General features: G+C 30.9%; 6 protein-coding genes across 10 annotated transcripts; 3 read left to right on the forward strand and 3 right to left on the reverse strand.

Annotated features, from left to right (window-relative positions):
* Positions 1 to 401: 401 nt before the first annotated feature.
* On the reverse strand, positions 402 to 5,325 carry LOC130820860 (transcription factor bHLH25-like). The gene is made up of 4 exons (XM_057686399.1): positions 5,248 to 5,325; positions 3,396 to 3,813; positions 1,655 to 2,101; positions 402 to 819 (listed from the first exon to the last, which is right to left on the reverse strand). Exons 2-4 carry the CDS (start codon positions 3,540 to 3,542, stop codon positions 754 to 756), a joined length of 660 nt encoding a protein of 219 aa, XP_057542382.1. The 5' UTR covers positions 3,543 to 3,813; positions 5,248 to 5,325; the 3' UTR covers positions 402 to 753.
* Positions 5,326 to 30,863: 25,538 nt separating this feature from the next.
* LOC130821284 (peroxidase 50) lies at positions 30,864 to 36,053 on the reverse strand. Its single transcript, XM_057686977.1, has 4 exons — positions 35,748 to 36,053; positions 34,266 to 34,466; positions 33,921 to 34,086; positions 30,864 to 31,558 (listed from the first exon to the last, which is right to left on the reverse strand). The coding sequence occupies exons 1-4, from the start codon at positions 35,967 to 35,969 to the stop codon at positions 31,152 to 31,154; spliced, it is 996 nt and encodes a 331-aa protein (XP_057542960.1). The 5' UTR covers positions 35,970 to 36,053; the 3' UTR covers positions 30,864 to 31,151.
* Positions 36,054 to 47,139: 11,086 nt separating this feature from the next.
* On the forward strand, positions 47,140 to 51,435 carry LOC130821341 (uncharacterized). 2 transcript variants are annotated; one of them, XR_009045335.1, is made up of 3 exons: positions 47,140 to 47,680; positions 47,773 to 49,078; positions 50,493 to 51,435. XR_009045335.1 is itself a non-coding variant. In XM_057687048.1 (2 exons), exons 1-2 carry the CDS (start codon positions 47,201 to 47,203, stop codon positions 47,926 to 47,928), a joined length of 636 nt encoding a protein of 211 aa, XP_057543031.1. In that variant the 5' UTR covers positions 47,140 to 47,200; the 3' UTR covers positions 47,929 to 51,435. The 2 variants fall into 2 exon arrangements, 1 of the variants encoding a protein (XP_057543031.1); XM_057687048.1 differs by having other exon boundaries at positions 47,773 to 51,435.
* A 16,420-nt stretch (positions 51,436 to 67,855) lies between these two features.
* LOC130820998 (uncharacterized) lies at positions 67,856 to 72,896 on the forward strand. 3 transcript variants are annotated; one of them, XM_057686588.1, is made up of 4 exons: positions 67,856 to 68,570; positions 71,389 to 71,550; positions 71,737 to 71,926; positions 72,378 to 72,896. In XM_057686588.1, the coding sequence occupies exons 2-4, from the start codon at positions 71,467 to 71,469 to the stop codon at positions 72,695 to 72,697; spliced, it is 594 nt and encodes a 197-aa protein (XP_057542571.1). In that variant the 5' UTR covers positions 67,856 to 68,570; positions 71,389 to 71,466; the 3' UTR covers positions 72,698 to 72,896. The 3 variants fall into 3 exon arrangements, with proteins under 3 accessions (XP_057542571.1, XP_057542573.1, XP_057542572.1); XM_057686590.1 differs by having other exon boundaries at positions 67,895 to 68,570; positions 72,399 to 72,896; XM_057686589.1 differs by lacking the exon at positions 67,856 to 68,570 and having other exon boundaries at positions 70,665 to 71,550.
* Positions 72,897 to 78,143: 5,247 nt separating this feature from the next.
* Positions 78,144 to 82,896, reverse strand: LOC130820814 (BTB/POZ domain-containing protein SR1IP1). 2 transcript variants are annotated; one of them, XM_057686333.1, is made up of 5 exons: positions 81,812 to 82,896; positions 81,577 to 81,646; positions 80,481 to 81,098; positions 79,136 to 79,675; positions 78,144 to 78,989 (listed from the first exon to the last, which is right to left on the reverse strand). In XM_057686333.1, exons 1-5 carry the CDS (start codon positions 81,916 to 81,918, stop codon positions 78,366 to 78,368), a joined length of 1,959 nt encoding a protein of 652 aa, XP_057542316.1. In that variant the 5' UTR covers positions 81,919 to 82,896; the 3' UTR covers positions 78,144 to 78,365. The 2 variants fall into 2 exon arrangements, with proteins under 2 accessions (XP_057542316.1, XP_057542317.1); XM_057686334.1 differs by having other exon boundaries at positions 82,022 to 82,291.
* Positions 82,897 to 100,401: 17,505 nt separating this feature from the next.
* LOC130820967 (ribonuclease III domain-containing protein RNC1, chloroplastic) lies at positions 100,402 to 106,505 on the forward strand. Its single transcript, XM_057686543.1, has 5 exons — positions 100,402 to 101,422; positions 103,613 to 103,817; positions 104,473 to 104,673; positions 105,506 to 105,592; positions 105,965 to 106,505. Exons 1-5 carry the CDS (start codon positions 100,632 to 100,634, stop codon positions 106,280 to 106,282), a joined length of 1,602 nt encoding a protein of 533 aa, XP_057542526.1. The 5' UTR covers positions 100,402 to 100,631; the 3' UTR covers positions 106,283 to 106,505.
* The last annotated feature ends 1,234 nt before the right edge of the window (positions 106,506 to 107,739 follow it).

Consider the following 107,739-nt stretch of genomic DNA (forward strand, 5'->3'; position numbering starts at 1 on the left):
AATACACTTTGTGAAATCGACTCATCCAAGGTCTTGTAGGGAAGCTGAATCTTTTGGAAAAGTACCATCTACAAACCCCATTTTATTTTTAACACTAAGCGCTAAATTCATGGACCTCTTCCAACTTTCACAATTTGTTCCATTAAAGGTAGTGGGTACAAGTTTATTATTGGCTTGATCGGAGAGGTGAAGATAATAGCTGCTAGCGGGATTTTGAGTAGCAGTTGTGTATGTGCTTCCATTAGTTTTATCCGTCATATTTTTTTTTTGAGAGTTCAAGAATTAAAGAAATGAGAAAAGAAAGGTGAAGAAGAAAAAAAGGAAAAAGAAAATAGATGAAATCACACAATTGACACAAAGAAAGGAAAAAGATGAAAAAACTGTTTTAGGCGTGCTTTAGATTGAAAGAGAAAAGAAGGATTAATCCTTGCTCTGATACCATGAAATATTTCCCAAAATAGGGATGAAAGTACAATGTACAGAAAGAAAAGAGATGGAACAACAACTACTATTTTGTTATTCCTTGAATTAATGAAATTAGTTTCTCAGCTAAGCAAAGAAAACAAAAGGAATAAGACAAACTAAGAATACACAACTAATGAACTAAAAACATAAACATACTGACTACTCTTAACAAAACCAATGTGGGCACAAGACTCGATTTTGAATAGACCCCAAATACCTAATTTAAAATCGACCCGATAACACAAATAAACAGATTTAGCTCCACCCATGTCATTTGCGATGATTTCCCTACTGAAGGGCTGAGCGAAGAGTCCTCATAAATTGTTTCAATTTCTTATTAAAGTCTCCTTCTATCTGCATTAATCAAAGTATTTATTCATATGAATGTTAAAATCAACTATATTAAATAATTAATTGATGATTAAAATTTTGATGATGATTTTTAAACGCGATTACACAATGATAGTAAGTGTTGTTTACATTTTTCATGTATGAATTTTTTCCCAACAAAAGTAATAAAGTGGTAAACAATAATATTTTATTATCTCCATAGTATTAAGTGGCTTCTAACTAAGATGTATTTGTAGGGTCAGATGTGCGAAATTTTACCCGTTGTTAGTGATAAATGTATAGGTAGTATTTGATTGATGGTTAATAGCAAACATTATGTGCTACTTGTTAAAATATATAACATATTATGGATTCTCAATCATCAACTTAAGTTTTTGCATGAGTTGATTCTTTGACATAGAAACATATACTCTTATATTGCTAGTGTCAAAAGCTAATATAAGCTTTTGGTTGAGTTAGTTTCTTGACATGGTATCAAAAACCACAATGATAAGTGGCCAAAGGTTCCAATCTCAACCACCCCTCATTTAAAGTGGAACAATCAGCATAGGGTATGAAAATGACATGTGCAGCATCCATACTTCTAACCTAAAGGCTCTCGCGTGAATGGTGTCTTAAAGCATATAATATATCTTAGAGCTTCAACCATCAACTTAGGCTTTTAATTATATTAATTAGTTAACACAGCTTCACATAAATAAAAAGTTCAAATAACTTAAAAGATTAAATAAATGTGAAAATAAATAAATAAATAAATAAATATATATATATATATATATATATATATATATATATATATATATATATATATATATATATATATATATATATGTATTACCTGCGCAACAACGGTAACATCTAGTGCCAAGGTTTCAAATTTCATAGCACTAAAATTCGTGACGGTACAATTATAGTTGTCCAACTCAGCAAATAACATGTTCATAATTCCCTTTTTATTTTTGCATTTAAGTCTTAAGAGAAGTGTGTTTCCTAAGATCTTAACTTCAATTTCAGGAAGTGAACCATTAATAAGATTGTCTACGTCGTGACCACCACCATCACCACCGTTGTTCCCACTACCACTGGTGCCACTCGCACAATTGTCATCAATTGTCGACGAAGAATCGTTATCGACACCACAATTGTCGATAATTAATTGAGATTTATTCATTACCACCATTGATTGTACCGTCCTCTTTGCAACAACTTCTTCTAGTGTTTTAACATTTTCTTTAAGTTGTTTCATGTACTTCACTGCCTCTCCTAAGATTGATGTTTTGTCCATCTGATACGTGAGACATCAAACTAAAGTTAGACACTTTTTTTATGTCTAGTTTTAATAATGTTGCAAACATATCGTACAAGTTAAAAATTGACACATATAGTGTATAAGTACAAAGTAATTATGTCATATGATTAATATAACACAAATTTTTAAATGAGACGGTTTATGTTGATCGAGACCATTTTTATTGGGTCGACCTATGTATACTTCATGTGTTAAAAAAAATAATAACTTAAAATTTTTAAAGTGATCAATTAGAAAAATATACTAATTGAGCTTGTTTTTTCATGGTGAGACAATCTCATATAACACGAGAATATAAAAAACATTTAAATCAATTTGCATTGTCTTCAACACCTAGTTAATTCGTTGTACAATTAATCATATTTTATTTTTTATAAATGATTGACAAATTGTAATTAAATAGAAAATATTGGTCAAAGATTACCTTTGATACATCAAAGCTTTAAAAATTGCAATGCTCAGCATGCCATGTACTTAAAAAAGGAATATTTATCAGATTTTGTTTAAAAAATAGCTTTGTTATTCAATAAATTGATTTTAAAATGCATAAATATACTTTAGTCAATCAAGATCTGTAACTACGAGCGAGCCACCAATCAAAATGACTATCTCACAGACATAAACAAAACATACATCGACATGAACCAACTATTTTACAACTTACAACAATAACAATTAATTTTAAGAAAAATAATTGTATAATATTGAAACGAATTTAGATAGTATGCTTGTTTGAAATTAACTTGATTAAGTAAAATTAAATATAACTTAATTCCACACAAAATAACTCATATGTAAAATTAAAAATTAAAAATTAAATTGTGAAGATATTTAGTTTTAACACTAACCAAATCCAACCTACTTCAGCACTCAGGATATGTTATATACTCTAACAACTTATACTCTGATTACTCTCCATTTATATTAACCACTTATTTATATTCTCTACTTGTGTTTTGTCATCTGATCATTCTTCATTTTATTTTTTCTTTCCGCAAAAGTTCACTCATTGTGAAATTTGTGCAAAATAAAAGCGACAGAGACTAATAAAATATTTTTATTAATGCTAAACCCAACTTACATTAAATTTATATTAAATCAAATAGTTTTTACTGTTTATTTAGTACATGATAGGACGTGCGAAAGAGAGGGTTAGAAGACGGAAACGACAAGAATCAAACCCAACCTCTTACTTGAAGAGTACAATAATTAATAAAGCAAAAAAAAAAAAAAAAAAAAATTTAGAGAATAGAAAAGAAATGAGTAATACCTTCTTAAGACCAGGAACAAGGGCAGAAAGAGAAATGAATAACTGACTAAGCAATTCTCGGCGCTTCCTTTCAGCTAAGATATGATCATGAACTTGATCTGGCTGTCTTTTCCTCTTTGCACCACTACTCACTCCTTGCTTCCTCATTTTATCGTTATTTTTATTTTTATTTTTATCCTTATCTTTATCTTTATCTTTATTTTTATGCCAGATATCATAATTTCCCGATATTAAGGGGTGGTGTTGTAACTTGTTCCACTAAAATGGTATCAATATCCCACACAGACAAATCAGGAGAGTGCTTATTAGTGTCACTCTCAGCTGAGTAAAGGTAAGAAATATCCACGCCCATGGTTGCACCAGGCATTTGATTGTAAGGATCGTTCATTAAACAGCTCACTGAACTTAGATCCTTTTCCTATATTATGCAGTAATTAATAAGTTAGTCAACGCATAAAAATATACTCCCTCCTATTTATCCTAGGTGTGTCATTTTCTTATTGGGTCAAGTCACCCTAAATGTCTCATTTTTATCTTAAGTATGTTAACTTTACCGATTTATACCTACTAAACTTAACCCTTTTACACCTAAATGTCTCATTTTTATTTTAGATATGTTAACTTTACCGAATTATCCCTACTAAACTTAACCTTTTTACACCTTTACATTAACCAACCTCACTTTTACCCTACAAATTTTTTAAAACTCTACACTTTTCTTACACTTGTGGTCCTACTTAACTACCTAAAAAATGGTAAAAAGTCAAATGACACACTTAGGAAGAATTGGAGGGAGTATGATTAAAATAGTTAAATAATAAAAAAAGTGTGCCCTTCCTTCTCTAATGTTCTTCCCATTTGGAATATTTCATCTTAAGGAGAGAGAAATTTAATTAATATTTTTGACACATATTTAAGAGATAAAATATATCTATGTGAGATCTCATTTAATTAGTTTTAATATATACTTTTTTATTATGTATTTTTTATAATTTTTTATTATATATATTTAGAGATAAAGGTTTAAATTTTACATTGAAAAATGTGTAAAAAATAAATTTAAAAAAAAGGAAATGGATGGAATATATTTGAGAGTTGATAAAGTGGGAAAATAATGTGTCAAAAAGTATGTAAAAACAATTAATTATGAGAAAAACAACAAAAGAAGTGACGTAGAATAAAATCCAATTAATTTGAAATAAAAGGTTTGATAGGAGTATAAAATAAATCGCTCGTCTTGCATGAGACTGTCTCATCATGAGATAAGTTTAATTGGCTTTTTTTCTAATTAATTATATTAAAATTACATACTTGTTGCATTTTACTTTTTACGCAATTTAATGTGTTATTTTGATCATATTTATATTGAACTATGTACATGTAAAAATTATAAAAAGTTAGTATTATAAAAATATAAGATTAGACGATTCAAACAAGATCTCACTTGCCTATATTTTTTTACACATTAACCACAATTAATAATATAGACTTGAACAATGAATAGTATCAATAGCATAGACATAAACGATGAAAAGTGTCAATAAGATGAAAAGTGTCAATAAGCGAAGTAAGCGAAATAATTAATAAGTGCTTATTGAAAACATAAATTAAATAATTTTTTTAAAATGACAAAGATTAATGATTATCATATATATATATTATATATATATATATATATATATATATATATATATATATATATATATATATATATATATATTAAATTGAAGGAATTGAATAATAGGGAATAAATTATTATTATTATAATTATTATTATAATTATTATAATACTACTAATAATAATAATAGAGAAAAATTATAATGGAGTAAGAGAAAAAATATAGGAGCATACCAATTCAGCTAGCCAAGCTTCCATATTAAGTATATAAGAGAGCTAAAACAAAAATGAAGAAAGGATAATAAGGTTAAGTAGATATTGCGAATTGAAGAATAAGCTTATTTCTTGTGTCTTTAGATCCCCCATTTATATAGGGACATTCCAGCCTTGTTCTTCTCACCTATTCTGGGAAATTGTTTGTGCTATTATTTACCAATAAAAACACATTTTTTTTAAATTGTAAATATTGTACGGAGGGGCGGCATCAAATGGCTCCTTTTTTGCATATGATTTGTCGGCAACTTTTCACCATTAAAATAATCTATACTGTTATAAAAAATTTGTTATATTTTTCATTTTAATTCGTTTAAATAAAATTATCTCATTTTTAATTTTTAATGAAACATTATTATTTTTATTTTTTATATTCTTTTTTTTATTTTTAAATAACTTACTATTTTAACTCATTATAAATAACTTTTTAATTTTTTGTGTCATTTTACAATAAAAATGATAAAGGGGACGAAACAATTATTCTATATTTATGTCTAAACCCTATACGGCCTAAACCCTATACTCTGAATCCTATGCCACAACAAAATTATTCTCTGCTATTCCTAATGAACTTTTGATTATATATATAATTATGATTAATAGCTAGTCTCTCTTTTTAGCCTACAAATTTCCATTTTTTAAACAATTCATCGATCATAAACTATGTTTGATTTATCTCAAAGTAAAATTTATTATTATCAGTTTTTATAATTTATAATATATAACATCGCGCTTAATATCTACTTATTTGGGCCAAAACTCTATTATATTTAAATAACATATTCAAATAATTGAACACTAAACATTACTAAAAATGCTTAATGAATATAAACTTTAAGAGTCAATACAATGAATTAAGTTTCATAATAAATTGATATATAAATTCATTTATGTCATGTTTGGGAACCATGATTTCATTTATAAATTTGGAATTGACTCAAATTTATTGTTTGGCAAATTAAAAATTTTAAAATTTGAATTTGGATCAAATTCCACCATTGTTTTTAAAGTAGTTAAAGTGTAATATTGAGAAAATCAAGATCACAAAAGCTCAATATGTATTGCAACTTAAATTAAAGGTCAAACCCAAAATACAAGGCCAATACCGACCTATTGATCGAGTCAACAACTAAACGTTGTTATTGTAAATAACTAATCCCTTCGTTTCCATATGTTAATTTCAAATAAAATTTATGAATTTTTTCAAACTTTGATTATTATATCTCATCAATCTATAAGAAAAAAACATATTCATGTGGGATCTTGGATCTTGATAAATTAGTCTTAATATATCAATTTTTTAGAATTTATAAAAACAAATAAATTAAAGTTATTTGACTTTTAAGTTTACATTGGGATCTGCGTGAAAAGTAAATAGGAAGAACATATGACAACAAGTGAATAATAAATTATAAATTGTATTTATAATTAATGAGCTTTGATTAAGATGGTGGTTCTTTGTAGTGTATATTTAAATACTTTACTATATTTAATTTTTTAATTACCATATGACTAACTAATTGGAACGGAAGACTATTTATTAGCAGCTAACGAGAGTACACAAAAACCTAGTTCTTTACAATACATGTGCAAAAGGCCCTAATAATTAAACAATGAAGCGTGGGAGATGGGACGAAAATGATGTTCTCTGTCTTACTATTTTTGAAGGGTGATGTTATTTTTCGCTACCCCTTTTCATTTTATCGCCACCCCCTGTAAAATTACATTTTTGTCCCTGTATTTAAAAAAATTACAAAATTGCCACTATACTTAAAAATTAATTAATAAATGTAAATCACGCTTAATAACACTAATAAGAATTTAATGCGTAAGATTTGTCTATATATATGGAATTCTGAAATGCGTATGAAGTACGAATTCAAACACGGTACTATCTCTCTAAAAACTGGTATTATCTCTCTAAAAAGTGTTAAAGAAGTGGTAACCCGTAATTGGTTAAATATGGCTAACGAAAGCGACTATGAGTTGGATGCGGTACGTAAAGTTGTCGTTGGAAAATTAAAAAAAAAAAAAAAGGCGCACAAATCTGGGCGGCTGAACCATGGTTCAGGCGCACAGAACTGTGCGCCTGTGAATTTTTTTTTTTTCCGTATTAATTTTTTTTAAATTATTATTATTATTATTGTTAGTACTATTTTTTATTTTCCGTATTAATTTTTTTTATTTTCCGTATAAATTTTTATTGTTGATAAATTTAAATTTTTAAGATTTTTTTATTTACGTAATGTTTTTAATTTGTTGTTGTTGTTGTCATTATTATTATTATTATTATTGTAGTCATTAATGTATTTAATTTATATTATTTATATTTCAAATTTGCAAGAGTTTGAAAACTTTGGAGACAACGTAGACTACTCCGGTAGCTTTGTTACGGATAGGGAATTTATCTCCTTAGATGAGTTACATAGTTGGGCCGATGCGATAGCAATAACAATCGGTTTTCAATTTACACGTGCTTCTTATAAAAAGAAAGAAGGACGTTCTAGAGTTAGTGTCTATTTAAGATGTCACCGCTATGGTAATATTAGGGGTGATGTACATAATCTAGATAATATTGCCCGACCTGGTTCTAAAAGTAGAAGTTGCGGGTGTAAATTTATGATTGTAGGAAGTAGTCGTAAACCACCAGAAAGACCTTGGACGGTAAGGGTGTGTCCTGGTGAAAAGGAAAAACATAACCACCCGTTCTTGGTGTACAGAGATGGTCATGTAAGGGCAAATAGGATTAATGTAGACATTCGGGAGCACATACGACAGCTTAGTGCAACCGGAATGCAACCGGCCTTTATTATGAATTCTATTAGAGATAATTTTCCTGGTTTTTATGCTAGTATGAATCAGATATATAATATTAGACAATCAATAAGGAGAGAAGAGATGGAGGGTAGGACTCCCCTTCAACACTGTCTTCATATGGCCACAGAACTTAATTATGTGGTCTGGACAGACTTGGATAACGAAGGGCAATTGAGCAGACTATTAATTGCAAATCCTACCTCTATCCAAATGATACGTACGTGGCCGTATGTTGTGCTGATAGATACAACGTACAAAACGAACAAACAAAAGTGGCCACTATGTGAAGTGATCGGAATGACGCCAACCAATCACAATTTCTTGGTTGCGTTTTGTTTGATGCGAGATGAGGCGGCTGTGTCGTATTCGTGGGTGCTGCAGGGATTGAGAGATATTTTCGGCAGTGCTCAGACTCCTAGCGTCATTGTAACCGATCGTGACGAAGGTTTATCTGCAGCTATTCGTGACGTCTTCGCAGGTAAAAACGCTTTGTGAGTTCATTATTGTGGTTATATCTATTGATAATGTCTTAATTACGTTCAATGTTTTGTTTAATGTAGATGTGCGGCATTTGTTATGCATCTGGCATATTGGCAACGACGTTGAGAACATGGTGGACAAGTTGTGTGGCGGCAAGAAAAATCAACAAGGGCAGGTATTCAGGAAAAGTAAATGGAACCCCTTGGTTGAAAGTTCTACGATCGAGGAATATGAAGATAAATGGCAAGTGATCGTCAGTACGTGGTCGCTTAGGAACAAAAAGGTCGTTCGGTATTTGACTGGAACATGGATTCCACTGAGAGAGAAATTTGTCCGTGCGTGGACGAATGATTGTTTACACTTGGGTAACCGGACTACCAGCAGAGTTGAAAGCCAACACTCGTCTTTTAAGTATTACCTTGGTAGCGGTAATAGCTCATTCGATACCCTTTTCAAAAGGGCGCACGCACAGATTACAAATCAGCAAGCTACAATCCGACAAGCGCTACAGGATTCCATGTCTTCTGTACAAAGATCGATGCGACAGCATTACTTTAGACCTCTATATCGCCACGTATCTCTCTATGCCTTGGAGCAGCTCCAGCTTGAGTATAACCGCATGTTAGAACTCGGTGATTTTGTGTTTAACAAATGTGGTTGTGTACTTCAACAAACCCATGGATTGCCGTGTGCATGTTATTTACATATGTCCATCGGATCACATGGTGCTTTGTATTTGGATGACATTCATGAATTCTGGAGTACTTTGAGGTACACCGAGGTAGGAGACGAAACCGATGAAGGAGTACGATACCCGAACGCCAATGACAAAGAGTACTTTCAATCTCTGGTCGATGAAGTCCTCAAATCTGATCCCGCTGTTGTTCGCCGAATGTCTCAGTTACTTGAATATGAACTGCACCCAGATGGCGCGGAAATACCTGAGCCTTACGCTAGTCCACCGAGAAAGAGAAGACCAAGCACAAGTAAAAACATGAGAAGGAGAAAAAGTTCATTTGAATATAGCAGATCATCTTCTCGCGGTCGAGGGTCTACATCTTCTTCCCGCGGGAGATCTAGTGGCAGATCTAGTGGTCGAGAGACGCAATCCTCAGTAGGAATTAAGTTCAGTTTCAACTTATCCGGTACTTGACTATATTTTTCGTTTTTTGCATTAATTCGTCTCAGTTTACGCATATTAACTTTATTTACATTTATTGTAGATGATCCTGGAGGTCGAGATTTTTCACACTTTCCATGGCCTAATAACATCCCATTTATCCTTCCTCCTTACTTGTTCGACTGGATTGATGTGTTAGGTGATGGTAACTGTGTATTTAGAGCAATTGCCGTCACAGAGCTGGGAGGCGAGGAAGCATGGCCTCTTTTAAGGCGTGCTATGAGTATGGAAATGCAAATGAATAGAGCGCAATACCTAACTTTGTATCTATCCCAGGAGTCACTAGACGATTCTATATTCAGAATAGGTTCACATGCAAACGGACCTGCTCCTTTCATGCACTGGATGGATGCACCGATGGCTTTGTACTCTGCAGCAACATTTCTAAACATTGCCATTGCTTATTATGGTTCTGCTGACTGTAATCCGCAATACAACTGTTTGATTCTCCCGTTAAGGAAAGCATCGGGCGTGAATAGTGTAAATAAAGTAATACATATATGTTGGGTTAATAGAAATCATTTTGTTCAACTTTTAATGAACGACGATTCGTCCCCTCTACCGTCGATCCATCCAAGTTGGAAACAAGCAGCTGACAATTTCACCAAACATCTTGACACACATTTCAGTACGAGGATTATGCTCTGGAATAATCTACGCGGGCCACGTTCACAACCAACTAATACCACCGCTGACGATGCTGTAAATTTAGATACTCCATAGAATTTATACACGACATTCATTATAAATTGTATATAATCCATAATTATACTATTGTGTATACGAATGACATTCATTGACGAAAAGAAATGCAATAATTAATGTAAAATAGTTTCAGTACAGACTATGCAGGGTCATGCCCTTTAAAAATTTGCCATTCTTCAAATAAATCTCTACAATCATTAAGGTATATTTCTAACGCATGTCGTTGACGGGGGTTCAAATCCGCAACCTTAGTAGGGTAGTCTTGCAAGTGGACCGAATCGACTGGGCCATTCATTCAGGAACTGAAAACACAAAAGGATAATGTCCGTTATTAATTCATTAAAAAAAAATCTGAAAAAAAAATGATAATAAAACTCACGTATTCAGATCTGCTCTGAGAAGGACCAGGACCGGAAGTAGGCCCTTCGTCCGGGGCTATGTACGGGTGTGAGCACACTTTGAACCAATCAACGTAATTAGGTTCAGCCTCAAAAGGAACAGAAGCCCGACGAAGTCCCTGCTCAACAAGGCGGGCACTATAGGGGAACCTACTCCATGCCTCCAAATATACAGCAGAAGAAGGAAAGGTCACGTAGTAGGTACCGTGTGCCGGTCGCACAGCCTTGGCTGGTCTAATAGGAGCGGGAGGAATAGCCTGCACGAACCCAATCTGTCGCAATGTCCGCTCCGGCAAATACACCTCCACAACATCAAAGCACGTGATACCCCCGATTACGGTGGTGCGTGGGTGATCATTCAGCAACGCACCAGCAGCAGAATTGTAGGGAGTCCATTCAACCTGCATACAAGCGAAGTTCACAAAAAAATACTATAAATTCAAAACAACATGCATGACAAAATGTAATGTACAGTACCTGAGTCTCCGTCATTGAATCAAGAACCTTGCGGCAGTCCCTCAACCTGTCCAGCTCACAACATGGTTTTTTCGGTGTCCACATCTCCGCCCTAGTCATGTTTGGCACATCTTCTCGGCGAGCATGAGGGCGGAAAGCGGGAAAGTACTCATAGATCCATGTCTGGAGCAATGTGAGGCATCCAGCAATGGTCTTGCAACCAGCCCTAGATGCCATTCCGAGCTGCCTGTACAAGAACGCCAAGGTCACCGCACCCCAGGCCACGTCCTGCTGATCGTCGTTCACGGCAAGTATCGGGTGAGGTCGCATGCCAATTCTGGACTTATCCGCCAACAAGGTAGAGCCGATGACAGCCATGTAGTACGCTGTCTTCTGGGTATCCATGGCCTGCGACCTATGACACAGCCGCATCAATTCAGCAACGGTTATGCATCCGCCGGTGAATGAACCTTTACGCCGAAGCTCAGACAGAGGCTCCCCGAACAGATTGGTGATACCAACCTCCCACTCCGCCTCCGAAGGCTCAGCCGGCAGAGAACCTTCAATAGAAATACCCAATATGCGTTGCACGTCGTGCAACATAATCGTCATCTCTCCCCAGGGCATGTGGAAGGTGTTCGTATCCGGCTGCCACCTCTCGACGAACGCAGATATCAAAGCACAATCGATGTGCTGGTGCATAATGACCGGTAGTCGGCCGAGGGAAGTGGCAGGTAGAACATAGTTTAGCGCATCGGACATATCCTTCAGTCCGATGATGGACTCCACCGGTCTCTTCCTAATACGACATTCTAGAATCGGAGGCGTACGCTCGGAGCCGTCATAAATAAGTTTAGCTATGTGCCCGCCATAGCTAGGGATCAGTCGCGTATCTGTCGGCCCACCGGGCTGGGGTGATGTCACTAACCAGTCCGTGTTAGTGGACTGTGAGGGCTGATTATCGACAAAACTACGTCCTGCGCGCTCAGATGCGGCAGAAGAACTCGGGCCGCCCCGCGCAAATCTGCCGTCGGGGCCGCGAACAACAGCCCAGTCCACTTGGCGACACTCAGTACCTTGGAACTGAACATCATCAGCATCATTATCATCATCACTATAAACCCCCCAACTACTCTGGAGGCTGTCAGCCTGGTCATCAATAGGAGTACGCACTTGGTTCAGCGTACTCGACCTTTTGGCCTCACTGTGTCTGACAGCCTCTTTATGCCTAGCCCTCCTAGCAGAACCCGTCACCCCCCTCTCATGCGGGTCCTCTCTAAGTAAAGTAGGCCTTGAATTATTACCTCTCAACAATTGCCTAAAAAAACCTTTTCCTTTTCCTTGATTACCAGCCATTTTCTACAATTTTTACAGTTTTATTCAAAGATAAATAATAATTTAACAACAAAAAAATTAACATATAAATTTACACTAATAATTTATAAAACAACACATGAACATATTTATAATAATAAAAAAAATAACAATCACATTAATAATAACATAATTAATTATAATAACATTAACATATATTTAATAAAAAAAAATACAATCACAATAATAATAAAAATAAAATTAATAATAATAACATTAACAACAATAATAACATACTTCAAAATTTAAATTAATTATTCCTAAATATAACGAAAAAAAAAATTAAAAGGGAGGCGCCCAGATCTGGGCGCCTCCCTTTCAATTTTTTTTTTCTTTTGCATTCAAAACAATATATAAAATTTACTAAAAAATATAAAAATTACACATTACAACATACAAATTTACAATAATAATTCAAAATTTATATTAATTAATCCTAAATATACGAAAAAAAAAAAATTCAAAACGAGGCGCCCAAATCTGAGCGGCTGAACCCCGGTTCAGGCGCCTAATTTTGGGCGCCTGAACCGGGGTCCAGCCGCCCAGATCTGTGCGCCTCCTTTTCATTTTTTTTTTCTTTTGCATTCAAAACAATATATAAAATTTACTAAAAAATATAAAAATTACACATTACAACATACAAATTTACAATAATAATTCAAAATTTATATTAATTAATCCTAAATACACGAAAAAAAAAAAATTCAAAACGAGGCGCCCAGATCTGGGTGGCTCTACCCCGGTTCAGGCGCCTGATTTTGGGCGCCTGAACCGGGGTCCAGCCGCCCAGATCTGGGCGCCTCGTTTTGAAATTTTTTTTTTCTTTTGCAACTAATTAAATTAAAAATAACTTACCTCGATTAATAATTTGGGGATTGTACTTAATTTTTGCTCCGAGATTTAGCTTTAGTGAGTTGTATTTAGTTGTAGTGAGAATAATTTTAGGTGGAGTGTGGTATATATAGGAATTTCACCCTTAATGGCAATGTTGTTAATTTTTTATAAAGTAAGGGTAAAATGGTAATTTACTCAGAGGGTGGCGATAAAATAAAAAGGGTGGCGGAATATAAGGATTGGGTTTTTGAATCCCATATAACAAGATTCCTCAATATTCGATTACTAAATTCAATTATTATGAAATATATTATGTGGGTTTAAATGATAAAGTACTTGGAATAGTTTGAAACAGTTGAAAAACATTAATAAATACATATTTCCCCCATTTTGAGAAGATCACGATCCGTTTACAGAACAAAAGAGGATTTTAAAATTTTCAAGCATTAATTTGAGAATTTATTTAAATTCACTCTTCCGATAAACTAATTCAATTAAATGTTTCATAATGCACTTAATATACTCTATTATTAATTTCTCAACAGGACGTGTGCAAGACCGTCTTTTTGTGAGATTACTCATGCAAGAGTAGTTTAATCGGCTTAATTTTGAATTTTACAATGTATGATCACGATCAATTTAAGATCATAATATATGTCTTTAAAAAGTTATAACTAATTGTCCATAATTTATTGCTTGAAGGTCATTATTGACTACTTTAAAATTATAATTAATCCTTTTAATGTTATAATGAACTCGTTTAAGATTATAGGTTATAATTGATCACTATGCGTATTATGACTTATAATTTTAGCACTATAAGCTTTAATTGGTTACTTTAAGGTTGAAATTGATCATTTTAAAATTTATTTGTTATAAAGTTAAAGTTGTCTGCTCTACTTTTGTAATTTTGATCACTTTATATATAACCGATCACTTTAGGGTTTGAATTAATCACTTTAAGAACAAAATTGATAATTTTAAAAACGTCTTTGTTGATCAATTTAAGGTTATATACTTTAAGTTGAAACCAAAGCTTATGATTAAAATTGATCACTTTTAAGTCAAAACTAAAATTTATTATTTTTTTATTTTATAAGTTTGGGCCAACCATTTAGTACCGTCTCATAATAAGGCTGCCATTTACAAGTTCTTTACGCTAAAATTGTCATTGCATCACAAGTTCTGATAATGATTAATAACTTTCATATTTCACTCAAACTAAGGAAAAGATGAGAAAAGAACTTGTAAAATTTTGCCATATTAATTTTTCAAAAGATTAATTTGATAATTAAATTTCTTCAAGATCTCGATATTATTAACTACAATTTTTTTTATCTAAGTAAACATGAACAGAAAATTGTTACTCATCCCATTTTTTCATTATTCTTCTCTGCTTCATGTGATCAATTATTGTCGGTAATTGCTATCTAAAAACATTTAATTTTTGAAAGATTTAAGTGTAGGGAATATTATCACTATTATAACTGATAGTAATAATAATGATGGGACAGTAATGGTTTAGAAACTACTCCCTTACTGACTTGGCAATAAAATTTTCAATTTGATGCAGAATACCAAGACATCTGTCCTCCTTGATTACTTGACAATCTCTTATTAACTCTCTTCACTCGGATTTTATATTCAAATACAATAATCAATGGCTTAGATCTAGAAAAAAATATATCGCAACTGTTGTGCGACATTGTGTTACATGATACCAACTCGTATAATTAATTAATTAATTTTACTAATTGATCACTTTAAGAATGTAAGTAATTATTTAAGATTAATATAATCGCATAGAACGTGATCACTTTAAAACTATAAATATATAGAGGCATTCTAAAACATCCCGAATTATCCGATTCGGAATATTCATCAGCATCTTGTAATATAATATTGGAAAAATCAGATATTTAGGTGATTCGATTTTTCAATTTTTTAATATTATGAGTATTTTTTATTTTTGAAATACATATAATTTTTTTATTAAAATTTTTTATTTGAATTTACTAATATGTACAACTATCATCTATAACTAAGTTACATAACTAATTTATGGTTAATTAATTTAGACTTTAAAAATCCAACCATATTCCCAAAATGATTTGTTTTTAAAGTTTAATAAATGAGCTTGATTAAAGAATGATTGCAAAGTGAGCTTAAATGTTTATGTAATGGCCCGGATAAAGTCAACCAGGAAAATCTACATAAAGTCATAGTTCTCCAAGTGACATCCGAACCATTAAAGAAAGTTTAAACACAAAAGTCCAAGGATTCGTTCCACCCTAAACGGGTTTCGTTCTTATGGTAGAGACTACGGTAATCAAACTAAGGCTACGGATAAATAAAAGAAAGTCTAAAATGAAATCCTCATACAGCTCGAGAACCCCCTTGAGCCTCTAAAAAAATAAGCATAATATCCTTCGAAAACATAACTAAAGTTTTGAACTTTCAAAACCTAATAAGATAATTGCGCAAGGTCTCAAATGTTAAGGTAGAACCTCACTCCTGATGTCCCAGCCTGCAAGTAATCTGCTAATTGTCAAAGACAACATCATCGCAGGTTTTCAAAACACAATACATGTCAAAGGCAAATATCCAATATGCATAACAAACACACAATAATTTACATCACAATCCACCTAGCATACAAAGGCTCTAATATAATTTATCATTTCCTGTTTTATCCATTGTGTACCATAACTGATCTCCAATTCACCAATCTCTTGCTCTAATAATAAGTTTGGTAGGATACACAAGGGAGAGTTAATCCCAAGGCAACTATCGACCAAGATGTTGCCCGATATCTTAATGGGTCGCCAAGGTTAAGAGTATGCATACCCCCCATGGTGGACCTTATTAGTATCCCACCGATGGGGACCAAATTACCCTATTGGGTACTTATTTCCAATGCTTCTTATTAAGTATTATTTTTATAACTCTATTGGAAATCTGAAACCAATTTCTCCTTAAAAAGAGTTTCCATTACTATTAATTAATTATTCGGGGTTCTAAGTCCTTATGTGAATTTATCTCTTAGTAACGAACATGATCTAACACCATAAATCACATAAAGGTGATATCCACAAAGTAACATGCATAATCAACCTCAGCGTGTACGTACCTTTCCAGATAAGCACACAAACACGACCTTGTAAATCAGAAAAACACTTTAATGATCCCTCACGAATTGAGGTCCTAACAACAAACCACACCCAAAGGCATTAGAGTGTATTCCAAATCAATATCCAAGTGCTTCTACACTCAACCACTTAGTTTCCATTTAAATATCTACATACTAACAGAAATAGACATTTAATTAATCAATTATTCCAAAAGCGGACAGCAGCAAAACCGATCAGTTTCGGCAGTTTTTGATGTGCAAATCGAAAAACCGACTTCATCATTGCGTCCGGAAGGTACCAATTACCTTGGGTACCAAATTTCATGATTTGTAAAGGTCGTTCACTATAAAAAATCATTTTAAACGTCTATGCGATTTTTAATTCTACCGAACACCAAAACGTCCCTAAATTCACACAACTAACTCACGGAACCACGACACCCGAACCGAGACAGAATATTTTGTCCAGAATCGAATTTTTATAAAATCTACTATTTTATCTTGTATTTATTCAAATTATTTTCCATTTAACGAAAAATTGTTACGACGCAAAATCTCAAGACTTTAACTTCAATTTATCAAATAAAACAAATACTTACAAGATTTAAAATAACATCTTAATAATACCAAAATTTTTATCTAATTATACTCATCCAATTATCCCAGTTTCCAAACTCTAGATCTAATTTTCTTATATTAATTATTTTTATATATATAAGAATAAGAATATCTATATGTATATATATTTTTTTAGAAGTATCCTTTATTTTTTTATTTTTTTTTCTTTTTTTTTAACCACATATAAATAATTCCACAAATCTTAAAGATAACAATATATTCATTGTGTTTATATTTGTATACATTTTTTTTAAATTAAGAATAACACATAAGAAATCAAAATTTCAACATTAACTTCTAGATCTACATGTCCATATATATATATATATATATATATATATATATATATATATATATATATATATATATATATATATATATATATATATATATATATATATATATATATATATATATATATATATATATATGTATATATATTTATATATATATATTTGATTTTGTTTTGTTACTATATATACAAAAAAGATACTATGTTATAAAGTAAAAACATTCTAAAAATTTTATGTCGTAGTTACTTTTCTGTGTAATATAGTTACTTCTACATTATGTGTTTTTTGCTCAATCGTTACCATAGATTTTTTTATTTTACTAAAATCAAGGGTGTAGAGTCCTTCTTAGCCTTTTTATTTTCAATACTCTTCTCATTGGATCTCTCCTCTATATACAAACGGGAGTGAATAGTGAAACTTTTTAGAATATTCTTAATGTTATGCTACTAAAAAGTTTTAGTATACAATAATTTTTTGAACTAAATCTAAAAATATACGTTATTTAATTTAATGAATATTCAATTGATGATCAAAATTTTCATTCGTAACTTATAACAGTCCTTAGTGTTAAATACATATACTGTATACATGTTCAAACATATATAGTTCTAAGACAAATGCAGATATTCATATAAAATAAGCGTGTAGGAGTAAATCTGAAATTTGAGCATTTTTATAAAACTTTTTCGACACATGTTTTTTTAAAACAATTTCTTGGTTTTTAAATAATTACGAAGTACTATATTTAACAATATTTTATACTCCCTCCTATTCATATCTATTTTTCCATTTAGCTTTTGCATTTTATCTAATGCACTAGTTCAATCCTAAAGATATCTAATTGTACATAATTAAAAAATTATAAAAATGTGATATTAATAAAATTTACATTGAGACGAATTAAAAAAAATTTCACTTGACTATATTTTAACTTCTAGATTAAAAATAAAATACTAATTAAGAAAGATCGATAAATAGTGTCAAATAACTAAATGGATAAAATTTCACTTTGAATATGGCGTGATTGAGATTTGAGTATGTGACCTCTTTGTTACACTGGTTTCTAATTAATACCATGCTAAAGAACTAATTTAATTAAAAACTTAAGTTGATTGACTTGTGGCCTTAGAATATGTTTTATACTCTTAAAAAATAAGTAAAGTTTGCTTGATTTGGGTACTTTATTCTAGTATGTGTGGGTTTGGCAAGTGATTGTAAGTTTGAGTTATTCGTTGATTTGATTAGCTAAAAGTATTGACTGATAAGTAATTTAATTGTTTAAGTTAATTGATATAAAGATATTTTATAAAAATTATCTCTTAAAAATTCTTAAAGAAAAAGTAGAATAAAAATTAAAAATAAAAAATGAATGAAAAAGTTGTGAAAAGTAGCTTTTGGTTTTTGATTAAAAGTCATCTATACGTGGAATTTATTTTGTTGTTTGAGTTTTGGCCATCAGAAAGCAAAAAGCTAACAGTTAGAAATCAACCTAGCTATAATAGTACTTCAATAGTTATTAAACTAATCATAAGATCGTTTTTCTCTAAAAAGATAAGATTATTCATAATTAATTAAAAGTTTAGATTATTATAGAAAAATCAGTAAAAAATTAAATCTAATAGTTTAAAGTGTAGTTCTCAAAAACAAACCTCAAAAATTGAAGTAAAGAGACAATAATTAATCATGAGTCGCTATATTTCAGGGTCGCCGGGTACGACCTAGGTCACCAAGTACCATAAACTTCTACTACATTTAATTTCTTAATCTTCGTGAAATAACAAAGACATAAAGATACTTTTTCCGTTCAAAATACTTGCATTAAATATTTTTTTGCGCAATCTAAAGCGTTTGTCGGATCGTTTATATCTAGAGTTATACATAACTAAAAATTATAAAAATTTAATATTATAAAAATATGTGACGAAATGAATCAAATAAGATCCCACATAACTTTGAATTTTTCTCATCTAATAGGCGAAATATATTAATCACTACAGAATGAACTAGTAGTGCAAAAGTTGGTTTGATTGAAATGGAAAATATATTCAATTATAGGCTTCTAGAATCTAAGCTAACAACTACTCTAGGAAAATGCTAAAAGCTATTAGTAGGTTATAGCCAATAGGGTTGTCAAAGATTTAACTTTTCTCTAAAATAAAGCATCATAATACTAAGATATGAATTCCAAATACCTCTTAAAATTATAATTTGATGAGAAAGTATTACTAAATAACGATTATTTGTGAGGTAAACAAAGCATCCTTACGTGGTAAGATTTGACAAATTGAGAGTTTTGTTGTTTTGATTTATTTTTTAGTTTTTTTTTATTATTATTACTTTTTTTGTCTTTTTGTGGTGATTTATAAATCACGGTGATTAATTAGGAATTTTTATTATAATGTAGATGTCTATGTAGCCAGTAGGGGATGCACTATTTACTTAAAAAACATAATTAATAAAACACATTAATATATATTATTAGCACGTATGGATTTGGGATCAGTTAATGATGGCAACTGACTACATGTATATAATTATATACCATAAGATATTAATATATGTTTTAGTTAAATTAGTAGATGTATTCTCATTAACTTCAATTCAAACCTTATTAACCGCATTCTTTTAAAATATTTTCACATCATATAATTTTGTCGTATTTCCACCCTATTATCAGCATTTTAAAATAAATAATGCAAATCTACCCGGTAGCTTTTGTTTTAATGGGAGCCATGTCAAACTCATGTGAGGTAATCATGTATGGAAATCTTCATTAAGAAAGCCATAAAATTTAAATTTCAAAAATTCTCAAATGATTATAGAACTAATGTATCATATAACTTACTACGTGTGCAAATGCAGTGACAAACAAGTAAATTATCCCTCCTATTCATTTAAAATATCCCATTTGAAATTTTGCACCCTTTATTAAATAATTAGAATATTATATATTTATTTTAACGGATATTTTATGATATATCATTGAGTTTCTTCGAAATTCACCATATACCATACAAAATGTTTTAATTCACCATATACCATTTATGTTTCGTCCGTTAGCACAGAATATCATTAATGACAACTGCCGTTAGTGTGCCGTTTGTGGTAAATTATTAATTCACCATATACCATTAATTTTTTTTTGAGTTAAATACCATTTTAAAAAAAAATATAGCCGTTGGAATTGTGATAAAAAAAAGAAGTGTCATACAAACTTAGTAGTTAACATTTTGTTCAAAAACAACTTGACACTAAACACTGCTCACCAAAAAAATACCAATATAAACATTGTTTCTTATCAGTTTCTTAACAGCAATATCATGCAATTGTATGACAAATTTCAGTGCCTTTTCTTCTCCACACGCCTTCAAAACACTACATATAGTATGTTCATTCAGAAAATATCTATTGACTAGCATTCGTGATAGCAGTGACAACGCTTTCTCACTGTAACCCTGTTGCGAGCAAGAAGTGATCATCATAGTCCAAGCAACTATATCCCGCTTGTTTATCCTATCAAAGATTCGTAAAACACTTTGAAATTCACCAAATTGTGCTTGAAATACAAGATACCACTTTCTACAATCAAATTGCTCCATCTACCTTTGATAATACAAGCATGAACTTGCTTGACTAGCTCATAATTCAGCCTCTTCCCACACAAAATCAACACACACACACATACATCGTCCCATTTGCTTCAATATCCGACTCCATAAACTCTTAAAAATCCCAATTTCAAATACCCATTTTGTATTGTAGTCCAAAAGGCAACACTTCGTTCAAAGATTTCAACGAACACCTTACGGGTTTCATCTAACTTCCCAAATCTCAAATACCTATTAATGAAATTATTATCTACAAACACATATACTTTCATTTTACTCTTTAAAATGAAATCATGTACCACCTTAATTTCTTTCAATTTAGAACGTGATTGAAGGCAAGAAAATCAACCAAAATGGATCACGTTCAACCCCATCACAGACTTGTGTTCTGAAAATTCAACAACTGGGTTATCAGCTATCGTCAGATTTGACGCAAAAAAAAAATAATGGTATATTGGTGAATTAATAATGCAACACCCCGTTAAATTATCAATAAAAAAAATAATAAATAAAAATGCTAAGTGAAGGGTTAGCCGGTTAGTATGGGTCATTGTGAAGAAGTTGTAACCTCCTCCTAATTGCAAGATTAATGATCATTAACCAAGGTAATTAAGCATTTTATTTACTCCTTGATTTGAATTAGTATTGAAGCTTGCCTAAGTTTAAGTACTATCAAAAAAAAAATTTCAGAAAAATAATTCTCAAAAATTCCTTGAGAGTTTTGGCCAAAAAGAACAAAAACAAAGAAAAAGTGAGAAAAAAATTTTGGATGGGTTTTGGGTGATCAATTGCTCTAATTCAATCCTTAATCCTTATAATCGTAAGTTCTTGATTCATTATTCTTTTGCAAAATTTTAATTTGTTAAAAGAGTTTTGTTCATAGCATTATTTTATTTATTTTTTTTTATGATTCATAATTCTTTAGCAAAATTCAATTTGTTTGAAGAATTATTACTTTTTTTTATACCTTCTATTAGTATAATATTTATGAATTCATAATCCTTTAACAAAATTTCAATTTGTTGAAAGGAATTATGTTTTGTTTTATTTTTATATAGTTTTCATGAATTTATAATTCTTTAACAAAATTCAATTTGTTGGAAGGATTGTGTTCATACGTTTAGTTGATGAGGTTTTTATGAAATAACAATCCTTTAACAAAATCTCAATTTGTTAAAGAATATTGTATGTACATCTATTTATTTATTTACTTATTTTTTAAGTCATCATAACTTATGATTCTTTAGCAAAATTTCAATTAGCTAGAATAATCATGTTTAAGAATTTAAATTTCATACATAGAAAAAGAAAGTAAGTTGATGGTGGTTGTGAACATTCTAATTTAATGATTATTTATGTTTGATTCATGATGTGGTATGAGGATGAACTTTTATGATGTGCTTATTTTGTTCTATGAATTTGTTGTAGATATGGTTGATTTTATTTTTGTGAAAAAAAAAAATTGAATTGTAAAAGGAGGTTAAAGAGATTAAATTATTTAAATTAAATGAATTTAAAAATTAAAAAAAATATATATATAATAAAAAAAAATTCTGGACAGAAACATTATTTCTGTCTCGGTAGGCGCACCTCAGTCTTTGGGGTTTGAGTGAGTTTGTTTATCGTTTCGTTTACCGATTTCATTAAAAGTCGTTTAAACGCTAAAATTAATTAAAAATAGTAAATGGGCGTTAAAAATTATGAAATTTGGTACCCAACGTAATAGATGCCTTCCAGACGCAATGGTGAAGTCAGATTTTCTGTGTGATATTTCAAAACTGTCCAAAAAGGGCAAAAAAGTTACTGGTTGCATTTTAGAATTAAGAAGTTATTGGGATTATTATTTATTCATTTAAAATTATGAAGTTTAGTAATGCTTTGATAGTATAAAATCAAATGAATGTGTAAACACGTTCTGATGCGTGCTTTTTGTGTGTGTATCTGTGTTTAGGACCTCAGTTCATTAGAGGTTGACATCTCGTTTGTGAAAGTGCCTTAATTTGATTTACCGTGCTATCAAGGTACACACTTTGACCATACTTTTGTAATTGGTTATGTGAAGTAGTGTTGTGTTCATTATGTAATGTGATGTTGTTTACCGCTTAAGGCTTAGACACCAAAAATAATTTGAAAGGAGTTTTAAATTGAAAATTTGAGGATGGTTGTGTTAGTTACTCGCACGGGGTTAAAATATTGGAATGGAATTATTATTGTTATCATTCCCATGACAGTTTTGGATCATTACGGTCACCATAGGGGTATGCATACTTTACCTTTGACAACCCGAATAGGACGGGCAACATCTTAGGTTGGAGGTTGCCTTTGGATTCGCCAAAGTTTGGTATTACTCTGGCGACCGGAACTGGACGGGCAACGACATGAGTTGGGAATTAGAAAGTCAAATATGACATTTTATCTATTAGAGCATTTACATGCTAGGATAAACTCATTGCTTGTATGTAACATGTATAATGCATGATATGAAGTTTCTGACGTGTATTGGTTTATATTCTTTGGAACTTGCTATGATGTTGTCATTTAACAACTAGTAGATTAAATTGCAGGTTGGGTTGTTGTTTAAGGACCCAAATGTTATAACCTGTACATGAGTTGACTATCGCACTTAAGTTTATACTATTTGATCATCTGAACTTTACTATTCATTTTAGCTAGTACGTTTATTTCGGACTTTACTTGGTTTTTTTTTTATGAGGCCAATGGGCTCTCAAGTTGCAAACTTCGACTTCCGCTGATTTACTATTTCCGTTTCTTTTGATTACTTATTTCTTTATCACTACAACGCCATCGATCTTGAAAATAGTTTAACTTAAATGTCCAACGTGTAACCCAGAATTCATATTTTCATATGAATATCCGGTTCACTTTAGCTCGGACTATTACAGATAATTTACCACAAATGGCACACTAACGGTAGTTGTCATTAATGGTATTCTTTGCTAACGGATGAAAACTCAATAGTATATGATGAATTAAAATATTTTGTGTGGTATATGGTGAATTTCGAAGAAAGCAGTGGTATATCATGAAATATCCGTTGTTTTAATGTAAATTTTATTAATCATTTATAATTAATTAGAGATATTTAAAATTAAATTAGTATATATTGACAAGGTTAAATGAATTCAAGGGAGTAACAAATAAAAAAGATTGAATGGTCTAAGTAACAATTATGAGAGACCAATTTGGACAATAAGTCTCAAAATGTATATGCGTGATGGGCGAAAAATTGAAAATGATTAATTTTTTGTTTAAAAATTTTCAAAAATAAGCTTTGAGAAGTATTAATTTTCAAAATAAGCGTTTTTGTGTTTGAACCTAAGGTTAAGGTTTGTTGGATGTAACTAACAATGAACAAGAAATTTTTTTACTTTATTCGTTGTTATTAACAACAAAACAAAAAAAAAAGATAATGTCATAACGTATAAAAGGGCCGAAAAATTGTTGGAAAAAGATTAAAAAAAGTAAGTATAGCAGAATGATAAATGTAAAACTTGAAACTACTACATTTACAAATCAGAAAAATAGTCTATATATAGTCTTACAAAGTCATAAAATAACTACCTTTAAAAAAACTAACTCTAGATAATGGGTCAACATGATATCACTAACTCCCATATATCTAGCAACTAACATAACGGGTCAATATGAATTATGATCCTACTAACTCCTATTTTTCTAATAACTTACTAAAATAATTAACTCATAAATAATAACTATTTTAATTTTGAATTAAATTTCAACACTTCCCCTTAGTTCAAAATTTTCTTCTACATTTTCATGGAGCATCTATCTTCATGATTTGTGCACTTCTCTTAATACCACGACACAGTTGTCGTAACCATCAATTATTGATGAGCATCTCATTATCCTTATTATTATGTTATAAACATTATCACCAACTATAGATTCTTTAGAATATTTTGGTGCACATTTTCACCCAAATTTCTAGAACAAAATTTTTTTTATGACCACTTGTGCCATTGTTTCTTTCTCATAATCTTTTTTTTCCTCTTTTTGCTGCACATCTCATCAACCGTTACCTTTAATGATGCACTTCTCACCAACTTTACCCTTTTTATGTCACTGCCTATTTATAGAAAACTTCAATCTCTCTTTCCCTTTTTATTTTAATCTCACAACCCAAATCATATTAGCTCTGATACCACTATATTGGAAAAAAATTAAAAAAAGTAAGTATGGTAGAGTGCTAAACGTAAAACTTAAAACTACTACTTTTATTAATCAGAAAAATAGTCTATTTACAGGCTTACAAAGTCATAAAATAAAAAACTATATTAATTAAAAAAATTATCTCTAGATAATGGGTCATTATGATCCCACTAATCCTATATTTCTAGCATATAATTTAATGAGTCAACATGATCCTACTAACTCTCATATTTCTAATAACTTACTAAAATAATTAACTCTTAAATAATAAGTATTTTAATTTTGAATCAATTCTCAACAAAATTCAACACATGTTAGCACGCTGTTGAAAACAACGAACAATTTGTAATATATTTTTGTCATTTCTTACGTTATGACATTATCTTCCTTTTATTCGTTGTTAGTAATAGTGAACAAACCCTGACTTTACATTCGGATACGAAAACACTTATTTTGTGAATTACAATTATTCAAGACTTATTTTTTAAAGAAAATGTTTATATTATTCTTTTTCCGTGATGACCATAAAAGACCACTTTGGGCTAATGACCCCCAAAGTGTTCACTATTCACGTCAAGACTATAAAAGCAGCGTACTTCCTCCATTCTGAAATACTCGCTACATAATTATTATTGACACCATTTATCGTTAAAGCTTATTATTTATATTGTGCTTGTTATGAATGGTGTGACTTGAGTGCAAAATTGACGTGTGCATTCATGTGTGACTGTTGGAATGGAATCCCATGAGTGTGTTAATGTGCGTGTATTAAGTTGAGTCTTGATGATTGTGATTTATGATGGTGATTAAAAGTATGGATTAATGAGGTAATGAAGTGTGAGTTATTCATGGGAGTTATGGGACTTAATAAAGAAGTGCAAAGGTTTAATTCAAGATGCTCTACCATGCAAGTCGAGTAATACTGTTAGAAGCTCTCTAAAGTGCCGCTCGACCATTTATTTATAGTTTTAATGTACTTAATGTTAGCTTAGTGTGATCTCTCCTATAAATAGCGAGCTCTCATTCACATATAAAAACATATCAAACACAACCACTAAGCCAAACACATAGCCTTTTGTTTTATCTGTTACACAATTGTAATACTTCATTTGTAAGAGTATTTTATGCTCCATTGATATATTATAAACAGAAACTACACACGACGGAGGACATAGCCATTTTTGGGTGAACCTCCTTAAATCTTTGTGTCTCTTTGAAAGTTTACATTATCAAACGTTGTTTTATTCTTTGTTGTTTGCATCGTTCATCTAAGTTCTTAGCATCGTATCGATCTTGGCAAATTACTTCACGGCTAATGTGTAAGAAAAAATATAGTTAAGTAGGATCTTGTTTGAATCGCATAATCGCATATTTTTATAATATTAACTTTTTATAATTTTTATATGTGTATAATTCAATGTCTTAATGATCAAAATAACATAGTGGATTACGTAAAAAAATTAAATGTAGCATATATATATATATATATATATATATATATATATATATATATATATATATATATATATATATATATATATTTTGAAACGAAGGAAGTATATTTGTCCGTTGCTGCCTGCTGGTTTGTCACTATTTGGTCTTGACGACCAATTTATTTTTTGCTAGAATGTCATCGCAAATTGCTGACAAAAATATTGTCACTAATTGGCGCAATCACAAAATTTTGTTGTAGCAAATCAGCTAATGACTAATCATGTGAGCTTTAGGTTCGATTATTTTCAGCCGAGTCAATTCGTGTATGGTTATTTTCAGATTTGGTCGAACTCAAGTCGATTTGAATGCATAAATGATTTTTCTAAAATTATTTTGTTAATAACTTTTTTGCAAAAATATGTTTATAAATTTTTTTATTGTTTCAAAAAAGTATTTTAATGAAAAAAAGACTAATATGGTTATTTTCAAATTGGGTTGAATTCATGAATCATGTATGATCTAATAATCCTATTCAAAATGATGGATTCAAAACACAAATTTACGATATTACTAATCGATCCAATAAATTTGATCCCAAGCATAACTGATTTTTCTTATGCTGTATTGCTCACTAACTCTCTTCATATGTACTCATAAATGGTTGAAAACATTCCATAATTACAAATAAAATATTAAAGTTCTTTATTGATATAAATTTTAAATTGATTATAAAATTTTTTCCTATTCATAGGGTATAAGAATTTATCACAATTTCAAATGTTTAAAATGAACAATTATGAATAAGGACGGATGATTTTACCATATTAAAGTTTTTGTAGGTTGTACCTGCATCCTAGATCTTTTTTTTTGGATTGTTTGGCAAACGACTAATAGCTGATTATAATGGCTGATTTGACCAGCTGATTTGATTAACTAATTTAACCAATTGATTTTGAACCCGCTCTATGAGCAGCTTGTTCAAAAACAGTTTATTCATAATAATAAGCTATTTCAACTAACTAATTTACCATACATTAGCATTGGTTGGTTTGACCACCAAATCCATTGTATCAAAATAAATTAAAATTGTCAATAAACCATTTTTTCAAACACCCCCTTTAGTTACCTATTCGATTCTTTCTTAGTGGTTCATCTCAATCAAAATCTCAATCAAAATCTCAATCCAAATAACCTTGTTCATTTGTATACTCCACATTGATGGGCCTTTCCTTTTGTTGAAAACATTTGGATGGAATATATTTTGTACCCCTTTTAAGTGTTCCCAAAAGAGTCATCCATTTCGGGTGGCTTAGGCCCTTGACCCATTGGGGATGCGTATAACAAAAAAAAAAATAACAAATAAAATTTCAATTTGACATTAAGGGGGCATTTGGTTCGCACAAGGGAATCGCAATGGAATGAGGAAAGGAAATGAAGGAGAAAGGAATGGATTCCCCTAATTTAGCCTAGTCGTTTGGTTCAAGTTAAGGAATCAAAGTTTGAGTTTTTAAATTCTTTTATATTTTTTCCAAAAATAAGTAGTTGTTATATGATAAACTTGAAAAACTTATTTTTTAAAAAAACATAACTCTAAATAATAACAACGTAGCTCGATTAATTACATATAATCACTTGTTTGTAGCTCGATTAAGTTGAAATATTCTTCGGCAGTTTGAGGTTGTCGGGGGCCATTATTCCATTCTCTAAGATGATAAAGATGCCCTTTATAGGGTGCAAGAAATCCTTCTCCATTCGTATATCCTCCATCACATAGATAATAACAACCTTGACAAATTAAAAAAAAATATTACTCTCTTACTAAGTTAATCTCAAATAAAATCTATTACGTCAATCAAATTACCTTTTGGAACTTTTAACCCATTAGGCCTAGAAATAGCATTTCGAAGAATCCGACCATCGTGTGCCGACCCCTCCCAACCAGGTAAGACATATATAAATTCCATCTCGGGTGAACATACTCCTAATACATTCATAGCAAGGGTACCTTTTCTAGTCCGATATTTGGATCGATCATCACAAGGAACATTCACTAGAATCATTGTACCATCAAGGGCACCTAATGAGTTCTACAAAACAAACAATATCACTTTAAATTATGTAATAGTCTCTCTATTTTATCTCAAATTAAAGTGTTGGTTTTTATTTACCTTGAAATATTTCCATCTTTCATCGTTGCAATCCTCTTGTATTGGTGTTGGTTTCTTAAGAAGAATAGCATGTAACTTTAAGATTGCTAACAAACAAGCATGAAATTGTCTACTAATAGTTTCACCACTTCTATAAAAATGTGCACCCATCATTCTATTTTTCTTATGGTGAGCTAATGTGTATAAGAAACCCGCAACCATCTCTTCCAAACATGTGTTTCTTGTTTCATTTAATCCACCAATATCTCTAACCATCTCTAAAAGTACACCAAATGTGTACCGATTTATACGAAGATAGTTCATACACAAAGTGTCACTTTCTCTAATCATTCTATTCAAGTTGTGCAATCTCATTTTTCTCCTAGTTTTTTTATCAAGCTTAAGATAATGGGAATCGTATATAGTTTTTCTCATCGAGTACAACATCAAATGTAGCAACACAACACAATTAATCATAGTAATTATGAACCGAATACAGTCTCAATTTCTCTTCCTTTTCAAAGAAGTACCAATGCTAGCCATTTTCTGTAGAAATGAACATCAATAAGAACATCAAAGAAGTACCAAGTAGCTTGTTTCCATGTATTCTTGAAAACCAAACAAACAGCATACAAAAAAACCCAAATTCAAAAACAAACAGCATACATTATCACAACAACAAATCCAAAAGATGAAAACCAAATCCAAAGCAAATCCAAAAACCCAGATTTCAAAACTTTGGTTCAAAAATGCTACTTTCTGATATTCTTTTCACGCGTACAACCCAACATTAAATCCCAAGAACACGAATCTGATTCAATAGATAATCAACTAGATTGAACAGAAATTGAACAGAGATTGAACAGAAATTCAAAATCAAAAAATGGCGGTAAAACAGAGAATCAACAAGAACACGAATCTGATTTTCAATCCATCACAATACAAGCAGAAATTAGGAAAAGGAGTGAAGAGAAAGGAGATTCAAATCAGCAAGTAACTTACATTTGACAATGGCGGCAGCAAAATCGAGAGTGAGAAAAATGGCGCAGCTGCAGAAGGAAGGACGCGCGAGGAAGAGATGAGAACTTGAGGGTGATGAACGAGGCGCGAGGAATGGAAGGAGATGACAACGATGGCGGCAGTATGCTAGTAGGGTTTGGAGAGGAGAGGTTGCTGAATGAGGGAGGAAATGGAATGGCAAAGTGACGGGGGAGGTGGGGAATGAGGTTTACCTCATTTGGGTAAACCTAAAACTTAAATGGGGGAAAGTAAATCATTGAAAATGGAAACCAAAAAACATCAAAAGGAATGGGGTATTTCCATTCCCTTTCCCTTTCCTTAAGACCCCCAACCAAACGCCCCCTAAATGTATTAATTCTGACATTGAAATCATCAATTTAAAATTAAAATAAATTTTAAATAGATCAATTAAAATAAGAAATTTCAATTTTGACCTAAAAGTGTTTAATTTTGACACTAAAGTGATTAATTTCTATTTACAAATTTATAAAGTGAACAGGATCAATTATTTTAACGTCTCCAATTTCAACGTTAAAGTAATTAATTCAGACTTTAAAATAATCAATTATATATAAAGTGATCAGTTAAATGATCAGTTATTACTCTAAAAGAAATCAATAAAAAATATAATTTAATATAGTGATATTAAAGTGATCAATTATATATAAAGTGGTTAATTAAATGATCAGTTATAACTTAGAATTCAAATTTAAACTTAAGGGTATTAATTATGACCTTAAATTCACCAATTACTAATTTTGTATTGAAAAAAACTATAATTAAACCTAATAGTCTATTGATCTCAATATAAGATAGTCGCTCTCCAAATCTTCTGTCCAATCATACAAGAATATATAGGTATTTGTCCTCTAACGAGATTAACAACTTATTTAATAGAATACATTTGAATCAACCATTTTATTTATAAGGTATTTTAAACATACAAAAAGAAAAACAATCATACATATAAACTACTTTTACTTAGTACCTCATCATCCAAATCAACATTTAAATACATCAACACCACCTTAATATTCAAAAACTAGGAAAAAATGTCTACAATAAGACTCTAATATTCTTCTTTCTCTTAAGTTTGCTACTAAAAGAAATATATTATGAGAAAAAATATTATTTTCAATACTAAACTCAAAGAATAGCTTACTAAAAAAGTACAATGTTCTTAGTTAAAGACATCACATTGAACTCGAACATTTCCATTTTTAACATTTTTAACTCCAATTCGACCCAACCTGATCATAGAATTTGCGAAAGCCTGTTTAAAATTTAGAGAACTTTGGGCCCAATTTGTAACAAGTCCTCTAGTTCGTTGGTCAGAATAAAGAACTTGATCGGAAGTGAAAAGACCCTTTCCACTAATCAAGTTTTTGTAGTAAACATTGTCAAACATCCTTGGTGATACTGGATCCATATTTACAGCAATTCGGGGATCCACATTCTTTGGGCACATACCCTGCAGTTGGGTGGCATATTGTGCATTTAGGGTCGGGTCAATTGGATTCTTTGGTGTGAACCCGTATATCCTGTTTGAGAATTTGCTGCAGTGTGAGAATCCCACGGTGTGGGCCCCTGCACATTGGTCACACAATTGTTAGTCGCAGAAATTGAACTTCTAAATATTGAAGAATATATACTTTTAGCCCTTCAACAATAATATGATCAGATCTCACGGTTAGATCATTTTAATTGGTCTGTTTTATAGCATGACAATTTTATAGAAGAAGAGCAGTAATATTATTTGTAATACCAATTTAATATAAGAAAAAATACCCATAACATATATATTCGAATACAATAATCAAGCCACTAAACCGTCATTCCTACTTTGTGAAGTGTAATACACATTTTTTCTTATAAATTTATATTGTGAGAGTTTGTCATTTTCTTCACCATCCTACTGCTTGGGATTATTGTAATACTCATAATTAATATAAGAAATAATTACAAAAAACTATCTAATATATACAATATTTTGCAAAAAAACTAATTATTTAATTTTTTTTTAAATAACTTTATATGACCTAAACATATACCAAACACCATCACTTGACTTAAAATATTTATTGATTGTTAAGTAGAGGTTTAAATTATTTTACATATATTATGTGTATACTTTCTAATTGTACTTGTCTTAAATTTTAATTAATTTATAAATTTCTGAATGATCTATTTGGTGTTGGTACATTATTTTTCTACCTCATGTTATGTAGAAGAAAACAAGAGAAGGATAAGGAATTCATAACACGGGTGTTTTAACATTTACTGTCGGTGCTAATTATAAGTCCAAATTACGCAGCTGACAAAGGCTATAACTAATTCAAGACAGTCCAAATAGTTGGGCCATCCCAATCCAGCCAATCAAGTAACGCATCTAATCATACACACCTTTTTCTAAAGTAAACCAATAAAACAAAACTTAAAACAAACATTGAAAACTCAAAAAAACGTCTTAAATATCTCATTTAATACATATTATGAAAATATATATTTTATATTTAAGACTATTTTAGTATCACAATTCTTATCAAGAGACGGTCTTTTATAAGAGTAGTCTAACTTAAAATTTTTTTTATTAAGTTAAAGGAAATAAGATAGTTAGGTGAGATTCGATCTCAGGACGTTGCTCTAGAAAAGGCAATGTCTGCGGACATAATCTTAAAACATTGTTGTGAAGAATATTAATTTATTAATTTAAGCCAACAATTAATTTATTAATTTTTACTTATAAGTAAAGAAATCAATGAACTCTAATTTCATTAAAACAACAAAATCAAATTTTGGTTAATGCAAAATATTTGATGGGATGTAGTTAGTAGCTACAAAATATCAATGCTATTATTTAAATGTTTTATGTAGTCAAGCATTTTACATGTGCTTCAAATAAATTCCTAATATCATGAAAATTGTACTCAAAATATGTTATTGTGAATTACAAAAAATGCTTGTGAAAGACGATTTTTCAAAATAATTATTTCTAATTGGGAGGATTCATTAAAAAGACAGTCTCTTAAAAACTAGCTATGTGAATTATGATCTATCATGAAGCTCATAAATTATTAGCATAATGATAGCCTAGGCAGCAAGTTGATTGTAACATCTTATCTGTCTAATTACTAATTGGCTACATTTTGTACTCTTAATTATTGTAAGACCACTCCTAATGGTGGAGAAATTTTATATAAGTGGAAACTTTTTTGTGAGTTTTTTATCCCAATAATGAGTAAAGGTAAAAAAAATTACAAATGTTTCTAAAAAAAAATCTCAATGAGAAGAAAATTTCCACAATCCAAAATTAATAGAAGCTTGACACTTGTCCTAATAACATTTTTTATTTTTGTAAATAGGTTTTTTTATTTATACATTTATCAAAAATATATACAAATATCTCAATGGTCATAAAAATTTATGTTTTATAATTAGACACTCATTTTGCTATATTTTAACATACTTAAAAAATTATTTTTTTTTAAATTCTATATAAATTAGTGTTTAGGAAGTGGTGAGAAAATGTTTTTGTTTTCTCATTGATGAGATAATTTTTTTATGATAAAAATTTACACACAAAAATATGATGTGGATGAGAAAAAAAGTGTTGAAAGAGATTAGTGAAGAAATTTTTTTCCCTCACTATTGAGTGTGCTGTAATAAAAGAGTAATTTTATACATTTGTCCTTGATTCTCCTTCCTCTAATTGAATCATCTATTCGCATACTTTCATAATAATTAATTTTTATAAATTTTAGCTATACATAATTCAATCATCAACCTAATGTCCCGCTTGAAAATAAGGTTTGAATGAGAAAAAGTGACGAACAATTTATATCCGTACTCTCTTCGAAGATTCAAATGAAGCAAACATAACATAGGGGATAAAGTATATATCAAAGAGCAAACATAATAACTACTTCTATATTTATAATAGGTATATTACCTGAGAGAGCAACCATCTCATTTTGGGTGAGGCCATTGGAAGCAAATAAAGAGTTAAGCCGATTTAAATCATCAGTTGGTTGCGGCAATCTTCCATTCACACTGGACGCAGTTGATACTAATCCATCAAACCTTCCCAACTCTACTTTCCAAAATGGTCCGCCAGCCTACATTCATATACATACATATGTTTCACAGATTAGTTTTTTATATTGAAAAGGATTTGGGTGTTCAACTTATTACTTGACTTACTGTCAACTTCTTACAAAATTTTTTTCTATAAACGGTTTTATAAAATAATACTATAATAATAATATTAATAATAATAATAACAATAATAACCAACCAAATTTACAACATCACGGGCAGCAAGAGCAAGAATATCAGCACAAGAAACGTTATTTGTACATCCAGGCACTGCATCTACAGCAGCTTTTGCCTTAATCACTGTATCAAACCCATCTCCCGCTAGTGAAAGATTGTCAGGATGGTCTTTTTCAGCCTTGTTAGTACCTCTTGATTGAATCATAATCGAGGCATCACAACCCTGTTTAATAAACACGTAGTACATATAATTCAAATCATGTTAGAGTATACTTTGAGAACTTAACATTAGCATATATTAAGCTTTTGTTTAAGTTGGTTCTTTAACATGGTATTAGAAAAAACTTGACATGAAGTTCTGGGTTCGAATCTCAATCATTCCTCATTTAAAAAGTAAAATATTCAACGTCAGATATTAGAATGACCTATGTTGCATCCACACTTATAGTCTAAATGACTATTGTGTGAGGGGGCGTGTTAAAGTATAATATATACTGAGGCCTTAATCAGTAATGCTATCTTTGGAAAGATTATTTCATTTTAAAATCTAGAATTAGTTTAAACTTAGCGTTTAATACATCAAAAATTCAAATTAAAAATTGAACTTGTTGAGATTTATGGTGATTTAAGTGCACCAATTGACTGTGCATTCATGTGTGAACCCATGGGATGGAATCCTAATGAGTAAGTTCATAGGTGTTTTAAGTGTGTAATTTAATGTGTGTTGAATATGATGGAATAATTCTTGAAGTAATGAAGAGATTAATGTGTTTGATTTAAACATGGGAGTTATGAATTTTAATGAACTATGCTGGGTCGAGAAAAACTGTCAGAATGCCCATTGAAGGTCGCTCAACCAGACTGCTCGACCGAGCGAGCCTCTACTCTGGTCGAGCGGATCTTCTGACTCTCCTAGGATGCAGTTGTTTTGACTCTTCAAGTGTTTGGGGCTGTTTTATTATCATTTATTTATAGCTTTAATGTATTAAATGTCGCTTAGTGTGATCTCTCCTATAAATAGGGAGTTCATTTATTCATCCAAACACATCAAATACAAACCCCTAAGCCTAAACACATAGTCTTTGCATTCTCTTACATCTTTTGTTATACTTCATTGTAAGAGTTGTAGTTATCAATTGTGATAATATAAGCAAGTAACTACACACCACAGAGGACGTAGCCATCATTGGACGAGCCTCCTTAAATCTTTGTGTTTTTTTTTGCATTGTTTTATTTCCTTTAAACATTGTCATAGTTATTGAAATTATATCAGTTCATCAAAGTTACTTCGTGCCTTTCGATCTTGACATTAGAGCTTAAATTTCAAACTTAGACTCTAATCAAGCAATTATTTCAGAACTAATTCCACCATTATTTTAAAAGCAAGTAAAATTAAAAATTTAAGAATGATTCTCAAGTATTATCATTGAAATTAGCATGAATATCATGTACTTTCTGAAAAGAATAAAAAAATAAAAAAAGAAAATTAATAACCAAAGCTTACATTGACAAAGCAATCATGAAAAAAGAGACGGAGAGTAGCAGGAATGGTAACAAAAGTTTGCTGGATTTTCTTCTGCACAGCTTGTCTAACTATTTTTTCAACGTTAGGACATGTTTTAGCGTAGTAATTTGTGCTGAGTGCAGTTGCAGTGTAAGGCGTCCATAAGGTGACGCTTAATAATAGCGCCAAAAATACTACTACATTGTAAAATTGACGACGCATTTTCCTGGGCGTTTTTAGACTATTTTGTGGGGTTTTTGGAGTGTGATGCGATTTTATCAGTGGCCTAGAGTATATGAGATGGATTTATAGTCTAGTTTATATTACTATTCAATTATGATGGCTCGCTTTGTCATGTAATAATGAAATTTTGCACAAAGATTTAAAAATTATTGAAACTTTATAAATTGTATAAATGATATTTAAAAAAGAGTGAAATGTGTGGATTAGAAAAAAAAAATTACTCTTTTTGTTTTTTTTATGTTCTTCTCGTTTGAAATTTTCCACCTTAAGCAGAGAGAAATTTGATTAATGTTTTTAAGACATAATTAAAAGATAAAATATATCTATATGAGATTTTGTTATATATATTCGTTTTAATGTATACTTTTTTTATTATGTATATTATATAATATTTTATTATGTGTATTTAGAGATATTGAGACTCAAAATTTGTTTTAAAAACTGTACAAAAAGTTAACGAGAAGAATAAAAAAGAACAGAAGGAGTAGACTTTAGAATAAAAGAAATGACAGCAAAATAAAAAAAAATGAACTAAAAAAAAGTGTGGCAATCTCTTAGAAGAAAGGGATCGTATAAGCTAGGTTTGGTGGGCATCTCTGCCAGTTAGATTAGAATCTTAAAGCAAACTTTACTTTCTGGGGCATGTTATTGGAATTATGAGGGTTTTAAAATATGACGAGGAGAAGACGCCGACCTTGGATTTATTCATGCATGTTTGATGACTATTATTTGTTTTAAACCTCGACGAAGTTAAAAAATAAAAATAGTTTTGAAAATATATAAAATAAAAATATAAATAAAAGATTTAAATTTCTAAAACCATGTAATACTACTATCGAAAGATTTGTAGATGCAAAACTAAAAATAAAAAAAGTTTATTTTGCTTATATGATTAGAAATTGATAATTAATAAGTCGTTTAGAATCATCTGAATAAGAGTCGGTTTAGTTGTTGGCATGATATGTGGTGAGACTGTAATGAAAAGTTAATTTTATTTTTTATGAAAGTCATTTGAAAATTTTAGTGGTTATGTATATTCTAGTTTAATCATCTATTTAATTTTCTTCACAAAATGTATTTAATTTTATCGCATGGTATTAAGTGGTAATGAAAATTTTATGAACATAAAAAATTTTAATTTTATGATCAAATTCATCACTATGTAAATAACATAATACGTTTCATATAAAATTAAACTTTAATTATTTACATTATCATCATTTAATATTAACAACCAAATAAATTATAATTTGAGTTTGATTTTATTTAGTTGAAGAATCGATGGTCACATTCACATACAAGTCCATCAAGAAAAGAGATAAGAATTGATATAAAGGAGAGGGAATGAGGGATGATGCTCTTTACTTCCATTATAAATTTATAAAAATAGGTATTATTATTATTATTATTATTATTATTATTATTATTCTGCTTAACGTACACAAGATTTTGTCCTCTGACAAAGATCCTTTACCTAATACATGTTACCCTGTTTTTATTTTTATGATATTGCGTTACTTAGTAGTTAGTACTGATATAGTGATGTTAGGTACTCTCTCCATCCTATTAAATTTGCAGTATTTTTTATTTTAGTTTGTCCAATTTAATTTGTATTATTTTTATTTTTGGGTGATGACTCACCATTTTCTTTTAAACCCATCCATACATTTTAACTCTCTTCTAATTTCATCCACACAAAACATCCTCTATTTTCATTTATTACAACATTCTAAAAACTATCCTCTTTCTCTTTGATGTAAATCAAAGAGAATAGAGACAGTAATCTTTATGAAGGGGCTCTCACTTCCAACGACTAGGTATAAGAGGTTGAATGTATGAAATTTTAATCTTTACTCTACTGTTTTTTCTGAATTGCGTCAAAGATGAAATGGGTAATGTTAAGAAAATGGTAATAAATAAAGACAAAATAATTTGTATACGTAAAATTAAAAGAGACTTAAAATTATTGGATGAGATTAAAAGAAAATGGTGGGCCATTTTTCAAAGGGAGAAGGAAGTGCCATCGGGGAAAAGAATAGGGTGCAACTAAAGTCACCCATACCGGCGATTCTGTATAAGTTCTAATTTCTTTAAATTTATGTGTGTGTGTATATATATATATATATATATATATATATATATATATATATATATATATATATATATATATATATATGTATATATATATGTACATATATATGTACATATATATATATATATATATATATATATATATATATATATATATATATATATATATATATATATATATATATATATATATATATATATATATATATATATACATACATATATATATATATATATATATATATATATGTATATAAATGTATATATATTTATATGTATATATATGTATATATATATATATTTATATGTATATATGTATATATATTTATATGTATATATATGTATATATATTTATATGTATATATATGTATATATATTTATATGTATATATATGTATATATATGTATATATATATATATGTATATATATATATATATATATATATATATATATATATATATATATATATATATATATATATATATATATATATATATATATGTATATATATATATATGTATATATATATATATATATATATATATATATATATATATATGTATATATATATATATATATATATTGTACAAATGTTGCGGGCTACCTGATGCCCGCAGCAAATAAGTGCTTATTTAACGGAAAGAAAAAAAATTATTATTTGTTACGGGCTTCCTAAAATCGGAGCAAATAGTCATTTTTTTTTTCGTTTAATAAGCACTTATTTGCTGCGGGCTTCTTAATACCGCAGCAAATAATGCTTATTTGCTGCGTTTTTTAAGAAGCCTGCAGCAAATAGTCAGTTCAAAAAATATAAAAAACGCGTTTTGACGTTGAGTTGCTTAAAACCCAAAAATAACTTTCTTCAAAAACCCACGACGACGACTGTCTTCTTCTTCAAGCTCTTCAATTTTAGAAAATTTCTTGAAAACCACGAAAAATCTCTTCAAGTTCTTCAAGTTTTTCAAATCATACGACTCTACTGTGTTTTCTCTTCATTTCGTTCATCAGCTTCCAAACCCCACGACTTTGTTTAAGTTCTTCAAGTTCCTGTGTTGTTGAAATTTGTTGCTTCAATGACCACCCATTGCACGAATTTTCTTCTCCATCTTTGTTTAAGTTCTTCAACCCACCGTTGTTGCTTTTCCTTCAAAAGCCACGAAATTAGGGCTAGTCGTGTTCTTTTTCAAGTCATTGTGTTTTAATAAGGATTTAGTCTTTTTTATATACTAATTTTGATTTTATTTTTCATTGAAGGTTACATAATCTTATTGTAGAAACAAAATTATCATATCTTATTACCCAGGTATGTATTTTACATTTGAATGTGAATAATTTACTTATGTATGTACTTGAATATTTGAATGTGAATAATCTTAATTAATTAGGATTTTTAGGGTAGATTGAATGTGAATAATTTACTTATGTATATATGTAGTTGTACATTTGAATGTGAATAATTACTTATGTATGAGGTATCAAACTATCAATGGTTCAATGGGTAGTTGTTCTTGTAAACGACATCATGTAAGATTATAATCATGTAATTTAATTATCAATCTTTATTTGGTGATGATAATTTTTGCTGGTATTAAACCTGCTTTGCTTTATTATCTGTGTGAAGTAGAAATTTGGAAGTAGGATAGTGGCTTTTGCTTATCGAAAATCGACTAAGAAACTGAAAAGATTTAAAGAACCTCAGAATGAAATGAGATTTATATACATTACTTATAAAATACAAGAAGATATTTTTTAGCTAATGAATAATTCTTTTAGCTTCAATCAGGTGCAAAAGGTTTGTTGTTTGTGTGTCATTATTTTTATGTTTATAAAGATTTAAGATTGAACGCGATGTTTGTGAATGATCAAGTTCCTTGGTGATTGATTGTTGATAAGGTATTATTCATTTTCTATTTTTAGGATTAAGTTGGTATTCTAATGTACTTCTAGGATGTTAATAAATTATGTTTTTGGATGAGTTTAATGCTTATTTGTGTTTCGTTGGATTTGCAGATTGATTGTTTGCAATGTCGATGTTTATTCGAAGGACAAAAATTCTCAACTCGAATCCACTATTCACTTTCCCAAGCTGCTTTCTATATGAAACATGTAGGACTGAATCTCAAAAACCGAGAGCTTTTGATGTGTGACACTCTTTTTGGAGTCAAGTATTCATTATTTTTATGACTAGAGTAAGTTTAAAAGTAATTGTGTCAAATTTAAAAGCACCTTTTGAATTTGTATATGTACATGTTATTGTATTATATATACGATCGAGAGTTTACAAAGAGATTATTGGTGATTATTGGTGTTAATTGGTGATTATCATTGGATTAATCATTGTTTATTACATTGTACATTATTAGATTATTTAATACTATTAAACGAAAAAAGCAAAAAAAAAGGCTATTATTTGCTGCGGGCTTCTTAAAAACCGCAGCAAATAGTCATACACTATTTGCTACAGTTTTTTAAGAAGACCGCAGCAAATAGCCCTTTTTTTGCTGCGGTTTTAAACCGCAGCATTTATAATAGGCTATTTGCTGCTATCACTATTGCTGCGAGCCAAAACCGCAGCATATTATGGCCAAAAAACCGCAGCAAATAAGGTTTTTTCCACTAGTGTATACAATTGGGATTATAATGATTTACATTTTTCTTTGATATTATTGTCAAATTATAGTAGTTGGATTTATAATTTTATAAAATTTGTATTATATCGAAAAATTATTAGAAATGTATAACCAATGTAGTTGGATGTATAACCCCAAATATATGTTGTTTTAACACCAAATATATTATGGTATAACCTCAAATATATGTTTTTATGACACAAAATAATATTATGTTATTACCCGAAATATATGTTGTTATAACCCCAAAAATATTATGTTATAACCCAAAATAGATTATGTTATAACCAAAATATATTTGTTATTACCCCAAATGTATGTTATTTTACACCAAATACATGTTGTTATAACCTCAAATATATGTTGTTATAACCCCAAATATATTATGTTATAACCCTAAATATATTATGTTATTACACAATGTGATACTCTCGATTACATCAACTTATGTCAAATGTTCACAGTTAATATACCAATTATATTTGGTTATATCCCCAAATATATGAATTTATAACCACAATTGCTTTTATTACCCTTCTCAAAAAATTAGCCATTGTTGTCTTCTTCAACATCATTGTTTTCCACCATTGATGAAGCTTAATTTTGTTTTGAAAAAAAAAATCAAAAGAACCATAGTTGTCTTCTTCAACATAACTATTTTCCACCATTGATGAAACTTAATTTAAAAAAAAGAACCACAATCGAATTCAAGCATTAAATCTTCCATTGTTAGACAATCTTCAAGTTGTAGAAAGAGGGTATAGTTGAAAGTTGAAGAAGGGAGATGAAAATCTGATATCTTCATAATAAAGGTTTTATTTTGCTTGGAAAGAAGCAATTAATCATTAGACTTTTTATATTCACAAAAAAACTGCACGCGCGTGAATGGAATCAAGAGATAGCATTATTTTTCTGTAAAAGCTATTAACTAAATATGGAATATGGGTTGGGCTCTTGAGAGCCGTCTTTACAAAAGATGGTCTCTCAAGAGAGGACCTGTAATACCATCTATTGATTAACCATGAATAATCTCAACTTTAGAGGGTATTATCTTAGAATAAATCCAATGACTTGTTATAACAAATTTTATTTTTTTAAAAGAACATAAATTAAAATAAAATGAAAAATGTAAAAAAAAAACTTAAAAAATTTATGATTTTTGTAAGTATTCTGATTTTTTATGTGAATTATCAAAATTTTTCTCTAATTTTACATTAATTTGCAATTTACTTTTTTGGTGAATTACCTACTATAATGGGTCATTAGGATACCCAAGCTTACTCTAGGCAAACACCGCATAAAGTTGAGATTTATCGTTAATCAATAGGTGGGATTATTGCATGAAAATCATGAAAAAGTTTGATCATTCTAGGTAATTTTTCCTTAAATATATATTGGCATTAATTTTATGGTTCGTTTGATTATTGGCATTAAATGGTGATAATGTAAATGATTTATAATATAATAAATTATATGAAATGTTTATCACTCCATAGTGACGAAACTTTAATCATAAAAGAAATGTGTTCATAATTTTCCATCGCCATTTAATATCAATTCTTCATATAGCAACACAATGGAATGGATTTTGTAAATAAAATGAGATGATTGTTAGACTTATCAAGAGTGTATAGGCTCAGTTTACAAAATAGGTAATTTTGTTGAAATTTATAATATTCTCTAAAATTAGAAACCGTAATAATTTTTAGACAATATATCAATCCGATTTCAACTAATTGCAAACCAATAATTCAAACAAAACAAAAATGAATTATTATAATTAACGTATAAAAATTAGAAATAATTTACCTTTAAGGCTTTGAGAAACTTCTTGAGTAATAATCCAACTTTGGTTTAGAGATCAATACTCCAATTTTAATTTTAGAGGAATTCTTTGAGCAATAAGAAATGGAGTAAAAAGAAATGGAGTATTAATTAAAGGTAATTTTGTTTGAGTTTCTAAAAAAAAAAAAAGAAATATGAATAGTTATAATTTTAATTTGGGTAATGTAACAGAGGCGGGATTGGGTATGAGACAATAATAATAATGTTGCCTATACTGCTATACAGTAGGCTACACTAGGCCAGCCATCAATTGCATTGCATATTTAAGTATTTTAAAAAAATGAAAGTTGCTATATAGGGTTTCAATCCCCTACACGGCTACACCTAAGGTTTCAAGGTAGACAAACTAACCAGTAAAGCACACCAATTTCCTTGTTAGATATTAGACTTTTTTATACATATATTATAAATTACTAAGGAGGGCCGAATTAAAATTACAAAGGAACATACTTTAAAGTCGAGGGCCGGGCCATCGCTGCCCTCCTAGCTTCGCCCCTGTATATGCATGAAGATTGATTTGTTAGACTTACAATACAAATAAATAAATAAATAAATAAATAAAGATATTAGTAAACAAATACCAAAGTATAGCATACTTTTGGGCTTTGGCATATTTATTTGAGAACAAAGAGAACACTTTATGGTAAAATTATTGCACACCTCTTTGCTAGGAAGATCAATTATATTCCAGGTTTCATAATTCAGTCCCCTGGAAGTTTCCTTTTTTGCTCTTAAGAAGTCAACTTTTAATTGTGTCTTTTTTATATTGTAACAACTAACAAGCAAAAAATACTTCCTCGAATCTGAAATATTCATACTTGATTATGATATATTGTATAAAAAAATATCATAATTAATAACAAGTATAATAGAACGGTAGAAATATAAGATAAAACAAAAGAAATAGACAAAAAACAAAAGAAAAACAAACAAATAGACAAGAAAAGGACCATCATGCTCTGGTACACTAAAATTGACTTGTAAAACAAAAGATTTTAAGGGGTTTGAAATAGATCGACGATTTGATATTTATTAAATCTTGTAATAGAATCTGATTTTAAACTAACCTCAAAAACAGATTTAAAATTATATAAAACCAATATAAGATATAAGATTCTTTTTAAATTCGACACGAAATAATTAATCCGAAATTAACCTGATAAGTGGAATAAACATAGATTAGTAGTTGGTTGAAAAGTCTTACTACTTCTATATGATTAGATGCAAGGACAATTATCCTTCTTTAAAGCTGGCTACCTAACAACTACTAATGCTGCAAAAACAGTTAAATAGGCACTTATTCTTTCCTTCCAAGGAAGAAACCATGTAAAAGGTCACCTTTAAAATACAAGTAGTTATAGATGTCTTACATAATTTGAATTACAACATTGTTCGAGTAATTATTGGTTATTGATTTGAATGCGGTATTTATATTGAGTTATTAATAAAAAAATATTTCTTTTTTTTTTTTATTAAATCTTAATTAGTTATCCACAAATCCAATGGAATAACAAAAGCTAATCTCAAATATAATTTGAAAATGTTGTCCTAAATAATCTCATCGTATTATTTATCTGCTGTGAATTTCTACTATTGGTTATTAATAAATAATTCAATCTTTGTATATTTTTTGCTTAGAGCACTCCATTCGATGTTTTAACTGATTTTTATAGATGCCTACTAGCCGTTACATTCACTTTTCTTCCTCCTTATGCTTCTTTATTGATTTACTTATATTCCTCTTTGATGGTACATATATACAGTAGCCGGTTAAAATATGACAAGAGGTGCTGTCAGTAAAAAATATACAAAGATATGAATTCTAAAATATAATCAATAATTAGGATTTTTCATAACAAATAGACAATTGATGGAATTATTTAGGAAATTTTTTCCTTGTAATTTTCCCTTAGTTTTGGATTGATTTATGCTTTCTTCATTTTATTTACTACACTAGCTTATGTTACAGTATATAACATATCATTAGGGTCTTAATCATTAGCATAAGTTTTTGGTTGAGTTGGTTTTTTGATATTGTATTAGAAGGCAGTGTGACAAGAGGTCACGAGTTTGAATCTCAACCATCTATAATTAAAAGTGGAATGTTTAGCGTTAGGTATGAGGAAAGTTTGTGATGCATTCACACTTTTAGCCCAAAGAACTCTCATATGAGGGAGCGTGTTAGAGTACATAACATATCATAAGGGACCTTAACCATCAATTTAAACTTTTAGTTAAATTGATTGCTTGACAACTTAAATAGAAAGTTCATAGCTTAAAATGAAGTATTACAAATTGAAAACAAAAAAGAAATGACCTATGAAATTTTACATAAACAATAAGCATAGCCCATACTAAGATATATTTTTCTATATCTCTCTAAATTTATATCACTTTTCATTTTAGTCTATTTTACTAATTTTATCCACTTTTTTTTAGCAATTTTCACTCTTCTTTTTTCAAACTTATCCGGATATGCTTTATCATCTTGTTATTTTATATCTCATTTTTCAATATAATTTTGCTTTTTATTAATTTTCACCAAAAAAAAAATAATAGGGGTAAATTAAGAGGGATGTAGAGAGTAATGAGTACACTAGTGCTCTAATGTTAAAGTTAAAACCACCATCTTATATGGAAAAATTTGTAAAATCCGCATTGAAATAGACCGGCATGCATGAAATAGTTCATCAAAGTATGGTTCATCAAAGTGTGGATGGCCGGTTGTTGCATGCCTTCTTCATATCCATACTCATTATCTATCTATCATTCATGACGAGTAAAATTTTTATATTTACACCTACTTATTTGGACAGTGAGTATGCATTCAAAGTTTCAAAACCCGTGTTGTATTTGCTTCACATGCACTTCAAGTCCACTTATATACTTGATAAATACTACAACTTAAATTGTAAATCTAATTTTATTAAACCATAAAATAAAATAAAATAAATATCTTTAAATTTTTGTCAATTTTTTTAATAAAAATATATAAAACTGATATAAATTACTTTGTAAATATAGGGTGTGTGACTGACTATGGGGCGAGGGCGGATGGATATGTAGCTGGGTAGGTAGGACTCTTCATACCCATACCAATCCACTAACTACCAAAATCATATTCATACCGCCCTAATTAGGGTGGATGCGATGCAAAATCCATAAAATTTTACTTGCATCTCTAATCGTGCAATTAGTACATGCTTTATAATTTATTTTAGAAAAAATTGCGTCGGACTTGAGCACTTTGAATGTAAAAAAATTTTCCTCACTGATCTCTTTTAAACTTTTTCTCTTTCATATTAGCTTTTTTTTTATGTGGAAACTTATGTTATTTAACTTATCTCACTCGTGGGGAAAAAGTTTCATCACTACTTTTTCTCCTACCTTCCATTTAAAATATTGTTAAAATATTAAAATGAAGATGAAAAAGATTAATTAAGTTTAAAATTTGTTGTATAAATAATCTATTTATTTCTGTTTTATGTACCCAATTTTCATTTTAGACAATTGTATTTGTTATTCTTCTAAAGAATTTTTATATGCACATTTTCCATAAAATTTATTTTAACAATTTTTAATGTTGGTGGTCTCCATACTTTTTCAACAAACTTATTTTAATATATTTTTTAATGTTTGTAGTCTTTATATTATTTTCACTAACTTTATTTTACAGAATTATATTCTTTTAATGCTCATGGTCTTACCTATTTTCCATATATTTTATACTCTCCAAGTCACTACTAATGTCTCATTTGCTTTATGCATTCTATCTAATGTACTTATTCAATCTTTAATATCTATAATTGTGCATAATTAAAAATTATGGAAATATGATATGAATAAACCTTACATTGAGACGAACCAAACAAGGTCTCATTTGACTATGTTTTAACTTATGGATTAATAATAAAATACAAATTAAAAGTAAGAAATAAATAGTATCCAAAAAGCAAATGAAACATTACTAGTGAATTGGAGGGAGTATATTTTAATAAAATAATATCCACATCAATTGGAAGATTCAATTTTTTAAAATTTTAACGAATATTTCTTATTAAACCATTAAATAAAAATGAAGAGAGTAATATATTTAATATGAAATTTGTACTTCCTTCGTTTTAAATTACTTGCTCAATTGCAACATAATGCACTATTCATTCATCATTCTTAATTTGTGATTATTTTTTAATTTATAAGTTAAAACATAGTCAAGTGAAATCTTATTTAATTCGTCTTAATACAAAGATATTAAATACTGAATTAATATATTAGAATGCATCAAAAGTTAAGTAGTGCAAGTATTTTGGAACGGAGGTAGTAATTTCTCTGTTCCATTATACTTGTTACATTTGACTTTTACGCAATTCAATATGTATTTTTGATCATTTATTTATTGAACGATGCATATCTAAAAATTATAAAAACTTAATATTATGAAAGTATGCAATTAGACGATATAAACAAGATCTCACTTGGGTATATTTTTTCTTAAACATTAGCCGCAATATATAAAATAAACTTGAATTATAAATAGTGTCAAAACTATTATGCAGCAAGTATTTCGGGACGGAGGAAGTATGAAAGAAGCAATTTTTGTCAACAAGTGTAGTGCAACAATTTGTATGAAAGAAGCAATCAAACATGGCTGAAACCTCTCCAAGAATAACTCTCCTCTATCTTCTCTATCTCGTAGTGTTAAGCCCACCATACCCCACCGAAGCCTTCGTATCCTACACCCAAATCACTACAATCTTGTCCCTTTCGCACTCCCTCTTCACTCGCGTAGCCAACCTTCGCGCTTCTCGAGGCGATTTCCATGGAGCTCGCCGTGCTCAACTCATCGCCGATAAGCTTGAGCATGTTTCGGGCCTCAGATTTTGGTCTAATGTTTGGTCTATGGGTTGGGACTACCTCAAGAACTACGCTTGGCGTGATACGATGTCGTTCCAAGACGCTTTAGGGTTCGCATCCAACATCCACGAGTTACTGAGTTCACTCACTCAGTTTGGTCATTTAAGGTCCGATTCCGAACGGGCAGCTTGGATTGCTCGGAATTATAGTAACTTTTTCCGGATTTCCAAGTCTATCTTCTCTCGATTATCCTCAGTTTTTAGCAAATCGGTCAGATTATTGTTTATTTTTTTCAAATTATTTACTTTTTTATAAATATATAAATACTTTGTTAAATGTGAAATTTGGAATTTGATATGCAGGGGCCTTTGAAAGAACTGGTGGAGACATTGCAAAAGGAAATGGAAGGTGAATTCTTGAAAGATTGTCTACAAGTGGGTGCTGGCGATTTGATGGGTTTGGTTCAAATTTTGAAAGATTTAGCTTCTCAATATACCGATGGTCATCAAGAACTTTGAATTTTAAATTTATTTATACTTGCAAGTTTTGGGGGTTTAGTTAAAAATGGGAAATTGGTTGCATGTTAGAAGGGATTTTGCCATTTTGGTAATCTGTGCTAAGCAAATTTTTTGGGAAAATTATAGTCGGTAGTAAATTGCGGGAATTATAATGTAAATTTATATAATGTAAATTTAGTAGCATAATTTTTTAAAATTTTTATGGCCATGCTACTAAATTCATTCTAATGCATGTATTAGCTGCTAATGGAAAATTATGGAAAAAATAACTATTATGAGTTTATTAGCTTAGAAATGACATGGTACTAGAGAAAATATAGCAACATTTAGTACCTAACATTTAAACAGACTGTTAGTGCAATTAGAAATGTATTGTCCCAATCTCAATTGGAGAAATGAAATGCTAGTATAACTCTATTAGTAGATTAGTTTGTGTGCAATTAGAAATGTATGAAATTTTTGAGCTTTCTTTGCAACTGCTACTCTACATCGCTTGATAAACTCACATCTCTTCATAATGTTCTGTGATATACTTCAGTCTACATTTTGACAATGTTATGGAAATCCCTTGACTTGATTGCATGAAGTTTGAAAGTAGTTAAGCTTTGAGAGATTCAATTTCATGTCTATGGTGAAATTATAAATAGTGATTAGGTGATATACTATATAACATATTACTAGCTTTTTGACCGTAAACTAAAGCTTTTGGTTGAGTTGGTTATTCAATGGTTATAGAAGCTAAAGTGACGAAAGGTCACATGTTCAAATCTCATCCATATTTCATTATTTCAAGTGAAATATTTAGTGTTATGTATGAGGAGGGTATGTGTTGCATCTTCACTTCTAGCACATATGCTATGCTCTATCATAAGGATGGTGTAATTCAGAAGATTGAGTGAGAAACTATATAGGACACCAACTTTGTGATGAAGAATCTGAACTAAACCACCGGGAAAAAGAAATGATAGGACTCTTGTCTTGCATATGAAAATATGAAACTTGACTATTATCCGAAGATATTTGATCCAAAAATGCTTCTACAGGAGAAAATCTGTAAAGTGGACGATAGATGTGGCGATTCACATTGGACACTTTATAATGTCAGATGTGGAATTCTGTGGTTTTTCGAGTTCAAGCTAGCGGGAGCCAGGTAATTGCTAGTAAGAGTTAATATTCTTTAATTTTTGTCGCTTAAAAATGATCGAGGATATAGAAATGTCTGTGTGCTGTGGGTTTGATTCAACAAATATGCATATACTACCCCCGTTTTAAAGCATCGGCCTTGTAATTGCTGGTAATTTATTGATGATCGGATAACATCTCAAGAGAAGTAATTTAGTGGATTTTGAGTTATGACAAATAACGTATGCCATGTAAGTTTATCAATATAGCCTAAAATTGTACGAGGAAGTATAAACTATTAGATTATGTGGAAGCGACTGAATTTATTCAATCATGATAATTTGGTGAATGATACCTATTCAATCATGAAAATTTGGTGAATTATGATGAATGAAGTTTGCCATGTAAATTTATCAATATAGCCTAAAACATGTATGAAGTTTATCAATACTAACATCTCTTTGAGTTATCCTCTTTGATTACTTTTTGTGAGATTTTTTTAGTTGAATGAGTTAAATTTAAAGGGACGGAGGGAGTGCAGCTTATAACATATATGAGGAAGTATAAGTATTGTTAGGTTATGTGGAAATGACTAATGTTTTCAATCATATCGGTTTACAAGAGGTTCTATTTTGAGCTTCTTTTTGCAAGTCTAACTATATAAAATAATACAGCTCATATAGGGAGAAGGTTCATAATTCATGTTGTTTGCCGATGATATCATATTAAGGGTCAAAACTAAGATAAGGCCAATGCAAAGCTATAAATATGGAAGGATATCGCACCTTGTATGACCTAGGTGCATGATACACATTTTTTTAAAGTACAGGTTAGACCGCAGGATTTAGAGGGACAAGAATAAATTCAAAACCTTATTTGGAGAAAGCGATACATGCTTCAATTGAGACAAAACTTATTCTCAGTGCAAGATTCGCATTAGTTAAGGAATGATGGTCTTTTTTGTTTACTAGAGAAGCCCATTCAAAAGAGGTTGGATGGATATGAGTTATGACAATGAGGTTGGAGTCTTGGCCGTGTACAATTATCTGTCAATTTTGATATTTTGATTTTTAACTTTTAACTAGTGTTCGTTTAGATTAGCATTTCAGATCTGATTTTAGGAAAGAACATAGGTAAAATAAATTCTGAACTTAATTTTTCGCTCACAGATTCTGAATCACAGCTACATACGAAGATATTTTGGTGCTTTACATGAGTCTTGACTATGGTGTACTCGCATTTCTCATATCATAATCGTATACTCCTTTGTCCCATTCTTTCAGCATCATTTTTAGTTTTGGACAATGATTCATTATTTTTTTAATCTCATTTATATATTTTAAGTCTTTTTTACTTTCATCACATATAGAGATGCTTATATACAACTGTAACCATATATAGCTCATGATTGTGGAATTTGAGTGTTGAGCTGCACTTTGTAGGTTGCTCTAAATGAATTCTTTGTAAAGGAAACAAAAAATGGCTAGCTGACCACATATAGATATAGCTCTGAGTCATGATCAACAAGGGTTGTTCCTGTTACAAAATTGGGTAACAGGTCAGTAAGGTAACACTTTTTTCTTCCACAAATTCTTGTGAGAGACGGTCTCTTTGAGAGACCAGAAAGAGACCATCTCTAATTAGGTTGGCCCAAAAAAAGGAAAATATAGAGTAAGTTTCTCAGTGGACATTAAGAGTATTGTATGTAGATATTTAGAATAAAGTAAGTACTTAAGTACTTACTCGGTGGACATTAAGTATATTGTAAGTAGGCGGTAAAGATATTGTAAGTGGGCACTAAGGATATGGTAAGTAGGCTAGTAGGCTAAGTTTTCGGCATGCATTAAGAATATTATAAATAGGCATTTTAAGTATTTTTTTGGTGAGCATTAAGTATATTGTGAGTAGACATTAAGATAATGTAAGTTAGGCATTAAGAATAAGTAAGTGGACATCAAGATTTAATGGGTTGGGCCTGAGAGATGTCTCTCAAAGAGACGGTCTCTCTGGAGACCGGCTGTTATTCTTCATTGTTTCCTAATGCTACTCAACTAACTGTTACAAGGGCTGTTCATATCGATATGGAAGGCGAGGGAGAGCTCGAAACTAGCGGGTAAGAGGTTGGGGGTGGGAGATGTTGACTTCTGGGGTGGGCTGTTGCTGGAAAAAAGGAGGTGGGGGTAGGTTTGGCATTGGGTTCAGCCTTGTATATGCTATAGCATGCATTACATCAATACGGCCTGAACTCGAAACAAAACCTGATGGTGTTGCTTGGCCTTGTATATACCATGCATTACATTAATAAATTTAGATGTTGAGATTCTAGATTTGCTTATTGAGATAATCAAAGATAGAATTTAGTATAGATTTTTAGTCTTAGGAGAAGTCAGGTTGAACATAAAGAAAAAAAGAATGTATTTCTTAACATCTAATACAAATAATATAAATTATCAAGAATGTATTTCTTACTTCATAATTGATCAAATGAACAACTTATGCTCTTAGTGTTTTTTCATTTGATGTATACTTATATGTGTTAGTTTTACTGTGTTAGTTTCTAGTAAAACGCTATTATTATCTAAAATAATTAAATATATTTTATTTTCAATAATTTGTTCAATTTATATTTAGTATTACACTTAATTAAAGGACATCCAATTCCTTCAATCTCTCACTAGTGGTAGTACACGTGTATAAAAGTAAACCATAAATTGTGTAAGTCACTTAATTACACATAATGAAAAAAAACATTCAATTCCTTCAATATGTCATCCATATTTAAGTTAAAATTTATTTCTTGAAATGTGAGCTTGAACCGTGGAAACAAATGATTAACACTTTTATAAATTTGAATACAATCATACTTTTTCAGTTTTTACTTTTCAAGAAGTCAAAGACATCAATCCTTATAGATAACCAAAACTAACGCTTAACTTTTAGCAATCTCAAGTATTTTTTTATTGCCAATATTTTTTTTTTGCCACATTTTACAACGCGACGATTGAGAATGTCAAAAGCACACTAATCACTAAATGAGAATAGTTTCATAAGCATCTCAAAGAATCTTTAAAATATAACAATGAAAATCTTAAACCATCTTGAAGAACATTAGAAAGCTTTGCTTAATGTAACACTATTACTTGTACATGTAAGTCCATGAAATTACGCTATTAGTCAACTTACAAACTACTCTATTAATAAAGTATTTATGGCCGACGTAATAATTTGGACTAGCGACAAATTGAATTTGAATAACTGTGTCGAATTGATTTAGCACACGTGCAGAGATGAATATGCAACACCACTATTTAGAATTCACCCCATGACTACACTAATAGTGAGCTAAGGTGGATTCAACCAGAAAGCGTATGCCTTATCTTTTAAATATTGCAAAATGATGTTTTGAGAATTTAAATTTATTGTTGCCTTAATAATATGTAGTTTTGGGCATATTCAATATGTTCTAATGGTGAGAATTCGATTTTGTTTAAGTTTGAGAGTAAATACTACTTTTTAGTTAATATTTTGGGTTCAATTTTCACTCGCCCCTTTCCATTAGCGTACTTTCTGATTTTTTTTTTCAATGACACAAAACTCTTATTTAGAGGCTTACAAATTTTGATTGTCCTTATTTTTGCTTTTGTATAATTCACTAATTTTAAGGCCAAAAATTAAATCATCATCACATTATTGTTACCGGTTTTCATACTTATTACAATTTACCATTACAATGCAAAGCCGGTTTTGGTAAGCCATAGTGAGAGCTGATGGTGCCCACTGCCCCCAACGTAAAAGCTTTGTTTGTTTTTAAAAGTATTTTACTTTGTTCTTGCTATCGATCTAAAGCCCTAATCACTTGGGTAGTGTTTTTTTTTTTTGAACTTAATCACCGGGGTTGTTTAGCATGAAGGATTCCGACTTAGGTATAGTAAAAAAAAACACGGCTTAGGTATAATAAAAAAGACACGTGAATTATAATTTAAATTTGCGCCAAAAACTAAATTGATTACAAATTTATGACCAAAAGCGGGATTAGGATTAGTTGGTCTATGATCATTTTGCTACCAGCAATATGTTGGTCGCAAATTGTCGCCAATCTGGACCAAAAAGTCTAAACTCAAGTTGCCGGATTTTGACTTTTGGTTCGTGAGGGAAGATTGATTTCAACAAACATTCCGACTAGATTGTGACCAAAACGTTGTACGCAAATTCGCCACCATCATGTTGATCACAAATTAGTAGTAGCTTGTGACCATTTCTGACTAAATTTCTGGCTGCAGATTGCAACCTAAATGTGTTTAATATTATTTTGCAACCACTTCATCTATAGAGTCACATATTAGTAGCGGTTGCCATATAGCAACAAATCCACAACCAGAGCGCTAGTCGCAGCAACCAATTTTTTTGTAGTGGTAGGTAAAACGCATAAGTGTACTTAATCACTGATAACCTTATTAAGAACCAAGTCTCATAGATACTATTCATTTTTTATCTTTAAAGGGAAAAATGTTCCTAATTTTAAAGTACAAGATAGACCAAGAGAAGATGGGGGCTAAGAAAGGGCAAGACATGACCTTACTTCGTAAATGCGGTGGTATATGATTCAGTTGAGACATGACCCGATTTTAAAGTAAAAAAATTTTAATTTAGTCATATTTTAACCGTAAATCCTGCCTAATCTCTAATACAAAGCATTATTTCACCTTTTAATGTTTGCACAATTTTTGGTATTGATAGTTGCTTATTTAATTGTGCCACTTTTTTAACACTCGATAGAATTTCCTTCATAGCATTAGAATTTCAATGACAAAAATAAAATTTAATTTGTGCCAAAACAATTAGAAGTATAAACATAGGTGCATCATTATTTTGTAAGTTAATTATCAAACTTAGCCCTTTGGCCTTTGATAATCATTAGTTTAAGCATGCCGACTCATTTATTCATTTGAAATTTGATGATCCTTTCCTCCAAGATTTAGATAATTTCTATACTTTTTCCTAGATTTGGCACATAATTTCTATCTTTATTTAGCCAATAGTGAAAAGCAAAAGCATAATTTTTAGAAAGTTAATTAAAGGTGTAATTCAGATGACAAAGCATGCACCCTTATCATTATAGTATCAAACAACTTAATTTATATTACGTTCGTATCATAATACTCTCACCATGTCAACACAAGTATTAAGAAAATGATTGACTGATAGCAAAATACTATTATTGTCCTTAAATCTTGATAAAAGTATAAGAGTAAATGAGATATAGAGTAAGAATGAAGTAGAGGTAAATAAAATAAAATATATATAATAATGTAGAAAGTATAGTGAAACATATAAAAACAAATATAGCAAATGTTATGGCACAGATGTGTCATACTCCCTACCATTCATAGAGAATGGGACATTTGGATTTTGCACCAAAACTAAGGAGGGGCGGGGGATCACTTAAAAGTGAGTGGAAAACTCTCTTTTTCCATAAAGGGCATTGATATTTATGTGTTATTGTATTGTTGTAATAAAGGTAAAAGGATAAAAAAAATGACAAAAATAGAAATGAGACATTTTCAGTGAATTGGTCCAATTAGAAAATGTCCCATTCTCTATGAATAGGAGGGAGTATATATTATATGGTTTCTAGAGCTTGAGATAGCTTGAGAAGACCACAAGCTTCTATCAATACTCTAATATGCTTCCTATATATGAAACATAGCATTTAGAGAACATCTACAAGTCTATTTACCTTTTTATTTAGATTCATTTGGTCTTACGCGATAAACAAATTCTAATTACTCATTTACCACAGTGAACTCAAGTGAGTGAATTAGGTACCTTGTGATTTTTACTAACTTGATTATCGGAGGTAATCCTTAGAGAAGACCCTCAGAGCCAACTGTCGCTTTCTAATTATGTGGTCATTTAAAAGTGGTTTTAACGAGAGAAAAGCAAGATAACAAAGACAAACCCCAACAACCATCATATCTAACCTCTTCCTCAAGCCCTAGTATAAACTAAGCTTTGTGCTAACTTAATGGTATCCGATCCTTAACAAAAACAAATTTTCGCTAAGAGTAAGGCATTTTCCCTAAGACATTTTCTCTTTGAAAATTTACACAAAAATGACTAACAACAAAAATTTTCTAGAGCTCAGAACTAGAAGGATAAACGTTTCGCTCAACATTATCCCCAAAACCAAGAAGGGTAGCCAAACAAAGCAAGCAAACCCTTGATGACAAAAACTTTAGCCACACCCAACATCGAGTTGACCTTTGTTTAAGATCAAGTTGATTTTGGACATGTGTTTAAGATCTGTTTAAAATCGGATCTTGCTCCATGTCATTTTTTACATAATCGTAAATTCATTGTAAATTGTCGAAACTATTTTAAACACATCAAGATAAAAGGTAGTTTCTAAATCTCATGCACAGTGCCCTCACAATTTGGGGTCCAAAACATAAAGCCTTGTAGTTGTAGGAGATCACTTAAACTCCTTAGCAGTACAGCTTAAGTTGACCTGACTTGGTCTTCGTTGCTGAGGAATTGACCAATGTCATTTCCGCTTGAGAAGGTACATCTCCATCTAGAAGCGCATAAGAATTAGGAAGCAAGAAGACTCTAACCATCCCCTTTTATTCCTATGAGACGGAAGAGGAAACTTCTAGATGGATGGAAGAATTTATGTTTAGTAGCATTTGTGTCCTCTCTAGACTCTGATTGTAGCTTTTTATGAGCGAAATACATTGAGTAAGATGATGATAATGGGTTAATGGAGCATTGCCCTAATACACCCTAGAGTTCTTGATATAGGCCAATACTTAAAAGTACGAGTCAAATGAATTATATGCTCAAATGAGAAAATGAGAAAAATATTTCTCATTAAGTTATTGCCGTGTTGAGTTGCACCATCATGCCATAACAAAGTAACATCGTACCATGCCATCTTACATGACTATTATCATGAAAAATAAAATGATAAAAAAAACTTTATAATATTCAATTACATAATTAAATAAATAATATGTAATTATACAAATATATTACATAGTTTTGGGTACATGTATAGAGTCAGATCTTATAGAGTGTATAAATATTAATTTTATATTAATTTTACTTTAATTTTTAAATTCATTGTCCTGATCAAATTTTTAGAAAAATACAAACTAAATAAAGTCTCAAATTTATTGAGTATTTATACCACCCATGTAATTTGATAGTAATTTACAAATATTAAATATTTATTTTCAATATATCATAATTTGTGACGTAGTGTGCATCTAATCACCTTCGATAGTCCAACCAATAATATTATATATTTACAGCTGCAGACTTGTTATATAGCGTGGTTCTTCCTACACAAGCAAATATTTTACTCATTCCACCAAAGGAATGTGCTTCAAATATTCATTTCCCAATATATATAGTTAAAATAACAAGGTGAAATGAAGTGTCCCTCTCGCCTAGCCTATAGGTTTCGTTACCCAAATAAAATTCTCAGTAAAATTATTATAATTTTAAAAAGTGTACGTTGTTTAGATCAAAGATTCCTTTATCCTCCATAATTATTATATCTAGGTCTAAATTAATCAAGAAATAATCTATAAAAGAAAATAAAAAATAAATATATAACACGATAAATAGCAAATAAAGCATGATAAGACAATTATATAACAATCATGAAGGCACAAACAATTATCAATATATAATTATCGATGTCTACTACATGAAATTGGCATATCCAACAAGTTTTATCCCTAGCCGTCAGATCTTCAGAGAGGTGTAACTTGCTTATAACATTTTCAATTTGTTCCTTCCATATCTTCCTAGGACTACTATGACTTCTCTTTCATCAAACGTGATTTTTTTTCTACTCTTTCCAGAGTCACATTGATAACTCTTCCTTTGTACTTGCTTAAATTATCTCAATCTACTTTCATAGAAGTATATCGTTTACATAGATATATACATCCAATATATAATATATCTCTCAAAATTAAATTTGGTTTCCAACTTTATCAAAACCTTTATATATAGTTTAAGTTATTATCATTAATTAATAGTTGTGACAGTTTTGAGAAGAATAACAAGATCATATCATTATCGTTAACATTTTCATAAAGTTTAATTAATTATTTCATGTATAGTATCAATGTGCCCGTGATCATGACAGCAGGAAAAAAAAAGTAATATTCAAAAGTATAATTATTTAATTACTAATCAAGGTCTTAAGTACTCTTTCATCTTGAAGGAAGGTCAGGATCAGAAGAGAATAATTATATGTGTTCATGACGCATCCCATGCGTTAATTAGAATAATATTTAAGGGCTCTTAATTGAACTCCTGATCCAATGAACCTGTTGGGTATTTGTTTTTAGCATATGAAACAAATGAAGCTGCAAGTTGAGCTGGCAAGTTAGCCCGAAAGGAAACACCCTAATAAATAATAACAATAATTAAGACATAATATATGATCACATACTCTAATATATATACTTCCTCCGACCTGAAATACTTGCTCATCAAATATAATGGTACTTTGAAGCTTATATTATATATTATAGTTAATGTGTAAGAAAACTATAGTTAAGTTAGATCCTATTTAAATCATCTAATAACATATTTTTATAACATCAAATTTGTATGATTTTTAGTTAAGCGTAGTTTAAGATATAAATTCTGAAGATTGCGCATTTGATGATTGCTTAAAAAGTGAAATGTAACAAGTATATAGTTGGAGATATTTTGCAAACAGTTGATAGTTGATTAAATTAACTGATTTAAGTAGCTGATCATTTTTTTAATTCATAAAAATACTAGTATATGTTAGACTACTTAGATATAACCAAACCTATATATAGGAATCTAAAAGTGAAAAATCTAAAAAAAAAAAAGAATCTTGAAGTGAAATGGATGAGCATTAGTTGAATATTTGTAAACTTTTCAAATCTTCTAATTTTAAAGGGAATTGATGTCATATGTTTTTGATATATTTTATGTCAATTGAATCAATTAAAAAAAAATTATTATTATTTATATAATTTTTCATATATTTTTCATTGAAATTTTTAAAAATACATGTTTAAATTTCTACAAAACCCAACAAATATTCAAATTAAAATTGTTATTGATACACGGTTTTGTTGAAAAAACTTTTAATTGATAAAACTTGCCGTAGAATAAGAAATGGTAAATAAAATACGAATATTTGTAATCAAAATTTGAAGTTGGTATGCTCCAATGGCGTATCTTCACGGGGGCAAGAAGAGGCCCGATCCCCTGCCCTCCCTCCCCCCCCCCCAAACAAAAAAAAAAAAAAAAAAAAAAAAAAAAAAAAAAAAGTAATTTATAAAATCAGAATAGCTTCAGTTATTTTTATTTTTTTAAAATAATAACTTTAGCCCTCTGTAATTTACACCTTGTAATTCGATTAATGTACTCAAGTATATCTTTATGATATTATTTAATTTTACCGAATCAACAAATTGAATAGGATAATAATATGAGGAATATCTCAAATAAATTAATGGAGAGAACATCAATCAACAATCATATTCATGAACATTTCAAGTAATGTGATTTGCTTGAGAATATGCATTATATTGTACATAAAGTTGCTATCTAGTTGGACTGGATTCGCAATACAAATTTATTTTATATTTTATTAAAGATTAGCTTATCATTTCTTCTAACTTCAGACGTTTCGCTTTCTCTAAGGTCTTGTTTAATGGATTATACTTTTAAAGGGAACTTTCTCACAATGTTCTAATAATGTGGGAATTTATATATTTGTTTATATTCCTTTTATTCTTTCTTTTTGTCCTTTAAAGATCAAAGAATCTACATTATTTATTGCAATGCTTTAAGTAGCGAAAAATATAATCCAAATTAAATACTTCAATTTATATATTCTTGTCATATTATATTTTATTTTATTATTAATTATTATTTGATTTTTATTATACTACTAATATTTATATATGTATTCATGTTATATAAACTTTAATGTATTTCAAGTGTACCCCTAAAGCTAAACAACAAGTTTTATACCAACGATCATTACACTAGCGTCATTATATATATGCATCAAAATGTTAGGCATTTAGAAAAGCTCATTGTAAATTAAAGATGGTAGTATTAGAAATGCAATTGTTACGATGGATGAGTGGACATATCTTAAGAAAAAAATTTGAAGCAAATATTGTTAAATTAGGCTGGACTTATTGTGAATGCCAGCATATTAACGGGGGACACAAGTGCACACACTTCATAAGCCAAGGAGATATATACCATCCCAAAACCATATGGCAATGGGAAGAAGGTCTCTAATAGCTTATAAAGCGTGCACACCATTTTCAATTTATCGATGTGGGATAACTCATCCCAATACCCCCCTCACATGCGAACCCCCGTCAAGTTCGCATGTGGATGATATAAAAAGGTTTAAAAGTTGCAAATATTGAGGAAAAGATGTGAAAAATAATCATTTAAGACTGTTTGAGCATGTTCAAAAACAAGGTATCAACAAACCGATAAGGATGATAAAAGTTAAAATTAGGAGAGGACTTAAAAAAAGACAAGAAAGACCAAAGAAATGATAATTGAAACTTATTGATTGAGATGACGTATAGAAAATTGAAATGAATGAAGGAATTGAATTGATATGGATGACCATTATTGATATACTAGGTATTTACATGTGCTATGTACGGTATTCAAAAGATTTTTTATAACAAATTTATAATATATTTTTAACCAATCTTGCTATATTAAAAAAAGGGGTTTAAGTTATGAAAGAGATTAAATAATAACGACACATGTATGTATATTAATATATAAGTAACAATACATATTCAAATTTAAAATGTTATTTTGTAAAATTTTATTATTCCACAAAAATCATATATTTATCATTTAATTATTATACTAATAATTTTACAAAGATTATAAAAGTAAATAAACACAATGGTTGTACATGTATATGAACTTAATGTAAAAATGATAACAAAATGCACCTGTGCGAAAGATACAAAAATGATTTGTCTTATTTGATTTTTTGAAATTATTTACTAATCACTTTTAATTTATATTCTATTCTTTATTTAGATGTCAAAATATATTTAAGTAAGATTTTATTTGATTTGTCTCAATGTAAAATTTATTAATATTGATTTTTATAATTTTTAATTATGTGTAATTAGAAATATTTAGGATTGAATCATATTAGTATATTGAATAGAGTATAATAATTTAATATTAATTATTTTTGCTTGAATGAAGCAAACAGATCCAACCTTACTATGTTTTAATTTATAAATTAAAAACTAATTATAATTAAGGATGATAAATAAATAGTGCAATATTTCTAATGTTATACATAATTTAGAACTAAGATGTTTAGTGTTTTCTTGGTTGCTAACTATTTCTATCGGACAACATCCTTGCCCAGACAAACAAAGATTTTGATATTTTGATATTTATTCTCTTCATTACTAATTTACTATTACTGTTACGATTTGGTTTATGATCAATTGATGGTAATTAATTAAACCCTTTCATATTCAGTTATACACCCAAAAAGAGAAGTACTCTTTGCATAGAAATATATATTTTATTAGGTTGGAATATGAATGAAGTAATATATGATTACAGTAAAATTGTGTTTAAAAATGGCCTTGATATAATTATACGTGACATAAAAGTTTCTCGATTATAATATGTATATGATTAATTCAATTAGCAAAATCCAATCTTTAGGGATATTATTGATATTGTATATAAACTTCTACTGAATAGAATTTTATAATAACTTTAAAGCGAAAAGAGCATAACGACGTTAATCAAATTGGTCGGCAAAATATTTTTCTAATCTACCGAATTAACAATATTTTCTGAATATCGTAAGTGGTTGAAAGATACCTTATATATAGGGGTCCTTTATTAAAAGATTGAAATACGGTATAATTAATCAATAAAAAACTATACACAATGCTATAAATAAAAATTCCTTATAACACTGAGCTATAATTGTCATAAAAAGGTGCTTATTTAAGGAGTATATTTTGAAAGAGTTTCATAGAACTAATATTGCAAATACTAATATAGTAATATAGTATTCGTAAAGAAAAACTTTATCTATATTTATGAAAAAATATCATATGACTGAAAAAGATCTCATATGTTTATATTCTATGAAAAAGTGTTTTCTCGTAAGGAAAAACATATGTAATATAACAAGGGTTACTAATATCAAATTGTAACACTAATTTTGGTACAATATTTAATGTGACAAAAGAAGGAATCATAATATAACAAAATTAGAATAACGTCATATGTTTTGGAATATATATATAAATATGCAAAAAATATGAAGTATATTATTTGGTAAAAGGTGTAAAAACTCATTAGCTATTTTAGCTTAAACTTACGGGAAAAAATTTAATCTTTAACATCCAATCTTATTGAATAGAATTGGTAGCTCAAAACCTATCTATTTATTTATGTTAGCGCAAGTGCCAAAATTCTTAATAATATAAACTTTAAGCATATAGTCGAACATGCTTTGTCTTGCACATTGAAAAAAGATGGTGAGGATGTCCCGAATTGCGTTGATTTAAGGTATAGAACGATCGATGAGGTGCTTGACATGGGGCATTTGAGACTTCACTAAGAGTGAGGAACAATACCTCGAAGGAGTCAAGACATGGCTTGAAGTGTTGCTCGAACAAAGCAACAACGAAGAAAAAAAAACAATAGCATGCAGCAGGCAGTTGCTCGTTCGAGCAAATGAATGGCTCGTTGTTGCAGCTGAGACAGAGAGCAACAGAAGGCACCAGGAGCTGCTGCTCGAAAGAGGAAGTGAAAATGGTGCCCTTGGCAATGACTCTTACAAGTTTAATGCCTATATGCTGTCCTACTTTATCATGCTGGTCAACAACTTTGGATAAGTATTATTCCTTCCATGCCAATATCAACTTCTCATTAGTTTTGCACACACTACAAAAAAAAAAAAGGAAATGACAACAGTTGGTTTTTGTCATCACTCTTATCGCCAAATCTGCTTAGCGATAAAAATAACAACAAAAAACTCTATTGCAACTATTTTTGTCGCGTAAATGTACTTTTGTCGCCTTTTTATCGTCAAGTTGGCGACAAAACACCTTTTTGTCATCATTCTAATTGCAAAATAAAATTTCTTACAATAAAAAATTAAACTTTTGTTATTATTATTTAACAAAAGTTACCGAACAATTAACAAACACACCTATATAAATTAACGAATATAAGTTCAGCGGTTAATAGAGGGTATTAATTAATGAATACACGTAAATTCAATTAAATTTGGTAATGTAGTTGGTCATTTGGCACACTACTTATCTCTTAGATGGTTTTGATTTTTTTTTTTTCAAAATGTCGATACCCAAATTACTTGCGAGCAAAGGAATCAATTGGATCTTCCCATATACCTTCAACCAAGTGCTAAAGTCCTTGTTAGCAACATCAACAGGACAAATGTGTATACTTGTGCATAGTTGTGTTTTTTTTTTTTTTTTTTTTTTTAAAGTTTGTGCATAGTAGTATAGATATTTGCCTTTTGCATATAGTGATATTGTGAATGATTCAAACATAGTGACACAATTCTATAACATGTAGATTCTAATAAATTAAATAAAGAGAAAAATAAAAATTTACTTTCCCTAACCTTTTTAAGTAGGGTGGGGGATAGTCATGACTCATAAGTTATAAATATGTCTGCTTCTTCCTTTACTAATATTCCTGAATCACTTAAAACAACTTTGTTAGTCATGAGTCATGGCCCATGAGAGTTGAAAATATAGGGACCAGAAAGCAAAGCAAAGCAAAGGTGGCTGACTCTCAGGCTTTTAAGAGCACACTCAAGTCTATTTTCTAACTCTGGCCCACAAAATACAAATAGTGGTGGGACCCACTCCCACAAATATGAGTTTCCCTGCGCCTCCGTCCACCGGCAAAGCGTGCATTCTTCTTCATGTCGTTTTATCTCGATAGCCGCTATATCTGCACTAACTTAGCCCTACATGCATGTGAACATCCCTTTTACTATTATTTTTCACAATTTCATTTCTCTCCTTTTTTCTTAATAAAATTTTTAAATAAGGTAATACTAGTATATATGAATAATTGTGATAAGCAAATATTTTGAGTCCTTACACTGTCACATACTTCCTCCGTTCTCATACTATTGCTACATTTGCATGGGTACGAGAATTAAGAAAAATAATTGACCTACACTGTATCTGATTGTTTACTTTATAGAGTATAGTATTTTATTATTATTAATTTAAAAAGAAAAAGGAAAAATAGGTTGTTAGGTTACTTTATAGAGTATAGTATAGTATTTTATTATAGAGTATAGAGTATAGAGTATAGAGTATAGAGTATAGAGTATAGAGTAGGATAAAAATAGGGGTAGGTAGAACTTTAAATGATTGTTTTATTACTAAAAACAGAAATGTAGCAAGTAATATGAAATTGCCAAAAATATAAAATGTAGCGGGTATCATGGAACGGAGGAAGTATTTAATTTCGATTTGTTAAAAATGACAAAAAATAACCTAAAATCGACCATAATTTGCTTTTTAGAAATTTTTCGAGGAAATTAGTGAATTATGTGACACTGGATCAGTTTAAATTAAGTCTTGTATATACATTGATTTTTACATAATTTTTAAATTTATTTTCACTTCAAAAAAGGTTTAATAGTGAAGCAATATTTTTAACACTTTATTAAAATGTGACCATTCTTAAAGTATTATCTTAATATTTCAGTCTTAATTTATGACACTTTTAACAAATGTCACCAGATATTTTAGTGACATTCGATAAATGACTTAATATTGATACCTTAAATATTATAATTGACACTATTATTTATAGTATTTAAAATCGGATTAAAATTGAATTCAATAAAAAATCTTGCAAATGTCAAGTCAATTTTAAACGTTGTATGATACGTTAGTTTGGAATTGGACCACTTAAGGAACAAGTTAAAGGTCTGATCAGTTCCAATGTTTTTATCCTGCGAATCAAGTGCGCTGTATTTTTCTGTCGTCACTAGATTTAGTAATCTACAATTGTTTTTTTGAAATTGCTCCCAGGATAAGCTCAAGTTGTACGGCATCCTCCTTATTACTATACAGAATATTATCATCTATTAATGTTCTATGTGTGTTTTTATTCTAAAATATAATATCCAATTTTACTCCTAGTAATTAACATACATACGTTTTGACTGAATATCACTACACATAAAAAGTATGTACTTTTAAAAAAATTTCTGATTGAATAAATTATATAAGAGTTTTGAAAATAATTCACAACAATAAAATTAATTTTTACAGGTTTATATTCAATTATATTGAAAAAAGGTCATTAATTTATATTTTTAGAGTAATAACTGTTAGTTTTTATTTTGAATTCAACTATAAAATGATTTTGTAATATTTTATTTGGCCTTTAGTGACATATGTAATTGTCACTATAGTATATAGTAACATTTATGAGAAATGTCATTAGATTCAATGTCGCGATAAACTTTAGTATGATTTTTTTATTATGTTGTTAAAGAATCTAATAAATGTCACTAAATAATTTATATATACAATTATAAATTTAAAGTAATGACATTTAAATTAAAAGATAGATAAAATATACTCCCTCCATTTCTTTTCAAATATCTCATATGCTTTTTGGGTTACTATTCATCAATCACTCTTAATTTTTATTTTTTTCTTAATCAATGCATTAAAACATAGTCAAATGAGATGTTGTTTGATTCGCGTCAACATAAGGTTTATTAATATTTAGTTTTTATAATTTTAGTTATACATAATTATCGCTATTAAGTAATAAATTTGTACATTGACATTCATATAAAAAGTAAATGGGACATTTGAAATGAAACAGATGAAGTATATCTGATCTTACAAAATTAATTAAATGTGTAAAGATTAATATTCAGTGATTTAATTCCTAATCACCTTAACTTTGATTATGAACATGGATGATTATTGAAATTGGTATAATAAAAACTTAATTAATTAGGTATTTCTAAAAGAAAGTGATTTGAATACATGAATGCATTTGGAGACATACATGTCCCCCTTTTTCCATAAATATGTAAAATCTAAGTGACATGAAAATATAGCCCATAATCTAATAATGTATAAATATTCTTATTGCATAATCTAATTAATAAAACCTAAAGTATTCCATAATATAAGCTGGATGCCAGTTAGAAAGTACATGGACTTAAGATTGATTTTCTTAGTAATCTATCCCACATGCTACAATTAAACATCCACAATCATTATGCCTGGATATATTTGATTAAAATCCAACCAACCAAGACCCACCTCTTACATCATACTATTAGTTAGTTCATTACCTCCCATCATGCTTAAGTATAACCCCTCCATTATTTATGCACTCACCCTTTTAAATAACTAAATTAACCTTATTAATTAATTAATTAATTGATTAATTGATTAATATAGATTTGCTCCTTTAAGGATGACAAGCCAATTTCAATTGATCCAACCATAAAAATTCGTTTATATTCTAATTATTTTAATTTGAGTATACAAAGAATCATGGATTAGTTAGTCTAGTCGTAATGCAATTACAGAATTAATTTATTCTCTCTTTTTGTTTGTAGGAATTTTGTAGCTTTAACTTCAAATCAAAAAAACTTATTAGAGTATCCAATTTGACAACTCTATTATTAATCAAACTATATTATTTATGCATTAACCCTTTTAAATAACAAAAGAACCTTATTAATTAGAGATATCAAATTAGTTAATATAGAACTAGTCCTTAAGGATGACAAGCCGATTTGAATTCATCTAATGATACGATACTTTAAAGTGACACAATTTGAAATACGTATATATTCTAATATAAGTATACGAAAAATCATTGGCTATTAGCCTACTCATAACCTTATCTGTAGGGATTATGTAACCTAATCCTCGAATTATCATCATCTTTATCATTATTAACATTAACTTACCCAGTGTATTCCGCTCATATAAATTATGATAGGGGTCTAGGGAGGAAAAAAAGACGGCAACCCATCCTATAAGGAGATGCTGCCAAAGAGTAATTTAACTTGAGAAAGATCATCAGAAAAATCCTCAAATAAAAAAAATTTAATTGTAAGAGTGTCCGATTTGGCAAGTCTATTATTAATCAAAATTCAAACTATATTATGATGCAATTAATTAATTTAATGAATATATTAATATGTGAGGAATCAAAAGCTAATGCTGGATTACATCTAAAGATCCTGTGGCCAGAGTTATAACTTTTGGACAATTCGAAGAGGTAATCTTAATATGATCGTACGGTGAGGATGTATGTGTCGGCGGGCCCGTCGGCTGATGCCACTAACTTGGTCTTCATCCACTACCCTTAACTTTGTTTCTCTGTATTGCTATGATTATTATCATAAATAATATCCTTTTTATTCATCTAACGCGTCTCATTTGACTTTTTATAATTTTTTAGATGGTCAAATAAGATCATATGTAAAAAAAAATATAGTGTTTTTAAATTTTAAAAGGAGTGAAGTAGGGTTAATAGATATAAAGGTGTAAAAAGATTAAGTTTAGTTTGAGTAAATTGATAAAGTGAACATACCGAAAATAGAAATAATTCAGGGTAATTTGACTAAATAAGAAAATAAGACACTTAAGATGAATAAGAGAAAGTATATTAATTGTACTTATAATCTACCAATTATTTATGTATGTATTCATCAGCCAACTGTATCAGATTACATACAATATACAAAAATACTTGCCTCCATGTGATTCTCCAATTGGCCGTCTTGCTAATTAAGCTGGATTCTATTATTTTTCCATAATTATTGCCTTAAAAATTCCCTTAATCAACTTCCTTTTCTTTGTTGACTAATTGTATTAAAGTTAGTAATCCTATTTAATTATGCGTATATCTTTAATTTAAAGGTTCAAGAAAATTAAATGGACTTTTTCATACATGTATTTAATTATTAATATAAATTAAAAATATTTAATTTTCTTTTACATAAATAGAGAAATTAAATCCAGTAAAATACATATAAAAGAAACTAAAATGTAAAAATAGTAAAACATACACTATTTTTCATTTTCGTATGTCTCACGAATTTGTTATATACACACATTCATTTTTTAATTTCCATTTACACGTTTAACATATCTTTATATCTCATGTATATATTTATTTTATTTTTTGAAAATGTGTATACTTTAAGTTCTTACCTCTTTTTATTCATCTTATTCCTAGGTTGGCACAATAAAATTTAACAGTTAAAAAATCAATTTATTCAAAAGACAGACTTTTCTTCATTCTATCTCTTATTACCAAATGTCTAATTTTTTCATAAAAAATATTACATTTTTTACTGCAACTATCCTAGATAGAGGTGTTCAAAACAGGTCCGACGATCTGATATTCACCCGATCTTGTAATCGAATTCGATTTGACTCAACTTAAAAATGAATTTACAATTATATAAAAATTAATATGGACACAAAACTCAATTTAACCAATCCAAAAAACATGATTCAAAATCAATTCAATAACCGGATCAATGACACCTCTAATCTTGGAGGGACAAATGAGTAATAATTAGCTTTGTAATGAATAGCACCGCCCTAGAAAGAAAAAATAAAAATAATATCCCACGATTAAAAAATGTAAAGGGTAGGGACTAAGAAGGAGCGTAGTCCTATATGGTATAGTATAGATAATGTGATCCAAGTCCTAAAATATGTGTATATCTAGGAAAGTAAGTACTAGTATTAAACTAATAAAGGGAGTTTTGGAGGGTATAATAAGGCCTGCAAGCTGCAGCATTTGCTGGTACTGTCAACCCCATCTCTATCTCTATCTCTTTCTCTTTCTCTTTCTCTCTCTATCTCTTCCTCTTAAATCTAAACTTAGATTGGTTTAAAGGAAACTACTTGTAGGATTTGTTTGGCATGCTTCTAAAACCCAAAAGTTGAAACACCAAAACTACCAAACTCAACAACAATAACAAACTATATTATGCTACTCCCTTAGCTTATTGGTTTCTGTGCTAGATACTCCATTCATTTTGGATTCCCAATTTTACCCAAAAAAAAAAAAAAAAAAAAAAAACACCCAAACACATTCTATCCTTTACATCATAAAAATATTTTATCTTAAAAAAAATTAAATTTTTTTTTTACTTTCCTATATTTCCTACCACTACTATATAATCCTTCAAGATTTTGCTTCCAGATCAGGTGATCTAATCCTTTCACTATCAAGTAAAGGGTGCAAAAAGGAATAATTTCTTTGTTTACTTTCTTCTTTCAACTCACTCAGTTAACTCAGTCATCCACCATAATTATCATCTTATAAACTCTGAGTTAACTCAGTCTGATCTTCATCATCACAATCTACCTAGCTTGCTCTCTGATCAGGTCTCCTCATCAACTACATCCAAGACATTTTCAAAGGTTAGAAAATTATTATGTACTTATTCTATTTAGGGTATATGCTTTATTACTAAAATAATACTCCTATTAAATATATAAATATATTTGTATATATTTATCTTGACTAAGTTAAATATATTTGTTGTCTTTTCATATGATTCTTCGCTTTTTTAGTTTATACCCTTATGATCAAGATTAATCATATTGATTGTGAAAGTGTTAAGATGGAGAGAATAAGTTTATCAATAAGATTAAAAGAGGATATAAAACCATAAATTAAAAAAAAGCGCAAAAATAAACAATTTTAACCTTACAATAATTAGATATTTGCACTATAATTTGAAGTAAACGAAAGTAATTGATCAAGACAATAAATTTTATTATTTTTTTTTATTTATTTCGTCTTTTTGAAATTACTATTGATAATAATAATAACATATTATGAGTAATTATTAGCAACCTCAAAGTTATAGAGTTGTACTACCTTATACAATTAGATTATTAGGGGGTTTAGAAGACAAGCATCGATAAGATCCACAATTGATAAATAAGTACTATTGATGAAAAGCATGCAAAATTAAAGATACAAAAATTTGAAAGTGAAATAAGGATAGACAGAATCAAAAGGAGATACTCTATGAGTGTGTATGTTTAAAACTTGTGAAAGTGATATGTTACGTACCTGAAAAATATCTAAACTAGCTAGCTTATATAATTGGCTACCAAGCTCCATATAACCTAAGGTATATTTTCATTTGGAAATGTATATGGCCCCTACAATTATTTGGGTGGAAGATATTATTTGAGTTTGGTCTACACACAAACAAAGTAGGTACACTGATTGAATATTCCGATTAAAATTTTAAGAGTTAAAAATTTTTAATTGAATTTCCAACTACTTTGTATTTGTCGGAAATTTTTAAGGAAACATAGGTGGAAATTTTATCAAAAAAATTGTCATTTTGGGATAAAATTTAGAAAAAAGACTTTCCGACTATTTTTCAACTAATAAATAGTCGAAAAATGGTCAGAAACTCAGAATTTTGTCATTTTGAGGTAAAATTAGAAAAAGACTTTCTTACTGACTTCTGACTAAAATTCCCACTAATTTTCTGATTGTTAGATGTTGTCTGAAAATTCAACTGATTTCCGACTTGAATAATATATCGATTAATTTTCGTCTATTTTGAGTAGTCGGTAGAAGGATTTTCTTGGTAGTGACTAGAAAATACATATTCTTTCGGTAATCCTAACATATTATGACACATTGAAAATTCCTTTTTTCTACTTCTTTATCTTTATATTGATAAACATATTTAAATAATTTGATTGATCAACTACCAAGTAATATACTATTTCTTTAATTTTAGTGTGCATTTGATTCTGTATCATCCTTTTAATTAAATGCTAGCTATACAAACAATTTTATCCGCAAATTCATTATCCCTTTATATCAAGAAAAGAAGTTCGTTTAGAAGAGATCCTTATTCTATTGAATTCTTCCAATTACTTTTCTCAGTGATTAATCAGCCTTCATTTCAATAAAGAAAAAAAGTTGATTTATACATTACAAGTGATATGATAACATGAAATTATTAAGGATCTACCCCATCCAAGGTTGTTAAAATCGCAATCCGGATCGTAAAATCGTACGATTTTACGATTTCAATTGCACCAATCGAGTTGAATCGGGGTTAAAATCGGTCCAAGGTAAAATCGCTGGCAAAATTGTTAGAATTGGTTAAAATCGGTAAAATGGGCATTTTAAGCGACAATTCTTAAATATTATAGATCATGTGACAATTCTTGACCTATTTGATACTTTTAAATTAGAAAAAACATCTTTTCACATCTTCTTTTCACCTTTATTTGTCATTTTCTGCAATTATTCTCATCATTTTTCTCCTTTTCATATTTACTCAAGCTTTTAAGTCATTCTTCCCCAACCCTACATGTAGTGATTTTTGTAATGCACTTAAATCTAAAAGTTTCTTAGTGGTGAAAATTAATCTCTGCACTCTATTTGTCTAGGTTTGTGTAGACTAACTACACTCTAAGTTAATTTGTCTGTTTTTTGTTAAATGATATAGAATTACAACTAAGAATTAGATATTTTATGAATTATATTGAAAAAATAATAGATAAAAATGAATCTAATTGTATTTTACATTGAAAATATCTCAACAATAAATACAAACAACAATTACGTCTTAAACTTGCAAAATTTGTAGAATCAGACGATGTTACGATTCGATTTTACGATCCGATTGTGAAAGCTGCTTTCGATTTAAAGTAAAATTTCAATTTTAACAACCTTGACGCCATCCGTCTCACTTCATTTGTATTTATTTTTTTATTTTGAGTTATCTCAATTATTTTACATTATTTTTTATTTGAAAACAAACTAACTAACTTATTTTAATCTCATTCATATATTTATACACATCCACACATATTAATTTTCGATCTCCTTATAATTATTTTCTTCAAAATATCTTTTTTTTTATTCTAATTCAAAGTGAATGAATAATAATATAAATCCAAAACTAGACAAGATAAGGTACACCAAATCTCTTGCGTAAGAGGTCCAAAATAGAGTCCTACTATTTACTATGTTTCCTTGTAAATTGTCATGTTGTTCGCACTTGAACCAACCAATTATGTATTATATATATATTCTCTCGGTTCTTAAAAATTTGGTCCATTTAATAAAAAAAAATCTCAGATAAATAAAATTAAAATGAAGAAACTTAAAAGAATCTTATAGCATGTTATACTATAATCTAAATTTTTTCTTTATGTCAATTCCTACCTAAAACTTCCTCTCTCTATAATTCAGGAACAACAAGATTTCCTTTCAAGTCTTAGCTTACAATCATATTTATTTGGAAGAGACTTGCTGATCTTTTCAAACCAAATGGAGAAGACTCTAAAGTCCAATAATGAGAAAGAGCTTATGCGAATGGCAATGTTAAAGCATGAGGAAACATTCAGAGAACAGGTAAATTAAACAATTTTTTAGCTCACAATAAACTTGTTAGCTTCCTCTAATTTTTTATTATATTGTTAAAATGTTTATTCAATAAAATTTTACTATTTAAATATAGCAAGTATTAAAAATCAAAAAATTATGTATTTTTTAACTATTGTTTATAATATTTTTAATTATGGTAAATTGAAAATACAGGTGAATGAACTACATCGTCTGTATAGAATTCAGAAGATGCTTATGGAAAGTGTTGGAGTAAACAAACAACAACAACAGGAGAAGCAAAATCTTGAACGTTATAATTTATTAGAGAGCAGCAAAAACCCCTCAACAATTGATCATTATCGGCAACAATTAGTACTACAACAACAACCAAAACCACAAAGAGGTATAATTATCAATGTTAAATCAAACATTAATGGAAATATTAACATGGGATGTTAGGATAGTTTAATTTATCCCATATTCATGATTTAAAGATGGTGTACACACTTTATAAGTTATTGGTGTCAAGTAACTAACTCAACTAAAAGCTTAAACTAATGGCTGAGACCCATAATATATTATATACTCTAATACACCCCCTCACACGAGAGTTTCTTTGGACTAAGTGTGGATTCAGCACAATACCTCTTTATACCTAGCGCTAAATATATATTTCATTATAAATAAAGGGTTGTTGAAATGCAAATTCGTGATCTCTTATACTAAGGCATTCCACCCATTGTCATATTGTTGTAGATGGTATCTCCTAACTTATAAAGTGTGTGCACATTGTATTTCACAATTATTTACTCTCATTGGATTAAAATTTTACATTCAATTTCTATTATCATCAGATGCTCAAGAACATATTGCAGAATCAAATGGTAAAATCAGGATGTTAGAAGAGGGTGATATCGAGTTAACTTTAAGCTTAGGACCATCATCTTGTAACCCTAGAAGACGAAAAATGGGCAAATCCGAGTCGGGTCAAAGCATATCATCTTCTTCAACCGGGTCAAGTCAAACCCGGAAAACAAGTCCAAAGGAGAACAATACAATTACGTGGGCTGGTTTTCCTCATCAAGGGTCGGGTATGGAACCCGGTTTCTCAAATGGGCAACAAAATAGTAATCCGCCATGGTTATACCAAGCTTTGAGCTTGAAACTGACTTGACTGAGTTTATTGATCATTAGGATAATATTTTAGTTTGTGTGGAGCCTTTTTTTTTTTTTTTTTTTTTTTAACTGTTAGTTTATTTGGACTAATGGAGATTTGACAGATCAGGCACCCATAGAGGCCTTTGTAAAAAGTTTTTAAATGTTGATGAAATGAGCAGCTTATTAATCTTACTACTATATGGATTAGTAATTCACATGTTTTTTAGTGTGGGGACACAAATTTTAGTTTTTGATTTTAAAAATATATGAAAATTAACTAAATTTCAATTTTATTTTTATCGTTAATATTTTAAATTCAAGCTCATTGATAAGATTTCATTTGAATTTAATCCAAAATAAGTAAATTTGAATTGAGATTTTTAACTCAATTAATTAATAAGTCTACGCAACCTAATTATTAAATAAGTTTGATTAAGTTTAAATTTTAAATAAGAAACCAACGTATATAACTTATTTTATTAAACAAAATCAACTTATAGTATGATAATCAATACTTCCTCAATATTTTTTACTTACTTCATGTCAAATTTGCACTATACCAACTTTCAATTTTCAACGTAATTAATGTATTTATTTATCTATGGTTAAAAATTATATAAAGTTATATTATAAATAATATTATCAATTTTTTTCATAATTTTTTCCTTAATAATGTTAAAATATATAACATATCCTGTGAACTTAACCAAAAGCTTAAGCTGATGGTCCTCTCACACAAGAACCTTTTGGGATAGAACTGTGGATGCAGTACATGTCCTTTTCATACGTACTTGGTACAAAATATTTCACTTACATTTGAGGGGTACATGATTGAGATTTGAACTCGTGACCTTATCACGCAGGCTTTTGCTATTATGTCAAGGAACTAATTCAACTAAAAGGTTAATTTCATAGTTGATGTTCCAGAATATCTTATACTAGTATACTCTAACAAACACTATGGTTCAATGGACTGCTTTCTTATACAACTGGTCGGAGGTTCAAATCTCCCTAACAACACTTTTTGGTGAGTTTAACCCTAATTAATTGGAATTAATATTGTATTATTGTTATTTTTATGATAAAGATTGATTTCTTTTAAAATTAAATTTTAATGATGAGTGGAAAAATTATTAACTATACGAGATATACGGCTAAACCAATAGCATGAACCAACGTGACCCTGTGTCACATGGTATCGATTCACAACTCAAGTCACGTTATTCAGTTATTTATTATCTACTCATTAATTTAACATTATATATGCATTCATATATTGACCATGCCGTTTTTATCCGATAAAATTCATAATTGAATTGTATTTATTTTTTATTTACTCAGTCTATTTTATTATTCAAATAAAAGATACTATGGAGCATTTTAAAATTATGGCAATATTATTGTTATTTACTTATTCTAATCCACAAAATCAAAGAGGACCATATATATATTAGAAAATATAATTTTCAAGGGTGCATGAGAAGAAATAGTAAATTGATAGAATGGTAATTTGTGTGATTTATTGATATTGTAAGAGTTACAAGGTGTATCACAATGACTAATATTCTTAGTAGTATAAATAAAATACGATGCAAGATGTTTAATTTTATTAGACGGATGTCCTAATTTATAATGCCAAGACGGCAACATGAGAGTAAGGCGATGCATTCATATATTTCACCACTAGGAAGGCCTCGAAGTAAAGTTTTGTTAGGTGGATACGTCCCTATTAAGAAAATAAGAAGAGAAAAATTGATTAGAATATTGTTATTAAGTCATAAATTTGAGAGAGATAAAATGTTTAGGGATAAGGGAAGAGAAGTATCATCACCAATAATATGTTCTTCATTTCCATCATAAGGAGCATGAAAAGAGAGGGCGTGGAGGTCGTTGGTCACATAATGAGAAGCACCACTTTCTAAGAGACAATATGTTTCGCCTTGTGGATTGAAAGAGGATCGGGTGTGAATTGTCGGAGAGGGTTAGGGTTGGAGCGAGGCCAAGTGCGCTGAAAAGACTTGTGTTGGTCTGTGGGGCCAGTCAACAGCCTCTATGGATAGTCATCAGTTATTTGATAGCCTGAGGTGTTACAATTTTACAATGACATTCCGACATTTCTTGGGCAAATGGGCAGCCCGCGTGACAACCTAACCCGCTTCCATCTTTATAAGTAGACCTACTAATTTTTTATTCAACTCGAATTTAATAAAAATCGATGGGTTATAATCCGACTCGAAAAATACAAAATATAAAATCAAATTCCATTATAATCTAAATTCGATCGTTTCTTACTTTCAATTTCACGTTATCATTTTAGATCAAAACCTACTATATTAAAAGTAATACTTAATTTTAGCATAAAGTTAATTCGATTGATAAATAATCCTACAAAAAATAATCCATTATAAACATCCAATCAACCATATGGTTTTGAATTTTCTAATGAGTCAATCATACAGTACAGTAGAAATGAAGGAGCCTGATACAGTTCATTTCAATTCTTTGTCTGTCTGCCATTAGTCGGAACAGAAGATTCCCTGTCCTCCTATAATTATTTGTCGTACTCCATCGATTGGGGGACCTCAACTCCTCCAGCATGTACTCTAATTTTTGTGCTCATAAATATTTTTTTATACTTCCTCCGTTTCATAATACTCGCTATATTTTTTATTTTTTGTAATTTTATATTACTTGCTATATTTTCTTTATTAGTAATAAAACAATCATTTAAAGTTCTACCTACCCCTATTTTTATCCTACTCTATACTCTATACACTATAATAAAATACTATACTATACTCTATAAAGTAACCTAACAACCTATTTTTCCTTTTTCTTTTTCAATAATAATAATAAAATACTATACTCTATAAAGTAAACAATCAGCTACAGTGTAGGTCAATCACTTTTCTTAATACCCGTGCCCATACAAATGTAGCGACTAAAACAGAACGGAAGAAGTATATATAAATAAGAAAACATTATTTGGAAGGAGAAATTTTTGTATGGATTTGATTCACACTATTATAGTATAAATTAATTTAAGAGGTATTTTTAAGTCATAATCATAGGCATAGTCAACAATCTAGTATGTCGAACAAGTTAGGATTTTGGTGAGGAGGATAGCAGACATATTATACCCGTGCCCCCACAAAGAAGAGGGCACGAAGAAATGCACGCACAAAATTTATCCTCCAAAAGGATGGGTTCTTGCGGGAGAAATAGAAATTATTTTTACTTGACAAGTAAAATCATTAAATTATATTTGCTATTATTAAATTACTACATATTAAAATAGTGTATATCAAATCTATAAAATACTTTTATATTTGGAAGTATTATTAAAAAAAAAAAAAGGAAAAACACTTGTAGCATCTAAATACATTGTACTTGTATGAGCCCACAATCAATGTTTGATAACATGTCATTTGATTAAGTGTGCCTTTACTCAAAAGTCCCTTTAGCAATTTTGATTCCAAGAGATCACTTTCTAATGTGTTTTGGGTCACAAACATCATAAAATTGGGCAAAAAGCTTTCAAAAAACACATGTTTTGGGCCTCAAACATAATAATAAAGTGTATTTATAATTTATTTGAGGATTAATTAGTTAGTTAAACGGTCTTAGTGAGTGTATCTTTGTTTTTGTACAGATATATGTCAATATGTTGGCCTTACGTCGATAAATGTGGATCACGATTCAAGAGTATGAAAGTGTTTTGGTAAATGACTTTTCAATCAGATGAGAATGAAAAACTTTTTAATTTGACTTTTTCATTTACTTTTTCTTTAATAAATAAAGCAATAATATTTACCAAATATCTACCAAAACAGTTAGTTATTTAGTTAACTTGAAGCAAACAAAAACGTTTGATACTTTTAATTAATCAAACAAGCAACTAAAAAATCAACAACCAACAGTCAATACCCAACAACTATTTGTTAAACATTCTTTGATCTCTACTCTTTATATGGCAAATTACTACCAACTATGTTAGATCCCTACTATATAAAATATCCAAATGCATAATTTTTACATCTTAAACATGAATGTATTGGGCTCAACTTGTTGATTGACCCTAAACATCTTCTTCCTATCGTAGAAAATAATAATTATTTTTAGTTTTTTACTAATTTCTAGTTTCATCTTATTAAAAAAAAAATTGTTAGGTTATTTTTAGAAAAGTGTTAGTTTTTTATTTCTGTTAGTTTTTCTATAAATAGGACTTGTTATTTATTTTTCTTTAATAATGAGAATATAATTCAAAATCAGAAATTTAAACTATTTAATAGTTTTATACCATAAAATTTCAGTTAACCCTTTGGCAATACCCTTGAATTATGATAGACTCAATTATTTTATAGTAGAAAACGTCAATCACCTAATATGATAACTACTAAATAATCTTTCTCATCTCATTTAAACTACAACAAATCTTGTAACGCCTAATACCATAATTACTAACTAATTCTTTCATCTTACCGTGAAATTTGTCCATACAAAAGCTAAAAAACAGGTTTTAAAATTAAAAGTGTCAATTTTAACATCCAATATAATATATTAAACATTAAATAATTAAAAGTATTTAGTAAGAGTTTGTGTTTAAATTAGTGTTTGAATGAGACCATCTTAAACCAGAATTTGTGTTTGAATTAGTACTCTTTATTCAATGGAAAATTTGTAAATAATACTTTCAACTATTGGTCATTTACTCAAAATATCCCAAACTATTATTTAACCATGCATACCCTCAAGTATTGGAATACTTAACCTTATATATTCCCAACTACTGGTCATTGACTAAAATTACCCCAAAAACAATTTGTTGAAAATAATGTGCATAGTGTTTAAGGTTAAGTTTCTAATACTTGAAGGTATACAAAGTTTAGTTATAGTTGAGCGTATTTTGAGTCAATTAGCAATAATACTTGAGAGTATTATTTACAAAATTTTCAGATTTTCAATTTAGATTTGTTGTATTTGTGATTTTATGCTTTTAGGATTTTTAATTGTGTTTAAAATAAATAGGATGTAAAATTAATTATGAGGATGGAATGAAGAGGAGGACTAATTATGTGGATGAAAATACATTTAGAGTGCGGGCTCCATGTGAAAATTTGAGCGCATGCGAAATATGTAATGGGTTAATGGCCTCAAATTGTAACACATATTACAAATCACCAACGATCAAGAGCTACTCTTGTATCGTCTTTCGATTAGAAGACCTCAAACAAGAAATCTATATTCTCGTATCATGTATGAGATGGGTTATTTAACCCATGTAAGAGGCGCGTGTCTCAGTAAGACCATCTCATATAACAGTTTGTGACCGATCACTTATATCCTTCTGACAACCGTCAGTGGTGGTCCTGGTGGAGGAAGACAATAATACTCATTTTCACAAAAGTCGATTCGGACACTTGGAAGTGTACCCGAGTCGAATGCAAGTACTCTACTCCAAGTAACATACAATATATTGTGAGGTTTTCTCAAGCAAAGTACTCAATTATATTGTGTCTTTCCACAAAAATAATATAACAGAACATATATAACAAAATTCAGCAATTAAAAGTATAACAAAAGAAAAGGCAGTTTTCTGAATCTTCATCATAAAAATATACAGTAGCTAAATAAGCATATACTGTACATTACTCAAAAAAAGAGTCTCAAACCATAGAAGAGCTCTATGAGACAGAATGACGACGACTTTTACTAACCTTAGCACGGCAAGGAGGTCCAAGTACTCCTTCAGCAGGAATAATACTAGCCTTAGCACGGCAAGCAGGTCCAAGTACTCCTTCAGCAGGAATAAGAAGCCGCCCCAATTTCTTAACGGAATTCATAAACGACTTCCTAAGCAAATGCAGCTTCTGATCAGTATTCGTAGCAGTAGAAGTAACACTTTTTGCAGGACTGCTAGTAACTGATTCAAATGTACCATTATTGATCATTTTCACAGGTTTCTCAATTTCTTTCAATTTTACTTTTAGTTTAAGAAGCTCGAGTTTGAGGCCCTCGTTCTCTCTTTTCAGATTCGCGAATTCATCAAAAGGAATAGTATTGGTTGGGTAGAAGTTGAGAGGTTTTGTAGGGATAATGGTGCCTGCAGAGGAGTTCAAATCAACCCCTGAATTTTCGTTCATATTCTCACGTAGGCGTTGCTGCTCGTAGTAGAGGACTTGAACGACTGTTTGGACTGGTAAACGATCATTTTGAGCTGCATGAGCGCATGCCTGCCGGGATAGCTTTTGGCAATCCATTAAGCTGCACACTTTCTTCCTCTCCAGATCGGTCAGAGTCGGATGAGCCTGCCCCAAAATAGTATGCATCATTAAAGACCATTTGTTTCATCGAGATTATATTGCTACAATACTAATCAGATTTACAGCGATTTAATCAAATACAAAGAAAAACTCTTTGATCAACGAAAAAAGAATCAAGGAATACTATATACCTTGAGGAAAATGTCAATAGCTCTATACATCCCATCTTCAATGACTCGAGCTCGTTCAGGAATAAGCTCAGCTAGACCAGTAAACTTGTAAACGGTCAAGTTTCGATCAGAGGCTATCTCAGTAAGGTAATTCTCCATCAATTTTTCGACTCTTTCCAAGTCATTTGATTGAGGAGCAACATTATTTTCCCCTGCACCATAACCCAGATAGTTACCCTCCACCTCACTCTCAAGGTAGTTAGACATGATCCTTAGCACTGAATCCACATCAAACAAGGTGTCCCCATTGAAACAATATGAAGGTATCAAAAGGTCATCTACGGCTGCCTGACCAAGTTGTAAAGCCATCCTCTTCTCCAAATCAAGGCGGCATGCAATAGTTGTCTCAAGCCATATAGAAGAACGAAGCAACATGGCCAGGAAACTTACTGATAATACATTTCTTTCCCTTGGAAGAAGGCTCACTATGGTCTCTAAGATAACCCTTTTTTCATGTTCTTGCTTTGGATCCAGTTTCTTCCTCCCCTTACCAATCACCTCCTGCTCACAAGATCATAGTCATAGTGTGAACTTATGCGAGAAAAAACAGAAATTAAGATAAATAATGCCTAGAACATGTACACTTATAGGACCTTCTCCTAGAATTAGTAATAAAGTGAGATAGGTATCTCTATCTAAACTTATGTTCCCATTATTACAATTTAATATTTGAATTTATAATTCATATTTTGACTTATATGTATTTTAGATAAAAGTAACAAATCCTCAGCTTTGCTAGCTAAAAGGACCTAAAAGCTCTCATCTACTTCATTTGGTTGTATGAAAACTGTTTTTTAAAATTGGAATTCTAGTTGTTCTTAAGATTTATAGTGGCTTAAGCTAAGATATAGCAAGAGTTTTTGTTAGAATATATAGCATATTATAGGGCCTCAACCATCAGTTTAAACTTCTGGCTGCTTGCTCCTTGATATGGTATCAGAGCCAGCGTGACAAAACGTCACGGGTTCAAATCTCAACCGCCCCTCAAATTCAGGTGGAATATTTCGCACCAAATACGAGGATGGTTTGTACTGCATCCACACTTCTAGCCCGATGGACTCTCGTGTGAGGGGGCATGTTAGAGCATAAATCATTATTATGGTGCCTAAACCATCAGTTAAAACTTTTGGTAGAGTTGGTTCTTTAACAGTTTTCTTACAATAATTTAAGGGTACAAAACGCTTTTCTGACTTAAAGCAGACAAGTGCAGCTCACATTCGAATTAAGCATTAAGAGATGGACAATCATAATTAACAGCTAGGAAGAAAAAAAAAAGGGAATCAAGAACTTGGGAAAGTAATCTCACCAAACCTCTAAGAGACTTTTGAGCATAAAGCATAAGTAGTGGACCAAGGGCATATTGCTTGAATCCTCTAGCTTTCATAGCTATTAGGATCCTTTGAAACATATCAATTCTAAGCACAGTTAAATCTTCTGCCCACCAATACTCCACAATGGGTCTTTGTAGAGGAACTAATGAAGAAGAGTTCCCACCTTCCAACCCACTAGTCCCCGAGAATTGGCTGTCCTTGCAGGCTAGAAATGCTATTACATCAACACAACGGCTCACCAACTTTACTTGTTCTGCCATAGGAAGCAAATTTTCTGATGCAAGCAGAATCGAAACACAGGAAGAAAGACTCTTTAATGCTACTTCATTTATGTATGCCTCGGTCCTTCCTACGAGGTTTCCTACTGCATGATCCTCTGTCATCTCAAGAAACTCGGCCACACATCGGAGCATAGCAATGTTCTCTGTACTTATCTCAAAGTTAATCCCATAGCAGAACTTCGTTGCAAGGTCAAACGCTTCTGTTCCTCCTGGAATGTCGCGAATTTCTATATTGCAAACTTCAGAATCCTTGGTATCTTTGGATTCTGATATCAATTTCTTTATATATCCACTTTTTGACACTAATGGGAACTGCACTTGACATAAAACCAATATACACTTCAGTTGAACTCAAATTTTTGTTTATGCAAATCACAAAACCTTTCCATTATCCCCAATAAATCGAATCCTGAACACTGATGGCAGAGATTGAAGCCCAACCAGAAGTACTAAATCCCATTCCCAGATTAGTACTTCAGTTCAATTTTTTAAAATAATATCACTTTAATTTATTTCACAAATTTTTAAATAAGACGGTCTTATGGTGAGACCATCTTTGTTGGGCTAGCTCATGTATAATTAGTGTGTTAAAGTAATTACCTAAAATTTTAGGGTGATCAATTAGAGAAATGCGCTAATTATATGGGTTTGTCTCATGGTGAGCCGGTCTCACACAAGGCGAGCTAAATTTATAAATGATTGAAGTATGTATGCATGTTATTTTACAACTCTTTCCCTTCACAAGCAAAAAAGCAGTTGGTTAAGAAAGTAGACGGTTCTAGTAAATAACCTTGTGCAAGGAAAAGGAGGAATCACCAATATGAATAGTGACATCACTAGAAATTTCCAGAGAAATAATCCTGCAATTGACAATCAAATCAGTAATCTCATGTAGGTTTACAATAAGCATTCTTAAGCTAAAATTTCATAAGAAAAGTATTTCATAATAAAAAATAAAATTTTATACAAATATAGAGCATCACTATATATATATATATATATATATATAAGAGAAGAGGCAAAACCATTCACTAGTTCTCTTCATGACAGAAGAGAGCAAGTCTTTTTTCTTAGATGATTGGAGTATGTCAGAAGTGTTAAGTGAAGCTTCTTTTAGATCAATTCCCATCATGAAAATGATCAGAAACCACCCTTTATCATCATAATTCCATCAAAACATAAGACCATAAAAAGTAGCACTAAAGAAGACAAAAGTTGAACCAACTTCACCCTACTTGAAACTTTGTAGTGAAAAGAGTCCCCTCAACTATTTCGGGTCTTCTCTCATGCATGTACGAGAAACCTAGGTTTGAGTCTCGCTAGCCCCTTCCCTTCCCTCAGCCTAACCCGTAACCAAAAGCATATCAATGTTTTCTACCCTTTTGTTTAAATATACACCATGAAAATGCTGCAGACAGTTCAGTTCATTGCAGGCAGGATCAGCTTAAGTTTAAGAGAAGAAATCTGTAAGGAAAGAAATAATTTTGGTAATGCAAAGTCATCAACCCTATGAAATTATAAATTTAGGTCTCTAGCATGACATGGTCACATGAGAATGAAAGCCACTATAAAAAGTGTCCCATCTTGGTGGGGAACCTTGATAATGAAAAGGCACAAATATGGCAAATGAAGGATTTCCTTTAAAATTCTTCCATTAAATGTGTGGTGGTGAGATAAGGAAGATAACAAAAAAGGATCAGATGGAGAATTTGGCTTGTCTAATAGTAATTAACCATGTCCTCCTGTCTTGATCATCAGTTTAAAATAAAGAAAGTACATGTATCATTTTACATTTACAAGTGGAGAAAAGACAATTCCATTAGTTAGTTGGTAAATTTTGGATAATAAGGCGTAAGCTGATAGTTTGATCATAATCGAATTTTTATCAAAAATCTGAATTTTCCAATCTGAATTGAAGCCACAGCTTGATAGTTTGTAATCCGAAAAATAACCAACAGAGTTTCCAACTGAAATGATATTCGACCAAGCTAAATTGCAACCGAGCCAAACCAACTTTAACCAGAATTGATTCCAAGTTAGGTCCAAAGTTTCACCAATTTGAACATAAATCAAACTAAATTTGCAACCAATCTACATCCCAAAAAAGAAATGAATAACTTCCCAAAAAAAAGAAATGAATAACTTCAGGGTTATTTAAGGATGTTGGTCGTTGACTTGTTTAGTTTCCTTATATGATTAGCCGGAAAGAGTTGGAAATTATTGGCTTTTGAACTAGTGTTTATAAATATTTTCGGCATAGTTAAGTATTTGTTTTTACATCTTACTAAAGATAAAAGGTCAACAAACCAAAAATCAAGTATTTGTTACAATTTCTTTTTATGAAAATGTCCTCATCACTTTCTTTAATTCTCATCCACACATTTTAACTCTTTTTTAATATCATCTAAACAATTTAAATGATCCCACTATTTCTTAACTTGTCCAATATATAATTATGGTAATTTCTTAGAGATGAGGGAGTAATCCTAAAGGTTAAAAAATGTCTCAATCAGCATTAATGGCTTCTTCACAGTCCGCACCCCATAAACTGAAAATGGTCATAAAAATGCAGTTTTACTTGTCACCCTGAGTTTAAGACGAGTAGGACTGTACAAGTACAAGATTGTCTCTTAGGCTCCAGGGCAGATATGCAAGTGACAATTAGCGATAGATGCAGCTTTAAAGTATCAGCCTATCAGGTTCACATTGATTTTGAAGCACCAGACAACTACTGTTCTTTTCAAACAATTCAAGCTATCAACTTAAGTATGGCTATGAATTAGCCGAAACTCATCCAGCAAAAATTGACTGCCACGGCCAACCACAATTGACCCGACTTTTTTACCCAGCTTTCTTCCAGGTAATCAATGAACTGATCCTAGCCCGTCTTGTGAATCAAACCATTGTTCTTACATGACCATTCACATTTTACTGTTTGCCATCCACTTAATCTTTTCAGAACAAATGATAATATTTTCCATTTAATCTTCATCTCTGAATTCAATGATACACTACTAAGTGACCCAGTTCAAATTATTGCCCCACAAAGAATCCAGCGTCAGATGAGCCAACCTATATATTGCCAGATAAAAAGCAAAGTCCTCTCCCCCATCACGACAGCATGACAGCACACATTCTACACGGGATCCTCCATAAGAAAAGTGGGGTCAATGATTTATTCCAATCTGTATTACAACAGCCAAACTCGTCATTTTCAAGCATAAAACAAAAAACCAGCAGCTCCATCATGCTACCCCCCACCACCCAACAAAAGCAAATGAGTAATTACTGGTTAATCTACAGGCAGTAACCTCCCACAATTAGAAGTAAAAGGAAAAATAACCATATTGATTTGTAGAAATAATACCAATCAACTAGAGTCAAATGTGAAGGATTTGCAGTCTATCTTGGTGAAGATGTAGATAATATTTGTTATTAAGGATCACTTAAAATCAACCTCTGTGTTATTACCCCCACCTAGGCGGGAGCCAATTTATAGCATTGTGCATAATGAAATATTTTTGTAAAGAAATTTTCCAAGTTACAAATACAAAAGAAAAGGCGCTACATAGAGGCCATGGGAGTTAAAATAAATAGAGGTAATGATGATATAGAAACTCAAAACAATTGCTACTAAATCAAATTAAACAGATAACTGGGATCCTTCAAAGCCAATATTGCATCATACATAATTAAATTCGTGCAGGGACTAGTATGTTTTTTACACAAAAATTTTTGATTCTTCACACCAAGAAAAAAATTGGTAAAACCACGCATGTTAGCTAAACCAGCTAGCACAGAGCTTGTGGCTGCTCTTTCAGAATTGAGAATCACTTTTACATTTAATCGGTCAACAGCTCCAATATAGTGGCCACTAGGCCGCTAATGCCTTCTATTATTTAACAAATAAAGGATAATAAAGGGATGATAGATCAGGAAAGAAAGGGGCTGAGTTCTTATTTCCAACCATTATCATCAGTAAGCACTAAGCAGCATAAAGGAGGTAAGAAACAACCTAAAGGACAGAAGTATACATCCAAGTTCTTGGGACAAACAAGCAGGGCGACATTACATGAAGATTAGAGTTTATCACATTCCATAAAATCTATAAAATTGAAGGCGCAACCACAGCGTTCAGAGATATGTATTTTCCTTTTTCTTCAGTCTAATTTGATAATCATCCAAGACAGAAAGCATAGAGATGACAGAAGACAGCTAAAGATGACAAAAAGAGATGTTGGATCAAGAACATATCGTATCATACAATCTAATAAAAAAACAAGGCGTTCTCATAATGATTTCCCATATGTAATAATTCTTACCAAAGTTAACATCAACTTATTCCTTAATATATGAGTAGACAACTAGATATGTTATTTGATTTTTTCTTGAAATATTATATTTTTGAATTTAAAAGCCACATAAGATTTCCAATTAAAGTTTCTTATAATATATATTTGTTCTTTTATGTTGAAATATTTGCTAATTAATAAAGTTTCTTCATTAAAATTTTAATTTCTAAAATATTTGATCAAGAAAAAAAAGATACATGATAATAAAAAATTATTTTGAGAATTACAATGAATCATTATGATAACATTGTTGAAACATTACCCAGATTTGCCTTAAAAAATATGAGAACTTTATTAATACTTATATCAACAACCAGATTTTTTCATTAAAAGCACTTAAATTCTCTATCTATTTTATAAGAAATATTATAATTTCATTTCTATTTAAAATTTCTATTTATATACACATTAATATTAACAACTTTGCGCATTGCACGAGTTTCTATACTAGTTTAGGATAAATAAACAGAGTAGGTTGCTAATGACTTAGTATTTAGAAAATGATAAAGTTAAAAGAGCAATTCAGCTGAAAAAGGAATAGAGAAAGATTTCAAAACATAAGTGGCAGGAGTACAAGACGCTTATGACATGAGTTGAACAGTATTAACGTGATAAGTAATATGCACCAAAAATCAACGTTAAGAAAGCACATTAAGATTCTAAGTATCACAACGCAAAGTTCAAAGTAAAGGAAGCAACTTTTATACCATGAAAATATTATATTATGAAAGAAATATTTTTCGTGAATTTTTCTTTGTATTCCATTCAAATATATAGGAAGTGTACAATAATTTTAGGAAACTAGATATTGCACAATAATAAATATTGCTAGAAGAAAATATTTACAATATATGCAAGAATAAAAAACTATCCTTGAGATATTATATTCTTATACTCTTATGCACAATCACAATTGTGATCAGTATTTAGTATTTATAGAACTTTACATCATTGCACATTAATTTTAAGACCTTTTGGATTCAGATATCTAACTTCGAGTACCTTACAACTGTGGCATCTCCCCAAAGTAGGTCTTGTATGAACTTAGTCCACACAAAAATAGTGTACCAAGTTCAATATAAGGAGTATGAGTTAGGAAGTGCGACTAAGTAGGGTAGAGAGTGGGGGTATGAGCTAGTGAATGGAAGATTAAGGAACGGTATGTAATGAAAATAGTATGGACCACGTCCATATTAGACTTTTACGGTTTTACCTCCCCCATACAATGAAAACACACCTCCCATGACTAGCTTGCTTGAACCGTATTGTACAAGAAGATAGCTTGCAACATTTTGAACATTGACAAAGAGTAGCTTTCCAACAGCCAAATTTACCAAATTTTGTTAGAGAACTTATGATTGAAACGCTTTCAAGTTTAGAAGTAGCTTATGAACAAGAATCAGCGATGTGGTACATCACCTAACTTGTGATATAAGAACTGAATGATTTCTTTTCAATTATATGTTATGCATGAAAATAAGCTAAATATTCAATGTAGCAAGGGAAAAGGACACCATAGTCCAAGAAATGAAATAAGCTTCTAGAAGAGTATATTTCTTGATTTTTGGTTTAACAACAAGTTTCTTTGTTGTTTCTGATTATTTCTGTGTATTTCATTCAATAATGATGATGATAATATACACAAGAACTTTAAGTAACTGCTTCTAATGAAGAATAATCGTCCTAACTGTCCTATTAACTGCTACATTAATAAAATAACTGTCCTATACTAAATAACTGTAATACATGTAACTGCTATACACAATCTAACACTCCCCCTCAAGTTGGGTCGTAGGGTCACCGACACCCAACTTGCATAGAACCTCTTCAAAGAACTGAGTTCCAACTGCCTTTGTAAGAATGTCTGATAGCTGATCCTTGGACTTAACATGCGGAAGCTTGATTACTTGGGCTTCTAATTTCTCCTTTATGAAATGCCTGTCGACTTCTACATGTTTGGTGCGATCATGTTGAACTGGATTTTCTGAAATGTTGATAGCCGCTTGATTATCACAGTATAGCTCGCAACTCCTTTTAGGAGGGAATCCCAGTTCAGTTAGTTTCTTTCTCAGCCACAGGACTTATGTGATTCCCTTTGCTACACCCCTGAACTCAGCTTCTGCACTAGACATGGCCACCACCTTTTGTTTCTTGCTCCTCCAGGTGACTAGATTACCTCCCACCAGAGTAAAGTAGCCTGAAGTTGACTTTCTATCATCTCTATCACCTACCCAGTCTCCATCTGTATATGCCACAAGATTAAGATGACCATTCTTCTGATATAAAATTCCCTTTCCAGGGCATCCTTTGAGGTACCTGAGAATTCGATGAACTGCGTCCATATGCTGAACCTGTGGTCTGTGCATGAATCGGCTGACTACTCCTACTGCATATGCAATATCAGGCCTTGTGTGAGCTAAGTAGATTAGTTTCCCCACCATGCGTTGATACTGCATCCGATCAGCTAATTTCCCTCCTTCAATCATCTGTAGTCCATGGTTCATCATTATTGGTGTCTCGATGGACTTGCAGTCCAACATCCCTGTTTCAGTTAACAGGTCTAAAAAACACTTCCTTTGGGATATGAAAATTCCTTTGTTTGATCTAAGAACTTCAATCCCTAGAAAGTACTTCAGCCTACCCAGGTCTTTCATCTCAAATTCTTGAAATAGTTTTCCCTTCAGATTTGCAATTTCGTCTCTATCATCCCCGGTAATGATCATGTCATCAACATAAATTATCAGGCATGTTGTTCTGCCTCCTCTTCGTTTAAGAAACAAGGTGTGATCTGAATTGCTTTGCCTGTAGCCAAATTTCTTCATTGCAAAGGTAAATCTTCCAAACCACGCTCTAGGGGATTGTTTCAACCCATACAAAGCCTTCCTCAATCTGCACCCCTCATTCTCTGAGAATCCTGATGTAAACCCTGGTGGGGCTTCCATGTACACTTTCTCCTGTAGCTCTCCATACAGAAATGCATTTTTCACATCAAATTGATGAAGGGGCCAGTCTAAGTTTGCTGCAATGCTGAACAGAACTCGAATTGTATCAAGCTTAGCAATTGGAGAGAAGGTTTCTGAGTAATCAACTCCATACGTCTGAGTGTACCCTTTCGCCACCAGTCGAGCTTTGTACCTTTCAATCGTGCCATCTGACTTGTACTTGATCGTAAATACCCATCTACATCCGACGACTTTCTTTTTATTCGGTAAGATGCATTTTTCCCATGTGCCATTCTTATTAAGAGCGTTAATCTCTTCCTCCATCGCGTTTCTCCAATGTGCAGACATTAGGGCTTCTTCGACTGTGGTTGGGCTCTTGGTTGTATCTAAAGTTACCTTAAATGTTAAGGCACTTTGTGACAAATTTCCTGATCCAGACGACTTCTCAATAGGATATCTCGAACGTTGTGCTTCATACTCAGGATCATATCTTCTTGGAGGAACCCCTCAGGTGGAGCGAGGAGGTAACATATATGATGCATCATGACCCCTTGTTTCAACTGTATCTGTGGCAACTTCCTCAGTCAGAGTATCAACAAGCACATTATCACTGTTAGTGTTGCCTGTGTCAATTTCCTCGGTCAAAGTATCAATTATCACATTATCACTGTTAGTGCTTGCTGAAACAACGTTATCAAGAGCTGTATGACTTACCTGATGGTCAGACAGGATTGGTAGTGGTAGAGGAGTGGACAGAACATCTTGGTGAGGTGACTCTGTAGCATTGTCAACTTGATCTTTTGGGTCAAGGTTAAGCAACCACGGACTAACTAGCCAACTGAGATCGTCGTCGTCATGATACTTCTCCCCCTGACGGCGAAGATGGGGATAGTAGTACTCATTCTCGATGAACTCGCAATCCATCGTGGTATAGACTTTTTTAGTCGAGGGATCATAGCACCGATAACCCTTTTGATTGCGACCATATCCAATAAGAACACATTTCACTGCTCTTGGTTCAAATTTGTTTCGTACCCTTGCTGGACACTGAACGAAAACCATGCACCCAAATATACGAGGAGGTTGAATATGCGTAGAGGGTATAAGGAAATGGGTTTGGAGGGTGGCTAGGGGTGTGTGGTATTGGAGACTCTTTGTGGGAAGTCTATTGGTAAGGTAATTGGCAGTAGCGACGGCTATCGGCCAAAGATGAGTGGGAACACGAGAGTCAAGAATAATAGCACGGGTCATCTCAAGCAGTGTGCGATTTTTCCGTTCTGCCACTCTGATTTGTTGGGGTGTGTTAGGACAAGATGTTTGATGTATGAGGCCTTTTTGTTTAAAGAATAGGTCCATGTTAGAATTGATATATTCTCTACCATTGTCAGTTCGGAGCATGCGGGGTTGGGTTTGAAATTGGGTACAAATCATATTATAGAACTCAACAAACACGTGAAAGACTTCAGATTTCTGTCTAAGGAAATAAATCCAACTCATGCGGGTACAATCATCAATAAATGTAATAAAGTACGAAAAACCATGTAGTCCTACAACTGGAGCAGGGCCCCACACATCAGAATGAACAAGCATAAAGGGCACATCAACTTTATTCAAGCTATTAGAATACAAGCGTTTGTGACTCTTTGCAAGAATACATGTTTCACACTTAAACTCAGGTTTTAACCCTACAAAATTAGGAAAAAGTTTTTCTAGATACCCTACAGAAGGATGTCCCAGACGTCGATGCCATAGTTGTCTTTCCTCTGGCCCGCGAACAAGTGCCTCTTTGCCTTTTTGAGTCTCCTCGTCCAAGTAATACAATCCATCTCTCTCAATACCACGCCCAATAATTTTTCCTGTCTGAGCATCCTGCACAAATACAACAACCGGGTTTCATGAGGACTACACAATCAAGATCTCTCGTAAATTGACTCAGTGACAATAATTTATGTGACAGGTCAAATCAAATAAACAATTTTTTAAAGTGAGGTTTTTTGTGAAAGAAATAGTTCCGGCTCCGCTCACTTTAATCCCTTCCCCATTTGCGGTTTTAATGATGTCTTTCCTAGGTTTGTCATGAGTCAAAAAATCATTCGGGTCAAATGACATTGTATCTGTGGCCCACAATAAAAAATCCAATTTCCTTCAAGATAAGACAAAGTATTAAAAAAAGATGAAAATTGATTTGAGGGGATGGCATCACGTGAGGCACGTGACCCTCCTCCCTTTATAAGGGATTGAGGCCACTGATTCACTTGCCCCACTCCCCTCAACCCTACACCTTGTGCGCCGTTTCCTTCATCTTCTTCTTTGCTTGTGCTGGTTCTGTTTCCTTCTCTGATACTCGTGACTTGCATGTGCTTCCTCCACTGTTGGGAGTGGATCTAACAGTAAGAGGTCTCGCCTATCTTTATCAAATGTTTGATGAATTCCTGCTAAAAACTGGTGCAATCGATTTTTTTGAAATTAGTTGATTATAAACGATGATATCGCCTGGATCTTTCATTGGGTTTGGTTGCCTCCTGTCGATTTCTTTCCATATCATGAGTAACTTGCTGTAATATGTCTCAATTGTGTCTGTTCCTTGCTGAATTTTGTTGGCTTTGACTGTTGAATCGAATATTTGCAGGCCGTCTCTCCCACTACTGTAAAGTGTCTCAATCCCTTGCCACAATGCTTTGGCTGTTGGAAAATCAAGATACTGATTCACTAGATCAGAATCTATATTCACCAAAATCCATGAGATAACAATCGAATCACGTCTGGTCCATTGGTTGTACGCTGGGTCGTTTGTGGATGGTGGGTCGTCGATGATGTGACTGAGACGATCTCGTCCACTTATAGCTAAGTGCATCAGTCTGGACCATTTTGTGTAGTTTTGGTTTGTTAATTTCTCTGATATTGTGAGAGTGTGGGTGCTAGACGTGTTTTCTGTAGGCAGTGTGTTGGTGTTTAACTGTTTGAACAGTTGCAAGAACTGCCCCATTGTGACTAGTTGGTCTGGTGCATCGGTAGTCCTTGATCCATCCGCCATTTCTGGGTTATTTTTGTGTTAAAGGTAGGTTAATCGGTTTGTGATGAAGCTACAAAAACGACTTAGAATCGTTGCTGCTCTGATACTATGATTTCTGGTTTAACAACAAGTTTCTTTGTTGTTTCTGATTATTTTTGTGTATTTCATTCAATAATGATGATGATAACATATACAAGAACTTTAAGTAACTGCTTCTAATGAAGAATAACCGTCCTAATTGTCCTATTAACTGCTACATTAATAAAATAACTGTCCTATACTAAATAACTGTAATACATGTAACTGCTATACACAATCTAACATTTCTATTAGGGCATGCTTGTTTTTAGGGTAAATATTTAAGAGGAAATGAAAAGTCAAATTGTGAAAATTAAAATAAGTAGAGGTAGATTTAAAAGAGGTGATGACGGAAAGAGAATACAATGGTATGATGAGGATGAAAGAAAGAGGAAGTTATCATCCTTATTTAAGGAAGAAGGAAAATATTTTTCCTTTATAGCACTAGAGTAAATATTGACCACCCAAAGCGAGGGCACTAGTTCCTCTATGACACCTTTTCCATCACTTTACAACAATTTTTTTACCCCTTGATAACAATTATATTCCCTTGATTTAATACTCTAATAAATTTGTTTTCTTAGTTTGACTTTTAATTATCGCATAAACTTACTCTCAATTCAAGCATGATTTTATTTGTAATTAGTGCTTAAAGTTTGATGTTAGTAGTAGTTTGTTAGAAAGGAATCTTTTGGGTTATAGTTAGAAGTACATAGCAGTGATTGGGAGAAAGGAAAGCCATGATAAGTTTTGTAATGAGATAATTCTCTTTGGGAGCTTTGAGTATGCTTCAAATACTCTCCTAGCTTTCATGTAATACACTAAAACTAAATTTGTATTTCCACGACTTTTTTCTTCTATTAATGCTCACTATTACACATCTTACAATTTTGTGCAATGTTGTCATGTTGACGTCCAAAACCCACCCCCAACCCATTTCACACACAGCCAAATAACCACCACAGAAAATACTAGTTCATTACTTTATACACTACCTAAAATATCCGAATAGAATTGGTGTAAGCCAATTTTAATATCGCTTACAAGATTTCTTCTATATTGATCTAACAAGCATGAAAAAACTCACCAAAAAAAGGTAGAATAAATAACTAAATGGAGCTATAGAACACTCAAGTTAGAAATCGTAGCTTAATTTAGGGCTAATGAAATAAGCCAAGTTACACAATGTGTTACTTGAACTCTTCATTTCAACTCTGGTACAAGAAGTGACACCCGACCAAGGTTGGACACTTTGATCATTCATTCTGAGCCAAAAATACAGAAATTTTTTGTAAATCAGCCAAGTCTTAAATCCAAATTTGGTAATCACTAGATCTCTAAAATGTTAACAAGGAGATCTGTTCCTCTAAAAACAAAATGACGTAAAGTTGACGCCCTGCCTGAATCCTAATCATATCTATTAATCAAGAGCATAATTAGAAAAGGTGGGTTTATCACTTACAATGAAACATCTCCCACAGCGAGATAGCTAAATCAAACTCCTAACCACCAAAATAAACCAGTTGTTGACATTAGCTTTTTCATCGTTGTTCATGTGGAGACACAATCGGACAAACTAATATCAGTTATCGACAAAGAAATTCCTAAGTAGCCTAGGTTAGGGTTTCCCCAATAATTCAACTGCGCGATTCAAATTCAATCTCTCCTTCTATATGCAACTAAAACCATGCATCATAATATATCAGCAACAAGAATCATCTCATTTCCATTCTATCAAAACCCAAATCAATACAAAATGCAAATTCACACAAACAATGGAATACGAAGCCTGTAAATAGAAGGAAATTGAGCTTAATTCATGAGAAAATCAAAATAGAGAGGAATCCGCTAGTTTTGTACCAGTTAAAAGCACAGCAGAGAAAAGCTCGCACCTCGCAGTCACGCAGGATTCGTTGGTAGTAGTGGACCTCTTCTTCCCACAATCTCTTCGTTTATCGTCTTCTTGCATGGTGAATTGTGTTATGAACGTTGAATTCCTGTAATCATTAATGACACAGTTTATTGGGATCGTCTTATGTCCATCGTACATGACGGGTGATGAAGGGACTAAAAACTTAAAAGTGGTCAATGGTTAAAAACATATAGAAATTATTTGACACGGTTACAAATTTTTTTTGTTCGTCTCAATGCAAATACTATTAATATTAAATTTTTATAATTTTTAGTCATGCATAATTAAAGATATTAAATGTTAAAATGTTGTCTCGACACGTGTGAAAACGGCAAATAGAAAAAGTAGGCTGAATAGAAGAAAGTATATTATTAAATTTAAATTATTTTTAATTATATGTAATTAAAAATTATATTTTTTGAAGTATTTATTTTTGTTAACTATTTAATATATTTTAAAATTTAAATTATTTTTAATTATACAGTATTAAAAATTATAAGAAGTTGATATTAAAAAATTTTAACTATGTTTTAACTTACACATTAAGAATAAAATGCACGTTAAGACTGAACGACGAATAGAGTCCAAATAGCAAATAGGACACAGATATATACATATATGGTGTGTATAAAGGGATTAAGAGAGTATAATACTCATTTTGTTTTATATTGTTGATATTTTAGTTAATTTAAAAAAACACTAATAATTCATATTAATTAGTAAAATAATGTAAATTATAACTAAATTTAATCAAGTTTGGATCAAGCTTGAACATGAGAATAATTTTTTTTCACCCTAAAAATTTAGGACCCTAGACGATAATCTGCTTTGTCCTTGCTATAGGTGTCTTGGATGGAATGAAATGAAGAGAAAGAAAAGGGTAGAGATTTTGATGGATGAAGAATTTATTATTTGGATAACAAATGAAATGGAAGGATTACAAAGGCATTAAATAAATAATTTTTTTAAGGTCTCAATCTTATCTTTCCAAAATTATAAATATTTAGAGGAAATATTCTAATCATCCGTCTGTAGTTCCTTTCACTCCCCCTATCATATAAACAAACTAGATTATTTTCCTTATATTTCTCTTCCCATCCCCCTTTTCCTTCCTTTTCATTATTTTATCTCTAAAATCATTATCCAAACATAGTGTACAGGTCAAAATAGTCTAATAATGATTTTTAGTTCCGATTATTTTTGATTGATTTTGGATTCGATAATTTTTTTAATTGTGTTGTGTTAAGTTCAGGTTGGGGTCATGAGGGTTTTTTTTTATAAGATCTCATCATTAAAAGTTTCCCAAATACAACACATCTATAATTTGTGGATTAATGTATATATTTTAAGGTTTTAATAGAAAATATTGATTTAAAATTATTTCCTGTCAAAAATTAGGAGTCCCTAATTCTATACCGAATGCTGGTACTGCTTCGAATTTCTATCTAGTCCATGCCTTCAGAGTCCCCGTAAAGCTCTCCAAAATAGACCGAAGAGGGGTCTCCGGTGGGTCTACTGGTAGGTTGGTGGTCTCCGAGATCCTGCAAAGAACACTGTCACCCCAGGGGTGGTCCCCAGGGGGAGTGCTTCCAACGCCCTAGTTAGTACAAAAGTATAGCATAAAAGTGTTTAGTTTAGGGAGGGAAGGCATGTCTTTAATTTTGGCCAATATGGTCAAAAATCACTTACTCACAATTTACAAATGACCCCAAGGAGTGTATATATAGAGAACGTGTGAGAGGCATCCCCTAACCCTAATGGCCTAATATATTTGGGCTTGGGCCTTAATAATAAAATATATAAAATAGAAGGCCTATTTTATATACCAAAAAAAATATAAAAAACTTGACTACAAATGTTATGGGTTCCAACTAAAAAACAATCATACGTGACTGAAAATAATGGTAGAATTGGAAAGCAATTTTGGTTGGGTTGGAGTTGAGGTCGTATTTGACCTAATTTTTGGTATTTTGGGTGGGTAGTTTTCGAGTTAAGGTTAAAATTTTCACGTATATTAATTCTTGATTGAATTTCGAATCGATTTTGGGTCCATGTCTCAATTAGTGGGCCTTATTATAAAGTCAAAGAAAGTACCCTTGTTCAAACTCAAATTAAAAATAGTCTATGAGATAGTCGAGCTCAGTTTCCGATATGATATCAGTATGCTTCATTATTTGCCAAGTCGTATTATAGATATGTTCACTTTTATTCTCAATATAAATTAGCTACAATAAATACCTTCTAATATCCAAATGAGGTAAGTTTTATAGGTCATAAAAAGTCATTACAATTCTCTATAAACAATTATGATTTCATACTCTTATTCAAACTCCATGTGATTTAAGCATTGAAAAGGCTTTTACGATATGATACAAGTAGTGTATCATCCTAATTCCTCACCCTAATCGGGAAGGAACAAATAAGCCACTGTAGGACACTAAAATACTCCATTTGTTTCTAAATGTATGTCCATAATCATATTGCACTTTTGTAAATGTATTTTTTACTTAAATTTTCTTATTTTGGAGAATTAGTATAGATACTCGTGCAATATACGAAGTTTATATATATATATATATATATATATATATATATATATATAATTTTATTTAATAATGCAAGAAAAAACCATTTTGTTTAAGAAAAATATGTAAATACTACATATTTTAATAAAATAATTACTCTGGATAACAATATAACTTAGGAGTACTTACTAAAATGTTTAATTTAAATTAGCTCGTAAATTTGACTAAATGATATATTTGATGGTTTTCTAAAAATCAATTAAATAAAATAAACTATTTATTAATAAATAAAGCTTTATTTAAGTCGATTTGAACTAATTTATTTGATTTTAATTTTAAATTTATTCAAATAGTATTTAATAATTTAAATAAATTATTTTTTTAGAATAGTTTTTACTTATTTATAAAATATTTTTTTTGAAACAATTAATTTCTTAAAGATTTTTATTGATTTAGGTATAAAGAATTAGTGTAATGGAATCTTTGAATACTTATCTTATTTAGTTTTAAATTTACTGAGGAAAATAAATGTCCACCCAATTAATTATGGCCTTGCTAAAAATATTTATCTAATTTAACTTTAAATTGATTTTGAAAAATAAATTGCCGCACAATTAATTATAGTCCTATTAAACTAATACATTTTGAAGAGCTCTAAGAATTCGCCACAGTTATTTTATTAGTATTTATAATTATGATTATGATTATAATTTTGTTTTCTTAAATGGAAATATGCTTCTTACACACTTTGTAATTAAAAGTTATCCACTACAACTCAAATGTAATATTTTATGACTAATTTGTTTTTGTCAATGTAAATTATTATTATTTTTAAACATTTCTTAATTACCAAATTCCCATTAAGCCTCTACAACTCAAAATTTTCATCTTTTAAATATTCACTTTTTTTCTTCCTCATAGATAAACTTAAAAAAGGGAATAATATAAACTTTCGGTCGGGTCAGTTTTGAGTTGGAACATTTTTTGGTCAAATCAATTTTTATTTTTAAGGAAAATATTTTATTATAAAAAAGACCTATATACATATGTCAAGATTACAATTTAGAAATATTGACTCAAATTGACTAGAAATTTAGTGAGTTCCAACTAAAAATGATGACATGGAACTGAAAATGATGACGTGTAACTAAAAATGATGACATGAAACTAAAAACGAGACATAACAATTGGATTCAGGTTTCAATCGAGTTTGACCTAATTTTTTTTTGGTATTTTTAGATCGGGTTATTTTTAGATCATGACCACTAATTTCTAATTAGATTTCATGTCAATTTTAAATCGGATGAAATTTTGACATGTCACCTCTATTATAATGGACATATACTATAAAATAAGCTTTTAAAACAAAAAAATCTCCAAAATAAGATTTAGAAAATTTTAATTCCCAAAATAAGTGGTTTTGTGTCCGAGCCTGAGGTCAAGGTTTGTTCGCTGTTACCAACCGCGAACACAAGAAAAAATTACTTTGTTAGGTGTTAGTAACAACGAATAAAGAGGAAAAATGTCATAACGTTTAAAGGGACAAAAAATAATAAATACTTTATTTGTTGTTATCAACAACGAATAAGCTTGTTTTCAAGTTTTTTGTCCCATCAAAAATGTTATGACATTGTCCTTTTTTATTGTTGTTACTTACAGCGAACACATAAATTTTTTCCTTTGTTCGCTGCTAATAACTACGAACAACTTTACCTTAGGCTCAAACACGAATACGCTTATTTTGGGAATTACAATTTTCCGAAACTTATCTTAAAATTTTTTTTTGAAAAAGCTTATTTTATTCAATCTTTCATCAACATTGCTCATAGCCTTGGACATTTGAATTCCAATCCGGTACACCTTACTCATGGGCGTAGTGTCAAGTGAAGAAAAATTGAAATGAATAAGATAAATTATCAATAAAATGCACGAAATAAGATAAGTTTCAACTTATTTCAAAAAATAAGCGTGCAATTTCCAAACCTATGGTTTGGGGCTGTTCGCAGTTAGTAACTGCGAACAGGTGTTGACTTTTATTTTACCTGTTCGCAGTTACCAACTGCGAACAGAATGCACCACAAATATGCACAACAACTCCCTTCGTTCCCATTTTTCCCAATTTCAAAACCCTATCTTATACTACTCGACATTCCCCTTACAAAACCACTATTAGACTAGCTTCAATCCATCAATTCTTGCATTCCTTTTTCAATTTGGCACTTCAAAATTAGTCTAGGATACTCTAGCTTGCACAAAGGTAAACTTTTATGCTTTTTTTTGAGTATATATATCATTTTTTAGGGTTTTGATGAAGTTTTTTTATTTTCTCAAATGTAGGTTACTAGTTCTAAAATCAACACTCTTCTTAATCGTTGGTCGTGGTGAAGCCGCTCCTCCGCAACAACCCCTACCAGATGTTGCATATGGTTTACGGTGAAATTTTGCACGCCAAACGCGTAAACACACCGAGACCGGTCTAAGATTCTATCGAGATCAGTTAGACTTGCTGCGACCCAACTAGGTACATATTTCAGTACTCATTAACATTACTGCAATTTAATTAACACATCATTTACATTTTCATAACATATATATAGTTTTTATGGGACCCGTACCCTGTCGAAGCTTACGCAGCTGTGCCCGAGCACTCGGGGATTCAGTCAGGTGCATGGAGGGCTTTTGTGCCACTCATATGCTTCGATATTGTCGAAGTACATCTTCCAGAGCGCGTACTGCACCAATATGGGTTGGTACAGGGCATTCCACCGTTTTGCGACACTAAACCCGAGTTGCACCTGATTTCGCACAAGAATCAGGGTACGACGAACTGGACGGAGATCAACTAGCGCCACATCACTTGTTGGGATCATAGACTTGAGCTGCTAGCTCAAGGTGCACCGATCGATGTTCATGGCACACCTACTACACCTGCCTACATGCCATGTTTCCTCTCCATCACTTGCCGATGGATAACACCATGTGGCATCATCACAGTGTCACATTATGCTCCTGCTGCGCCTACGATGACCCAATTTGTAAGTCTTCATTTGCATTTAAATGATTAAGTTGCCGATTACATAATATAATATTACATTAACTACATATTAATTGCAGGCACAAGGTGCGGCAACCGTGATGCAATACATCCACGAGGAGCCGGTGAGGGAGATTGCGCAGGGCATGCTCGTCGGCACACAGTTCCAGCACTTCAGACCAGAAGTCGCTGCGGAGTCATCACCGGCTACCGCCGATGCACACGTCTCATCTCTCGTTTATGACTATCATTTGGAGGAGATGGACCTTTCCTACCCCGTTGACGTTGCGGGGACCTCGCAGGCTGGGCCATCCCAGCCATCACAGTACCAGTCCCCTCTTCTACCAGAGTGCCTCTTACTACCGTAGGAGGCGTAGTAAGTAGATGAGGGTCATGAGCGTTAGCGTTACGTATTTGTGTATTTTGGATATATATATATATATATATATATATATATATATATATATATATATATATATATATATATATATATATATATATATATATGTGTGTGTGTGTTTATTTAGTCGTATATTTCAAAGATTTGTATATATTTAGTTGTATATATTATGGATTTTTGGCGATGAATCATCCCGCCTGAAACATTCATTGACTTGTAATAACTTATGATAATGTCTCTAATGCAAATACATCAAATAAAAACAACTCAATAATTAAGAAAAGTATCCGGTCAAAAAAAGCAAACTATTTGTTCGCAGTTAGTTTACTTTTTTCAACCTGCGAACAGGGTCAAACATAAGTCAAAACATAAGTCAACACCTGTTCGCAGTTACTAACTACGAACAACTAATTTGCTTTTCAACCTGTTCGCAGTTAAAATTTATCTTATTTTGTTGATTTTTTTGATAATTTATCTTAGGGAAAGTTGCAAAGAAACACCTTTTAAAACCCCTTTTTTGTAAAGAAACACCTTTTTATAATTTATTTTGTAAAAAAACACCTTTTAAGAGACTTTTTTTTTAAAATAGACACCTTAATTCAATTTCCGGTGGCTTTTGTGTAATTTCCGTCGTTGACTATGCCTGTTGACCTCCAAAAATTTAAAAAGATTAATTTTTTTTATATATTTTTATATTTTTATTTTTATTATTTATTTTATTATTATTATTATTATTATTATTATTATTATTATTATTATTATTATTATTATTATTATTATTATTATTATTGTTATTATTATTATTATTACTATTAAAAAAAATTAATAATAATAATAATAATAATAATAATAATAATAATAATAAAAAGTAAAAAAATATATAAAATAACAATAATAATAATAATAAATAATAATAATAATAATAATAATAATAATAATAATAATAATAATAATAATAATAATAATAACAATAATAAAATTAAAATTAAAAATTAAAATAAAAAAAAAATAACGATAATAATAAAAAAAATTTTAAAAAAAACAAAAAAAAATAATAATAATAAAATAAATAACAATAATAAAAATAAAAAAATATAAAAAAAAATTAATCTTTTTAAATTTTTGGAGGTCAACAGGCATAGTCAACACCGGAAATTACACAAAAGCCACCGGAAATTGAATTAAGGTGTCTATTTTAAAAAAAAGTCTTTTAAAAGATATTTTTTTACAAAAAAAATTATAAAAGGTGTTTCTTTACAAAAAATAGGTTTTAAAAGGTGTTTCTTTGCAAATTTCCCTTTATCTTATTCATTTTAATTTTTTCTCAAGTCAAGGGGCCTTTGACCCATAGAATCCATAATTCTGAGTTCCTCTGCATTTTCCCACCTTCCCATTTCCCATTTACCATTGCATTTCATCCACCACCTTATCCTCAATTCCCAATTCCACAATTCTTTACTAGAACCCTCTAAAACCCCTCTATTTTCTCCCTCTCCATCAACTTCAATGGCGTCCAATCAAATCCGCCATTAAAGCTCACATAACAATCCTCAAAACTCCATCTTTTTCCTCTCATTTCTCTTCTTACAATGGACCTCTCATCCCCTTTTAAACCCATCTCAAAAAGCACTGATATTTCCTTTACTTCATCCTTCCCATCATTTTCTCTCCAAATTCCCATCAAAAAACTCCAATCCACTTTCCATTATCACCAAATTCTAGCTGTTTCATCCATAGACCCTCAAGAACTCCCTAAAACTAGCCCTCAAAGACTCCTAAAAGAACTAGCTGAAAGGAAAAAAATAATATCCCCAAAGAAAAAAGCACCCCCTAGAAAATACATCCTTAAACCACCCTTAGATGATGCAAAACTAGCTCAAAGATTCTTAAATAGTCCTCAAATGTCCCTTAAACAATTCCCATTATTGAGTTCTTGTTTACCCTCTTCAAAGCTTAATCAAAATGATAAAATTTGGATTGATGATTATTTGTTTGAGGTTAAACAAGCTTTAGGGTACCCTTTAGAGAGTTCTGAGATTTTAGGGGATGATAATCCTGCTAAACAATTTGATACTTTATTGTATTTAGCATTTCAACACCCTCATTATGTTTCATGTTCAAGGGTTAATGCTAAACATGTGAAATATGGGCATTCTAGGTTGATGTTTTTGGGTCAATTCGTGCTCGAATTGGGGTTTGCGGAGTTTTTCTTGCAGAGATATCCGAGGGAGTCTCCGGGACCGATGAGGGAAAGAGTGTTTGCTTTGATAGGGAAAAGGTTTTTGCCTAAGTGGATTAAAGCTGCTAGTTTGCATAATTTGGTGTTTCCTTTTGATGACATTGATAAATTGAGGCGCCCTGAGAAAGAGCCTGCTTCAAAGTAAGTTTTTAATAGCTATTTTCCATTAAAATTGAGTTTTATTGTGATTCATTTTAATTTTGATGAGTGTTTACTAGAATTACAATATGAACTAGTTTGATATTGATGATTGTTGCTTGTTTATTGTGAGAAAGAAACATATAATATAATTGTCCTCGTTGTAAAATTGTGAAATACTATGAATTGGTGATTATGTGGGTTTTGTTTAAGGGTATATGGTGGGTTGAGGGAAGGGGAGGGCTAGGGAAAAGCTGAGTGTGAATCAAAGCAATTGGGGGGAACCCTAAAACCAATTGGTAATAGGGCGAGTAACCCATCAAGTTTATGTATTAGTCAACATCTCTTTAAATTTCTCTAAACTTTTCGACGTGGGATCACATGTGAGTTATTCTTCAAACATTGGGTATAAGGAAATAATGTAGTATTTGGTGAATTGTTATTGTTACATTTAACAGAACGAGAGAAATGATTGAAGCTAAAGACTCCCTGGTAAAGGAATTTTTATTTACAGATATGTCGATTCAAGCCATTCCTTTTTCTCTTACGCTAAGTTTGAATAACAACTTTAGAGAGAAAATAAAGGAAAGGAACGAGAAGGGAGGAGAAGGAAAGGAAGGGATCAAGCCATTCCTTTTTCTCTTACGCTAAGTTTGAATAACAACTTTAGAGAGAAAATAAAGGAAAGGAACGAGAAGGGAGGAGAAGGAAAGGAAGGGAAGAGAAATGAAAGGAAAGTAATTTTTATTTGTTTAGGAGGGAAGGGAAGGGAAGGGAAGGTAGAGGAAGGTAGATGAGAGTTTTTCCTTTAAATCTTTCCAGCTTTAAAAATATTGATATCTTAACAAAAATCATTCATTCAATTCCTCTAACACTATGTTTGAATAGCAAATTAGGAGAGAAAAAGAAAGGAAGGGAAGGAAAAGGAAATGAAGGAAAAAGAAGAGAAGGAAAGCTTACATTGTTTATATAGGAAGGAAAGGGAGGGTAAGAAAGAAATTTTATTTTCCTTCCAAATCTTTCTTCTTATGAAGAGATTTGAATGTTAACAAAATGAAGAGAGTTAATCCCTTTAAATCCCTTCCTTCTAAATCCTCTCCCTCCATTTTTGCTTTCCAAACAAGGGGATTCCATCCCTCCAAATTCTTTCCTTTCTTTTTCCTCCATTCAAACAAGGCCTAAATCCCTCCCCTCCAAATCCCTTCCCTATCATTTTCTTATCCAAACTTGGGATCTTATCCCTTCAATTTCCCCTTTCTTTCCCTCAATTTCTTTCCATCCGAACATAGTGTTATTGTCATCCATAATGAAAGTGTGCCTTGGTAAAAGGTTGGAATGTAGAGATGAAAGTAAATTAGTATCACTTAGGAGTTGTATGGTTGAGTGAAAAAATACTTGTACTATTCTCCTGATTGCGTATGCTTCTGGGAGGTAGTATACTTTGACCGGTTATCAGGTTTTCTTCCTTCATTGGGGGTAATATCTAAGAGTAGGGTTGCCAATTTTGCTCTATGAATCCACAACTTCTGCTACTGTATTAGAATTATCCCAAAATTATTTGCCTGTTTCAACTACCATTTGCGAGGGTATCAGTGAATTGGGTAACACTATCCAAGAGTATAACCCATAATTAGATTTACCATAACTGAAGGCACTATAATTTATTACGCTGTTCCAAGGACAGTAATTTTCAAAAGAACAAGCTCGGATTGAACTTTACTATCATGTATTCAAAAAACAAGGACGCATCACCGTATCGTGATCAAATTGTACAGGTATTTGAGTTTACTGCGACCGACATATGGGCCGCCCCATTGACCGTAAAATCATCCTTGTTGACCGCAATATTCGTTTCGCAACCGTCACTAGTTACCGCGGCCGTGAGTGAAACCGTATTTTTGCCCTATGCACTGTAGTATTGGCATACTGACTGATTTGATTTTAAGTCTCGGGAGGTTTTAGTTTAATGAATATTCAGGAATTTGTAACCTTGTTCCATTTGCATTAGAGTTTGGACACTCTTGGAAAAGTAATCTTCTGAAGTTCCGGACATTTATGATAATTAGTTCACTTCTGTGGATTCAAATGAATTGGAATAAGTAACTACAGTTTTACAGTCCTTGTAGAATTAGACTTTACTGCCCGTTTGATTGAAATTGTTGGTAATGGGATGCTCTGTTGTTCATTTTACAGGTCTGTTTTCTGGGCTTTGTTTGGTGCTATATACTTGTGTTATGGGATGCCGGAAGTTTATCGTGTACTATTTGAAGTGTTTGGGATGGATCCAGAAGATGAAGAATGCCAACCAAAGAAAAGAAGACAACTCGAAGATGTTGATTATGTTTCTGTGGAATTTGAAGGCAGAAAACTCAATTGGCAAGATGTAGCTACCTATAGGGTAAGTTGTGCCACATATTATTCTTCCTCTTAGAACTGTGAGAAACGGAAAATCGATGAATATATTGTCGGGTGTTGCAATATATACACTCCGCCCGAAAAAGTAGTTGAGTGATCTCCTTCCAAGTTCCACCTCCTTCTGTGAGCTCTTAATAGGTCAGGAAGTACCGAAATCTTCCTCTCCCTTTCCATCCTCTTAAGGGGATCTTTCCTCACCATTGATACAGAAGTGAGCACGGTATGATATGACTTTTGAGCAGGGCCGACCCTATAAGGGGGCAAGAAGGGCATGTATCTTGAGCCCATCCAAAAATATTAGAAAAAACGACGTTTTAATTGTTAATATAATTAGGAGCCCATAATATATTTAGTAGTTAGTTTTCATAATTAATATTTTGGCGTGCACCTCACGAATCTCAGGGCCGACCCTGCTTTTGAGTTTTACCACAAAATGTTATTTAGAATGCGTGATTAAGCAAATTGCCCAAGTTACTAGCTCAAATTTTAGTCATCAGGGTATCGAGTCTTGATAAATAATAGTGTAGCTCGAGAATGCTTTTTTTCTTTATGAGGATGTTTAGTTTTATTGATTTCGGTTGTTGTGAATACTCATTCTACAGGTGCTAATTTATATTTCGATTTCTTGATACTTACAGCCTCCCGAGGATGCTCTTTTTGCTCATCCGAGGGTTTTTAGAGCTTGTGTGCCCCCAGGCATGCATCGGTTCAGAGGAAACATATGGGATTTCGATAGCAGACCACAAGTTATGAAAATATTGGGTTATCCTTTGCCAAAGAATGATCGACTTCCAGAGATCACTGAAGCAAGGAATGTCGAGCTTGGACTTGGGCTGCAGGTATTTTCATCGATACTCCTCTCTCGCGCTCTCTAATGTGATGCTCCCTTCGTCCCTTTGAGTTTGCACCCTAGGACTCAATAAGCTAAGTAGTCTGATTGTCAAGTGTAACTAGTATTACGCATTGTTGATCAAGAAAATTCCGTAAAAACATTTAGAGCAACTCTTGCATGAGACCGTCTTATAGTGAGACGAGTCAATATAAGGAGCCCAAATTTTAAAAAATTGATTGTTTTAACTTTCAAACATTGTTACTTGGAACAACATTCGATATGGAACAGAGAACAGGAACGGGAACAAGGAACACAACATAGATTGACTCGGGAACAACCGGATACGAGTTACATTATGTATAAAAAAATATATTTGAAAAAAAAATTAAATTAAAATGATTTTTTTGCTTTAGAAATTGTTTTTTAGTGGAATTTTTTTAGTCTTCTAGGTTTCATCTCGTTTTTTCCTCCTTTCTTTTTCCTTTGATTTGTAAATAAAGGCAAAAATACCTTTTTAAAAAGGTCTTATATGCCATGACGTCACCTTGAGTGATTTGGGTCGCGTTTCATGGTGATTGGGGACAAATGTTTTCGGATTCCACGTTCCATGTAACTAGGAAATAAAAAGAAGTACAAAAATAGAAGTTTTGATTAATTTTGTTAAGCTATTTGATCCAATTCAGGACTGACTCACGATGAGACCATCTCAGGTGAGAATTTGTGAAAGATTCATATGTTCTGTAAATCTGAAAACTGCAGTCTAATATTATATCAACTTTAACATATCCAAGGGAAAGTTCACTGATATCTTCTGTTTCTTTTTCTTGAAATAATTACAGCTATGTTTCCTACATCCATCGAAATACAAGTTTGAACATCCTAGGTTCTGTTTTGAGCGACTTGAGTATCTTGGCCAAAAGATTCAGGTAAGCCTTCTGAATTCTGCCATCTAAATCTGTAAACATGAAAATATATTCTGGTTTGAAATTGGGTCTGAGTCCAATCAATAATCGCCATTTCCTGGTCTAACTGTGACTATAATCGACACAAATATTGGTAAATAACCCACATGTGATTCCACATCGAAGAATTAGAGAGGTTGACTCGGATATATACTTGATAGGCTACATTAATACCAATTGGTTTTAGGATGGAACCTCATTGGGTTTTTATGCATTCAATTCTCCTCTTATGTGGGTCTTGTCTACAAGCCCAAATTTATCAACAAGTTCTATTTCTTGTGAATCGCAAGTGTGCTACTCTTGAAAAGAGATGAAATCTTGTTGGTTTTTCTGCAGGATCTTGTGATGGCTGAGAGGCTACTAATGAAACATTTGGATGCTCCTGGGAAGTGGCTTGAAGAGAAGCATCGTCGTGTCCTTATGAACAAGTTCTGTGGAAAGTACTTGCGGGAAAAGTATCTTCACCGATTTATCATATACTCTGACCAGGTTCAAGACGCTTACGAGCACAACCGCAGACTAAGAAATCCCGCCACACAATCTGTTTGTCAAGCAATTCACGGTCTCTCATATGCAGTTTACGGTAAGCCAGATGTGAGACGCCTTATGTTTGAAGTCTTCGACTTTGAGCAAATACAACCAAAACCCGTATGAATTTACTTCCTGTAGATTTGGATAAAAAAAATCGTGTATCGTTTAGTTCCAATTTTTTTCTATGGGGGTTTAACCATGTAAAGATATGTATCGTAATTTGAAGAAAAAAATATATCCATGGTGTTTATACTCCATACACCAACTGTACAAGTGCAGTAGTGTACATTGTCATAAGTACTTTTCATAGAGTGATTATACAAGTTTCAGAAAATTAAATTGTTAATCAAGTTCCATGGGAGTTGTTATCAGGTAAGGTTGTGAGAATAACTTCAGTACAAGAAAAAATTCAGACTGTACTACACCTTTTCTGTTGCTAGGTAGAGGCATTTGGCATATTTATTTATTTATTACTCTTTCTGTCCCTCTCATTTTTTACCTGGTGCAAAATCGGTGAAATTTGATGGAAAGTGAAATTAGTGGAGTATGAGATAAAAAAAACAAGTTAAGGATATAAATGAGTGGCTAAGATGGAGAAATATATAATTTTATGGATGAGATTAAAAAATAAAAGTGAGACCACTGCCAAATAAGAGAGAAGTGCAAAATCAAGGAAACAAATTAAAATGAAAAAATGTTGCAAAATGAGAAATAGAAGGAATATTTGTTAAAATTGTCTTTCACCGAGTCTTTTTCTGTTTTTATACCATAATTCCCATTTTGTCAACAAGCAAACTTATTTCGTTGTATGTCGTCCACGTAGGATGGTACTAAAAATATATTTTTATAATTTTTGTTTAAATAAAATCGCTATCTTAGTTAGCGGTTACTCAAAAAAAAAATTAGTAAACCGCTATTTGAAATGAGGATTTTATTTTAATAAAAATATGTTATAACAAAAAAAAGGATAAATCGTCATGTTAGATGTAAATAATTTGCCAAGATCGTTACGACGCTAAGAACTTATATGAACGATGCAAACAACAAAGAACAAAGCAAAGTTTGATAATGTAAACTAAGCAAAGAGACACAAAGATTTTTGGAGGTTCACCCAATAATGGCTACGTCCTCCGTCATGTGTAGTTTCTATTTATATTATATCAATAGAGTATAAAATACTCTTACAAATCAAGTATTACAATTGTGTAAGAGATAAAAACAAAAGGCTGTGTGTTTGGCTTAGGGGTTGTGTTTTATGTGTCTATTGAGTGAGTATGAGAGCTATATATATAGTATTAGGTACATTAAAGTCAATAGCTCACTGAATACATAATTAATATTGAATAATGAATGACATGAAACAAATTTAAGAACTTGAAAGGTCGAAAAACAGCATTCTAGCACATCAGTGGATCCGCTCGATCGGAACAGAGAGCTCGCTCGGTCGAGCGGGTTAGTCGAGCGAGCTATAGACACCCTTTTGATGCATTCTGTCTAACTGCTCAACCAACAAATAAAGCTCACTCGATCGAGCGGGTTGATCGAGCGACTATTATGCTTTCTCTGCCATAATTCCGATC

This window comes from Amaranthus tricolor, chromosome 8 (genome assembly GCF_026212465.1).
Source record: "Amaranthus tricolor cultivar Red isolate AtriRed21 chromosome 8, ASM2621246v1, whole genome shotgun sequence".
Classification (NCBI taxonomy): Eukaryota; Viridiplantae; Streptophyta; class Magnoliopsida; order Caryophyllales; family Amaranthaceae; genus Amaranthus; species Amaranthus tricolor.

Bases quoted from the DNA above. Each gene is read 5' to 3' on its own strand.
- LOC130820860 (XM_057686399.1), bottom strand. From the start codon at position 3,542: ATGAGGAAGCAAGGAGTGAGTAGTGGTGCAAAGAGGAAAAGACAGCCA. The intron at 2,102-3,395 runs GTATTACTCATT...CTCACGTATCAG, and splicing joins TTGTTCCTGGTCTTAAGAAG to ATGGACAAAACATCAATCTT. The intron at 820-1,654 runs GTAATACATATA...TGATTAATGCAG, and splicing joins ATGTTACCGTTGTTGCGCAG to ATAGAAGGAGACTTTAATAA.
- LOC130821284 (XM_057686977.1), bottom strand. From the start codon at position 35,969: ATGCGTCGTCAATTTTACAATGTAGTAGTATTTTTGGCGCTATTATTA. The intron at 34,467-35,747 runs GTAAGCTTTGGT...TTTATTAAACAG, and splicing joins TTCATGATTGCTTTGTCAAT to GGTTGTGATGCCTCGATTAT. The intron at 31,559-33,920 runs GTAATATACCTA...ACCAATGTGCAG, and splicing joins TGAGATGGTTGCTCTCTCAG to GGGCCCACACCGTGGGATTC.
- LOC130821341 (XM_057687048.1), top strand. From the start codon at position 47,201: ATGGCTGAAACCTCTCCAAGAATAACTCTCCTCTATCTTCTCTATCTC. The intron at 47,681-47,772 runs GTCAGATTATTG...TTTGATATGCAG, and splicing joins CCTCAGTTTTTAGCAAATCG to GGGCCTTTGAAAGAACTGGT.
- LOC130820998 (XM_057686588.1), top strand. From the start codon at position 71,467: ATGGAGAAGACTCTAAAGTCCAATAATGAGAAAGAGCTTATGCGAATG. The intron at 71,551-71,736 runs GTAAATTAAACA...TTGAAAATACAG, and splicing joins AGGAAACATTCAGAGAACAG to GTGAATGAACTACATCGTCT. The intron at 71,927-72,377 runs GTATAATTATCA...TATTATCATCAG, and splicing joins ACAACCAAAACCACAAAGAG to ATGCTCAAGAACATATTGCA.
- LOC130820814 (XM_057686333.1), bottom strand. From the start codon at position 81,918: ATGATGGGAATTGATCTAAAAGAAGCTTCACTTAACACTTCTGACATA. The intron at 81,099-81,576 runs GTTATTTACTAG...TGTCAAGTGCAG, and splicing joins CCTCCTTTTCCTTGCACAAG to TTCCCATTAGTGTCAAAAAG. The intron at 79,676-80,480 runs GTGAGATTACTT...TCTTGTGAGCAG, and splicing joins AAAAGTCTCTTAGAGGTTTG to GAGGTGATTGGTAAGGGGAG.
- LOC130820967 (XM_057686543.1), top strand. From the start codon at position 100,632: ATGGACCTCTCATCCCCTTTTAAACCCATCTCAAAAAGCACTGATATT. The intron at 101,423-103,612 runs GTAAGTTTTTAA...TTCATTTTACAG, and splicing joins GAGAAAGAGCCTGCTTCAAA to GTCTGTTTTCTGGGCTTTGT. The intron at 104,674-105,505 runs GTATTTTCATCG...AAATAATTACAG, and splicing joins AGCTTGGACTTGGGCTGCAG to CTATGTTTCCTACATCCATC.